Below are 144,179 nucleotides of genomic sequence, written 5' to 3' on the forward strand. Positions count from 1 at the left end.
AGGGGAAATGGCACTTTTATCCCGACAAGTGCTCAAACCAGAAATATGGACACTTCACTAAATTTTCTATCTCTTCTTTTGCATCCTTCCATCATCAAATTTTGTTGTTCCTAGCTCCTAGAATATTCACACAACCATCTACTCTCTGAGCAGCTCTATTATAATTATCCAGGACCTAGATACCACTACCTGTTGATCAAATTATTGCAGAAGCCTTCTATATTGCTTCCTGCCTCTAGGCAACCAGCTCTGATACAGATCAGACAGAGTAACTCTGCTTAGTACAAATATAATCTTACCATTACACTTTTAAAACCCTTCTATGTCTTCTATAACTGAAAAATCCAATGTCCTCAAAATAATTCCATATTATCTTGCTAAGAGTACCCACCATCATCAACCTTCATAATCATTCACTATATGGAATTTCTTTCCAGTCTTTGATTTCATTGTGAACTTTATTTCCTCTACGTCTTTTTACATGCTTTCCTATTTGCCTCGGGGGGGAAAAAATCTTCCTTCCCTACATCCCTTAAATCTTAGCTCAGCCATCAGTTTCTCAGAACAACTTTCCAGATCACTCCAAATCTGGTCAGTTATTCTTCCGAGGTGTTCTTACATCTTCCTGTACTTCCCTTAGTTAGTGTACAACAGACTCTATTTACTGTATCACACGTTTGCTCATCCGTGTCTTTCATTGAATAGTAAATTCTTCAATAAAAGAAGTTAAGTCTATTTTCTATCACATCCTCAAAAATTAAAACCATGTCAGAAATAAAGAAAAGGGCCAATCAATAATTATTAATAAAATGAATGATGAAGCATATCCTATACTAGGCTCATGGTATGAGAAACTGTTCTTGCATTCACATGGGAATTTGGTTTTGTCATTCATGGCCTAAGGAAGTTATAAATAGGTAACAATTTTTTTTTTAAATTATCTTAAACATTCAAACTTGTAGATCACTCTGTCCCTGGACCTAAGCCCACATAAGGATCTAAGTTAACAAAATAATCTTCTGTGATCCTTAAAACGTATATAGGCATATTTTTAAATCATCTATATTTTTCCTGTTAATTACCATAAGATCACTCCTGTCTCTCAAATATTAATCTAGAACCTGGCTACCTGTGAATTATCACCCTAGATGGCCAGGAAGTTATAACACATAGTCAAATTACCACTGAGATAGAATTCATTCATCTTGGATTTGTTTATTTTCTAAAAGCCCAAAGTTTAGGTAAATGAAGCTAGGTCAGGGCCAAGGGATCGCTGTGCTTGGATAGAGGAAATGTCTGTGACCTGAAGTTCATCAATAGGTCAATAAAATTATGTCAAAAGTTAGATATTTAATGAAAAAAAAAAGTAAAATAACCCTTAAGCTTGGAGTATTCATATGCCAGAAGCAATCATGTTACTTTGATCAAGACATTTTAGATTTATCTCTTCTTGTAAATGAGGCTTTCTGCCTCAACTTTGCTGCCCCATGGAGTTTTTGTAAAAATCAGTGATAACATTAACTCTGTAAAATGTCCAAGTACTAAATAGAACTCTTTGAGGAAAGCGTCACAATAGAACTCTTTGAGGCTCATAATGTGGAGTTTGTGCTGTCTCCCTGTACTGTCTCTTCCTAGAAGGAAGTACATTTCAGGATATTGGAAGAAGTAATGGCAGGAGAAGAAGGGGGCGACAGAGGATGAGATGGCTGGATGGCATCACCGACTCGATGGAGGTGAGTCTGAGTGAACTCCGGTAGTTGGTGATGGACGGGGAGGCCTGGCGTGCTGCGATTCATGGGGTTGCAAAGAGTCGGACATGACTGAGCAACTGAACTGACTGAACCTCTTCTATTGCTAGTGGCTTATAAAATGTTTAGAAAATAATGTATGCTTAATAAATGTCCATTGGATTAAAAGCAAAGAAGATTTAATATGTACATATTTTCTGATATGGGCATCCCAGGTGATTCAGTAGTAAAGAATCTGCCTGTCAATTCAGGAAATGCAAGACGTGGGTTTGAGTCACTGGTCGTCAGGCAGATCCCTTGGGGAAGGATGTGGCACCTCACTCCAGTATTCTTGCCTGGAAAATCCAATGGACAGAGGAGCCTGGTGGGCTACAGTCCTTAGGGTCACAGAGATTCAGACATGACTTAGCGACAGAGCTTGCATGCATGTTTTCAAACTGTGGTGCTACAGAAGACTCTTGAGAGTCCTTTGGACAGCAAGGGGATCAAACCAGTCAATCCTAAAGGAAACCAACCCTGAATATTCATTGGAAGGACTGATGCTGAAGCTGAAACTCCAATACTTTGGCCACCTGATGTGAAGAACTGACTCATCAGAAAAGACCTGATGCTGGGAAAGATTGAGGGCAGGAGGAGAAGGGGATGATAAAGGATAAGATGGTTGGGTGGCAATGTTGACTCGAGGGATATGAGATTGAGCAAACTCCAGGAAATTCTGAAGGACAGGGAAGCCTGGCATGCTGCAGTCTGTGGGGTCACAAAGAATTGGACATGACTTAGTGACTGAATGACAGCAAAAATGCATACACACATAAATATAAACAAAGATTTTAAGAGAAAAGGGATACATATTTAAATTAAGCAGAGTACTTTTCAAGGAAGAGGAGGAAAGAGTTGCTGTATCAAAGCTACTCACTCTATTTCGGCTTCTACGCTAACAACCTTAGATGCTTTGTTCTATTTGAATCCCTTTGACACTAAATGGCATTTTACTAATGAGGCAACTGAGGCTCAAGAGAGGTCAATGATTTTTTTCACAATTATTAAGTGGTATAATAGAATTAAAAGCCAGGTTTGCTGCTTGTAAATTCCATTTTCTTTTACTGGTGGAAATAGGATTCTCAGGCAAGAATGAAGACTTTGCACAATTTCCTTTTAAACATTCCGTACCAACTTACATCCCCAAAAAGCTATAGCTAAGGACCACTTTAATCACATCCCACTAGACAGAGCGGTGAATCACAATGTTTGGTCAGAAATCAGAGGATAAATTAGATTCCTTGCTGTAGCACATTTCCTTGATGCATATGTAATATCAATCAAAATCTCTCTTGATGACTCAGTGGGAAAGAACAGCAGGAAAGTCTTCAACATCCAGCAGGAGGCCTGGTCTGTAGCCTGATGCTACCATTATTCTAGAAAGAAAAGTTTGCAGGAGGGCATGAGATTGGTCCTGCTAACTCAGTATCAAGCAACTCCAGCCACCCTGAGCTCAAACTTCCCCAACTTGTCCAGATGCCTTGCCTTTTCAGGTCACTTAATATTAATTCAGTTAAATCTATTTCAAAACATACAAAATGTATGTTCAATATTCAAATGTTTCAAAAACATTACATTCATTGCAAAGAATTTTTTGTTCCCTGCTGAAAGGAGTAGCAGAAGGCAAAAGATGACTCTAAAAGTTCTTTCTGTCTCTGAATAATAGGCAGAAATTAGTCCAAAGGCTAAACATATCAAAGGACCCAGCGATCCAAGGGAAGCTCAGCTCAATCTCCTTCTCCTTTTGATCTCTGAGCATGGTGGAGTGTTCTGAGAAGATATTGCAAGATAACTTGAAAATAAGGGAGAAAAGAAAGTGTTAGTTGCTCAGTCATGCCCGACTCTTTGCAATCCTGTGGACTGTAGCCTACTAGGCTCCTCTTTCCAAGGGATTCTCCAGTCAAGAATACTGGAATAGATAGCAAAGAGGAACTAAACAGCCTCTTGATGAAAGTAAAAGAGGAGAGTGAAAAAGCTGGCAGAAAACTCAATATTAAAAAAACTAAGATCACGGCATCCAGGCCTATCACTTCATGGCAAATAGATGGGGAAAGAGTGGAAACAGTGACAGACTTTATTTTAGGGGCTCTAAAATCACTGCATGTGGTGACTGCAGCCATGAAATTAAAAGATGCTTGCTCCTTGGAAGAAAATCTATGACAAACCTAGACAGTATATTAAAAAGCAGAGTCATTATTTGACTAGATGGCAGAGGTCCATCTAGTCAAAGCTATGGTTTTTCCAGTAGTCATTTATAGATGTGAGACTTGGACCATAAAGAAAGCTGATCACCGAAGAATTGATGCTTTTGAACTGAGATGTTGGATAAGACCCTTGAGAGTTCCTTGGACTTCAAGGAGATCAAACCAGTCAATCCTAAAGGAAATCAGTCCTGAATATTCATTGGAAAGACTAATGCTGAAACCAAAGCTCGAATACTCTGGCCACCTGATGCAAAGAGCTGACTCATTGGAAAAGACCTGTTGCTGGGAAAGTCTGAGGGCAGGAGAAGGGGACGACAGAGGATGAGATGGTTGGATGGCATCACTGAATTCATGGACATGAGTTTGAGTAAACTCGGAGTTGGTGATAGACAGGGAAGCCTGGCATGCTGCAGTCCATGGGGTCGCAAAGAGTCAGACACAACTGAACAACTGAATGAAACAAAATCTGTTCCCTTCTTTGGGGAATGTTTCTGACTCAGGGATAGAACTCTAGTCTCCTGCATTGCAGGCAGGTTCTTTATTGTCTGGGCCATCAGGAAAGTCCAAGATTATTTGACTTGCATCTAATGTTTGTCAAGTCCTGATATTTCTTTGAAAGGAGAGCTTGGCAAGTAATTATTCTTCCTAAAAAATAACATAAAGCAAACATCCAGTTCTGTACTTTCATCTGAACTCTACATATACTTATAACCTTACATATAACTCTGTGTGTGCTTAAGTGCTCAGCTGTGTCCAACTCTTTGCATCCCCATGGACTATAACCCATGGCTCCTCTGGCTTCTCTATCCATGGGGATTCTCCAGGCAAGAATACTGGAATGGTTTGCCATGCCCTCCTCCAGGGGATCTTCCCAACCCAAGGATTGAACCCAGGTCTCCCACATTGTAGATGGATTCTTTACCTTCTAAGCCACCAGGTAAGCCCATTTAACTCTATATATACTGAATATCTGCCTCTTGAGAAATTTGTATGCAGGTCAGGAAGCAACAGTTAGAACTGGACATGGAACAACAGACTGATTCCAAATAGGAAAAGGAGTTCATCAAGGCTGTATATTGTCACCCTGTTTATTTAACTTATATGCAGAGTACATCATGAGAAACGCTGGACTGGAAGAAACACAAGCTGGAATCAAGATTGCCGGGAGAAATATCAATAATCTCAGATACGCAGATGACACCACCCTTACGGCAGAAAGTGAAGAGGAACTCAAAAGCCTCTTGATGAAAGTGAAAGTGGAGAGTGAAAAAGTTGGCTTAAAGCTCAACATTCAGAAAACAAAGATCATGGCATCCGGTCCCATCACTTCATGGGAAATAGATGGGGAAACAGTGGAAACAGTGTCAGACTTTATTTTTCTAGGCTCCAAAATCACTGCAGATGGTGACTGCAGCCATGAAATTAAAAAACGCTTACTCCTTGGAAGGAAAGTTATGACCAACCTAGATAGCATATTCAAAAGCAGAGACATTACTTTGCCAACAAAGGTTCATCTAGTCAAGGCTATGGTTTTTCCAATGGTCATGTATGGATGTGAGAGTTGGACTTTGAAGAAGGCTGAGAGCTGAAGAATTGATGCTTTTGAACTGTGGTGTTGGAGAAGACCCTTGAGAGTCCCTTGGACTGCAAGGAGATCCAACCAGTCCATTCTGAAGGAGATCAGCCCTGGGATTTCTTTGGAAGGAATGATGCTAAAGCTGAAACTCCAGTACTTTGGCCACCTCATGTGAAGAGTTGACTCATTGGAAAAGACTCTGATGCTGGGAGGGATTGGGGGCAAGAGGAGAAGGGAAAACAGAGGATGAGATGGCTGGATGGCATCACTAACTCGATGGACGTGAGTCTGAGTGAACTCTGAGAGTTGGTGATGGACAGGGAGGCCTGGCGAGCTGCGATTCATGGGGTCGCAAAGAGTCGGACACGACTGAGCAACTGATCTGATCTGATACTGAACTCTACATCTGGGCTTCCCAGACAGCTCAGTCACAAAGAATCCACCTTTCAATGCAGGCGATGCAGGAAACACAGGTTTGATCCCTACATCAGGAAGATCCCCTGGAGAAGGAAATGGCACCTCACTTCAGTATTCCTGCCTGGAAAATCCCAAGGACAGAGGAGCCTATCAGGATACAGTACATGGGGTCACAAAGAGTCAGACATAACTTGGTGACTGAGCATGCATGCATGCTTCTGAACTATGGTGAGGGTTCAGGATGGGGAACTCATGTATGCCTGTGGCGGATTCATGTTGATATATGGCAAAACCAATACAATATTGTAAATTCAAGAAATAAAATAAAATAATAAAATAAAAAAAAATAAAGAAGGCTCTTGATAGTTCCTTGGACAGAAAGGAGATCAAACCAGTAAATCCTAAAGGAAATCAACCCTGAATATCCATTGGAAGGACTGATGCTGATATTGAAGCTCTGATACTTTGGCCACTTGATGTCAAGAGCTGACTCATTGGAAAAGACCCTGATGCTGAGAAAGACTAAGGGCAGGAGGAGAAGGGGACGACAGAGGATGAGATGGTTGGATGGCATCACGACTCATGATGGACATGAGTTTGAGCAAACTCTGGGAGACAGTGAAAGACAGGGAAGCCTGGTGTGCTGCAGTCCATGGGATTGCAAAGGGCTGAATATGAGTTAGTGACTGAACAACAGTAACAATGTGGAGGCAAAATTTTTTCTAGTTTTCTATTTCCCAGGGACTGTATAACATAGGACCTGACATATTAGGCATTTTATCCATATTTGTTAAATACACTAATATGAGTGCTAGCCCTGGTTTCCCAGGAAAACAGTTTCTTCCCTGTGGCCCTCACTTTATTTTACATTTACCTGTGCTAGCTCATTGAACACATTGAACAACCTGTATTTACTTACATAACTGATGCCCTATTAGACTGGGATTTATTTACCTTTGTATTTTTATTGCCTATAACTCTATATGGCTCTTGGCTTTAAATAAATATATCTTTGTGGACTGGGTGATTTTGTGATCATTAGAGCAAAGTCTTTCTATTTTTGAAAGTATTTGCTTTTGTTGGAGCCCATTCTGATCTCATTCTTCTTTAAAATCCTCTGTTTTTAGTTGATAGTACCTGGAATTATATTCTTATTCTTATCATGGGAGGATGATTGTACTCATATGGTGTTTATATGTACCAGATTCTGTTTTATCTGTCTATGTCTATTTATCATCTATATATATATACACATATATAAATATATATATATAATATTTATGCTTTGTTATATATATGTAATATATACATATGAATTATATACTTTCATTTAACATTTTTCATACCTACAGGTAAGTATTATTGCTATTTCAATTTTCTAAATGAGAAAAAACTGAGGCACATAGATATTAAGATGCTCACCTGAAGTTGCAAAGTAAATTGCAAAACCAAGGTTATAAAATCAGCTAATCTAGTTGCTCATGCCTTTAACCAGTACTTTATACTGCCTCTTTTTGGACTAGATATTTATTTATAAGTTTTCTAATTATCCCCTACAATAATTCTATAATATTGCTAGTATTATGTCTTTTTAGTCAATGAGAAAATAGAGACTCAGAGAAGTCAGATAACTCACCATCAAATCTCACATCTATCCACTGTTAGAATGTGTGTAACTACATCTTTTAACTCAATATCCAATATGTATTCTATGCTATATAATGTAATTACCATTTTTGTTTCAAAAATTTTGGCTTGTTTCCTCCAAGTGGAATTTAAAATTCTTGTAGAAAAATCATACATGTAATATCAGTGCATTTTCCTGAGCATTGATCACAATTACTGGCATGTGAAATTAACATGAATTATTGTCCTATTATTTAATATTAAGTGGGACCTGGAGAAGTAATCCAGAGCCTGTGTATGCCAAAAACTGGAATATGAGCAAATTATAAATATAAGGATACAGGTATTCGAAGAGAATTTTAAATAAAATATAACTAGAGATTTAAAGAAAATTTATGGGTTTGCGTCATTATTCACACAGCATGAAATTGAGTGGTAATTTGGTGTTGTGGGTAAGAAAGGAGTCAAGAATCATGGGTTCTTTTTAAAATATTACTTTATATGATTTTCTTCACACAGCTTCTCAGTCTATGAAATAGGGATAATTTAAATGTCAAAAAGAAGAATCAAATTTTCCATTGAGTAACCTATACAGGGAAAGTGTTAGACAAATACCATTATTCATTAGCCATCTAACTTTTTCCTACCTGAATACCTTTTGCATCCATAAACCAGCAATACCAGTATCACTTTAGATCTTTTAAGAAAGGCAGAATCTCTAACCCCATCCTAGACCTATGAAATCAGAATCTGTAACTTGAACAAAGTCCCCAGGTAATTCACACACCCATTAAAGTTGAAGAAAGACTACTCTCACATTCAAGATAATTCACATCCCATTTTTAATTGATTTTTCCAATCTTTAAAAAACTCTACAAACCTCCCCTGATTTGTTCAATCTTTACTTTGTTCTTTAGCATATGTCTGGTCTTACCAAACATTTGTTTTTCTCATTGTAGCAAGAACAGCTAACGTGAGTACTTTGAGGCCAGAGCTATGTAGTGTTCTTATTTTATATCCCCTACTATGATTCACATAGTTGTTTAATGAATTTTTATAAATTAATTTTTAGTTTAACTCATTAACTTACTATCTATGTTACACTGGACATCTCAATTCATGTCTTGAGCTCAATTTGAAACTCAATGAAAGGAGTGAATCAGATGATTTTTTAGGTCTCTTTTGGTCTATTTTTGGTTTTCCTATTGCCTATTATAAAAAGAAAACAAAGAAGGTACAAGATCAGACAAAAATGAGTACAATAAATTTGCAAAATCAAAACTATCCTGGAATATCCAAACATGTCATATAATATCACAACTCACAGAAGGGAACAGAAAAGTAGAATATGTGTCAAGGCTGGTCTGAAACTTGACCATGATATATTTCTACAAATAAGAATCCCTAACTGGTACGAGTAGTGAGTGGTTATATAAGCTGGAGAGGGAATGACTACACACTCCAGTATTCTTGCCTGGAGAATTCCACAGACAGAGGAGCCTGGTGGGCTACAGCCCATGGCGTCTCAAAGAGTTTGACATGACTGAAGAGTTGGACAGATTATGAAGACTTAAGCTTCAACTCCTATATAATTCCAACATCGGAATTAAAGCCAGGGGAACTACAACTACTAGAAATAGATAACCAGGTTGTATTACCCATAGAAATAGCGATCTCTATGGGTAATACACACAGACTAACACTAACACACACTAACACACACTAACACACAGACATCATAAAATCTTTCTTTCTTATTTTTATAAGAAAGAAAGTGAAGAGGAACTAAAAAGCCTCTTGATGAAAGTGAAAGAGGAGAGTGAAAAAGTTGGCTTAAAGCTCAACATTCAGAAAATGAAGATCATGGCATCCGTTCCCATCACTTCATGGGAAACAGATGGTGAAACAATCACTTTCTTCTTTCGTATTTTTCTTTTTATTTTAAAACCATGCTTTTGGCATTTGTCTTTTTCAATCCTTTTTAATACAATGGAACAAGGCAATTTAGTCTTAATATAAAACTATGAATTTAAAGAATCTTTCAGTTCAGTTCAGTTCAGTCGCTCAGTCGTTTCCGACGCTTTGCGACCCCATGAATCGCAGCACGCCAGGCCTCCCTGTCCATCACCAACTCCAGGAGTTCACTCAAACTCACATCCATCGAGTCCGTGATGCCATCCAGCCATCTCATCCTCTGTTGTCCCCTTCTCCTCCTGCCCCCAATCCCTCCCAGCATCAGAGTCCTTTCCAATAAGTCAACTCTTTGCATGAGGTGGCCAAAGTACTGGAGTTTCAGCTTTAGCATCATTCCTTCCAAAGAAATCCCTGGGGTGATATCCTTTAAAATGGACTAGTTGGATCTCCTTGCAATCCAAGGGACTCTCAACAGTCTTCTCCAACACCACAGTTTAAAAGCATCCATTCTTCAGCGCTCAGTTTTCTTCACAGTCCAACTCTCACATCCATACATGACCACAGGAAAAACCATAGCCTTGACTAGACAGAGCTTTGTTGGTAAAGTAATGTCTCTGCTTTTGAATATGCTATCTAGGTTGGTCATAACTTTCCTTCCAAGGAGTAAGCGTCTTTTAATTTCATGGCTGCGATCACCATCTGCAGTGATTTTGGAGCCCAGAAAAATAAAATCTGACACTGTTTCCCCATCTATTTCCCATGAAGTGATGGGACCAGATGCCATGATCTTCGTTTTCTGAATGTTGAGCTTTAAGCCAACTTTTTCACTCTCCACTTTCACTTTCATCAAGAGGCTTTTGAGTTCCTCTTCACCTTCTGCCGTAAGGGTGGTGTCATCTGCATATCTGAGGTTATTGATATTTCTCCCAGCAATCTTGATTCCAGCTTGTGCTTCTTCCAGTCCAGCGTTTCTCATGATGTACTCTGCATATAAGTTAAATAAGCAGGGTGACAATATACAGCCTTGACGTACTCCTTTTCCGATTTGGAACCAGTCTGTTGTTCCATGTCCAGTTCTAACTGTTGCTTCCTGATCTGCATACAGATTTCTCAAGAGGCAGGTCAGGTGGTCTGGTATTCCCATCTCTTTCAGAATTTTCCACAGTTGATTGTGATCCACACAAAGGCGTTGGCATAGTCAATAAAGCAGAAATAGATGTTTTTCTGGAACTCTCTTGCTTTTTCCATGATCCAGCGGATGTTGGCAATTTGATCTCTGGTTCCTCTGCCTTTTCTAAAACCAGCTTGAACATCAGGAAGTTCACGGATCCTTTGAAATGTTCATTAGCACACTACATTTATGGTCAACCACCCAGTGAGCTTTGAGTGCCCACCATAAACCAAGCACAGTCACGGGCTCCTGTGAGAGAGAGGAAATCCAGCATAACACACAGCTCCTATCTAAGAATTATTTCTCCTCCAAAGTCCCCATTCCAAACATCATTCCTTGTGTTCCTCAAGGTCAATTAAGTGCCTCAAGCATAATCTTCTAAACTAAACTTCTTATTGCCACTTTTCCCCTAAATCCAGCTACCACAAATTAATGACTAAATAAATAAACCCAAATTCTGAATTTATGTTTTTTTTTTAATTGGAAAATGACTTTATGTCATATCTAGAAGCCTAAGCCAGAAGCATCAGAGTTTATTGTAGTGAGGGCTGGGGAAACTTTGGCATTCTGTAGAGAAGATGGTTGTTGAAAGGAAGCCATGTACAAGTCTCCATCTCTACTATGACATTGGTTATAATTAAATACATATGCAAACAACTGATTTCTTTCAGATGGCAAGAGGAAGTGCTTTATATTTTTGCTTGGAAAGTTTTTTTTTTTTTTTAATGTTGCTATTACAATTAGCTTTTAATTAAAATTAGAGGAAGATTAGGGCTGCAATGCATATAAGATGACTGAAATAAAATATTTTGTAAGCATTTTAACATAATGGAATGAATTCAAGTTTGGTTAATGGGTTTGCAACTTGGTTCCAAAATTATTAGCTGTGTGACTTCTACAAGATACTCAATGTTTCTCAAGTTTCTTCCAATTCTTTATTTGTGAAACTAGTATGACAATACAGCACATATTCAATAGAATTAAATGCATCATTGGTATGAACCATGTAGCAGAAAGTTGCACTAATAGTGTGCATGCTTGATAAGTGGCACATAATGTTCATATGATCATGGTTATCAACAGCCCTCCTTCTAGTTGGAAGCAGCAGAAGCCTATACGACTGGATTGCATTGGAAAAAAATGGAATTTTCAAGTCTCTTATCCTTGAGTTGAAGTCAAAAAGCTCTATCCAGATCTTGTTTGCTTCTCTGTGAAACTCCCCTTTATTTCTCAATCTTGTTTTCTTCCTCCTTTCATCTTAGCCACTGCTGCTGGGCCAAGACATGCCTTCTCTCCCACACAAACACTGAGATATTTGAAGAGACATCCTAAGGATACGTGTTGAAGTGATAACCCACTTATCATCTGATCTAGTCTTTTAGGACATCAAAGGATATCAACAGCTGAGGACATCAACTGTTTTCTCCATTTCAATTGATAGTAATAGGTCTCCAGTGGCACACATAGATAGCATGGGCAATGGATGCTTGAATTAAACATGAAAGTTAAATGTACAAATGGACGGGATAGGACTCTAACTTAGTAATAGTAGTGTAGCGTTAGTCCCTCAGTTGTGCCCAACTCTTTGTGACCCCATGGACTGTAGCCCATCAGTGTCCTCTGTCCATGGGATTCTCCAGGCAGGAATATGGAGTGGGTTGCCATCCCCTTCAAGAGTAAAGTGGGGGTGAGAACAGAGAATTGCTAATTCTTGACAGAGATGGATTTTATCTTAACTGTAAAAGTATCCTTGATTCATGAATAGATAGTATCTAGCAGCAGCAGCAGCAGAGAGATTGAGCATTGTTTTTCAATGTAACCTGGGTTTGAAATTGGCAAAAACATAACTAATATTACTTTTTTAAATAAAAGAGAGCAGTGAGGTAATAAAAAGAGATATATAGATTTAAGCACATCCTATAATTATGCCTGCTGTTTTAAAAGTCAAAATAAATCTCAAGAAATAATAGTAAAAGAGAAAAAAGAGAAATCTGAAGAAGCATGTCTGTGAGGAGTGTGAGCTATGCTCACCAAAGGCATTTTCTAAGATGCTGCTTTTTGTTCAAAGGCAAATAATATACACAAAAAACCTGTAATTAAAGACAGTCAAAATATTAAAGCAGAAATTGATCTTGATTCAGTATGTTACCTTAAATAGAGGTAGCTATTGGTTAACTATGGAAGTATCAACTGGGAAAAAAATGCATAAAAAGTTGCAAGTTATGTTTTATTTGGTGATCCTACTGAGGACTGTCCCCTGGGGACAGACTGTCAGATCACTGCGCTCTGAGGAACTGTTCCAAAGAGATAAAGCAGGAGCCAGGATACTAGGAAATTTTGCTGAAAACAAAACCAAACCAAAAACATGTGGTTGAACATCAAAAGATTATTGTTAGTCACAAAAACAGAAATCTCAAGTTAATGATTTGAGGGTTTTGTTTTATTTTGTTTTATAATGTGTGGGAAGATGCAAAAGTCTGGCCTCATTGAAATTATTCCTTTGATATGCATCTTACTTATCTAAGGCCTCTACCCTGCTTTTCCCTATCCTGAATCCTTCTCAGGCTACACCATCTGAGTCTGGGGTGGCTATAGTGGCTGAGATGGACAATGTTTTTCATTTACTAAATGGCAGGTAGCATTATATTTTTGTCCACAGTAAGAAGTAAGAAAATATCGTCTTTTTTATTCCTAAACTGAACTATGACCATCTTTATCTTCATAGAAGTTATTCTCTATGAAGCATATCCTCTGTCCAGTGATCACTCTCAGGGTCATTTCTGATGCATGGACCAAGTATCAAAACATCTTTCATTTCTCTTTCTTAAGACCAAAGGACTGCTTCCTCCCTTCCCTTTTCTGGAATCTTCCATTTATCTTAAGTGAGAATATGGACAATTGTGGGAATTGTTCAAGGTAGGTGCCGAGCATTATGTTTGTTATATATTCATTATTCTTAAATCCTTTACAGGAAAGCTATGACAAACCTAGATAATGCATTATAAAGCCTTTGCTAACAGAGGTTCATATAGTCAAAGCTATGTTTGTTTGTTTTTTCCAGTAGTCACATATGGATGTGAAACTTGGACTATAGAGAAGGCTGAGTGCTGAAGAATTGATGTCTTTGAATTTTAGTGTGGGAGAAGACTCTTGAGAACCCCTGGGTCAGGTCAAACCAGTCAATCCTAAAGGAAATTAACCCTGAATATTCACTGGAAGGGACTGACACTGAAGCTGAAGCTTCAACACTTTGACCACCTGATGCAGAGTCAACTCACTGGAAAAGACCCTTAGGCTGGGAAAGATTGACGGCAAAAGGAGAAGAGGGTGGCAGAGAATAAGGTGGTTAGATATCATCACTGACTTAATGGACATAAATGTGAGCAAACTTTGGGAAATAGTGAAGGACAGGGACACCTGGAATGCTATAGTTCCCGGTTTGCAAGAGTCAGACATGACTAAGTGACTGAACAACAACAGCTCTTAAATCCATCCCAGAAATCTATATATTCCCATCTGCCATTCACAGGTTTAGATTAGACAATACATGCAAAATGATCAATATGGTTCTGGGGACAGAGTAAGTACTCAAAACCACCAGCTGCAATTATTTTTAATTATTATTAGTATTATTTGTGTGTGTGTGTGTAGAGATGAGAATACCTCACATTGGTGAGACCACAGAGCTGACTCTTCATTGGAGCTAAACACTGCCTTTCCCTTTGGCCAAGATTTTCCTAATATAACAAAGCTAGATGTTTTGAGTGTTCTGACCTAAGTTTTTCCAAATAATCCTAATTAGAAAATGTTACAACTTTCATAAATTAAACATAAAACACAATTTGCAGCACAGAGTTATTTGAAAAAAGTATCTTAGAATGTATTATGCAATGGAGAAATGAGCTACATATCCTATGGTTTTTTTTTTTTTTTAAAGAATCTCATAAATTGGTGAAAGAAACACTTAATTTGCATAATCATGTGTTTTCCCTAATTGACCACACAATTACTACAACTATATGTAACCAATATAGATATGATGAATGAATTTCAAATAAAGGTTGAAATGTCAATGTGTTGTATGTTTCCTATTCCTGTAGTAATAGATCAGCACAGGTTTAATGACTTAATATTGTTGCAAAAACCAGTAGTTGAGAAACCAAGCACCACAATTGGAGAGTTGGAGAACTCAGGTTTATTATGCCGGTGGGCCCAGAGGAGTTAACACACCAAGCTCTGAGCCCCAAACAAAGGGGTTACAGAGTTTTTGTAGACGGACTATAGTGGGCAACACTAGCTGCTAATAGGCTAATTTAAACTAAGAGGTTTCGGGCACACGGAAACAACAGTCAAGATGGGGAGGGGGATGCCTGACCTTTACATGGACAGGCATGATTAAACCCTGCAGGTTTGCAGGGGCTGGGCAGTTGCAAAGAGCAGGACAAGGGTGAGTGAGATAAACTCCAGTTCCTAGTATTGCAAGTCCCCACTTTCTGAGACTGCCTGACCTACATGATCCAGACATTGCAAGGAGCAAGCTGAGTTACAGAGGCAGAACAAGCAGGAGGTTATGTAAAAGTTTAACTTTTCTTCTTCAATATAATGCAAATTTATTCTATCAAATACTGGTAGGTCAGAAGTCTAAAATTAAAATTTTATCAGGGCTGTGTTCCTTGTTGAGGTGTCATGGGAGAATCTGCTTCCTTATGTCCTCTGGTTTCTAGAGGCTGACTGCATTCTTTGGCTTATTGCCCCTGCCCTCATCTTTGAAGCATGTCACTTTGACTTCTGTATCCGTTGTCCGAACTTCCTTCTTCTTCCTTCAGCCCTCTTGCCTCTCTGTCATAAGCATCTTTGTGATTACACTGAGCTCATCTAGATTAATCTAGGATATTCTTTCCATTTCAAGATTCATAACTCACATCAGTCAAGTCCCTTTTACCACATATGATAACATATTCATAGGTTCTGTAGATTAGGGTGTGGATATTTTTGCAGGGGTCATTATCCTGTCTCTCACATATGCTAAATTATAATCTCTGAGATTGCTGTGCTCGAGGATGATTGGGGTTCTCTTGAAAAGGTTATTTGGAGAGTAGGATTGAACAGAGAGGGATGTGTTAAACCAGGATGTAGTTGCAACAGAGGCTCCAGCTGATTCTAGAGGAGCTTGGGAGTTGGGCTGGCTCTTCAGAGAGGACCTGAATCAAAGCAGGGAGGCTTTGCAAATTCATTTGTCATTTCCCCAAGTTTCTCACAGTGTGTATAACTTCCTTGATCTATGACTATTTCTCCCAGGGTCCTTTCATGCTCAGTCGCTAGGTCCTGTCTGACTCTGTGACTCCATGGTGTGTAGCCTGTCAGGCTCCTCTCTCCACAGGATTTTCCAGGCAAGAATACTGGAGTGGGTTACATTTTCCTCTGCCAGGGGATCTGCCTGACCCAGAGATTGAACCTGCATCTCTTGAGAGTCACTCAGTTGTGTCCCATTCTTTGTGACCTCATGGACTATACAGTCCATGGGATTCTCCAGGCCAGAATACTGGAGTGGGTAGTCTTTCCCTTCTCCAGAGAATCTTCCCAACCCAGGGATCAAACCCAGGTCTCCTGTGTTGCAGGCAGATTCTTTACCAGCTAAACCACAAGGGAAGCCCAGGAATATTGGAGTGCATAGCCTATCCCTTTCACAGCTTGGTCTTCCTGACCCAGGAATCAAACCAGGGTTTCCTGCATTGCAGGCAGATTCTTTACCAACAGAGCTATGAGGGAAGCCCTGCATCTCTATGTCTCCTGCAAATCGGTAGGCGGATTCTCTACCACTGAACCATCTGGGAAGCCCTCTCCCAGAGTCTTTTGCCAAGCTGTTTAATTTTGTATAGTGGAGGGATGCACCTGTATCAATAAATATTTGTAGATAAGCTTTTCCTCATCTAAACTAGATGCTCCACCCTCCCCAAGGCATCACATCTTCAGAATCCATACAGTCTCCTGGTTCAGGTTAGTTAGACATTCGGGCTCTTTAGGTGTTAATCCCTTTCTTCCTATAGAAAGAGCACTTCACTGGTCAAATTATACTGTAATTCAATCCAAGTTGTTGGCTTGGTAGCCAGAAGGCAAGGTGGTGGTAAATCCTGAAGTAAGTATCTGTTGTTTTGTAAGACAAAGATTTCTACTTCATCTTCAAGCAATGAGAGAGCACCGCCTTTAACATATACAGCTGGGCCACTTCTGTAAGCCCAGAAGTTTCAGTGGAATGTGAAGGCATAGAGTTTGCATGTAGATCAACCCAGATGTTCTCATTCTAATTTTTTTTTTAATCTCACTTCTCCCTATTCAAGGTCCAGACTTTGGCTCAGCAGACTTGCTGTGTATGAGAATTTAGTAATTTTTGTAGCTCTATGACCCGTTTCATTGGTTCCTGGACCTGAGCCTTAACTTTGTCTGCCCTCCAGGTGCAGCAGATGAGAATCTTTTTATACGCTGCCAAGGAGGTTCTCTGGCTTTGACAGTTTGCCTTTAATTGGTGATTTAAAATCTCTAGTCTTTCATTATCTTTTCCAATCCATCAATAGCACCCAGCAGGAGCCATTCAATTGCACAGTCCTTATAATTGGTACTCCCTCAAACCTTCCAAAGGCCCAGTCTATTGTACCAGTCATCACACTACCTTCCAAAACTCCAGTTCATCACATTTTAACAATGCCAAGGGCTAAAGTACCTCACGCATCACTTCTTCACCCAGGGCCTGGAGGGTGATCAACTTCAAAAATCTCATTTTAAAGTCTAATTCTTAGGACCATTTCAAATACAGTCATCCTAAACTGTTTCCCAGCAAATAGACTATTAGGCAGATAATTGTGTACAAGAGGTTTATTGGAGAGTGTTTGGGAAAATGCACCTGGATGGAAGACACAGAAGTAGGTGTAGGGAGAGAGAGACATTGAACAAAGATGTAATTGTGTCAAAGCCCTCAGAATATTCCATGGGAACTCTTGAGCCAGGGTAGCTCTTCAAAGCAATCTTGAATTAAGACCAGTAGGTCAGAATTCTGTATTGCCTTTATCAACCAGTCACCAGATGCGGTCTTCCTCCGAGGAAGAGACATATCCTTCACCAAGCAGGGCCCCTGGCACAAAGTCTTTCTCTGACCCTCATTTCTTTGATTATAGAAAACAGCCTTCATTCAACCTCCATGACCTTCCCTGAGTTCCAAGGGGGCAGATTCAAGCAGTTGTTAATTAGGGAAGGGAGGTGATATGAGAGCAGGGAGGAACAAATAGTCAAGATAAACAACAGTGCAGCCTTGAGGCAAGGTCTTAGTTCCCCATCAAGGATACATACAATACCTTTGAGCTGTTTTGCAGATACTGAAAACTCCTCCAGGTGGGAGAAGTTAATGATTAATGATAGCATGTTGTCCACAAGCAGAAAGACCCCAGACCAGGTGCACCCTGAAGGTCGATGGTGCTGGCTCCCACTTAACTCGCCATCAACCAATCAGAAGAATGTTCGTGAGCTGATCACGTCCTCTTTGAACCATTACTATAAAACTTACTACCCTCTCTAAATGGGGACACACGCATGTAGGACATTAGCCCATGGTGGCTCCCTTTGCCTTAGCAAAGCAATAAAGCTGTTCTTTTCTACTTCACCCCAACCTCTGTCTCCAAGATTTAATTTGGTGTTGGTGTACAGGGCCTCTCGGGAGGCATTAGTGGTAAAGAACCTGCCTGCCAATGCAGAAGACTTAAGGGATGCAAGTTCACCCCCTAGGTCAGGAAGATCCCCAGGAGGAGGTTATGGCAACCCACTCCAGTATTTTTGTCTGGAGAATCCCATGAACTGAGGAGCCTGGTGGGCTACAATCCATAGGGTCGCAAAGAGTTGGACAAGACTGAAGTGACTTAGCATGCACACACGTACAGAGCCCAGATTCATCTTCAATACAACACACTTCAGCTGAAGGCGATTCCTGGAGAATTCAGATGTGAGAATTTAAACCCAATTTTCATCAGTTCAGTTCAGTCACTCAGTCGTGTCCAACTCTGTGACCCCATGAACCACAGCACGCCAGGCTTCCTTGTCCATCACCAACTCCCAGAGTCCACCCAAACCCATGTCCATTGAGTCAGTGATGCCATCCAACCATCTTATCCTTTGTCGTCCCCTTCTCCTCCTGCCCTCAATCTTTCCCAGCATCAGGGTCTTGCAGCCCATAATTATTAAGATGGAATATTGCTTTAAAAAGTGCCTCCATTCTTAAGTGGGGATCTGGGCAACAAAACACAGTATCAGCAAAAGGAAACAATGAAATAGAAATCCTCTTCAGTGCTTCAAAACTGGTTATATAGTATGGTAGAAAAAAATCATAGACTTGAGCTGTACAAATATAGGTAGAAACCCGATTTTCATCAGTAAGTTAACACTTGTAAACTTCATGATCAAAGGAGATTATGCTTAAAAATACCTTCAATTCCAGTTCTTCATACTGTGATCACAGTCACTTAGATTTATGTATCAAACATGTAATGAGCATCTTACTAGGCACTCTGTTAAGACAGGAAGATGAAGATGACCAAGCCCTAAACTTTGTTCTAAAAGAATTCGTAGTTGCATATGTTTTCACACAGCATTATGTAAATACTGTAGATCAAAAAACATATTCCTTTTTTTGAAACTTAAAGACTTAATGTTAGTTATTGTAAATATATTCTGACATAAATAACATAGCACCACTATTTATTGTCAAGAAATAAGAAAATACATGTAGGAACTGGAAAATGTGTAACTTTTAAAACTCTGAAATGTTAAAACAAAACAATAGGACAAGAAATAAACAAGCTGTGTCTTCTGTATCCTAGGTTTGTTGCAAAGACAGAAAGATAAGGCAGAGTAGAGCCTCAGAGAAGTAGAAAATAGCAATGTTCATGCCAGGTGCTGGTAAGGATATGCACAAACTCTCTTTGATGATCACAGTTTTAAGATATTAGAACAAATAGTGAACTATGTTTTATGTGTTAAATCTCCATTTCATAAACAAAATGCTCATTCTATCATTCCCTGATAGATTTGAAGTTCATAAAGGCAGGAACCACATCTCTCTTGTTCACTATTATGTCTGCAACATAGTATCTTTCATATAATAGGCATCCACTATGCACTTAATGTGGAGAAGGCAATGGCAACCCACTCCAGTACTCTTGCCTGGCAAATCCCATGGACAGAGGAGCCTGGTGGGCTGCAGTCCATGGGGTCACTAGGAGTCGGACATGACTGAGCGACTTCACTTTCCCTTTTCACTTTCATGCACTGGAAAAGGAAATGGCAACCCACTCCAGTGTTCTTGCCTGGAGAATCCCAGGGACAGGGGAGCCTGGTGGGCTGCTGTCTCTGGGGTTGCAGAGTCGGACACGACTGAAGCGATTTAGCAGCTGCAGCAGCAGCATGAACTTAATGAATAAAGGATTTATGGTATATCAGAATTAAAGGTAAATATGAACCTTATGTTTTAATATCGATCATATTTTTATTAATCCCTTACGTCCCTGAAATCTGCCTCATACATGCCCAGTGTTACTTCACAGAGTGATATTAAAATTATTGCAATTTCATAGTAAGATAAAATAGGATGCTGCTGCTGAAAATAGGATAGTCATGTCTTAAACTCTAGTAAAGTCTTCTTGAATATTTATTAATTTTTAAAAATACATTAGAATAATGAAGTTAATTGAGGCATGCCACTTGTTAGATCGACCAAAATGCTAAGCATTTGGCCTCATCCTGAATTAATACTTTGATATTTTGAATGATTCCTCTAGGAAAAAAGGCAAAGAAAATTAAGACAATTGTATAGAATAAAAAGACAAAAGCTAATGAAGAAATCCGTATCAAGTTCCATAAGCATCAGACTCAGACCCATGCTCAAATAGACACAGCAGTCTAAGGAAGAGGCTTTGAACAAGATATTCTGCCCTAAATAACATTATATTTTAATCAACAAGGATAAAAAAAAATGTAACCAGGCTTGTGATGAAATAAAGTACAACATCTCAATAGTTTGAGGAAAAACTCTAGGAACACACTTATCCTTTACGAAATGGGAATATTCTCATCAGATTTTCACAGTGCCTGCATCAAATAGCCATGGAAAGCCAAAAAAACAAAACGTGCTATGTAACTAGAGTCAGATTAAACACAGGGTACCAGCTGGGACATATGAAGTCCACAAACATATGAGTCCAAAGATATGAAGTCAGAAGATCTTAACTTAAATGTTGCCCCAACTCCCTGGGGCACCCACGCCCACAGCCCCCATTCACCAGCTTGTAATATGGGGCTGGAAGAAAACAGCATCTCTGTGCCTCACCCTCCTTTTGCTAACATGTAATGAACCACACCATCAAAGGCAGAAGACTATTACAAAGAGCACAGGAGATAATGGACTCACCAAAGCTCCTCGAAAATCATATACCTGCAAGTTATATGTATAATTATTGTGATGGCAGGTATTTCATATCTGCTCTGGAGGTCACATATTTCATATTTGCTCTGGTGAGGTCACAACTTGATGGCAAAAGCTCAGAATTAAATATAAGCCTGGCTAAGGGAAATCCAAGTATTTCAAGTGGAATAGTATCTATACAGAAATGAAGAAAAAGGCTCTCATATATATTTTTTAATTCACCATGTGATCTGAACCTTCTTTTTGCCATATTTTCTCTGTATTTGTTATATTTCTTGTGATTTCAGAATGCTAATAACTGCAAAGCTTTGTATAAAAAGGAGTCCAATAGCACTGTTACATTGGAACAGATATGCTTTAGACCAAAGTGGTTGAGAGCATTAATGAAATAAAATACAATTATGCAGCTAAATTATGCCTTGAATTATTGATGCAATATTGACTCATTTAGCATCTCTCACAACGAATAGGCAGAATTTACACTTACAGGTTAATATACCCTACCCAAGAAAGAAATGCACAGCAGCTCAACCTATAAATTCAGTAATTTTACAACCCTATGTTTTATTAAAATCCATTTAGGTCCCTTCAGAAGTACAAGGTCAAGGAAAAACCAAAAAAGGTGTTCCACACTAGTTTAAACAAATACAGAAACATTGCTGACTATGTAACATTTATCATTTTAATTACCAACATCCATTTTCTGTTAATTCTCTCTAATGTAGAGATGTGGTTAAACAATAGAAACTGTTAATAGCTCATGGACTTTTTGGCCTCAATTATCTCTCCCTACAAGGACTGGCTTTGTTTTAGCTGAAAAATTGCTACATTTACTACATATCTGAGACATGCAGAAAACCCAGAGATGTATTTAAACACTAATGAGTCCAAGGATTGTGTTGTATATAGAGTAAGCAATTGGTAGCTGTGTTGGTTGTTTTTAAACTACAGATGACTCTCATGTTCTTCATTTTTAAAGTGCATATATTATTTGCTTTTGCATATTTTCTCTTCTTCATAGCTAGTTAGCACCTTAATATACAGCCTCTCTCTTATTTGTGAATGCCCTGGAGATTCTAAATCCAGAGAAATATTAATATGTACAGTAAACTACTTAAAGCATTCAGATTATTAGTTGCTGAGTGAAATTAAAGATACTACTGTAATGTAATAGTAGCCTAAATATCAAGCTAATGCAATCTTTACTTCATATATAAATGTAATAAATATTGCCACAAAGAGTGGCAGTGAATATCCACAAACAATGTCTTTTTGACCAAATATCTTTCTTTGGATAAATTGTCAGATAGTGAGGTTCTGAGTATTGGTAGCATTCAGCTAAAAATGTTGAACTTTACCAAGTTTTCAGGTAATTACTTTGAGTAAATAAGAGCTTCTGTGTTCTTAGATGTATAAGCAAGTGTTTGGAGTTTCTGACATTTCGAAGCAAATGCCTCAAACTTTCATAGAATTTTTAGGACTTGCTATTCTTCATTTTTAGTTTTTCTTAAAGGAAGCACATTTTGGCCAGACATTACTGTGTAAATTAGTCTTTGAAAGGGAAGAGTCAGATAAGAAAACATTGTTCCCTTAAAGGTATATATTCTGTATTCCACTGAAGGGTACCTTAAAACAGCAGAGTTAAGGTACAAATAAAGTGAAACAAATGTGTTTTAGTTAAGGAAAAACAAACATAATTTCTTAAATTTCATCATCCATTTTAGTCTCAGTCAATGTAAAAAAGGTCTTCGATCACAGCTGCTAGTATGGGTTGAGAATTCCGTGTTGTTCTGAGTACGTGGCATGCAGTCTGATGGAATAAATCTCTGACTTCTTGCATAGAATTAAGATCTTTGAGACAATTAAACATTAATAGCATCTCTTGATCATGATGGCTAATGAATGGTTTTGCATAGCTTAAATGTCTGTACTACATATGGAATGCATTCTGACTTCTAATCTGAAGGATTAAACCTAATCAGTCATAAAGCAGAAGACTGAGGCACTGTTTGTAAATTGTAAAAGTCCTATTCCCCTAATTTCTACCGTGTCCCCTGCGTTCCACTGCCATGCCCAATCAAACCCTAGTTCATTTAGATACCTCAGCCATCATTATGCCTGGAGAATAAATAACTTCTTCATCAGTGCTACCTCTGTATATCTGATCCATACTTCCACTTTTGACTTATTACACAAGAATGGAATATATTTGTGGAATATTTGTCATTTCCAACAGATTATGAACTCTGAAGACAGGATCTCTGTGTCTTAAATGACTTTGTATTGTCATAACAAGCATTATCCTTGTCATTTAGTAAACTTTTAACAGTTGTTTGCCATTATTATTAAAGCCTCACTAAATATTTGTTATTGAAAATTTTCTGTCATATAGCTGCTCATGTGAATCCTGATTCTTCAACTAACTAAACAAAAGGAATAAGGTTAATCATTTTTTAGGCTGTCTATAAGTCTAACATAATTGAAAAGGCATGGGGACTGTGAGAAGAGCATCTATAGCGAGGAAGAAGTAAAGGAGGAAGTTCACCCTAGGAACTTTGGATTGAAGAGTCCTTCTTTCTAGAATCTTCTTTCTATGATCTTGACATATATGGATATACTGTGCCATTTAGGTCTCTCTCATTGATCTTTTAAGAAAAGAGATAATCACTTTATCTCTTTAAAGTAATCACTTTATTATGCCACCTTATTTTAATTCCCTGTACCGTATTAATCATGGTCTTGTTATTTCTTTTATTATTTTTACATATATATTTATCTACTTCCTGTCTACTTTCCCACCATAATATAGAATCCATAAAACAAAGCTGCTTTTCGCTGCTCTTATGTCTAGAACACATCTTGGCTCATAATAAGAATTTAGTAAATATTCATTGAATGATTGTTTTGAAAAGTAAATTGCTTGCAAAACTTGGTAATTTTTTTGCTAATAGCAAGTTGCTTTAATATCTTTAACAAGCAAATGCCCCCTAAGAGTATGTTCCAAGACTCTCAGGTAAGAACAGCAGAATTAGCAAGTCAGGGTAAACAGAATTTATTGATCTCACAAAGTTATCTACTTGACTGAGAAAGGAAGGGACGAAAGTAATGAAGTTCAGAAGCATCTTCAGAGTGGAGAATGGCAATGCTTTGAGGGACAATCAGTGAAAACCTACAGGGAAATAAAGAGTAAAACAAATGTCTCCCCTGAAAGTAGATTAAATACAGTTATACATACGTGAGCAGACCCTTTTGACCAAATCAAATGAACATCAAGGTTGTTAAATTAATCAAACAGGGAGACCATTAGATTGAGGTGACTTTAATGCTGTAACGGCCTACTTAAGAAAACCTAAACCTGAGGCTAAAAATGCTTCACAGTTACAAAATCAAAATCTAAGAGCCACCCATCAGAAGAGCGCAGTAGATTTTCCCAAATAATGTAACTGATTAAGCTACAGACAAATGTTTCCTTGCCTTGTTTCTGCTGCTGCTAAGTTGCTTCAGTTGTGTCCAACTCTGTGCAACCACATAGAGCTTTGTCTCTACTTTTCTCTAGAAAAAAATCTTTCCCCTAGTTTCTGTCAGTGGACACTTGTAACCGCTTGTGGTTGACACTGCCTGATATAAATTGATCTGTTCTCAATTAAACTCTTAAAACTTGTAATGTGCTCAGTCTATCTTTTAACAAGGTCAATTTAAATGTGCTTTTGATAGTATAGTTTTCATATGGATTTGTATTTACCTATTAATATACAGCAGGGAAAACACTGTCAGTCCACCAGTTTTGATTCCTTTCCTCTGTGTGCCCACAGTCTATACTAGGTATAGTCTTGTGGTCTGGAGAGTGGGGTGTAGATAGACCTGTTTACCATGTCCAGACTTGTTCCTTAAAAATTATCAAGTGATCGGTCATACTTTCTCTCTTACATCTATCTCAGGGATGGCTCTGAGGTGCCATTGTATAGAAGCTGCTGCTGCTAAGTTGCTTCAGTCGTGTCCGACTGTGCGACCCCATAGACGGCAGCCCACCAGGCTCCCCCATCCCTGGGATTCTCCAGGCAAGAACACTGGAGTGGGTTGCCATTTCCTTCCCCAATGCATGAAAGTGAAAAGGGAAAGTGAAGTCGCTCAGTCGTGTCAGACTCTTAGCAACCCCATGGACTGCAGCCTACCAGGCTCCTCCATCCATGGGATTTTCCAGGCAAGAGTACTGGAGTGGGGTGCCATCGCCTTCTCCGATTGTATAGCAGGCTACCTACCAAATGCCCAGTGGGACTGGGACGTGAAGGAGAAATAAACACTGTCAAGCCACTGAAATGCTACTATAGCACAGGCTGACATGTACTGATCTTATTTCCCACTCACTCCTCCTCTCCCCATTTTTGAACTTTCTTCTCTATCATTCTATGGAAACCAGTGGTCAAGGTACCTTGTCTCCAGGTTGATCTGTTCAAGTGTGGGAATAAGGCTCAAGTCAAGGCCACTGAAATCCTACTTTAGGATTTTTTGATTGAGAATCTAAGGAAAAGTTTCAGACCCTCCACCGTGGTGAGGTTGGAACACATATAGGTGTGTAGTCTCTCTGAGAGACTGAAGCAGAAAGCCGAGAATGCAAAGTTGAACATTGTGGAAGCACTTGGTAGTACTGGCTTCACACATTCTGAAGGTCTAACTAAAACCTTACTTTTATACAATTTTCAGAAATTCGCCATTATTCTTCCAGTAAGTTCTCTTTTTGCCTAGCATATTTGGATTTGTTACTTAAAATCAAGAATTTCGTTACTTAAAGAATAAAAATTCATGTATAATACAGAGGTTGAGGAACATTATATTTTAGCAAATAGAATTACATGGGATTTGTCAAAACCTTTAGTACAGTTCTTTCCCACCCTTATTAACATGAATAAACTGGAACCATAAAGCACCACTACCCATTTTAGGATGCAGTTTCTCAAACAGGTGAAAACAGGGTCCACCAGCTATAGAACAAAAAGGACAGGAGAAATAAAGGAAATTTACCAAATACCCGACTAGTCTGCGCTAAAGTACTATGTCTCAACTTCTAGTGTATATATGAACTACCTAGAGGTTTTCTTAAAATGCAGATTTATATTCAAGTCTGGGACAGGGCTTGAGGGTGTGTATTTTTAAAATGCTCCCACATAATGCTAAACTTCTCCACTACCACAATTTGAGCAGCAAATTCTAGAGAGGATGGTATGCCCTCTTGTGACTCCTTACCTGTGTGTGACTCTGAGTAGGGACAGCTGGAACAGCTACGTACTGGTCCTTGAAAGCCTTCACGGGAGTCCTTGCATCCTCAGGTCAGAGTGACTGACATCATCTGGGAGCTAGAGGGAAATGCCACATTTCTACGTCTACCTCAATATATTAAATCAGAAACTCTGGGCAAGGGGCTCCAGAAACTGTATTTGTAAACACTGTAGAAAAACAATACGTTCTTAAAAGGTTAAAAATTTACGGTAACACTGGGCTGGGAGCTGACCAAGTATCTTCAGATAAACATCACTTATCTTTGGCTTTAGAAGCTTTGTTAAGACCAAGACAAACAGAGGCCAATCAAAGATGCTGAGAAAGCTAAGACAGCTGGAAAGAAACTTTAACCTTAAAATGTTTCTCAGTTCAGTTCAGTCGCTCAGTCATGTCCAACTCTTTGCAACCCCATGGACTGCAGCATGCCAGTCTTCCTTGTCCATTACCAATTCCTGAAATTTGTTCAAACTTATGTTCATTGAGTCGGTGATGCCATCCAACCATCTCATCCTCTGTCATCCCCTTCTCCTCCTGCCTTCAATGTTTCCCAGCATTAGGGTCTTTTCCAGTGAGTCAGTTCTTCACATCAGATGGCCAAAGTATTGGAGTTTCAGCTTTCTCATCAGTGCTTCCAGTGAATATTCAGGACTGATTTCCTTTAGGATTGGCTGGTTGGATCTCCTTGCAGTCCAAGGGACTCTCAAGAGTCTTCTCCAACATCACAGGTTAAAAGCATCAATTCTTCAATGCTCAGCTTTCTTTGTAGTCCAACTCTCACATCCATACATGACTACTGGAAAAGCCGTATCTTTGACTAGATGGACATTTGTTGGCAAAGTAATGTCTCAGATTTTTAATATGCTGTCTAGTTGGTCATAACTTTTCTTCCAAGGAGCAAGTGTCTTTTAATTTCATGGCTGCACTCACCATCTGCAGTGATTTTGGAGCCCAAGAAAATAAAATCTGTCACTATTTCCACTGTTTCCCCATCTATTTGCCATGAAGTGATGGGACCGGATGTCATGATCTTCGTTTTCTGAATGTTGAGTTTTAAGCCAACTTTTTGACTTTCCTCTTTCACTTTCATCAAGAAGCTCTTTAGTTCTTTGTCGCTTTCTGCCATAAGGGTAGTGTCATCTGCATATATGAGGTTATTGATATTTCTCCCAGCACTTCTGATTCTACTTTGTGCTTCATTCAGCCTGGCATTTTGTATGATGTATTCTGCATATAAGTTAGATAATCAGGGTGACAATGTACTCTTTTCCTGATTTGGAACCAGTCTGTTGTTCTATATCAGGTTCTAACTGTTACTTCCTGACTTGCATACAGATATCTCAGTGGGCAGGTCAGGTGGTCTGGTATTCATATCTCTTTCAGAATTTTCCACAGTTTATTGTGATCCACACAATCAAAGACTTTGGCATGGTCAATACAGCAGAAATAGATGTTTTTCTGGAACTCTCTTGCTTTTGCAATGATCAAATGGATGATGGCAATTTGAACTCTGGTTCCTCTGACTTTCGCAAACCCAGCTTGACCATATGGAAGTTCATGGTTCACATATTCCTGAAGCCTGGCTTGGAGAATTTTGAGCATTACCTTGCTAACAAGTGAGATGAGTGCAATTGTGTGGTAGTTTGAACATTCTTTGACATTACCCTTCTTTGGGATTGGAATGAAAACTGACCTTTTCCAGTCATTTCGCCATTGCTGAGTTTTCCAAATTTGCTGGCATATTGAGTACAGCACTTTAACAACATTATCTTTTAGGATTTGAAATAGCTCTACTGGAATTCCATCACCTCCACTAGCTTTGTTCATAGTGATGCTTCCTAAGGCCCATTTGAATTCACATTCCAGGATATCTGGCTCTAGGTGAGTGATCATACCATCATGGTTATCTGGGTCATGAAGATTTTTTTGTACAGTTTTTCTGAGTGTTCTTGCCACCTCTTCTTAGTATCTTCTGCTTCTGTTAGGTCCATACCATTTCTGTCCTTTATTGAGCCCATCTTTTCAGGAAATGTTCCCTTGGTGTCTCTAATTTTCTTGAAGATATCTCTAGCCTTTCCCATTCCATTGTTTTCCTTTATTTCTTTGCACTGATCACAGAGGAAGGCTTTCTTATCTCTCCTTGCTATTCTTTGGAATTCTGCATTCAAATGGGTATATCTTTCCTTTTCTCCTGATATAAATGTTTTTGCTCCTGATAATAAATATCTATATCAGGAGCAAAACTCTTGAGTATACCAATGCCATGCCTCAAGCAGGTGTGTGTGTGTGTGTGTGTGTGTGTGCTGTGCCCAGTTATGTCCAGCAGAGGGGTGAGCAATGTGGTAGACTCTATAGGAAACTTATGTTTCTGTCTGGGTTCCACGTTCAAGCCATAGCCTCTCAGGAAAGCAGTTTCCTGATACGTAGATGGGGATCATTACCATTTCCTCCTACCTATCAGACAAAATGGGGAACACCAAATCTGATGCTTTGTATTTTGCACTTTAAGAATTCTAGCTGCTTGTGTACTTAATGTGTTTGTGCATGCTCAGCCTCTTCAGTTGTGTCTGACTCTTTGCAACCCCATGGACTCTAGCCTGCCACACTTCTCTGTCCATGGTATTCTCCAGGCTGGTTGCCCACCGGAGCTGGTTGCCATGCCCTCCTCCAGGGGATCAACCCAGGGATCAAACCCAAGTCTCTTGCATCTCCTGCTTTGCCAGGTACATTACCTCTAGCACCACCTGGGAAGCCACTTGTTAGTAGCTGATATTTATGTAAATAGATATTTTAGTCAATTCTAAGGTGGTTGTTATATATTTTAGGGGGGGAAAGGAAGAATATATGAGATGAAAGCAGATAAAAATAATTCAAAAAGAAAAACAATGGTCTAGAAGAAGAGGGCAATTAACTCTAAGTGATCTCTTACATGAAAATGGCTTTATACAATAGACAGAGAAGAGCTGAGTCCAGAGATATTGGCAAAAATCTTTAATTGTTGTCTCTTTCTTCAGTCCTTTCTTCTACCAACCCATGATAATTATGCATGGCTATATTTTGATTATAACTATGAAAGATGGGTATTTTTTTTAATTTCCAACACAAGACTGTAAGGTTCTTAATAAAGGGTCTTTCATTTAGTGTGATTCAATTTATTCTGCTGGGTTTATTTGAATTGGGTCCATGTAGGGGAAAGGAATGTTGAGAGGAGAGTACACCATAAGAAAAGCTATTTTGCACAGGAAAGATACCTGTCAGCCTATTACCACCCTTTAAGCCCAAACCCAGCCCAAGGAAGCTGAGAAGCTGAGTGGATAAAATCATAAAACTAAGACACCAAGGGAAATAATCCATCATCAGGAGCCTCTGACCTAACCTGGACAACACCTTCATGAAAATAGCTAAAAAGGAAATGAAGATAAAGTAACTGAGTAGGAAAAATGATGTTCTGTACCTTGCATTTCTGAGTAATGATACACAACATCTCTGAACTTTCAGTAAAATGGCTTAATGTGTGTTTCTCTTCTCCCAGCCCACATTTCTCACAGTTCCCTCTCCCCACTCCCAGCCCCCTTTGTTGTCCACTTCAATTTAGTTTGTACAGGGTAAGTGATTAATACGCAATTTGTGTCCTTCCCTGAAATGTTCATGAAGACAAACAGAGATGTCCCCTCCAATGACCTTTGTTGAATCCCCTGGTACCTTCCCCCAGTGGATGCTTTAGCATTTACAAATCACTTTCATTTTCTCCTTGCCTGCCAGATGAGTTTGAATCTCTGTGGTGGTTTTCGTTTCCAAACACCACGGTTTTCTAAAGGATCAAATAAAGTTCATAGTGGCTTATCTCAATTTGCCCGGGATAGCTCACATTTCAAAATGAAAGTGTCAGAATAAATCAACAGCAGTAGCAAGCACTTAAAGAGGTCTCTATTCAGGGCAGCTGCCTTCTCTTCTCTAGGTACTATGAGGTACACTGGAAGCCTGGGCTCAACGCAATAGCAGGGAGGGGTTGGCAGTCTGGAAGCCTGATAGAGGGGGTCAACAGGTAAGGAGGTACCACACAGCATCCAAGAAATGCAAAAATCATAAAAACTAAGACACCAAGGGAAATAATCCATCATCAGGAGCCTTATCAATCTCTGCCTGTGAAGCAGTGGTTACAGATGAGCAAATCAGGATAGAGGAGGTGGGCAAGAGCTCAAACTGAGAAATGAATACCCTCCCTAAAGACTGTCTGGCAAGCAAATGACTTTCTAGGCAGAAAGGATGGTAATGTTCTGACTATTTTTAGCTATTGTTATTTATCACAAAAATATTTTTATTGACATGCCTACTATTGTGCTATTCACTTTAAATATTCATTTCACAGTACATGCAATTCATAAATTACATTATGATTATTCACAATTATGCTCATTTTAAAGACATGAAAACAACTATAGCTCCCAGAGAGTTTTGATGTCTTTTTTTTTTTTTTTTTTCTGGTTGTGCCACGTGGCTTGCAGAATGTTAATTCCCTGAACAGGTCTTGAATCAGCCCACCTAGCAGTGAAAGCATGGAATTGTTACCACTGGACCACCAGGGAATTCCCTCAGATGACTTTTAGACTATACAGAACCAATTTTCAAAGTGTATCTTTAATGCTAATATTAAATGATATAATACATTTAATAAATGTTATATATTTAATAAATTTTAAATAATTGTAGCTTGCTATACCATTACTTTCTCTCCAACTACTTATATATTATATATATTACATATGCTTATATGTATATATACATACATATTATATAAAATATATATTACACATGCATGAGTATATATTACATATATTATGTGTATATATATATATATATACACACACACACATGTGGAATATATATCATATACACATGGTGGCTTAGTCGCTAAGTTGTATCTAACTCTTGCGACCCCGTGGGCTATGGCCTGCCAGGCTCCTCTGTCCAGTGGATTCTCCAGGCAAGAACACTGGAGTGGGTTGCCATTTTCTTTTCCAGGGGATCTTCCTGACCCAGGAATTGAACCCAGGTCTCCTGCATTGCAGGCAGATTCTTTACTGACTGAGCTACAAGGAAAGCCCTATCATATACATAATATATATTATATACATAATGTAAAATTTTAAACATACCTGTAAACTGTGGAATAAGATGATGGAAATAAATCATTTACCACAGATTATGGTAATATGCAAAAAATTAGATAGCAGTAGAATTACAAGTAATTTTTACTATATATCTTTATATTATATAAATTGTCTAATTCAGATAAAAAACCATGCTCATCACACATGAATATGTAAATTTCTAGTTTTCTGTCTTGACACTATTATAGATGACAGTACATGCAAAACAGAAAAGAAGTGCCCAGCTGTGGCCTGACACTTGATGGGCAATCCTTAATGGGCAACAACAGAAGCAGGGGAGAGAGAGCTGGGAGAAGTATCTCCATGCAGCACAGCCCCAGGGTGCCTCTCTCGTACCACACGCTCAGTGACGAGCACTTATCAGAACTATATCTTGAGAATGGGGCTTTGCGTTTGTGCAATGCTGTGACCCTGGATAAAGGAAAGACACTTGCAAATACTTTCAAAGCTAAACAGCCCTGATATGTCCCCAGTTGCCATAGTGAAATGTTTTTAAATCCAGCATTCACTTGCATAAAAAATAGTGTGAGAAATTCTCTAGACTTACTCAAGAATAAGCTGAAATGTTACCTCTTTAAGGAGGCTTTCCTGACTCTCTGTTAGCTTCAGCATCATTATCATCTATATTCCTACACCAATGTGTTTATAACTCTAGCTAAGCATGTCAACATGGAATAACATGGCCTTCTACTCTATAGGACTATCAATTCTTTGAAGCTAGCAGCTATGTGAGCCCGATGTGAGACTAGATATACTTAAAAGCAATAGATGTGGATTCAAAACCTGAATACACCAATTATCAGCTCTTATATTTTCTGAACCTATATGCCTCTACCTTTAAAGGGGGAGTTCTTTATGATATCTGTCTCATAAAACTGTTCCAGGATTATGCAAAAGGAAAGCTATGAAAAATTCTCAATCTGTTCAGTTCAGTTCAGTTCAGTCACTCAGTCATGTACGACTCTTTGCGACACCAGGAACCACAGCATGCCAGGCCTCCCTGTCCATCCCAACCCCCAGAGTTTACCTAAGTCATGTCCATTGAGTCGATGATGCCATACAACCATCTCATTCTTTATCGTCTCCCTCTCCTCCCACCCTCAATCTTTCCCAGCATGAGGGTCCTTTCAAATGAGTCAGCTATTCACATCAGGTGAAGTTTCAGCTTCAACATCAGTCCTTCCAATGAACCCCCAAGACTGATATCCTTTAGGATGGAGTGGTTGTATCTTCTTGCAGTCCATGGGACTCTCAAGAGTCTTCTCCAACACCACCGTTCAAAAGCATCAATTCTTTGGCACTCAGCTTTCTTTACAGTCCAACTCTCACATCCATACATAACTACTGGCAAAACCATAGCCTTGACTAGATGTAACTCTGTTGGCAAAGTAATGTCTCTGCCTTTAAATATGCTGTCTAGGTTGGTCATAACTTTCCTTCCAAGGGGTAAGCGTCTTTTCATCTCATGGCTGCAATCACCATCTGCAACAATTTTGGAGCCCAAATAAATAAATTCAGACACCTTTTCCATTGTTTCCCCATATATTTGCCAAGAGGTGATGGGACCAGATGCTATGATCTTAGTTTTCTGAATGATGAGCTTTAAGTCAACTTTTTCACTCTCCTCTTTCACTTTCATCAAGAGGCTCTTCAGTTCTTCTTCACTTTCTGCCATAAGGGTGGTATTATCTGCATATCTGAGGTTATCGATATTTCTCTTGACAATCTTGATTCCAGCTTGTGCTTCTTCTAGCCCAGAGTTTCTCATGATGTACCCTGCATGTAAGTTAAATAAGCAATGTGACAATATACAGCCTTGACGTACTTCTTTTCCTATTGGGAACCAGTCTGTTGTTCCATGTCCAGTTCTAACTGTTGCTTCCTGACCTGCATACAGTTTTCTAGGTCCACACCTTTGTCTAACTCAATGAAACTAAGCCATGCCATGTGGGGCCACCCAAGATGGATGGGTCATGGTGGAGAGGTCTTACAGAATGTGGTCCACTGGAGAAGGGAATGGCAAACCACTTCAGTATTCTTGCCTTGAGAACACCATGAACAGTATGAAAAGGCAAAAAGATAGGACACTGAAAGTTGAACTACCCAGGTTGGTAGGTACCCAATATGCTACTGGAGATCAGTGGAGAAATAATTCCATAAAGAAAGAAGGGATGGAGCCAAAGCAAAAACAACACCCAGTTGTGGATGTGACTGGTGATAGAAGCAAGGTCTGATGCTGTAAAGAGCAATATTGCATAGGAACCTGGAATGTTAGGTCCAAAAATCAAGGTAAACTGGAAGTGGTCAAATCAGATCAGATCAGATCAGTCGCTCAGTCATGTCGGACTCTTTGCAACCCTGTGAATTGCAGCACGCCAGGCCTCCCTGTCCAACACCAACTCCCGGAGTTCACTGAGACTCACGTTCATCAAGTCAGTGATGCCATCCAGCCATAGGAGATGGCAAGAGTGAACATTGACATTCTAGGAATTAGCGAACTAAAATGGACTGGAATGGGTGAATCTAAATCAGATGACCATTATATCTACTACTGTGGGCAGGAATCCCTTAGAAGAAATGGAGTAGCCATCATAGTCAAGAGTCTGAAATGCAGTACTTGGATGCAATCTCAAAAATGACAGAATGATCTCTGTTCATTTCCAAGCCAAACCTTTCAATATCACGGTAATCCAAGTCTAGGCCATGACCAGCAATGCTGAAGAAGCTGAAGTTGAATGGTTCTATGAAGAACTACAAGACCCTCTAGAACTAACACCCAAAAAAGACGTCCCTTTCATTATAGGGAACTGAAATGCAAAAGTAGGAAGTCAAGAAACACCTGGAGTAACAGGCAAATTTGGCCTTGGAGTATGGAATGAAGCAGGGCAAAGGCTAATAGAGTTTTACCAAGAGAATGAACTGGTCATAGCAAACATCCTCTTCCAACAACACAAGAGAAGACTCTACACATGGACATCATCAGATGGCCAACAGTGAAATCAGATCGATTATATTCTTTGCAGCCAAAGATGGAGAAGCCCTATACAGTCAGCAAAAGCAAGACTGGGAGCTGACTATGGCTGAGATCCTGAAATCCTTATTGCCAAATTCAGACTTAAATTGAAGAAAGTGGGAAAAACCACTAGATCATTCAGGTATGACCTAGATCAAATCCCTTATGATTATACAGTAGAAATGAGAAATAGATATAAGGGACTAGATCTGATTGACAGAGTGCCTGATGAACTGTGGATGGAGGTTCATGACATTGTATAGGAGACAGTGATCAAGACCATCCTGTAGAAAAAGAAATGCAAAAAAGCAAAAATGGCTGTCTGAGAAGGCCTTACAAATAGCTGTGAAAAGAAGAGAAGCCAAAAGCAAAGGAGAAAAGGAAAGATATACCCATTTGAATGCAGAGTTCCAAAGAATAGCAAGGAGAGATAAGAAAGCCTTCTTCAGTGATCAATGCAAAGAAATAGAGGAAAAACAATAGAATGGGAAAGACTAGAGATCTCTTCAAGAAAATGAGAGATACCAAGGGAACATTTCATGCAAAGATGAGCTCGATAAAGGACAGAAATGGTATGGATCTAACAGAAGCAGAAGATATTAAGAAGAGGTGGCAAGAATACACAGAAGAACTGTACAAAAAAGATCTTCACAACCCAGATAATCACGATGGGATGATCACTGACCTAGAGCCAGACATCCTGGAATGTGAAGTCAAGTGGGCCTTAGAAAGGATCACTATGAACAAAGCTAGTGGAGGTGATGGAATTCCAGCTGAGCTATTCCAAATCCTGAAAGATGATGCTGTGAAAGTGCTGCACTCAATATGCCAGCAAATTTGGAAAACTCAGCAGTGGCCACAGGACTGGAAAAGGTCAGTTTTCATTCCAATCCCAAAGAAAGGCAATGCCAAAGAATGCTCAAACTACTGCACAATTGCACTCATCTCACATGCCAACAAAGTAATGCTCAAAATTCTCCAAACCAGGCTTCAGCAATACATGAACCGTGAACTTCCAGATGTTCAAGCTGGTTTTAGAAAAGGCAGAGGAACCAGAGATCAAATTGCCAACATCCTCTGGATCATCGAAAAGCAAGAGAGTTCCAGAAAAACATCTATGTCTGTTTAATGACTATGCCAAAGCCTTTGACAGTATGGATCACCACAAACTGGAAAATTTTTAAAGAGATGTGAATACCAGAACACCTGACCTGCCTGTTGAGAAATCTGCATGCAATTCAGGTAGCAACAGTTAGAACTGGATGTGGAATACCACCCTGGTTCCAAATAGGAAAAGGAGTACATCAAGCCTGTATATTGTCACCCTGCTTATTTAACTTATATGCAGAGTGCATCATGAGAAATGCTGGGCTGGAAGAAGCACAAGCTGGAATCAAGATTGCCGAGAGAAATATCAATAACCTAAGATATGCAGATGACACCACCCTTATGGCAGAAAGCAAAGAAGATCTAAAGAGTCTCTTGATGAAAGTGAAAGAGGAGAGTTAAAAAGTTGGCTTTAAACTCAACATTCAGAAAATTAAGATCATGGCATCCATTCCCATCACTTCATGGTAAATAGATGGGGAAACAGTGGAAACAGTGACAGACTTTATTTTCTTGGGCTCCAAAATCACTGCAGATGGTGACTGCAGCCATGAAATTAAAAGACCCTTACTCCTTGGAAGAAAATCTATGAACAACTTAGCATATTAAAAAGCAGAGACATTACTTTACCAACAGAGGTCCGTCTAGTCGAGGCTATGGTTTTTCCAATAGTCATGTATGGATGTGAGAGTTTGACTATAAAGAAAGCTGAGCGCTGAAGAATTGATGTTTTTGAACTGTGGTGTTGAAGAAGACTCTTGAGAATCCCTTGGACTGCAAAGGGATCCAACCAGTCCATCCTAAAGGAAATCAGTCCTGAATATTCATTGGAAGGACTGATGTTGAAGTTGAAACTCCAAGTCTTTGACTACCTGATGTGAAGAACTGACTCACTGGAAAAGACCCTTATGCTGGGAAAAATTGAGGGTGGGTGGAGAAGGGGACAACAGAAGATGAGATGCTTGGATGGCATCACCGACTCAATGGACATGAGTTTGGGTAAACTCCGGTAGTTGGTGGTGGACAGGGAAGCCTGGCATACTGCAGTCTATGGGATCACAAAGAGTCGGACACAACTGAGCGACTGAACTGAACTGAACTGAGTGATCTATAAGATGAGAGCACATGTAGGCTGAGGGCAATTAAATGCCTTTGTGAAGGACAGCTACAGCATCGTAAAGGAAATAAATGAAAACTCAATTTAGATATATGAAAAATTAAGCAAATTCATTGCACAACTATACATGAGAAAATGTCTTAAGAAAAAACAAAAAACAAACAAACTTCCCTTTGATGAAGCAAGCATTCTACTTAAATATAAAAAAAGTCTACTTTTCTGATGCACAGATTAAAAGAAATACTGTATTCATAGATTAGAAGAATTAATATTGTTAAAATGACCATGCTACCCAAGGCAATCTACAGGTTCTATGCAATCCCTATCAAAACATCAAGGGGATTTTTCACAGAACTAGGTAAAATAATTTCAAAATATATCTGAAAATACAAAGCAATCTTGGGAAAGAACATAACTGGAAGATTCATGCTCCCTGACTTCAGATCACATGTATACCTGTGGCGGATTCATTTTGATGTTTGGCAAAACTAATACAATTATGTAAAGTTTAAAAATAAAATAAAATTTACAAAAAAAAAAAAAAGAAAGCTACTGTAATCAAAATAGTATAGTACTAAGACAAAAGCAGACCCACAGATCAATGGACTATAATAGACAGCCCCCAAATAAAACCTGCACTTATGATCAATTAATTTACAACAAAGGAGGCTAGAATATACAATGGAGAAAAGACAGTTTCTTCAAAGTGGTGCTGGGATAACTGGACATAAAAGAATGCAATTGGAACACTGCCTAACACCATATACAAAAACTAACTCACTCGGGATTAAAGACCTAAATGTAAGACTGGAGGGACTTCTCTGGTGATCTAGTGGTTAAGACTCAACACTCCCAATGCAGGGGGCCTGAGTTCCATCTCTGGTCAGGTAACTAGATCCTGTATGCCGCAACTAAAAGAACCCACATGATACAAGGAAGATCCTGCATGTGGCAATAAAGAACCTGAGTGCCACAAACTAAGACCCAGTGCAGCCAAATACATTTTTTTAAAAGACTGGAAACCATAAAATTCTTAGAAGAAAACATGGGCAGAACATTTTTTGACATAAATCACAGCAATATATGATTTTGATCTCCCTCCCTAAAGCAGAGGAAATAAAGCAAAAGTAAACAACAGTGACCTAATTAAATGTAAAAACTTTTGCATAGAAAAAGGAAACTGTGGAAAAAATACATTCACTGAAAGGGAGAAAATATTTGCAAATGATATGACCCATAAGGGATTAATAAACAGTTGCTCAACATCAAAAAAATCAAACAACCTAATTTTAAAAATGAGCTGAACACATGAATAGACATTTTTTCCAAAGAAGAATTATAGATGATCAACATGAAAATATGTACAGCATTGCTTATCAGCAGAGAAATGCAAATCAAAAGCACAATGATAAATCACTCACACCTGTCAGAATGCCTATCATGAAAAAGAACACAAAAAAACAAATTTTGAAGAGGATATGGAGAAAAGGGAACCTTCATACATTATTGGTTGGAGTGTAAATTAAGGCAGTCAGTGTGGAAAATAGTATGGAGGTTTCTCAAAAACTAAAACTAGAACTACCATAGGACCCAGCAATTAAGCTTCCTGGATATTTATCTGAAAGAAACAGAAACACTAATTTGAAAAGATACATGCACCCCAATGTTCATAGCAGCATTATTTACAGTTATCAAGATATGGAAGCAACCAAAGTGTCTATCAATAGATTAAATGGATAATGCATGCATACATACAATGGAATACTACATAGTCATTAAAAAGAATAAAATTTTGCCATTTGCAACAACATGGATGGAATTGGAGGGCATTACGCTAAGTGAAATAAGTTGGACAAAAAAGACAGATACTCTATTATGCCACTTACATGTGAAATCTAAAAAATAAAACCAACCAATAAACATAACGAAATGACTCACAAACTAGTGGTTACCAGTGGGAAGAGGGATGGGGGAGGGTCAATATACAGGCAGGGGATTAAGGAGTAAAAATTACTAGATATAAAACAAATATTGTGTTGAATGACATAGTTTAAAGCTTAAAATCTTATTCACAGAAAATAAACATTATTTAAGAAATAGTCATTCAATTATATTCCTATAATTCTACACTCAGTGTTTTAAAATCATAATGAAATATTTTGTTTTAAAACATAGCTCTTTTAGAATTTTTTCACATCTTTTTTACTGTAATAAAACATACATAAAACAAAATATACCATTTTAACCATTTTTGAGTGTTCAGTTTAGTAGCATTAAATTCATTCACATTGTTGTGCTCCTATCACCACCATTCTGGAACTTTATTCATCATCCCAAACTGAAACTCTGTACCTATTATACAATAATTCCCCATTTTCTCTTCTGCGTAGCCCCTGTTAACCTCTACTCTGCTTTCTGTCTCTCTGAATTTGATGACCAGAAAAGGCAAAAGTAGGAAGACAGTATAAAGATCAGTGATTCCCAGGAGTCAGAGAGGACAAAAAGTAAATACGCAGGAAAAAAAAAAAATGTAGGATGAAGAAACTACTGTATATTAGAATATCATATACAGAAATATGTCACTGTACAGTTATTCAAACACATAGAAGGTAAAACATAAAAAGAATGAATCCTAATATAAATTACAGATTCTAGGTGATGATGTGTAAAGGTTTGGTTCATCATTTATAATAAATGTAACACTCTGGTAGTTCAGTTCAGTTGCTCAGTCGTGTCTGACTCTTTGCAACCCCCAGAGTTCACTCAAAATCATGTCCATCGAGTCTGTGATGCCATCCAGCCATTTCATCCTCTGTCATCCCCCTCTCCTCCTGCCCCTAATCCCTCCCAGCATCAGAGTCTTTTCCAATGAGTCAACTCTTCCCATGAGGTGGCCAAAGTACTGGAGTTTCAGCTTTAGCATCATTCCTTCCAAAGAAATCCCAGGGCTGATCTCCTTCAGAATGGACTGCTTGGATCTCCTTGCAGTCCAAGGGACTCTCAAGAGCCTTCTCCAACACCACAGTTCAAAAGCATCAATTCTTCAGCGCTCAGCTTTCTTCACAGTCCAACTCTCACATCCATACATGACCACTGGAAAAACCATAGTCTTGACTAGACAGACCTTTGTTGGCAAAGTAATATCTCTGCTTTTGAATATGCTATCTAGGTTGGTCATAACTTTCCTTCCAAAGAGTAAGCGTCTTTTAATTCCTTGACTACAATCACCATCTGCAATGATTTTGGAGCCTCCCAAAATTAAGTCTGACACTGTTTCCACTGTTTCCGCATCTATTTGCCATGAAGTGATGGGACCAGATGCCATGATCTTAGCTTTCTGAATGTTGAGCTTTAAGCCAACTTTTTCACTCTCCTCTTTCACTTTCATCAAGAGGCTTTTCGGTTCCTCTTCACTTTCTGCCATAAGGGTGGTGTCATCTGCATATCTGAGGTTATTGATATTTCTCCCGGCAATCTTGATAGGGATGTTTAAAATAGCAGAGGCTGTGATTGTGTGGGGGTAGTGGGTATAGGATAATCTTTGTTTCTTCTGCTCATTTTTACTGTGAATCTAAAACTCCTCCAAAATAATTAATTCTACCAAGAAAAAGAAAATTCTGACATATGCTATAACATGAACGAACCCTGAAGACATTATGCTAAGTGTTACAATCCAGACACAAAGACAAATACATCATGATTCCTCTTATGTGAGGTAAGTAGAGAAGTCAAAGTCAGAGAGAGAAATTCTTTTGAAATCTTAACTATTTTTTAAAAAATTAAATGAAAAATTTAAATTATTGTACAATGTAAGAGATATTAAAGTATCATTTCTAATGCAATATTTTAATTCTAGTATAGCTATTCATATCAACACATTTTTGAATATTGACAATTATATACTTGGCAACTTAAAATGTTGTAGTCCAGACTCTCAACTCTAGTTGTTCTGCACCTCCTTCATTTCATAATAATCTACTCATAATATTAGAATTAATTATGTATCTACTGTTATATAATTTTATTTTCATTTAATATAATTAATAACTTAATCATTCACTTATTAGAGCCTTTTCTATTTGTATGTTTTGATAGCAAAACCAGTTCAATGATCATATTTATGCCGACATATTTCTCTCTTCTTTTAGAAGCTTTCTTTTAAAGAAACCTCTCTAAATTTTTATTTATTATATTATCTTGTTCTAATTCATAGCATGTATCCCATGTGAAGCCTGTGTGTGTGGGGGCATGCACCTGTGTGCAAGTGTGATGGTTCTCTTCCCTGACTATAATGCTTGCTTACTGAGCACAGGGCTTCCGTTGTGGCTCAGCTGGTAAAGAATCTGCCTGCAATGAGGGAGACCTGGGTTCGATCCCTGGGTTGGGAAGATCCCCTGGATGAAGGGAAAGGCTACCTACTCCAGTATTCTGGCCTGGAGAGTTCCATGGACTGTATAGTCCATGGGGTTGCAAAGAGTTAGACATGGTTGAGCGACTTTCACTTTTCTGAGTACAAGGACTTTCCCAAATTTCCATTATTATATCCTCAAGCACTGTCACATTACCAGATGTATGCTGCATATTTATAAATGTGTAGGAAATTAATAAAGTAATAATTGAATGAAAAGCTTTGTATAAGCAGTAGTTATTTCTTCACATCTCACAGTAATATTTGACATCAATATTTAGAAATTTTTCTAAACTAAAATCTGAATAAAATTTAAAATAAAACTTATTATCTCTAAACCTTTCATAAAATAATCTAATATTTAGAAAATAGCCAAGGAAAAAACCTCCACATTCCCATAATTCAAAATAAATACTGAGCTTTTCATCAGCTTTATTTCTGTGTTTTTGTTCATACAAATTTACATGAAATTATAAGTTAATTAGCAAACACTACATACACAAGCTAAATTTCTCAGCATATTTCTAAAATTTCTAAGCATATTTCTCATCGTGGGTCTGATATATTCACAAAGAAACATTTTGAAGACTGCTCTTACATTAGATATAAATAATATTATGTACATCTTATTGAATTTATGGTTTACTTCTGCTGCACTCAGGAAAATATGTGGAAATGCATCATGTTACCAATAAAGGAAGGTTAAAATGCTAAATATGGAGAATGTTATTTATAGACATTTTAATTGTTGTGCAAAGCATAACCATAAATCCACATTCTACACTGAAAGCTTTATGAAATGAAAAGGCTTTTAAATGCCTATTTCAAGGTTGACAGTGTCACACTATTTCAACCAAAATATCTTTTTGTGTTCAGAGTGTAATGCAAAGATGCCAGTAAAATCAACCCCCCCCAAATAAAGAAAAAAATCAGGGGGGAAGATAATATATCAGCTCTTAGAAATCTAGTCTCTCTAAAATTATGAGCAAACAAAAATATCCAATGTCAATATTCTCTGTTTGCTAGGGAAATATTTTTTGAAGTTAAAGGAACATTATTTTCAGTTATTGTCTATGCAACAGAATAATTCTGTGGTAGAGAAAGAGTAATTCTTAAAGTCAAACCTTCAAACTCTAGCTTGGCTATCAAAGAAAGTTATTTATTTTTCCAGGGCCCAGCTACCCCACTCCTAAAATTAAAATCACTTTTCTCATGAGCTAATTATGAGAATTAAATAGAAAATGCACACTGGGGCCTCCAAGACTACCTGGCACATAATAAGCCTTCTGTAACTGGCAGTCTCAAAAACAGCAGTTCTGGAGCCTATTCATGAGCTTAGAGGAGAGCCACCTTTACCCTATGCGGCTCGCTTTATCCTGTGTGTTATCAAGAGAAGACGCGCTATCACACCAACATTTCTTTGGGAAGCTATATATTTTCAAGGGACTCAATGTTTTGTATTAGTAACACTGACATTGAAAAGAACGAAGAACTGTCCAAAACAAGCAAGTTTAAAACTAAAAATAGTTTATTGACTCAACAAGCTTTAAATTTCAGACACAGTTCTTTCTTTAAATATAGCTTAATTAGAGGGTCAAAATCTGGCATCCAAAGAGAAAATGTCTTTGTCCTCCTTCTCCCAAACTCAGCACTTTAGTAAATTTGTTATTTCTGATTAGCTTGAGATGGAGCCACATACCCATTCCTGGACCACTCACTGTAGCCTGTGATGTGGTGGACTCTGATTGGCTCATCTCAACCCACATATCTCAATTAGAACTTCTTGGACTGAGAGACAAAGAAGAATGATACAAATATGCCATACTTCCTTACCTCTGTCAAAGCTCCCCTCAGGAGCAGGAAGTCTAACCCTTTTGGTGGTATAACAATACATATCTACACAAATTACCTAAAGCTTCTAATGCAGATGGAGTAGGGACTGTGGAAATGTATTGAGATTCAGATCCATAATGAATTATACTTCTGTTTTGATGAATACTCAATAAACCCATCAGGAATCCATCTGCAGCATTTAGTAAAGACAAGAAAGCATTATATTCTCAGAAAAGCAAACAACAGTAAGCATTTCTCACTATAATATGAACCACTCACTTGCTCATTCTCCCTTTTCCTATCTCTATTCTTTAATTCCTCTTTTCTCTTTATATCTCATCATTCTTTTCTTTCTGAAACATTTATTGATCACATCTTAGATATGACCCTCATATAAATTGATACAAGGCATCACTGTCCCCAGTGAAATTTATGATCTAGTTGAAAGGTATTTCGAAGGGAAGTGTGCTGTGTTGTAACAAAACAAAAAGAAAACCAACAAACAATAAAAACTAAAACACTCCTGGATAGGATCATACAGCTATAATTTTGGAGTATAGTGATAATGTCATAATGGAATTAAAATATAGCTTGAAATGAAAAGCCCTAGATTGTATTTCTAGCTCTGCCTCTTCCTAGCTAGGTGGATTTTGGAAAGTCATGTAAGCAATCTGAACCTCAGGGTTTTCATCCCTGTAGCAGAGATGATGCCGCCTGCCTCACAGCAATGTTGTAAGGATCAAATGAATGACATATGTGAAAGTGCCAATAGCATTCTCTGGCACATGACTGGCATCACAGCATTTCAAGATAAAGGGTTGTGGGTTTTCATAAGAAAGAGAAATATTTTAAGCTGCGGGAATCAGCAGAGACTTCATTGGGATGACTTTAAAAGTGATAGAAATCTATAGCACATATGGAAAGGAAAGACTGCTCTGTATCAGGGGGAAAATAAGCAAAACAATGAAAATGAAAACAAGAAAGCCTGTTTTATATACATATAACAAGAAAAAATATATATGTAAAACAGGCTTTCTTATATATAAATATACATATATATATATATATAGAGAGAGAGAGAGAGAGAGAGAGACAAACAGAGAGAGAGACAGAGACAAAGAGACACAGAGAGAGAGCGACCAATAGAGGAAGAGTCCACATTAGCCAAAATAGTGATATTTTATTTAGTTATTTGTTTTTGTTGTAGAACTCTTTTGTCAATGAAACTTTTGTAGGCATTTAATATATAAAATAGTTAAAGGGTCTGCTTTCACTGAAACAGGTGTGATAAGACTGCCTACCCCACAATCCCAGATACCTGCACCCAAGGAAACCTCAGTTTAGTTCAGTCACTCAGTCGTGTCTGCCTCTTTGCGACCCCATGGACTGCAGCATGCCAACCTTCCCAGTCCATCACCAACTCCCGGAGCTTGATCAAACTCATGTCCATCAAGTCGGTGATGCCATCCAACTATGTCATCATCTGTCGCCCCCTTCTCTTCTGCCTTCAATCTTTCCCAGCATCAGGGTCTTTTCCAATGAGTCAGTTCTTCATATCAGATGGTCAAAGGATTGGAGCTTCAGCTTCAACATCAGTCCTTCCAATGAATATTCAGGACTGATTTCCTTTAGGATGGACTGGTTGGATCTCCTTGTAGTCCAAGGGACTCTCAAGAGTTTTCTCTAACATCACAGTTCAAAAGCATTGATTCTTCAGCACTCAGCTTTCCTTATGGTCCAGCGCTCACATCCATACATGACTACTGGTAAAACCATAGTTTTGACTAGATGGACCTTTGTCAGCAAAATAATGTCTCTGCTTTTTAATATGCTGTCTAGGTTTGTCATTGATTTTCTTCCAAGGAGCAAGTGTCTTTTAATTTCATAGCTACAGTCACTATCTGCAGTGAGTTTAGAGTACAAGAAAATAAAGTCTGTCACAGTTTCCACTGTTTCCCCATTGTTTTGCCATGAAGTAATAGGACCAGATGTCATGATCTTAGTTTTTTGAATGTTTTAAGCCAGTTTTTTCACTCCCCTCTTTTACTTTCATCAAAAGGCTCTTCAGTTCCTCTTCACTTTATGTTATTAAGGGTGGTGTCATCTGTATATCTGAGGTTATTGATATTTCTCCCAGCAATCTTGTTTCCAGCTTCTGCTTCATCCAGTCTGGCATTTCACATGATATACTCTGCATATAAGTTAAATAAGCAGGGTGACAACATACAGCCTTGATGTACTCCTTTCCCAATTTGGAACCAGTCTGTTGTTCCACGTCCGGTTCTAACTTTTGCTTCTTGACCTGCATACAGATTTCTCATGAGGCAGGTAAGATGGTCAAAATCCACAGCTTTAAAACCAATGCAGTGTTAACAGAAAACAGGAAGACTGGGGTGAGGATCAAAGACAGCAGTCAGTAACTGACAACATACCTAACCTGTAGTTTCACAAGCCACACTCTCTCATCTTCCAAGACTCTCTTCTTGGAACTCATCCCTCCTGAATTCACCTTCTTCTTGTCCTCTAAGATTCAGTCCAGCAAAGCTTCCCTTGATCTTCCTTGTCCATTCTTTAAGCATCCTGCTGAACTAAGTGCTAATTCTCTGAGCCAGTCGCCAAATCCAATATATATATATATATATATATAATTGTTTTTTATTCTTTAGGGACATTAACTGATTTGCTCCTTATTAGGCATCTTTTCTCTTTATTTTGTCAAATTGCTAACAGCTTTACTTAGGCATAATTGACATATAATAATCTGCACATACTTAAAGTGTACAATTTATACATTTTAACACATATATGCAAATGTGAGAACACAACCAGAGTCAAGATAATGAAGACTACATTCAAATATCAGTATGTAAATTTGTAATTCCAACCCTAGTCAACCACTGGTCTACTTTAGGTCATCAGAGTATTTTGTATTTTCTAAAATTCTATGTAAATGGAATAATCATTTTCATTTTATTTCTCTCAATGAGCACAATTATTTGGAGAATCATCCATGCTGTAGCATGTACAACAGTTCATTCATTTTTGTTCCAATAAGTACTTAATTGCAAGGATGTGCCCCAGTTTGTTCACACATAAACTTGTTGATAGGCATTAGCATTAGTTCTGATTTTTGACTATTATAAAGCAGAGATGTTAAGAAAGTTCATATATAATATTTATATGGATATGCTTTTATTTCTCTTCTAAAAATACCAAGGAATAGAATTGCCGGATTATAAGGTATGTGTGGGGCTTCTCTGGTGGCTCAGATGCTAAAGAATCTGCCCTCAATGCAGGAAACCCAGGTTTGATCCCTGGGTCAGAAGATCCCCTGGAGAAGTCAATGGCTGCCCACTCCAGTATTCTTGCCTGGAGAATTCTATGGACAGAGGAGCCTGGTGGGCTACAGGCCATAGGGTTGCAGAGTCTGACACAATTGAAGTGACTTAGCATGCAGGTAAGATAGGTGAATATGTAACTTTTTAAGAAATTTTCTCCAAAGATAGTACACCAATGCATAATATCTATTTTTATCAGTTAGTCTTTTAAATTTTAACCTTTCTAATAGGAATGTAAAACAAAACTGCATTTACCTAATGATGAATTAGGGCTTCTTGGTGGATCAGTGGTAAAGAATCCACCTGCCAATGTAGGAGATGCAGATGCGATCTGTAGGTTGAGAAGATCCCCTGGAGAAAGAAACGCCAAGCCACTCCAGTGTTTCCGCCTGAGGAATCTCATGGGCAGGGGAGCCCGGGGTGCTGCAGTCCATGCCGTCACAAAAGACCTGGACATGACTGAGCGGCTAAACAACAACAAACAGTGATCAAGTTTGTTGCATATCCTCTCACGTGCATTTGCCTTCCATGTTGTCCTTGTTGTCTTCCCAATCTTTTACGTTATTTACTGGGTTTTCTTTTATTATTTTGCTTTGAGGGTTCTTTATTCTAAGTTCTTTATCTGATATATGATTTGTAAATGCTTTTTTTTCCAGAATGTCTGGTCTTTTCTTAACAGTATCTTTTGTAGACAATGCAGCTTTCAGATTTGATGAGGTACAGTTCATCATTTCATGGATTATACTTTTGTTTCTGTGTCTAAGAAAACCTTGCTTAACCTATGGTCGTTAGGAGCTTATGCTATTTTTTTTATTAGAAATAGATATTAGTTTTCTGTTTCACATTTAAGTGATGATTCTAAAATCATAGGCATTTTATTTATATGATATGAGATATGGATTAGAATTACTTTGTTCTTTGTTCATTTTTTTGCAAATGAATATCCAGTAGTTTAAAAAAATCAGTTGCTCATATGTTTCTGGACTATCTACTCTGTTTTATTGATCTATTTATCCATCTTACTGTCAATACAAACTCTTAATTACTTAAGTACTATCTGTTTATAATGTCTTAAAATATGACATTAGTATTAGTCCTTTTTTGTTATTTTTCAAAAATCTTTGAGTTTCCATGTTACTTTTAGAGTAAGTTTTTAAATTTCAACTAAAAATCTGGGATATTCATTGAAAGGACTGTTACCGAAGCTCCAATACTTCGGCCTCCTGATGCAAAAAGTTGACTCACTGGGAGACTCTGATACTGGCAAAGATTGAGGGCAGGAGGAGAGGGGGAAACAAATGGATGAGATGGTTGGTTAGCATCACCAACTCAACGGACATGAATTAAGCAAACTCAGGGAGACAGTGAAAGACAGGAAAGCCTAGTGTGCTACAGTCCATGGGGTTGCAAAGAGTTGGACACAACTTGGTGACTGAACAACAAGCTCTTCCTGAATTCCTCTCTCTGCACCATAGCCAGAAATTACAGGTAATAAGTAGGGTAATAATAGTCTCCCTGCATTATAAATCTAGTGCCTGATATCCCATCCTAGCCAGAAGCCAAAGACTAGGTCCTCTTCCTTGTACAAAGATATGCTTCAGCACGCTTCATAATATCCAGCTCTTAACAAGGATATTTATACTTCAAGATTAATCAATAAAATCTCTTCATGAGTTGTAAAACAGATGGATCTGAGATATTAACAATAGGTTGAGGATTTTTATAAAATCATGGGGTCTCAAATAAATAAGATTTATTTTTAATCTTTAGTCTAAAGAATTACATTGGAAATGGAGAAACTGAGGCATTTTTTTTTTAATCTTGCTGCATTAAAACAAAAGTTCATATGTCTCCTGGTTGGACTTTCTGAAGAGAAGCAGAAGAAAACCACTGAGCTAAATTTTTATACCGCGCCTCAAAAGATGAGATACAAATCAGATTCCATTAAAAAGGAAAAGCATATGAAACATTCAGGAAGATAAAGAAAATCTAGTCTCTAGAGAATGGCAAGTTCTATAACACTGCTTGCTGCACAAGTGGGAGAGTATATACAGGGAATAGGAAGAACGGACTAGAAATTGACCTACCCTTTGTCCATCATGGCTTGCAGTGAAATGGTATGTAAGTTTATCCTATAAGCCACTGGTTCTCAACCCTATCTGTATAACAGATCTAACCTATATGAAGATTTGAAAAAAGTATAATCCCAAATATAAATTTTGTACAGTTATTTATATAGTAGTTCTGAGGTATAGTCCCAAGCCTAACGTGTTAAAATCTTGACAGGTAGGCCCTATGCACAGTTAAATTTTTATGTCAAAGCAGCCACTATAGGTCAAAGTCGCTACGAAACTAATAATAGTAATATATATGTTCGTTAACATTCATATTCTGTGACTTTTCTAGCTCCTCTAGAATTATAGAGTTGAATGAAATATAGAAAACCTACCCAATACACAAATGGTCTCTAAAATATCCTAATAGTCTAGTTATATAAAACAATTATTGAGTACTGTATGTTCTGAGTACAGTGCTGACCATTTGTCCCCTAATGATAGGAAATTTTTCAGTCACTAAATCATGTTCTCACAGCCAGTCCCTCTCATCAGGAAGCTTTCAGAAGCCTCTTATCCTTATCCATCAGAGTATAGACAGAAGGAACAAGAACTACAACCCCACAGCTTCTTGAATGAAAACTACCATCATAGAAAACTAACCGAAATGATCACATGGGTCACAGCCTTGTGTGCCAGGGTCCAGGCCCGGTGGAGTCAGGGGTTTCGAAGGGGAGACGGCTCCGGCGATCATCAGCAAACAATAGATCAATTAAGCGTTAATTAAGGATATAAAGAGTGGTTAAATAAAGACAGCTCAGTGAGGAATTTCAGTGGAGAAAAGAGGCTGAATAATTCAGCCAGAAGGTGAGAGAAAGAACAACATGGGGAGACCAAGTTTTGGTGAACAAGGCCCGGCACTTTATTTTCCAAAGTAGTTTTTATACCTTAAGTTATGCATAGAGGATAATGGGGGAAGGGGTAGAGTCATGCAGTAAGCCAGGCTTTCTTCCTGCAAACTTATCATATGCAAAAGTTTAGGTGATTTGCATCATCTTCTGGCCCAGAGGCCTGTTAACATTTTAAGACCCTTTCTTCAGAAAACTTATTTTTCTCTAAAGGTGATTAGTCAGGCGCCACCCTCCAAAAGCGTTAGATAAAGTTGCATTCCTACAGAGCAAAGGTGTGGTGGGCTATAACAAGACAAAGAATGAACTCAAGGGTCCAAGGTTACAAACACTGCCAGGGACACAGCAGGTAAGGGACATGAAGACTTAGCAGCAAATATTGGCCCAACAAGTGAAAAACCCTTCACCAATACAATTTCTAATCAATCTTTTAACTGCTCAAAGGAATCTGTATTTAGACAGTTTAGAACATTTCATGCCTTTCACAGTTGGGAGGCTCTGAGCAATCACATGTGGCCAGAAAAACCTATTCATGCAGGCTAGAGGACTTCCAAAGGAGTTTGTAGGTTGAAACACTATCACACCCAGGAACTTTATTAACTGGAGCTATAAGTTAACTCTTTTTTCAGAGAGAGGTAGTGGGGGACAGCCCCCCCCATAAAGTCAGAGGTGTAGGTGAGAGCATAAAGCAGAAAGCAGGCAGACTCTGGTTTTGGGGGTAGATACTCGAGAATTTCCAGGGGGACTCCTGAGGCTCGATCCTGCCTTTGCGTATGCCGAGCCTCCTTCCTGATGACCTTTGCCTTGGGCGGAGCTCCTGCTCCCAGCATTTATGTAACTCAATGAAGCTATGAGCCATGCCATACAGGATCACCCAAGATGGACAGGGTCTTGGTGGAGAGATCTGACAAAATGTGGTCCACTGGAGAAGGGAATGGCAAACCACTTCAGTATTCTTGCCTCGAGAACCCCATGAACAGTATATTATGTGTAATTATAATTTTACTGTGGCAGACACAACACAAGGACTCTGAGGAATAAAAGGCAGAACTCTCTGCTATCAATATCTCCAAACACAAGAAGACTAAGAGGCATGGTCACATAAGCAGTTGCACCTGAGGACAGGGTGCCAGCCATCTGGAATTGCAGGAGCTGGTTTATGGACAGCAGGTGGGTAGGATTAGCTTGGTTTCATAGCCTCTTGGGGACTGGGTATTTTGAAGAATTTTTCCACTTGAACAAAGAATGGGCCTTCCCTGGGCATCTCTGGTATGGGTTTGTGTGTTTTATAACCTAGAGTGTTGGCCTGATCAGCAAAGTATTTGGTGTCAGGGCGTAGCAAACTGCCCATGAAAGGGAATTAAGAGTGAGATAGCACTTCAGAAATACTATATTACACCATTAATAAGCCTTATATTAACCCAAGGATGCAGGAAGTGTCATATCTAACAACTGACTTTGGGAGGTCTAGTAATTAGATTTTTCCATATTGGGGATTTCCCCACTATTCACATATTGGTGAGAGATAAGCCCAATACTCACTTTTCTCCACCTTCTGGCAGCATATTCATGGCATGCAGTTGAGACTTAAGCAACCAGAGGTTCTGGCCTAAAATTTTGAACTTTGCCAGAAGGACACAGAAGTCTAACTAGAAAATAATACACTTCAGTTGCAATTGCTAATCAGCGTCCAGAGTAGGAGGATCAACAGGAATGACAGTACTGTCTGTGGCAACTGTGCCCAGTGGCACTGGCATCTGCTAGTTCCTATGGCGTGATTTTGGCTGTGGTTCTAGACCTAGTCACTCTAGGCTTTGCCTGTCTCTTAATTTTGTTCTGCTATATTTCTGTTAATTCTGTGAATTATTCAACATCGTCCACAGATTCCTTTTCTACTTGAATCAACTAGAATTGATTTCATAAGAAATTTGACAGATAAAATTGCATAAAGTATATAACAAATAGGAAGCTCTACAAAGGTCATTAGCATGCTAAGGCCACACTCAACAACTAGCTCTTAGCAGCTGATGGAACTAGAATTTAATCCCAGAAGATTTTAACTTCAAAGATTATCTCTTTCAACTTTATCTTGCTGTTAGGCACTACTGAAATATATCTAGATATTGAGAAGTCACTGTGACCAAATGAATATATCTTCCTGGGAGGACTTTTTGTAGATTGAGAGGAAACCTACCTTTCTTCAGTATATATCCTTAGCCCACAGTTTTGTCATCTGATGTCACAGAGAATAACTCATTTCCTCTATGTGATAGTCTATAAAATATTAAAGTCATGTCTTGTGTAAAACTCCATGTGTAATTCACATGTTTTCAGAAAAGACCAGTTAGATACTAAGATTGAAGATGTGTACTAGATACATCATCACAGATGAAAAGACAAGCTACTTACTCATGTATGTGAAATAAATATTTACTTCACCATATAAGAAAGATTTTGCAAACAGTCAGTTCAATTAGCTGGCTAGAAAAGGCTTTGTAGGGAAGTTTAGTTTTCCCTGTACACTATGGCACAGATAATGCTATATGTTTACTATATCATTTCTTCTTCAAGTGTAAACAGAAAGGCTACATTTCTCAACATGTTTTTATGGTTATTTTGTAAACATGTGACTGAGTCTGGCTCAAACAGTATGGACAGAAGGATTTTAATCTACATTCAAGTTTGATTCTTAAAAATATTATGCTTCTCCATTCTATATCCACTACAACAGTGACAAAACCCTCTTTGGGTTAAAGTTTCTACTGAGAGACACTCAACCTGCATTAAATTTTGCATGACCAAGAAATAAATCCTGATGTATTTAAGTCATTGAGACTTAAGAGTTTGTTACTGCAGCAGAGACTATGCTATCCTAATACAGACACACAGAAATTCAGTTTAAAACATTTCTCTTTGTTTGTTTCTATTAGATAGCATTCTGTGGAGGTTAGAGAAACTTAAATGAATGAGTCTCAAATGGCTCAAAGAGACTAAATGATATTGCCAGGCTGGCTAAGTTGTTAGATTCTCGATCGGATCTGCCAAAGTTCCAAAAACATGAAGCTTTAACTTTGCTTTTAATTTAGTGTTTCAAAAAACAAAAACTGAAATTGGTAGAAAAATCCAATGAGTCACTCAATACACATACTACTACTAGTATTTAAATTTTGTAGTGAGTGTTCTAAGATTCAGACTTGCCTGGTGGCTCAGATGGTAAAGCGTCTGTCTACAATACGGGATATTAAACAACATGTCCAAAGTTACATAGCTTATAAACAAAAGATACTGAATACCGAATTTGAACTCATGTCTATCTGGCTATAAAAAATGTCTTAAATTACTGTAGTGTAGTGAATATCTTGTAAACTTACAAAATAGTAAGTCCAAAATCTAATCTTTTTCATACAAATGCATAGCTAAGCTACTGAGTTTTTCTCATTTCCTTAGTTCATATCTTTAACTCTAAAAATTCAGTATGTTCCCTAACCCTGAGATGTTGACACTAGAGGAATTCCTGAGTATTGAAGAATACTCTACAAAGTTATAGAAACTTCATTTTATTAATTAAAATGATCACAACCTTAAAAACATGTAATTAATTTTATTATGAAAACTCTGTTTCATATACTTATTACCTCATCCTACTCATATAGGTACATATATTAATAGTAGAAAAATAAAACTTACTTTAATTGATCAATTTTAAATCTACATTTACAAAAAAAAATCCATTTTAACAAATGTATTATATGCAATAACTACTGATGTACCTATCCTTGATCTTTCTATCAATCTTCAATTTCTCTGTTGAAATGGGCAGTGTTTTCAGATTACTTTAAAAAAAAAATGAGGAGAGATATCAATGTATCATGGTTCTTACTTTTTTAGCTATAACTTTATGAACAAAACAATTCAGTCATATTTAGTCTTAAGGTTTTGTTTTATTTTTTGAGTGTTTGCTTTTAAAGACGTCAGTCTCTATTTGTTTAATTCAATTTCAAATTGTGGTAAGGCTGATACATTGTTTTTGTTACCGTGGTGACTCTCAAGATAAGTTCCTGAGAAAAATGCTAGCTCATGGAAAACCTAGAAAAATGTTCCCTTAAACCACAGTTCTATTCATGTTATGGAGGTTCCTTTTTTGTTTTTCTTGGATTCTTTCCTTATAAGCAAGAACATTTGCATAAAATACATTTCTTGTTGAGAATGCAACCTACCCTTCATGAGGAATCAAACAATGATATTAATATACTTTCAAAAGATGAAAAAAATTGGCAGATGGAAATATTAGAATAAGAATATAGAAAGTTAGAGATTAATAACTCTATATTAATAAATTTATATTAATAAATCTACCATCTTAATTTTAATTATTATTGAATCTAGAATTAAGCTATACAGATCTAGACTCTGCTGTTCTGTAACTCTAAGGATCTAGAATTCCAGATATATCTTTAAACACAGTCTACATTCTTACAAAACTAGAATATATATATATATATATATATATACACACACACACTTAACAAACATATATATCATTTTACTATGTGATGCATAATTAACTTGTATATATGTAAACATATATTTGGGCTTCCCTTGTTGCTCAGCTGGTAAAGAATCTGCCTGCAATGCAAGAGACCTGGGTTCCATCCCTGTGTTCCCTCATAGCTCACTTGGTGAAGAGTCTGCCAGCAACACAGGAGACCCAGGTTCAATTCCTGGGTAGAGAAGATCCCCTGGGCAAGGAAATGGCAACCCACTCCAGTATTCTTGCCTGGAGAATCCCATGGACAGAGGAGCCTGACATGCTACAGTCTATAGTTCTCAAGGGTCGGACATAACTGAGCGACTAAGCACACAAATATATATTTATGTATTTACATATGTGTATGCATGTGTGTACTCATACATATGCAAAAACACAGCACACATACAACTCCTATTTAATGCCACAACATGGATAAAATTGTGCTAAAATTATATACTACATAAAAAGGCTCCTCAGAAAATTACTCCATTTAGAAATATAAACGCTCATAGGAATACATTTAAAAATCTTAGAAATGAAAGGATATGTTATCAAAATAGCTAATGAAATTTTAAACAAAGGTTCTATTTTCACACCAATACCTTTGATGATAGAGAACCAGAAAGAGCAGGAAAACCAACTATAATAACAAGAGGCAGCAACACTGATAAGCAAATCCATTTAGCCTAGAGGCAGGACTGAACAAAAATACTGCACAGCAAAGTACAAGAGAACTGACTTCAAGTTGCTCTGATGTTAATTTACATGATTCTCTCAACCGTAGTAACCATGTTTTTTTGCTTGAGGTATAATGGATGCCCTTCCTTTTTGGTATCTGTCTCCAGCTTCTGCAACTGGACAAGGTACAGCTAGACAATGGAACAAATACACTGTCTTTACAAATCTGAAGATCCTTTAGTTTTTCACCACACAAATATCAACAGTCAACCGTTTTAGCCCACAGAGCATTCACCCTTTACCTTCAGCCACTGTAGAGAACAGCATGCTACTAAGTCGCTTCAGTCGTGTCCGACTCTGTGTGACCCCATAGATGGCAGCCCACCAGGCTCCCCCATCCCTGGGATTCTCCAGGCAAGAACACTGGAGTGGGTTGCCATTTTCTTCTCCAATGCATGAAAGTGAAAAGTGAAAGTGAAGTCACTCAGTCGTGTTCGACCCTCACGACCCCATGGACTGCAGCCCTCCAGGCTCCTCCGTCCATGGGATTTTCCAGGCAAGAGTACTGGAGTGGGGTGCCATTGCCTTCTAGGTTCCTTAAACAGTTGAAAATAGAACTACCATATGACCCAGAAATCTCACTACTTAGCACATGGGCATATACCCTGAGGAAACCATAAACCATAATTCAAAACAACACATGTACCCTGGTGTTCCTTGTAGAACTGTTTACAACAGCAAGGGTATGGAAACAACCTAACTCTCCAACAACAGATGAATGGATAAAGAAGATATGGCTGGAATGTTGCTTGGTCATAAAAAGGAATGGAAGTGTCCACTTGCAGAGATGTTGATGGACCTAGAGTCTGTCATACAGAGTAAGTCAGAAAGACAAATATTGTATATTAAAGCATATATGTGGAATCTAGAATAATGATACAGATGAACTTATTTTCACGGCAGTAATAGACACACAGACATAGACAATGGCCATTTGGGCCCAGTGGGGGAGAAGGAGGGTAGGGCAAACTGGGAGAGTTGGATTGACATATATACACTCCCATGTGTAAAATAGATAGCTGATGGGAACCAGCTATGAAGAACAGGGAGCACGGCTTGGTGCGCTGTGATGACTTAGATGTGGGGGGAGTGTGGGGTGGTAGGAAGGAGCAATCCCAAAAGGAGGGGGTATATGCATACATGTAGCTGATTCACTTGTTTGCATAGCAGAAACTAACAAAATGCTGTAAAGCAATTGCATTTCAATAAAAATATTAATTTATTGAAAAAAATTTTGGTCTGATGTCCTGTTTCTTTCCTCACGCGGTTCCTATGTCCAGCTACTCCCAGGTATAATGCATAGATTACATGGTGTTGCTTCAGGTCACAGTGCCTTTGCACATACAGTTTCCAAAACCTGGAACAATGATCTAACAGGCTCTCACTCTGCATTTAAGACCTAATGCAGAAGCCATTCGGAGAAGGCAATAGCACCCCACTCCAGTACTCCTGCCTGGAAAATCCCATGGATGGAGGAGCCTGATAGGCTGCAGTCCATGGGGTCGCTGAGGGTCGGACACGACTGAACGACTTCACTTTCATGCATTGGAGAAGGAAATGGCAACCCACTCCAGTGTTCTTGCTGGGAGAATCCCAGGGACGGGGGAGCCTGGTGGGCTGCCGTCTATGGGGTCACACAGAGTTGGACACGACTGAAGTGACTTAGCAGCAGCAGCAGCAGCAGCAGAAGCCATTTCTTCTGTGAATCCTCTGTGAGGAAATCCTCCTCATTTCCCTAAATTTTCTCTCAGCATTTTGACTCAATATTTCCAAGGCAAATGTAGAACACGTGTTTGGAGATATAAAACCAAATACTTAAACATGGATTTACTATGTATTGAAACAGGGACCATACTCAAACTATTTACTTATAGTTTCAGTTTATTTACAAACCAGGCATGATAAAATTAATGTTACAGGTTTTTCAGAAAGACTTAAGGATATGCACAAATTCACATCCCTATCAAGAGATAGTCTTTTCCTTCATTCTTTTCCCCACACTCCCTGCGAGCTTTCACAAATCAAAGTAATTCATCCTATTTTCCATATACATATATACTGACCTCCTGGTTATTAGCAGTTTGATGGAACACCTCTCAGTTGTTCATCTTTGTACCCTCAAACCCAGCAAGACAATGTAGGTCTCAACAATGCTTATTAAATGTATCAAATAAATATCTCCCTTTAACTGTTTTGGGTTTTATCCCATGCTGCTGCTGCTGCTAAGTTGCTTCAGTCATGTCCAATTCTGTGTGACCCCATAGACTGCAGCCACCAGGCTCCCCTGTCCCTGGGATTCTCCAGGCAAGAACACTGGAGTGGGTTGCCATTTCCTTCTGCAAGGCATCAAAGTGAAAAGTGAAAGTGAAGTCACTCAGTCATGTCCGACTTTTAGCGACCCCATGGACTGCAGCCCACCAGGCTCCTCCGTCCATGGGATTTTCCAGGCAAGAGTACTGGAGTGGGGTGCCATTGCCTTCTCCTTTATCCCATATGAATGTACAAATTTAATATAAAAGAATGAAACCACAGATATCTTCAAACTATGCTTTTATTTTATCTTAATAATGTATTGTCCATTTTGTTCCATAATCCTCTTAATTATTGCTTGTGATGAGTACTTATTATCTCATCATGCTGAGTGATGCACCATAAATTCATAGCCTCTCAAATATTGTTAAATAACCAGGCTGCTTCTTATGTTTTACTATTAAAATGACACTTTAATAAGCATCTTTATGGATTCATTTTTTTCCTTCAAAATATAATTCATAGTGTGCATTATAGAATGCATTGATAGGTCAAAGAAGGAGTGACTGCTCCCTTGGTTCTTGAAATGATTTGCCAAATTACTTTCAAAAAGATTTGTGCCAGTGGTCTACTCTATCACCATTCAGGCATGTGCATGTCAACTGTACCAAAATCTAGTGAAATCTATATTTACTCTTTCAGCAGACACCTACTATTTCATCTGCCCTTCATTCCACCCACCCTCCTACATAACATACTCCAATTATGTCCTTCTCTCGGAAGTTATTTGATAACTTTAAATTATGTCCTTCTCTTGGAAATTATTTGCTATTTTATGAGACAGAATTAATTACTTTAATAATAAGTAACTTGACTGATATACTTCATTGAAAATTTTCAAGTTAGTAATGAGATAGTGAGTCAATCTCTTTCTTAGGCTAAGAAGTAAAGGTTGTAAAGTGGAAGCCTTTGCATTTCTCTCCTTGATGAGTGTAACTTCATATGGTTGCTTCCTTCCCTCTATCCCCCATTGCTTTCTAGTTATTTTTTGAGGTACTACTTATATTTTTATATGTCACATGTATCCATGCTCAGTTCTGTCTGACTCTTCATGACCCCTACTCCTGTAGCCCGCCAGACTTCCCTGTCCATGGGATTTCCAAGGCAAGAATACTGGAGTGGGTTGCCATACTCCAGGGCATCTTCCCAACTCAGGGATTGAACCCTTATTTCTTGCATCTCCTGAATGAAAAATCTCCAGGCAGATTCTTCACCAACTGGGCCACAAGGGAAGACCCATAGGTCAGGTATAAAATCATTTAGGGTTCAGTTGTTTATTTTCTCTCTCCATATCCTCTTATTCCTCTGTTCAGTTCAGTTCAGTCACTCAGTTGTGTACAACTCTTTGCGACCCCATGGACTACAGCATGCCACACTTCCCTGTCCATTAACAACTCTGCTCAAACTCACTTCCACTGAGTCAGTGATGCCATCCAACCATCTCATCCTCTCTGTCCCCTTCTCTCCCCACCTTCAATCTTTCCCAACATCAGCGTCTTTTCTAATGAGTCAGTTCTTTACATCAGGTGGCCAAAGTATTGGAGCTTCAGCTTCAGCATCAGTCCTTTCAACAAATATTCAGGACTGATTTCCTTTAGGATGGACTGGTTTGATCTTGCAGTCCAAGGGACTCTCAAGAGTCTTCTCCAACACCACAGTTCAAAAGCATCAATTCTTCAGCACTCAGCTTTCTTTATAGTCCAACTCTCACATCCATACATGACTACTGGAAAAATCATAGCTTTGATTAGATGGATCTTTGTTGGCAAAGTAATGTCTCTGCTTTTTAATATGTTGCCTAGGTTGGTCATTGCTTTTCTTGCAAGGAGCAAGTGTCTTTTACTTTCATGGCTGCAATCCCTCTGTAGTAGAAGATAATCTTCATGAGGCCTCATTATTTCAAACTTATTCACCAACGCATCCCTAGCACCTGGGAAAGTACTTGGTGTAGACTAGGTTCTCCAGAAGTAATTTTGAGAACCTACTCTACATTGTATTAACATGTGATATAACCAGTATCCTGTCAATAAGCTGAAACTGAAGTTAATTCATGTAAGAATTCTGGTTGACATAGACCTAAGTTTTGAATCTTGCTCAAAGACAGCATCTGCTTTTGTTTCCTTAATTGCTCATTGCTTAAAATCTAAAATTCAGAGTATACAATAATATAACTTTGTCCAATGAAGAATTTGTGGAAATACGTACAGAAATAACAAATTCTCTTGTAATCAAAGCCTCTTGTCAGGTTCTACCAGCCATTTGTCATGTCGTTAATTCTCTGCCCAATTTCCTATGTAGGAAAAGGGTTTTACAACAAGAGCTCATTGCAGAAATTAAAACTCAAACTGGCTGTCCCCTGTTCATTTGCCACACGACATAGGTTTCTGGTGACATTCAGCTAATGAATTTTCTTCATGATTAACTACCCGTTATAGGTGGCCATTGTAATGGATACATATTCAGCCTGTGCTGCACCCTGACAAGCCGGGTAGTTGTGGAAAGGGTCATTAATATAAGTGAGCTGGGATAGTCTTCTTTTATGAAGTCAGAGAAAAATGGAGCTTGAAAAATATTGCTCACAATCAAACAAACTGCTGAAACAAAAAAATATGCTCTGCTGAACTGTAACATCTATTCTTTTTTATTAGGATAGAAGGCAAAAGACATGCAAAATTAGTCGGTATATGCAATAGGGGCATTCTTTCTTTCATTCTCCAAGGTACTTTGGAGAAAAGGCAGAAAGAAGGAAAAAAGTGAAAGCAACTGCCAGACGATTTTTCTTTAAAAATTAACATCTTCTGTATTTGCTTAACTTGTCAAAAGCCTCTGTAGACTTTATGCTGTGGGAAGCCTCTCACCATTGCTTAATCTGTAGTGACATCTGGTGGCCCAAATTACTCAAGTAGTTGGAGAAAGCACACATCTTCGCTATACAACGTTTAAGACCCCTTAGTGGATACGCAGTCACCAATAAGGATGAGTCAACCCTTTCTTGGATTCTAAAGCCAGGTGTATACCCATGATGTGGGAGAGAACTAGTGGATAGCAAAAGCAAATTTGTAAAGACAATAATAATGCCTTATTCTGGGATTAAAGTGAAATCTCACTTTGTTTATGATTCTTTCTCATTTTTTTTTAATTTGTATTTTTAATTGCAGGATAATTGCTTTACAGTGTTGTGTTGGTTTCTGCTGTACAACAATGCAAATCAGCAATAAGTATGTATGTATATCCCTTCTCTCTTGAGCCTCCCTCTCCTCCAGATTCCACCCCTCTAGGTCGTCGTAGAGTGCCAACCTGAGCTCCAGCTGCTGACAGCAGCTTCCCACTAACTACTTATTTTTCATATGGTGATGAATGCATGTTAGTGCTTCTCTCTGAATTGTCCCCACCCTCACTTTCCCCTGCTGTATCCACAAGTTCAATCTCTACCTCTGTATCTCTATTCCTGCCCTGCAAAAAGGTTCATCGATGCCATTTCCTTTCTCATTTTCAAATTATTTGTTTTTATATATTATTTTGAACTGAATTAACACATCAAATATTGAATTCTTACCAATCCTCCAACACTATGGATACTTCACTTTTTTGAACTATCATTGATTTATCAATTAGATTGAGCATCTACTATGGACCACATTTGGAGAAGGAGATGGCACCCAACTCCAGTACTCTTGCCTGGAAAATCCCATGGATGGAGGAGCCTGGTGGGCTGCAGTCCAGACCCGACCTGGTGGGTCGCAGAGAGTCGGACACGATTGAGCGACTTTACTTTCACTTTTTGCTTTCATGCGTTGGAGAAGGAAATGGCAACCCACTCCAGTGTTCTTGCCTGGGGAGTCCCAGGAACGGGGAAGCCTGTTGGGTTGCCGTACATGGGGTTGCGCAGAGTCAGACACGACTGAGGCGACTTAGCAGCAGTAGCAGCAGCATGGACCACATTATTATAAAAAATTATTTGCAAATAGATGTAATCATCCTGATTTTATCAGTGGAAAACTAACATGCAATTTTTCATTTTGTGATCAACACATGACTTTTTAGCATGTTTTTACATTTTTGCAATCCTCAGAATATTAAGTGTGCTTTGGGGCATTTAACAATTTTCCAAGATATGCTTGACAACTGAATGTCTTTGACTACAGACATATTGTACATTTCTCATATTTCATTGATCATGAATAATGAAGCAACACCTTCTTCTACTCCTATTCTCAATAAATTGCTACCTAGTTATCTAGATAGCTTCATCTAGTTACACAAATTAAGAACCTAGAAGATATGTTTGATCCCTCTTCTTTCTATGGCTTAAATATGATTCATCACCAACTGCTGCTGATTTACTTACTGAAGAGATTTTATATCTGTTGAAATCTCTTCATTCCTCATAGCCATAGTGTGAGTCCCCATTCCTAGTCTCTCAACAGGAATACAAACTGAACTAACTAATCTCTTCACGTTTACTTTTATCCTCCTCCCAATCTTCTCTATCCTGCAGCCAGAGGCATCTTTTCTAAACAAAATCTTTCTGTCATCTCCTTGCTTAGAATCCTCCTCTGACTTCCCCATTGCTCTGACGAAATGACACAAGTCTTTAACCATGTACCGTGTTACCGAGTTTTATACCTTCAATCTCAACACACAAAGGGTTCTTTGAACCCCTTAAACAATTCATACCCTTCCAAGTCCCATAAACTTTGTGAACACTGCTCCTTCTTAGAATACTATTCTTATCCCACTTTACCTAAGAAACTCCCATTCATTTTTCATGTACATGTTTACAAGTGTCTTTTTCATTAAAAAAAAAAAAAAAAACCTAAGTTGGACTTCCTGTGCATATTACCTCCATCCCCAAACACACACATAGAATATATGAGCATTTACCTTTATTTTCACAATTATTACAATGGTAATTTCACATTTGTTTGATAAGTGGATTAATATTTGCCTCTATTCTTAGACTATAATCTCTAAGAAATGGAAATATGTTTGCTTTTACTAAGAATTGTATTCTTACCACCTAGGCCAAGATCTGGCGTACTCATTGCAATTGTTAAGTATCAGCTAAAAATATTCTTTCTCCATGTTTTCTATGCATACGTGTGTGTGTGTGTGTATGTGTGTGTGTGTATGTATATATACACACATATATAAACACACATTTGTGTGCATGTGTGAGTATATATATGTGTGTATGTGTGAGTATATATATGTGTGTATGTGTGAGTATATATATGTGTGCATGTGTGAGTATATATATGTGTGTATGTGTGAGCATATATATGTGTGTATGTATGTACACAAATGATGCCCAGCAATTCTACCTGAGAAGAGTGTAGGAAGGAGAAGGAACAGTAAGCATGTGAACTGTGATTTCACACATATACCCAGACACATATGTGTGCGCACCTGTGTGCTTGTCTTCACTTTTGGCAACCATAAAAGCTTTAAGAGACATCAACTATGGATAGAGGATCTGCTAAGGAAGAACAGATGGTGCCCTTTAAGAATGGAGGGCTTTGGGACCCTGAAGACTACTAAGAAGTATACCCTGAAGAGACACACCAACAAAGAGGTCAGAGGGTCCCAAGACAAAAGTGGATGACAAGGGAACAAGCTAACACTCAGGTTTGATCATAAGATTAGAGACCAGGGGCAGGGGAATCCCTACCCATTTTCTAGTGATTCCTTACTTGTGCAAAGATATATGTATGTAATAGAAGTACATTATGTGTGAATTATATTTCTTGTTTTCCTGTAAGATTATTTTCCTTGTCTTCTGCATTGTGTGATAAAGAACATAGTTTAATGAAACATATAATTGGGTACCTAGAAATACATAGCAAATATATGGAAGGGTAATATCTTGGTTATATTTTTTTAAAGTGCTGAGTTTTTCTTCTTCTCACTCTTCATTTCTGAGGGATTCTTCCTGGGATATTTCAAAAGCATATTATAAAATTAGAAAAGGATAAAAAAAAAAAACTGAGAAGCCCCAGCAATATACCAGAGGAGAGAGGAAGTATAAGACACTGATTTGGCAATTAACAAATAGCCATGTTTTTTTAATTCAGTGGGTACAACAAAAATACACCTCTGAGGCCCAAACTTTACCACTTGAAATTTTTTGTATATGTTGTATATTCACTTAGTGTATATATAGTATAGTTATTTGCTATGCTATATTTATTGGAGTATAGTTATTTACTATGGATATGAGAGTTGGACCATAAAGAAAGCTGCACACCAAAGAATTGATACTTTTGAACTGTGCTATTGGAGAAGACCCTTGAGAGTCCCTTGGACAGCAAGATCAAAGCAGTCAATCCTAAAGGAAATCAATCCTGAATATTCATTGGAAGGACTGATGCTGAAGCTGTAACTCCAATACTCTGGCCACATGATGCAAAGAATTGACCCTGGAAAAGACCCTGATTCTGGGAAAGGTTGAAGGCAAGAGAAGGGGATGACAGAGGATGAGATGGTTGGATGGCATCACCAACTTGATGGACATGAGTTTGAGCAAGCTCCAGGAGTTGGTGATGGACAGGGAAGCCTTGTGTGCTACAGTCCAGGGGGTTGCAAAGAGTTGGACACAACTGAGAGACTGAACTGAACTGATAGTTATTTACAATGTTGTATTAGTTTCTTCTATATAGCAAAGTGAATCAGTCATACATATACATATATCTACTCTTCTTTAGACTTTTTTTTATAAGATCCCCATTCATTTTAAGGAGCAATGTTGTTTAAGAACTCAGAAGGGGACTTTCCAGGTGGTCCAGGGTATAAGACTCCATGTTCCCAATGCAGGTGGGCCTGGGTTTGATCCCTGGTCAGGCAACTAAGATGCCTCCTACTGCAATAAGCCCCTGCACCACAATTAGAGAGCCTGGACATTGCAACTACAGAAGCCCCATGTACAGCAAGGAAGACCCAGAGCAGTGAAATAATAATAATAACAACTCAGAAGTATAGATGAGGAGAGGTTATTCCACTAACATTTTATTCTGTACATTCCAAACATGTTATGGTTTTTCATTTCTTCATGTTTTTCCCTTGATATTTGATCAGTCTTAGCAGCTATTCTGTTTTCTTCTTACCAGAGCTTTAAAGCATCCTTTCATGTAAAGTTTGCCTATGTTCTTCAATCAGAATAAATCCCCACCTCCCTTCAAGTCCGCATAGCTCTCTCAGTTTGATTACAATAATCATTTCACTTAGCCACACAATACTTAAGCTCATGTTCTCTTTTTAGTTAAAAAGCTTATTTAGGTTTATAGCCCACCCAGCCCTTTGCATAGAGTTTTGGGCACAGAATGTGCTTATCTGAATGAACTGAATGTGTTATTTAAATGAATGAAAGAATTAATTGACTGATTATTTTAAATTTCAAATTGACATTCAAGAAAGTATGCCATAGTGGTCTAGATGTTAGACTAAGAAATCCTAATGTCTGGGGACTTACGTTAGTTTGGCCATTTATTTAATACCTCAGTTACTCAGGTTTCATATCTTGAAAAACATTATAACAGCACTTACCTAAAGGGCTATTAGAAATATTAAGCATTAGCATATGGAAAATGCTTAAATGGACATCTGGAATGTAGAAATTGTTCGGTAATGCTGGCTATCTTGATGGTACCATCTATCAACAGAAACACTGTTCTCTTTCACAATCAAAGCAGTTTGAGAGTATTTGCTGTGTTTCTCCCTTTTCTCTGGTTTAAACTACATTACAATAAAGTAAAATCTCTAATTGAGTTGATACAGTGTCTTCTCAAGTTTTCCAACCATTTTCTAGAGATGCATTAATCTTAATACATTCTGTGAAACAGTATCATAATATTTATCAAGCAACCCAGTGTGGAATATACAGCATACAAAAGACAGATAACTTGAATTTGTAAGAGACAAGTCTAATATTTTCCTACATCTGCCCTGGCATTTTAATCAAGCATTTCAATAGACATTCTCCCGAGACTTTTCAGAATCCACACAGCTTCTATAACTGACAAAAGTTCTTCACATGTCCCATCTAAAGTAATTTGACAGGAGGCTAGAGGTAATAGCAAAAGTCCAAGTTGCATGAAAATGTTTCTGGGTTTGAGATCAAGATGTAAAATTTGGGAGTATAGTTTGAGCAAGGTATTTCACAACTCCAGGCTCTGACTACTTTACCTCTAAAACTGGAATTACAATACCTACATGGAAGAGTTTGTGCATGGCAGATATTAAATGTCACAGTTATTAGCTTTTCAGTCAGTTAAAAATGATTTGCTTGAAATGTCATTATGTTTCCAAGATCCAATGTTCTAGGAACTTATCCTAGGTTAGCAGACTTACTTAAATATTTGCATGGAGAATTTCAGGTGCTCAGAGTCACAAAATTTCATATTGGTCATAAGAACTGTCAGCAGCTCCACAAAAATCAACTTCAAAGCCCTTTGCATTAATAACATAGAGTGTGGTTATGGTTTGAGTCTGATGTGTCTCTCATCCATAACAAATGACCTGCAGGGCAGAGTAGAAAAATTGTCCTTACAGTCGCTGGCTTTGTTAGGTGACTCACCTTTCTGCTTCAGAGATTTCTTTACCAATGCATATTTAGAGGAATGAGGACTGTAAAGAACATGAAAGCACATCAAATATTTATCTCCAGAGTTTCATTTTCTAAGAAACAGGAAGTGTGTCACACGATTTCTCAGAGGGGTAAACACCCCTAAGCCTCTCCTGATATTCATGGAGATAGAAGGCATAGAGTATGTAGTGTGGGATGGACTGTTGCTGTTTTTCAGTTACTAAGTTGTGTCCAACTCTTTGCAGCCCCATGGACTTCAGCATGTCAGGCTTCCCTGTTCTCCCCTACCTCTTGGAATTTGCTCAAATTCATGTCCATTGAGTCGGTCCTATGGCACCCTCTTCTCCTTTTGCCTTCAATCATATCCAGCATCAGGATCTTTTCCAAGGAGTCAGTTATTCACATCAGGTGGCCAAAGTATTGGAGTTTCAGTTTCAACATTAGTCCTTCCAATGAACATTCAGTGTTGATTTCCTTTAGAATTGACTGATTTGACCTCTTTGCAGTCCAAGAGACTGTCAAGAGTCTTCTCCAGAACCACACGTAGAAAGCATTGATTCTTCAGCACTCACCTTCTGTACGGCCCTAGTCTTACATCCATACATTAACATTGGAAAAAATCACACCCTTGACTATACACATCTTTGCTGGCAAAGTGATATCTCTGCTTTTTAATATGCTGTCCAGGTTTGTCATAGCCTTCCTTGTTTGTGCCCTACCAGAAAATCTATAGCTTTGACTATATGGACTTTTGTGGCAAAATAATGTCTCTGCTTTATAATATGCTGAGTAGGTTTGTCATAGCTTTCTTCCCAAGAAGTAAGCCGCATATCCATGGATAAATTCTCCATTTAGAGACATTGGGTCCAAGCAGTACATTTCTTACAAGACTAGAAGTCTCAGAAACAATCAAATTGTTATGAACAAAACAAAATAGGAAACTCCTATAGGAGATGGTATTAAAAATTGACTCAATCTACACTACCTTTAAATCACACTGTTGCAAACCAACCAATGATGGGCTCTATCTGAATCAAACTTCTCTCTCTGCCCTCTGGCCTCCACCCCGCCTCTGGTACCTGCACTTCTGCACATTCATAACACCCAGAAGCCAGATTTAGCACGGTGCCACTGCTGCTTCACTTTGTTTATTTCTTTCTGCTATTAAATAGGCCAGAACCCAAATATCTAAAAAGCATAATTAGTGTACATGAAAGTGTCTCAAGTGCAAAGTGCTTTGTAATTGTTATTTAACCAAGAAAATTTCCTTTCCCATAAAGTCTCTCAAACATGTTTTACCTGGGGGTTTTCTTCAAATAACAATTTTAATAGGTAGCATTTCCTGAACACTTAACCACTTACCAGGCAGTATCCTAATTGCTTCCTATTTACTGATTTATTTAACCATCAAAATTTTATAAGTTTGGATTATCAGTCTATCACTATTATTGATGAAGAAACTGAGTTAAATTAGCTAGTGAATACTGAAACTATGTTTTTTTTCTTTAAAACAACAGCTGTATTGAGACATAGTTTGTATACCATAAAATAAATCTGTTGTAAAACTATAGTTTGATATGTTAGTAGATTTATTGAGTTGTATAATTATCACCCCAATCCAGTTTGTGTTTTAGTTAAGATATTTTTTGAAATAATTATGGATTCACAGAAAGTTGCAAAAAGTCCAGAAGAAAGTCCAATACTCTTTACCCAGCTTCCCCCAGTGGTACTAATTTTCAAAGCTACAGTACAGGGTAAACCAGAAAACTAATATTGGTACCATCTGCATAGGTTATGAAGATTTCACCAGTTTTACCTTGACATGCTTATGCAAGTCACTTACGTGTGAGTGCACTTTGCATGAACTCACTTATGTGTGAGAGCATAGTTCTGTGCAGTTTTATCCCATGTATCTATGTACAAACTCACGTCCACACTCAACATACAGAATGCTGCATCACCACAAAACCCCATCATGCTGCTCCAGTATAACCTTTTGAACCCAGTCTAGAAAGTTCACTCCTAAGTTTCTAGAAACTTCATTTTTAAGATCACAAACATATAATAAAAGAGGAAAGCAGAGAGGCTTTGGCAAATAGTTATAGAACCTACTGTGAACCACACTATCTGTTAATCATTAGAAGTAGGGGGGTGAGTGTGCCTTTGTTTGTATGAAGCTTGTCTTTCAGTGGGGAGACAGACAATAAGAATAACCACACGCAAGGAGAAAGCAAAAACGGAGTAACTGTAATGATCAACTCTGGATTCCTATTCTGTACCCCAGTAATCTCTAACATAACATAGGGCCCCACCACTCATCAGGTTGTTCCTTTCTTAAATTGATGACTCAAATTCAACCAAAATTCTGTCAGCTTTACCTTCAAAACAGATTTCCAATCTCTCATCACTGCATCTCTAACACCATTCGAAGTCAGGACACACAGTCTCTTACTCAGGCTACGGCCCCAGTCCCCCACTATTCTTCCCACTTCTCCTTTCCCCTTGTCTCTCCAGCATGCCTCTATCTGGGGGGACACTAAACTCTTGGTTCTGCCCTTGGACTCATTCTCCATCTGCTCTATCATTGTTATTGCCCTAATTCAGTTTCATATGCATCAGACACGGTCAGTGCCAAGCCCTGAATTGTGGAACACGAAGGAGCCCCGGCGTCGTTGTAAGAGGTCTTTGGAGACGTACAAGCACATACAACTTAATGTAATTTCCATTAAGGACAAGTATAGATACCATCAATTGGGAATATGGAAAAAAAACGTAATGGACTTCCACCTTGAAATAGTTAGGAACCACTGACTTAGACCTCTTGACCAATGACCTTTGGCTCTCGTTTTGGCTACCATTTTATATGCTACATTTTCTTTACTCCCAGCACTGTTCCTATCAAATGCATAGATCTGAGAATGTCACCATCACGCTAAGCCATTGATATCTTCTCTTGGGCTAAGAGAAAACATCTTAACTCCTTTGTCTCCAAAGGTTTGGCATCTCTTTGGCACCACTCTCTCCTTGCACCCTGTATCTTTATCACTATACCTGTTTACTTGATGTTCCTTAGATATAAAAATATTCATAGCTTCATATTTTAGTTCAAGATTCATTGATGTTTTGGCTCTAATATCTTTTTTTTATCCTTTATCTTATAGAGAAAATATTTTAAGTATAAGCTCAATTGCCATTTCTGTGGAGCTTTTCTTATTCTTTCTATATAGAATAAGTTAATCATTCTATCAGATATGCTTCTATAATCTTATAAAGAAGTAAAAAGTTAGACATCATAATTTTTACCCTTGATAGGATGACATAAGAACAAGAACTTTAAAAAAAATGTAGCATATATTCTGGTCCATAGTATTCATGTCCATATTTGTGTGTATGAGTAGTATTTTAATCCATATTATATAATTTCAAACTGATAAAATATGCAAACTATGTGTTTTCAAATATCATCCTATTTTCAATCCTCGCTTACAAATTTTAGAAGCAAATATACCCATATTTGTTAATATTAAAACCATAACAAGTCTTGATTCATAATCATACTTAATTGGGTTGAAGAGGCTCCGTTTGTTAGGTTCACTTCTATCCCAGTTCTGTGTTTGCTGTATAGTCAGAGAGCTATTTTCAGAATCAGAAGTTTGCCTGTTTCTCCCTCACATGACAAACTCTTGCATGTCCAAGATAAAATCCAAACCCCTTTTCATGGTTTGACAGATCTTTCCTTCCTGGTCCTTACTCATCTCTCCACTCTTGTTTCTTCCCACGGTCCATTCTATCTACTGACGTAAACCTCTAAAACATCACTCTATTCTTCAGTCATGCCAAACTCACTTTAGTTTCCCTTTTATCACATGCCTTTTTGATTGTTGCTATTCTAGACCTCTGCTTATATCTTTCCCCTATCACTTATCCTCCAATCCTTTGGTGTACTTTGGGCCTAATATTTGACCTAAAAGTCAACTTGCCCATCACCTTTCCTGACCATCTCTATACCTTCCTCTCCAGCAATACCCAGTAGCTATCTTTCCTCTGTCTCCATTGTACCCTGTCATTCTCTCTTGCCCCTGTCATGGTATTTACCAGGGTTTAATTTTACTTCCTGTTTCTTTGTCTGCACACCTCAGTAAATGTCAAAATCTTTGAGTTCTTGAACTAGTTTATCCATCACAGTGTCTCCATAACCTTGCACAGTCTCTGACACATAGTAGATATTAAGTAGATATTTATTGAATGGATAGATGTGAATTATTGTTTAGACTTTAGACTCAGCCAGAATCTCAAAAGCAAAGTGGGATGTTAGAAAAAAAATAAATAAAATAACCTCAGTTCAGTTCAGTTGCTCAGTTGTGTCCAACTCTTTGTGATCCCATTAATCGCAGCATGCCAAGCCTCCCTGTCCATCACCAACTCCCGGAGTCCACCCAAATCCATGTCCATTGAGTTGATGATGCCACACAACCATCTCATCCTCTGTCATCCCCTTTTCCTCCTGCCCTCAATCTTTCCCAGCATCAGGGTCTTTTCAAACGAGTCAGCTCTTCACATCAGGTGGTCAAAGTATTGGACTTTCAGCTTCAACATCAGTCCTTCCAATGAACACCCAGGACCGATCTCCTTTAGGATGGACTGATTGGATCTCCTTGCAGTCCAAGGGACTCTCAAGGGTCTTCCCCAACACCACAGTTCAAAAGCATCAATTCTTCTGCCCTCAGCTTTCTTTATAGTCCAACTCTTACATCCATTCATGACTACTGGAAAAACCATAGCCTTGACTAAACTGACCTTTGTTGGCAAAGTAATGTCTGCTTTTGAATATGCTGTCTAGGTTGGTCATAACTTGCCTTCCAAGGAGTAAGCCTCTTAATTTCATGGCTGCAATCACCATCTGCAGTGATTTTGGAGCCCAGAAAAATAAAGTCAGCCACTGTTTCCACTGTTTTCCCATCTATTTGCCATGAAGTGATGGGACCAATGCCAAAGATTCTAAGTGAATAAGATTCTCAAGCCAAAGGTAGTACTGATCCTTTGGCTTGGAGAAAGGGGATTTATCCAGAGGGAAAGGAATGCCCATGGTGAATTAGGCCTTGAAGAACCAAATCTGTGTTTTTAACAAGTCATAATCATTTAAACTGAAAATCTGCTTCCCCCTAGAAAAACTGAGTGGTAGATGTTGGAGAGAAGACAGATCTGCAAGACAGGAAACAAAGATTATTTATGTGAGTTGGGCATGTGACCTTGAGCAAATAATTTCTCCCCTTCTGTCCTGTTTCAACCACAAAATAAGCAAACATGTTGGGTTTTTACTCAGGATTCCTGGTGAGTGATTTCAGTTTAGTGAGTCTAGAAAACAGCCCTTGTCCTCTATTATGTTACCTCCAATTGCAAAATCTCCCTATTGGTGTACTGTTTCCTCTTCTGATACATTCTCTACATGACCAAGCACGTTATTTCTAAATAAAGGGAAATCATATCGCCCGTGGTTTATGTATTTAAAACCATTCCTTGATGTTCAATCTTGAGTACAGACTCATGTGCAAATCAATCAAATAATTCATCTCCTCCCTATTATATTTGCCCATGAGCCATCAGCTTAAAACTGTGGCCAAAGCAATTTTAAAGAGAGAGGATGTTTTGCCATGGATTTTGCTAGACTTGTAGAATATCAGTCTTAAATGGTAGCTCTGTATATGGCTAGAGCCAACCTGTAAAGGAAGATGGTACAAAGGAGAGCGAGGCAGAGGTGGGATGAGGATAAGACCTGTTCCTGCTGCCACTATTTGAGTGCTGGAGTCCAGCCAAATGCTAGTGTTGCTTTTAGTTTTCAGTTACTGTGAATTGGTTTTTTATCATTTCAATCATCATACTAAAGTTAGGCTTTCAGGTAAATCCCAACAACTGTGTTTAACAATGGGAAAATGTCACCTCTTTTAAGGCTGCTTTTCAAACATTATATGAGAAATTAAAGAGCCTCTTGATGAAGGTGAAAGAGGACAGTGAAAAAGCTGGCTGAAAATTCAACATTCAAAAAATGAAGATCATCGCATACAGTGCCATCATTTCATGGCAGATAGATGGGAAAATAATGGATACAGTGAGAGGCTTTATTTTCTTGGGCTCCAAAATCACTGCAGATGGTAACTGCAGCCATGAAATTAAAAGGCACTTGCTCCTTAGAAGAAAGGCTATGACCAACCTAGACAGCATATTAAAAAGCAGAGACATTACTTTGCCAACAAAGGTCCATCTAGTCAAAGCTATGGTTTTCCCAGTGGTCATGTATGGATATGAGAGTTGGACAATGAAGAAAACTGAGTGCCAAAGATTTGATGCTTTTGCATCAAATTTGGAGAAGCCTCTTGAGAGTCCCTTGGACTGCAAGGAGATCAAATCAGTCAATCCTAAAGAAAATCAATGCCAAATATTCATTGGAAGGACTGAAGCTGAGGCAGAAACTCCAATACTTTGGCCACCTGATGCAAATAAGTGACCAACTCATTAGAAAAAATCCTGACACTGGGAAAGGCAGGAGAAGAAGGGGACAACAGATGATGAGATGGTTGGATGGCATCACCAACTCAATGGACATGAATTTGAGTGGGCTCTGGGATGTGGTGAGGGACTGGGGAGCCTTGTGTGCTGCCATCTACGGGGTCACAAAGAGTTGGATGCAACTGAGTGACTGAACAACAACAAAATGAAAAAGTATACATTATAATATGTTCACTTACTAGAATATAAAATCAGATTGGACTGGTAGGTGGAGAATGTTGGAAGATAAGTTTGGAGACATGGGTTGGACCTTGACATTGGATGTCCTTGAAAGCCAAGTTAAAGAGTGAGGTATGCTGACAAGTAAGCAGGAAGTAAAATTAAACCCTGCTAAATGCTATGATAGGGTCAAAAGAAGGGTATGATGGGAGACATAAATGTCACCTTTTCTCTCTTCTATCTATTCTCTCTCAATACTTCTTTCTCTCTGTCTGTCTCTTTCCCCTCCCTCCCTCATTCCTGGTTGTTCTCCTATCCTTCCCATGGTAAGCAAAAGTACTTTTTACATTATGAAATAAGTGAGTTCAATACACAAGGCAAAATGTTCAGTTAAAATGTAAACTGGAAAGCTTATTTATGTGAACAAGGAAAGATTTCAAGCACTGGATGTATGCTTGGGTTCTGCATTCTTTGAATCCTTATAGTCTATGTTGCTGATTGCGTTTATGCTAATTATCACAGTTAAACCTCACAGTAACCCTATTATGGAGGTTTGTTATGCCCATTTTCAGATGACTGAACTATATTGGCTTCATTGCATTTTCCATCTTCCTGAGGTGGCCTGCATCCCTTGGCCTCCTAGTCCTGCCTCCTGCTTCTGTAATGCCATACCGTTCTGTGACGCACACTTCTTATAAGGACTCTTGTGATTACATTGGGCCCATCAAGATAATGCAGAATAACCTTTCCATCTGGGTCTTGAGTCCCTTTTAGCAAAGTCCCTTTTAGCATCTCAAGTGACATATTACAGATTTCAGGGATTAGGATAAGGACATCTTGTTAGGGAGGATTGGGCATTATTCAACTTTCTATATACACACCAATTTTTACAGAAATTAAAAGATATGCTCAAAGCTACACAGATGGTTACTATGAAGATGAGCTTCAATTCCAGCCAGGACTAATTCCAAAGTGTGTGCTCTTATCTATTATGTCTATGATATACAGGTACTGTTTCATGTTCCCCTGTATGATGCTATAAAATGTGTAAAATAGTGTGGATTTACACTATTGTCAGTCCCAAGAATAGTTTGTTTGGTCCTGCCTGAAGCTTTTTTTCCCTTCATAAGCTGCAGAAAAGTGAATCTGTTGCTTGGAAAAGTGCATCTGTGTGCTTCTTCCAGGCAGTTGCAAGACATTCATGTCCTTCTGATTTACAGTGTATACAAATCCAGACACCCAGTTAGTTTCCTGTTGGCAAAGTGACTCCACTATATACATCATTCTTATCTCAAATGTTTGTGAAAGTCAGTCAGTCAAAAAACATTTATCGAGTGCCTAAAAAAAGCATTTCACATTAATCAATGTGCTGTAAGTCAATAAGATAATCACTCAAATGCCACTAATAAAAGTGTGCTTTTTTGTGCTTAGTCGCTCAGTCATGTCTAACTCTTTGTGACCCCATGGACTGTAGCCCACCAGGCTCCACTCTCCATGGGGATTCTCCAGGCAAGAATACTGGAGTGGGTTGCCATGCCCTCCTCCAGGGGATCTCCCAACCCAGAGATCAAACCCAGGTCTCCCACATTGCAGGCAGAGTCTTTACCGTCTGAGCTACCAGGGAACTCCCACTAATAAAAGTGGTCTTCCTCAAATGAAGATTTCCAGAAACATGTGCATATTATGAAAACACACACAAAAAGTGACCATGTGGCAAAATTATTTTTAGAGATCTGAAAAAGATACCTAAATGTCTTTGTGTCTTTTTTCCCTCCCTCCCCCCTTTCCTCACCTCCTTCCCTACCTATCCCTCTAATACACACACACACACACACACACACAGAGCACATATATGTCTAAGTAACCTTAAAGCTCAAAATTCAGAAAACTAAGATCATGGCATCCAGTCCCATCACTTCGTGGCAAATAGATGGGGAAACAGTGGAAACAGTGGCAGACTTTATTTTGGGGGGCTCCAAAATCACTGCAGATGGTGATTGCAGCCATGAAATTAAAAGACACTTACTGCTTGGAAGGAAAGTTATGACTGACCTAGACAGCATATTCAAAAGCAGAGACATTACTTTGCCAACAAAGGTCCATTTAGTCAAGGCTATGGTTTTCCCAGTAGTCATGAATGGATGTGAGAGTTGGACTATAAAGAAAGCTGAGTGCCGAAGAATTGATGCTTTTGAACTGTGGTGTTGTAGAAGACTCTTGAGAGTCCCTTGGACTGCAAGGAGATCCAACCAGTTCATTCTAAAGGAGATCAGTCCTGGGTGTTCATTGGAAGACTGATGTTGAAGCTGAAAGTCCAATACTTTGGCTACCTGATGCGAAGAGCTGACCCATTTGAAAAGACCCTGATGCTGGGAAATATTGAGGGCAGGAGGAGAAGGGGATGACAGAGGATGATATGGTTGGGTGGCATCACTGACTCAATGGACATGGGTTTGGGTGGACTCCAGGAGTTGGTGATGGACAGGGAGGCCTGGTGTGCTGAGGTTCACGGGGTTGCAAAAAGTCAGACACGACTGAGCTCAACTGAACATAATGTAAGTGAATCAAGATGATCATTTCTTTAGATGTGACACCTAACACAGTGATACAGCCACAATAAGTAATTCATTAAAGAAAAAAAAAAACTTAAAAAACATACGCTGGACTAGTAGGTACTGAAGTGAAGTAAAGTGTAAGTCACTCAGTCGTGTCCTACTCTTTATGACCCCATGGACTATACAGTCCATGGAATTCTCCAGGCCTTAATACTGGAGTGGGTAGCCTTTCCCTTCTCCAGGGGATCTTCCCAACCTAGAGATCGAACCCAAGTCTCCCACACTGTAGGTGGATTCTTTACCAGCTGAGCCACAAGGGAAGTCCAAGAATACTGGAGTGGGTAGACTATCCCTTCTCCACCAGATCTTCCCAACCCAGGAATCGAACTGGGGTCTCCTGCATTGCAGGCAGATTCTTTACCAACTGAGCTATCAGGGAAGCCCCCAGGAGGTACTGAGTTGGACCCTAAAACACAAAGCTGCACTCCATCATTGACATCCTCTTAGAGACCAGGATGTTGAACTATATCCAGCTCCATGGATGTATACTACTCATATTTAAGGGTTCTTGAGCATGATATTCCACCTGATTGGGATTTTCTTCTCCAACCTCTTTACCTAGTTAGCTCATAACAACACCTTAATTGTCACCTTCTCCAAAGAACCTCTCATTCTCCTACAGTGAATTAGATGTCCTATTGACAGGTTCTGCTGGTACTCACTACTGGTCCCTTTGGTGACACAGATTATCATTCAAATTAGTTGGCTTTTTTGTTTTTTAAATATTTTATTTTTATTTAAAACAGGTTTTTTTAAAGAGCAGTCATGTTCACAGCTAAATTGATAAATTTTAAAGATATCCCGTATACCCTCTACCCACTTACATGCACACCCTCTCCCATTATTGACATCACCCACCAGAGTGGTACATTTATCACAGTTGATGGACCTACACTGACACATTATCACCACTCAAATTGTCACCACTCCATAGCTGATATTAGAGTTCACTCTTGGTGCAGTACATGCTAGGGTTTAGACTGCAGCCATGAAATTAAAAGATGCTTACTCCTTGGAAGGAAAGTTATGACCAACCTATATAGCATATTGAAAAGCAGAGACATTACTTTGCCAACAAAGGTTCGTCTAGTCAAGGCTATGGTTTTTCCTGTGGTCATGTATGGATGTGAGAGTTGGACTGTGAAGAAGGCTGAGTGCCGAAGAATTGATGTTTTTGAACTGTGGTGTTGGAGAAGACCCTTGAGAGTCCCTTGGACTGCAAGGAGATCCAACCAGTCCATTCTGAAGGAGATCAGCCCTGGGATTTCTTTGGAAGGAATGATGCTAAAGCTGAAACTCCAGTACTTTGGCCACCTCATGCGAAGAGTTTTAGTCATTGGAAAAGACTCTGATGCTGGGAGGGATTGGGGGCAAGAGGAGAAGGGGATGACAGAGGATGAGATGGCTGGATGGCATCACTGACTCGATGGATGTGAGTCTGAGTGAACTCCGGAAGTTGGTGATGGACAGGGAGGCCTGGCCTGCTGTGATTCATGGGGTCGCAAAGAGTAGGACATGACTGAGCGACTGATCTGATCTGATCTGATTCATAATATGCCATCAGACAGTATTTTCACTCCCTTAAAAATCCTCTGTGCTCTTCCTATGCTCCCAACCTTCACCCCTGGCAACCACTGATCTTTTCATGGGCTCCATAGTTTTCCCGTTTTGACAATGTTATATAGCTGAAATCGTATAGCATGTACTCTTTCAACATTTTCTGCTGATTAATATGCATGTAAGGTCTCCCCCTGTCTTTTCCTGGCTTAGTAAATAATTTCACCTTAGCACCAAGTAATATTCCATTGCCTGGGTATACCACAGCTTGTTTATCCATTCATCTACCAGAGGACACCTCGGTTACTGCCAAGGTTTTCAAATTAGCTGGCCATAGATCTGTGTTGTCAAGTGTGCCATGACTCCATGAAGACCAGACTGTATCTCATTTACTGTTTTGTAGCCCCCAACCTACGGTCTGGATCATAGTACAAAGAAAATCCTATGGGAGCAAGAAAATGAAAATCCTCATATTGTGTAAAGACGGTTTTGAAAAGTTTTCTGCAGTGCTAGACCTCTCAATACAACTACTCAGAACTATATTCTCACTTTCCCTAGTTGATAAAATCCTTTCACTGTCCCTGACATTAGTTCAAAAGGCAGGAATCAAGTTTTCCCTTAAATGGAAGCCTATAGATTATATAATTCTTAATGGATGGTAATGAAAATATCAGTTATGTAAGGATTATTGCCCAGTAAAAAATTAAACCTCTCCAATCAGCAAGACTCCCCTATACGTGGACAGTGTCACTGGCAGATGCATGCCACCTGTCACTCCTAAGGGACTTGGGCACCAAGGGAATGCTACTGAAATCTGCTCCAGTTCTGGGTGATCAAACTCATTCCTTATAAGATCCTCTATCCTTGATTAAATAAACTGAGAATTTAGTCTACCACTCTGCCTTGTGTGTATGTGTGTTTGCATGTGCATGCATTTGCTCTGTTAAATTTGAAATTACACAGAAAGTCAGGAAAAACTTTATAAAGGAAATAACATTTGAATAAGGAAATTTATAGAAGGCTAGAATTTTGTCCTGTGCAGTCATAGGTATAAGAGCCTTCGAGGTAGATGTAAAACATACAAAACTACAGTGGGGTTCAGGAAAAAAAGAGAAAAAAGTAGATCGCTGGGATATAAATTTGGACTGGTAGATGAAGACAGTGGGAGGTAAGGTTGGAGAGGTGTGTTGGACCATGACATTGAATGCCCATTGAAACCAAGTTAAAGAGTAATGATAGCAAGAAATGATGTGCAATGTTATTGATTTTTAAATAGGAAATTTAGTTAGTAAAGTAAGTAACATTTAAAAGCCATTTATAGTTATTGCTATTTTGTTGCTTCTCTAAACCTCTTTAGTTTAACTGCTCTCTACTGTTCCTCTTCCCCAGAATGTTGTCCTTGCAGTTTTTGGATGGTGACGTGTACACAATAAATTTCACAATAATGTGAATTTATTCAGGGCCACTCTAAAGAGCTACCTTATTCACAAAACAATTCCAAGTTCTCATTCATTAAGTGTCCCCAAGTAATCTCTCTGTTTCAAGTTTCTGAAATATATCATATTTTATAGCATTAGAGTTCATTTTGTTCTGCCTTTTTCCTACTAGAATACAAACCCACTAACCATAGAAGACAGGTCTGACTTCTAACAACAACCACAATAAAAAACAGTAATAATATTCACTAATAACTACACCGTGCTTACTGATGTGAACATCTTTAAGCACAGTACAAGGATTCACACCTCAGTACCTGGAGATGATGAAAATGTAACAGAGAGAGACGTAGGTCACATAATTTGTATGGCTAGAATTATCAGCCAGAAATTCTAGATTCAGAGTCCCTGCTCCTCCTCATAGGGAATTTGTTGTTGTTCAGTCACTTAGTAGGGTCCCCTCTTTGTGACCCCGTGGACTGCAGCATGCAGGGCTTCCCCCTCCTTCACCATCTCCTGGAGTTTGCTTAAACTCATGTCCATTGAGTGGTAATGCCATCCAACCGTCTTGTCCTCGGTCATCCCCTCCTCCTGCCTTCATTTTTTCCCAGCAACAGGGTCTTTTCCAATGTTTCAATTATTTGCTTCAGGTGGCCGAACTTTTGGAGCTGCAGCATCAGCCCTTCCAATGAATATTCAGGACTGGTTTCCTTTAGGACTGACTGCTTTGATCTCTTTGCTGTCAAGGAGACTCTCAAGAGTCTTCTCCAGCACTACAGTTCAAAAGCATTAATTCTTTGGCCTTCTTTATTGTCCAGCTCTCACATCCATACATGACTACTGGAAAAACCACAGCTTTGACTATACGGACAATTGTTGGCAAAGGAATGTCTCTGCTTTTCAATATGCTGTCTAGATTGTTCATAGCTTTTCTTCTAAGCAACAAGCATCTTTTAATTTCATGGCTTCAGTCATCATCTGCAGTGATTTTGGAGCCCAGAAAAGAAAGTCTGTCACAGTTTCCATTGCTTCCCCATCTATTTGCCATGAAGTGATGGGAGCAGATGCCATGATCTTCATTCTTTGAATATTGAGTTTTAAGCCAGCTTTGTCACTCTGTTTGTGACTGCAGCATGCCAGGTTTCCCTCTCACCTTCCTTATTTAACTTATAAGCAGAGTATGTCATGTGAAATGCCAGGCTGGATGAAGCTCAAGCTGAAGTCAAGGTTTCCGGGAGAAATATCAATAATGTCAGATGAGCAGATGACACCACTCTTATGGCAGAAAGCTAAGCAGAACTAAAGAGTCTCTTGATGAAAATGAAAGAGGAGTGAAAAAAGACGACAGGATGAGATGGTTGGAATGCATCACTGACTTGATGGACATGAGGTTGCGTCAACTCCAGGGCTTGGTGATGGACAGGGAAGCCTGGCATGCTTCAGTCCACGGGGTCGCAAAGAGTCGGACATGACTGGGCAACTGAACTGAACTTTCACTCTCCTCCAGTATAATGAATACTGTTCCATTATCAAAACCAAGGTGCTATTTTGTGCATGCTATAATTAAACAGTAATAATACTAATACTTTCTATTTACCCAGAGTCTTGCCCTCAAAAATATAACCAATTAATTTACTAAATTAAAAAATATTTATTAAGGTTCATTAGTAAACCAGAGTCTCTATCCTTATAGACCTTACAGCCATGAGATACTATAGAGCTACAACATGTGACAAATAAACTTTTACTCATTTAAGATAGGTCTTAACAACCAAATTATGTCTTTAGTCATAATTTTAAGAAAAAATGTTAACCTGAAACAGTGCTGATTATTTTAGTGAATTTATGTATCCTTTTGGACTTTTTATTGATACGTGGATTATCAAGAAGACACATTTTAGTAAGAGTGTGTGCTTGGAAAATGTTAACAAATTACTTAAGACAAATGATTTCCTTGTTCATCAGGGTTTAAATATCAGAAAGAATGTCCAAGCCAGTTAGCAATTCTTACATTACAAGAGGGAGTCATTTTAGACCCGAGAGGAGGACTTTGATACAATAGTTCTTGACATGTGAATTCATCATGTTATAACTGTTTGGGAAAGAACTGCTTTCCTACAAAAGTTAGACATACACTTTCATCTATATGAAGTATTTGAATCATATGTATCAATTTCTTATGTTACCAGTTTAGTATTACAAATAAGTCGTTCTTTTTGTCCTGATTTAAAAAACATATTTATATACTCCTTATGAATGTGTTACTGTGGTACGAAATAAAATACAGAATACAAGGACTAAATGTAAGAGGTGAGAGGTAAAGGATTCAAAACCCAAGGCTTCTTTTTTGGGCCCATTATATGGCTACTCAATTTCACCAACATGGTTAGTTAATGACAAGTTCTTCCCAGAATAAATTTCAAGAAATACTTTATGGCATTTTTTTCTGCAGTCTCCTACACTATGGTTCCCTCTAATGTAACTGCCAATCAGATAATACCTAGCACAAATTTCAAATACATGTGACATATTTTCAAGAAAGATGAATCAACAGGTTTCATATACTTTACTTAACAACATTAAGATAAACTAAACAACCAAACATATCAACAAATGCCCTAAGTTTCTACTTTAAAGATAAAATTTTCACATCAAAAGGCACCAATTTGTATAAAATGCTGTGGCCTTTCATTTTGCAATGCCTATGTTTTATATTTATTGACTTAATTTATTTCTTCTCCTTTTATTCATTCTAATTTTTCTAGGTTTTCACAGTGAGTTTTTAAAATTCATATGCTTTTATTTCAGCAGGTACTCAACTGATACTTAGAATGTGGGTTATAATTCCACAACATTATCATATTTGCCTGTGGTCATATCAGACAGCACTGTCTGACTTGTAAAATAAATATTTAAAAGAGAAATGCTATGGGAGCAAATCAACATTATTATAAAATGATAACAAGCAGATTAGGCGGTATAGTATAAGCAATATTATATTTTGACTCATAATATTTCCTCCTGTATTCTCAAAGAAGATTATTAAAAGATCTATCCAAAAGATAAATATCATAAATAGATATTATAGAGTATGTTTAAATCATAAAATTACATGTAATTGTATTTCCAATGATTCTCCCAACATATATTGCATTATTCAATGAGAATAGTGAGAGATTCAATTAGAATAATGAGAGATACAAATACCAATGATTCCTCTTTAAAAACTCATCTGATTTTTATACATGTAAGTCAAAAGTAAAATTCTTCCTGTTGTACTGCTTCTCAACTAAGCTACATAGACCCATAAGGAGCATAGATCCACAGAATATATAAATTATTTACCAAGAAAGAAAATAGATTTCCCAGGTTCATCATAAAGCCACTGGCTTCACAACTATGGTTATTCCAACTTGAATGCTACACGAGTAACAACAAAAAATACCAACTGTCATTAAAATCATTAAATTAATGCTAAAAAGTACTTAGTTTGTAATTACATCCCAGATAAAATTAACAAGCCCTTGTAAACTTTATTATTAAGTGTGCATGTTATGATATTGGCAAATCTAACATTTTCTTGCAAGAGTTTATTACTTTGTTGAATAAAAGAAACAGTACTTCATCCTATTTGTATTCTCGAGCAAGACCAAATCATTCTTTACATATTTCTAAACCATATATGGGAAGACAGAATTTCAAAGACATTCTGTATTTTTTATGGAATGCTAAGAAGTTTAAAAATATAAAATCCATGCAAATTACATTGTTTATAGAAAGTAACAACTCACAGTTCTTCTCAAGTTAGTTTCCCTATTTTTCTTCTTTTCCATTATTTATCTGGATCCTTGTTTTCCTTTAAAGCATAATTTGTGTCATGATGACACCAACATCATTGTTCTCCAAACCATTAATTCAATTAACTTTTGTTACTTTGAAGACTGAAAATATCCTTATGAAATATAGGATATCCAGTGAAGCAACCAGACCAAAAAAAAAATGAAAATAATACTTCATCTGCATACCTGCAGGAAGAAAACAGACTATTCCAATTCCTATAAAGCATGGCTCTTCATTTATAGCTTTGAGGACCAGGATACCAGATTATTTATTGTTTTTTAAAGCATCATATTAAGAAACGTGATGTCACTTACCAGTCAGTTTACATCTTTGCAGCCAACTTCAAACATAGTCAACACTGAAAAAAAAAATTAATAATTAAAATGTGAAAGTAAACATATAAAAACTGAGTATTCCATGGAAAATTTAGAAATTATATTGTTAGAGCTACATGAACACACCTCCAAGTAAGTGTTTTTTAGACAAAATGCATCGCAATGATACTAATGACCACAGATGAGCAAGTATGTACAAACCGATCTTAAAAATTTATGCACAGGAAAAAAAAAAAAAATTTATGCAAAGAAATAAATTCAGTAAATATTTTAAATGCATCAACTAGGATTAAAATGAATTGAGGATAAAAAATTGTTACAGTGAGTCTATGTCCACTTAGATATTGTCTAACCAGATGCGATAAAAATAAATATTGCCATATTTATTGTAGCCTTTTTTCATAACATAGGGATTGACAAGCTTCTGGAAAGAAACAGCAAATATTTTAGCCTTTGCAAGCCTGCAGTCTCTTCTTCAACTACTCAACTCTGTGTATGTAAATTAATAGATATGGCTGTGTTCCAGTTCAACTTTATTGACAAAATCAGCCTGTTGACAAAGATTTGGCTCCAGGACACAATTTACCATCTCTTGGCAAAACCCACTGAGAGTTCCCACTCAGGAATAACAGTCCTTGCAAGTGGCAGACAATAAAATATGGAGAATCACAGGGCTGATTAAGTTAGACCCCTTAGGTTCATAATAAGTGGTATGACTTAAAATTTCCCTACAAAAACCTGACATTCTCAGTCCTAGAAGATGATGTATGAGACTCAGAGTAATTATTTTTAAAATTTACAGTAAATATCAAAAGTATATTTCTCATACAAGGTAAATATCTAAAATGTGATAGTAAGAAAATTTTATATTTTTAAAAGAAGGAAGACAATTATTGATTTTCGTGTATGCTTAAAAAAATGCTGAATGATAGCAAGTTTCCTGGGACCAATAGATCAAGGAGGCCAAATACTAAATGAGAAAAAATAAGAGATTGAAATTAGCCAGAGAGATTCATCACGCCAACTTTACAATCCTTGGAAGGTAAGTTGAAAAGATGAGTCTGCAAAATGTTCTAAAGAAGTATCTTGATGTCAGTTAGAGAACCTCACTGATCGACTCCCTGCAACGGTATCATATTTGGTTCTTAGTTACCTAATATGTTTCTTATTAGAAATAAGAGGACAGATTGAATTGTCCATACACACACAACTCTTCAGAGGACTATTAAGTTTATTATTTTTGGCAATATGGGATGAACTCAAAACTGGTAAACAGATTATGCAGGAAAGAAATAATTCTATTTCTGACAGAAAAGGGTCTAGTAAAAGGATATGGCTATTATTTCACAGTTATAACTTTTCCAATTTATATTTATTTTTGGATTTTTGAAAGTGACTCTGTGTACCTCAAAGTATATTTCAACATTTAGTGAACACCTACCCCCACCCACACTCTCATACAATTGCTTACATTCCACATGGAAATTTTTTAAATTAAACTTTTTATTTTGTATTGGGGGTATAGCCAATTAACAATGCTGTGATAGTTTCAGGAGAACAGCAAAGGACTCAGCAAAGGATTCATGTATCCATTCTCCCCCAAACCCCATCCTGTCCAGACTGCCAAATAACACTGGGCAGAGTTACATGTGCTCTACAGTAGGTTTTGTTGGTTATCCATTTTAAATATACCAATGTGTACATGTCCATACCAAACTCCCTAACTGTCCCTTACCCTCACCCTTTTATAATTCATTCTCTAGGTCTGTGAGTCTCTTTCTGTTTTGTAAATGAGTTCATTTGAGTATTTTCCATTTTGAATGGCTGGCTTGTCCTAGTAACTTTATACCAAAAGAATGGCTCTACTTATGAGAATAAAGAAATATTGAAATAGCATGGTGCTCCATGCTTGGAACTGAAGGAAGAACAACTGACTGCAGGGGGAAGGGGTAAGGACGAAGACTTGCTCTGAGTGGCAGTTCTCCATTTTAAGAGGAGCTATAAATGAATCTTTAAAATGTAGCTGAGGGCTGCCCTGGTGGCTTGGTGGTAAAGAATCTGCCTGCCACTGCAGGAGACTCGGGTTTGATTCCTGATCCAGGAAATTCCCACATCCTGCGGTACAGCTAAGTCAGTGTGCCGCAAGTACTGAGCCTGGGAGCACTGGCTGAGCCCAGAGCAGCAACTACTGAAGCCTGCATGCTCTAGAGCCTGTGCTCTGGACAGGGGAAGCCGAAGCAACGAGGAGCCTGTGCACCAGAACTAGAGAGTAGCCCCAGCTCGCTGCAAATAGAGAAAACTCGCACAGCAATAAGGACCCAGCACAGACAAAAATAAAATAAATAATTTTTTTTAATTAAAAATGTAGCTGGAGTCCACATGATCAAAAACAACATTGCCCCCCTTTGGTAAACTGCTACTTCTTGGCTAAACTCCAGTGCCCAGATGTTGGAATTCCAATTACCATGCAACTGTCAAAAATGAAAGTTGTTTCAAGAGAAGCTGACAGTCTGCTCTTCATTTCAGAGAAAATGGGGGATCTTAGCCACTAATTACCCACTCCAGTGTTCTTGCCTGGAGAATCCAAGGGACTGGGGAGCCTGCTGGCTGCCGTCTGTGGGGTCACACAGAGTCGGACACGACTGAAGTGACTTAGCAGCAGCAGCCACTAATTTGCTCAAAGTCACAAAAGTAGCAATTTGTAGATCCTGCATTCATTACAAAACCAGATTGGTCTTTTTCCAAATTTTATACAATATGGAAACTCTGCGTCCATAAGCAGTTCATTCATTGGTTCAATAAGAGTTTATCTGCAGACACTCTTCTTACTGTTTAGGATACAAGAGTCAATAGCACAGAGTAAAGAACCTACCTCCTTGAGTTTATTTTCTAAAAATGGATGATTGACAATAAATCATACATCACTACATTACATGATTTGCTATCAGATTAAAAGAGTTGGGCAAAAAGGAAAAAGCAAAGTAGAATAAAGGGCCTGAGGATTGTAGGGTAGAAGCTGACTTGGGGCAACGGAGGAGGAATTTTCAATCTTACACTGGGTGTCAAGGCAAACTCACTGACATTTCAGCAAACAGCTGAAAGAGATAAGGGAAGTAAACATTTCCATAAAGATTGACTCCAGGAGAGAATTTCAGTACAAAAGCCAGGCCTGAAGCTTGAGGACCAAAACCTACCTTGTTTTGAGAAATGGCAAGGTGATCAGTATGACTGGAGGAGAATGAATGAAGGGGAAAACGGTGGGAGAAGGAGCCAAATCAGAAAAGGGGCACAGAGATCTGATTAGAGAGAGCTTTGCAGAGCATTGGAAAGAGACTGCACTTTACTCCATGTACACTGCGGAGCTGGTTTTGACCAAAAATTAATCCGTACTAAAAGGACCACCCTGGTTGCTCTCATGAGCATTAGATCCAGGTTTTAAGTAATGTATAAGCAAGGAAATGAGCTAAGTTACTACAGTTATCCTGCTGAAAGATGGTGTTGGATTGGATCATCCTAATAGTGATGGAAATAGTGAGAAACATTAATTATTGATGAACTTGAAAGATATTACAATCTGAGAGTAAACGGCATATCAGATATGGGTTCTGAGAGAAGGGAGAGAAATCGGTTATTTCAGTAAGAGAGCTTTCTCCATTAAGGTTTCTGTTCTATAAAAGATGTTGTATGAGTGATGGAGCATTGCCTGTGAAGACAGACAAACCCGCTGGTTGGTTTCTGGCTCTATTGTGTTCTAGGCTTCCCCCTTTTGAACAAAACAGTGCTGTCCTTAAGAGCTCAGGTCTGAACTCTTGTGACCCTTTCTGTGAATCCTGGTTCTTTCACTTACTAATTTTAAGCAGCTGACGTTGACACTCTAGCCTTCACTTTATAATTGGGCTAATGAACATATTTACCAGGGAGGAATAGAGAAAGAAGCAGAGAAGGGAAAAGAGAATGTGTTACATCTGCTAAAGCATGCGAAGCAGAATCAGCTAAGTGCCAAACATACAACAGGTGCCGTACGTTGAATCAATGGTTTTGGTTCCTCCTCCCTCCCTGTAGCCACATCCTTTGCTCTGTAACTTTGCAATTGCTTCTTTTCCAACATAAATAACATTTTTATTAAAAAGAAATATTATGTCTTCCAAAACAGATGAAGGCAGTGTAATGAGTGGCATTGTTTTATATTTTTGCAAATCTCTTGAATATCTGTCTTACTAAAAGAGCTTACTGTCACATAGGCTTCTGCTCTCAGCTTTTCTCTGATATACTATTTTGGTTGAAGAACTTAAAACTATTGAATATCATCTTATTTGATATTATATCCCAAATTTACAAGTCGTCCTTCCTTAAGTTTGTTTGCAAAAGAAATCTTAAACCTGATCAGTGGACTCCAATAATATTACCATTCATAAAATTTAAGCTTTTAAACAAAAAACTAGGATTTTGAAAAATTTGCATACATCACTGTGAGCTTAATAGCTTCCTAACAAAATTTTTCTCATGAGGTTAGTGATGATATAGACAAATGAAACTATCTGATATTCTAGCAGTTCTTTCTAAAGAGAACGATTACATTTACCCACTCCTTGAGTTCAGGTTGAGCCCTGTGACTTTCTTTGGCTGTAGAAAAAGGCAGAGGTGAGAGCTTGACAATTCCAAGTCAAGTTCTTATGTGTGCTGTGTGCTAAGTCACTTCAGTTGACTCCATAGACTGTAGCCCGCCAGGCTCCTCTATCCATGGGATTCTCCAGGCAAGAATACTGGAGTGAGTTGCCACGCTCTCATCCAGGGGATATTCCCGACCCAGCGATTGAACCTGCGCCTCTTACCTCTCCTGAGTGCTCTTTACCACTAGCACCACCTGAGAAGTCCTAAGGAGGCCTTCGGTATTACTGCTTTTGTGCGGGCTCCATCCTAGCTCTGCATTGCCAAGAGGATGAGAGCTGCTGGGGCAGAACCACTTCTGTTGACAGTTGACCTGTAGCTGCAAGCGGAATTACCCAGGCAAGCACAGAGGAACCAACCCAAAGACTCACAAGGGAGACTAAACCGCTTGTCTTCTCAACCACTGTGTTTGAGGATATTTCATTGCATAGCAATGAAGGGTAGGCATTAAATAATCCTAGCTTATTTCCTTAGGATTTTGGTTAAAACAAAATGTGAAGCAAGCAACACTTTCCACCCACCTCCAAAAAACTTATATTAAATGATTTCCCTTTGCTTTATAGTTTTTTGAATAATTTAATGCTGAGAGAGATAGAAATTTAAGACACAGGTCAAATTCTTCAACACAAAATATCAAATTTTACACTAAGCCTCCAAAATGTCACTTAACTCCTTCCTCTTTAAGTTACAGGGTACCTTGGAGAGTTGCATAAGTGCTAGAAAGCTTCAAATGGGATCAGAAGCCAAAGCCAGTGAGTTTGAGCAGTATCCTTGACTGTGTAAGAACACTTTCATATTCATTGCAAATCCAATGGAAAAATGAGCTGCTTTAAGCCAATTCTTTCCAAATAAAATATGCCTTAAACATAAAACATTCTTTGTTGGGGAGGGTTTATTGCTATTACTGAGGATATTACTACATTTTAAGTAAGTTGAAAGTGATATGAATAGTGTGTCTCTCTCCATTACTTGTGGATTCAGTATTTAAAAACGTATGTACCAGCTAAAATATATTTGTTGCTCATTTGATATGCACAGAGTGGTGGAGAGTTAGGGCCACCTGGCGTGCCTGTTACCAGCTGAAGTCAAACAAGGAGATGCTCTGCTTTCTTGTTTAAGCTCATACTGAAAGCAAGTGTGCTCTTCCTGTGGTCTATTTAATGCTACATTTTTCTCATGCTTCTGCTTTATTAATATTGGTGATGTCACTATTTATAATGGCCCCCAGGTACAGTGTTTAAGTGGTGTCAAATGTTCTAAGCTCCAGAAGGCTGCAATGTGCCTTATGCAGAAAACACAGGAGTTAGACAAGCTTTGTTCAATGTTGAGTTATAGCGCTGTTGACTGTGAGTTCAAGGTGAAGGGATCAACAAAATAAAATCAGTAAGATGTATTCAAACATCAAATAAGATCACATACTTACCAGTTGAAAAAAATGTGACCAGAGGTTCATAGGAACCTAACCCTGTATGTTTCCTAAGAGTAATGGGTTAGTTTTCCCTAGGTTAGTGTTTGTGGTAATTTTAAAGACTATAACAACTTCCAATAAGGAGAATGGACTGTGTGTATATATGTGTGTATTTGTGCATTTCTATACACATATCTATATATTTTTCTATATATATGAGATGTCTCCTTTAGAAGAGCATTTTAGCTATATTCCCCATTAGCTTCAGTCACCAAACAATTCTGTACAGAAAGAAGCCACTAGTTTCTCTAAAGCAAGCCAAGGACCTTGCATGAAAAGATGATGATGAATAATATTCCTAACTATATTAGTCATTCAGATTTGTATCCTTTTATGCTTCTTAGGTTATTACATTTAAGTGAATGAGATTGTTACTGTGAGATTCAAAAAAAAAAAAAAGTAAATAACTGCCCCAAACTTACTCAGAAGGCAGCATTTTGAAAAGAATATTTCTAACTCAAACATCTCATTAAAAGTAAGAATAAAAAAAATTTCATGAGAAGTACTAGGGGCAGCTGTTTATCCCCAAAATAACCATTTTGGCACCAAATCCCTCTTCCAATTACAGTATCTTCTATTTACCTCATCATTGTGCCTGAACTCTATCACAATGGTCATTTTGCCTTTGTATTACCTTTGACCCCCCTCCTCAACCATTTTCAATGCAGGTAGTAAATTATAATTATGGAATTTTATTATCACTGTACACTGGGGTGCCTACACATTTTTATACTTATGTATATGTGTGTGCAAGGAGGACATGGAAACCCACTCCAATATTCTTGCCTGGAGAACCCCATGGACAGAGGAACCTGGAGGATTATGGTCTATGGCGTCACAAAGTCTCAGACATGACTGAGCAACTGAGCACAGCACAGCACAAACTACCCCAAAGGTCTTCCCCAGTGGCTCAGGAGGTAAACAATCTGTTTGCAATGCAGAAGATGCAGGTTCAGTCCCTGGGTTGGATAGATGATCTGGAGAAGGGACTGGCTACCCACTCTGGTATTCTACCTGGAGAAGTTCAAGGATAGAGGAGCCTGGGGGGTTACAATCCATGGGGTTGAAATGAGTTGGACACAACTGAGCAATGACACTTCCACCTTCAAACTAAAACAAAACCACAAATTCTATTTCACACTCCATAGGAATTTCCAACCTTCACCTCAGTCTAAGCCAAAACTAGTTGTAGGAGAAGTTCATAGGAAGGTAGGAGAAGGTCATCTGTCCTGTTGACACATGAGCAGGACCCAGAGAATCAGAAACTCCCCACCCCATCCTCTGTCCTTGGAATATAGGATATCCACCCATTGTTCACATGGTCAGGAAGTCATTTCAAGGACACGACCTTGGGAGAGCAAGGTGCCATTGAAACCATCTGGACTGAATGCATGACTGAACCCTATTAGGGCCTCCATATAAATCTGTAAGAGTCTGGCAGGTGTAGAGACCCAGGCATCTTGGGGATACCTAAGATAAGCCTTGTATGCAAGTTCCCTTGCTGAATTCAACTGCCACCTGCCAACCTGGAGCATTCTGTCTCTTTCTTTGGTCTTTCTTTGCCCTCTGCATGTTGGGGCAAGTTTGCAAACCAACATCATGGTAGCAGAAAGAACATGATTTTTATTAAAATGGGATTTACGTTCTGACGTGATCACTTAATTGTGGAACATCCAAACAGCTACAAAACTTTCCTAATCTTCAACCTCTTTACATGTGAAATGGATCATAGACTGAGACCACTTAGGAGATAGCTGTGAGAATTGTGCTAGATCTTACATAAGAACACGCCTGGCATAAAGGGTCCACTTCACACATGTTGGTTTTCTTTCCCCCAAGATCTTACGTGCATATCTTGAAATAGTTCAGTGACAAATATGCTTCTCATAGAGATGAGCGTTGCTGTTGTTTTAATTTTCAGAAATGTAAGAATCTGGATACAGCTGGAGGGCTGTGAATTATCAAAAAAAAGCCTCAGCTATAGGCAATAATTTTAATGTTAATTAACTCCATCTGGAAGGAAAAGCAGGTGTGGAAATTGATCACTTAAGTACAGAAAGCAAGGGCTGTTTACTAAACTCCCCCCAAATTAATTTGGCTGAGCTTGTGGTTAAATTGCTTTCAAGTCACTTTTCTATAAATGCCGTATACCAAGTGCTGAAATTGGAAAAAGAAGTAGACCAAGCAGATTTTAATGAAATGTAACAAATTGGACTGAAAGGTTACCTAAAAATAAAAATTACATTTTAAAAATGAAAAACAAAATGCAGCAGTTTGTTTTGCTTCAATAGCAGGCGGAATTTGAGCAAAATCTTAATTTATTCCCCAAATGTTCTTCAGAAATCACCTGAATCAAAGCAAAGTGGGTGCAGGAGAAAAGGCAGTATCCGTGGTCTCTGTCAAATATACTGCATCAGATGTGTCTGTGAGGCCCAGAGATCTGCAGTTAACTACTCAGCTGATTTGTATTCTCCCTAAAACTTAGGATCATTTTCCTAAGGACAGAGAAATACCAAACCATGGAACAGTGATGCAGGGTCCTAGAAAGTTGACAAATTAGGACAATGATGGTATGAGAAGGTCAAAGATAACAAATAAGTTTGGAAAATAAGAATCTGGTTACCAAAATCAAATCTATATTTATCATTGAAGAACATTCTGATATATTGGTGACAGTCATTTAATTTTTACCTTCTGTCATTACCTGACTTCTCAATAGAAAACCCAGATTCATTAAATGTCTCTCCAAGACCTTCCATAGTCTGATCTGATGGTCTATGTCACTCCAAAGTCTGATCCCAAAACAGCAACATCACATCACCCAGACTTAGAGCATCAAACGTTCTAGGGGTGTGCTAAGTTGCTTCAGTCATGTCTGTCTCTTTGAGACCCCATGAACTATAGCCTGTCAGGCTTCTCTGTCCATGGGATTTTCCAGGCAAGAATACTGTAGTGGGTTGCCATTTCCACATTCAGAGAATCTTCCCTACCCAGAGACGGACTCCAAATCTCTTAGGTTTCTTGCACTGGCAGAAGGGTTCTTTACCACTAGCACCACCTATCAGACATTCTGTGGATGGAGACCAGTGATCTGTGTTTTACCAAGGCCTCCAGGTGATTCTGATGCACAAAAGTGAGTTACTGTGCACCCATCATGATTCACCATGACCCAGTGGACTTTACTCAGTTTCTCTGAATGAGTCATTAGAGCTGAGACTTTAAAGTAGGAAACCTAATTGGGTCTGCTTTTTTCCCTTTCAAATGGAAAAGAAATTGCCAGAGCCTGATAATGTGCCCAACATGAGCTCACCAGGCTCCTCTCTCCAGTGGGATTTCTCAGGCAAGAATGCTGGAGTGGGTTGCCATTTCCTACTCCAGGGGATCTTCCTCATCCAGGGATCGAACCTGTATCTCCTGCATTGCAGGCAAATGCTTTACTGCAAAACCAGACACCTGAGTATTTACTGCATGTAAGTGACTTTTCTGAGTGTTTTACATTTATTATCCAGTTAATCCTCATTAGAACCTAAGGATATAAGTTTGATTGTTATCACTGTTTTGCACTGTGATGCTGAGATACAGCTGCTGCTGCTAAGTCACTTCAGTCGTGTCTGACTCTGTGCAACCCCATAGATGGCAGACCACCAGGCTCCCCCATCCGTGGGAATCTCCAGAGTTGAGCAAAAACCGCAAGGCCACATAGCTACCAAGAGATAGAATCAGAAATTGAACTTAGCCTGTCTCTTCTACTAACATCCTTCACTACTCTGTACACCACTTTCAGGAAATGTTAGCAGTCTCTAACACAACCTGAAGGGTTCTCAACCTTGGTCTAGACAAAGACAATGCCCAGACTTAGGAAAGGAGTAGAACTGAATCTTCTTGACTATTTCCAAGATCGTAGGTGAAGATATTTTGACACTTGGAGTAACCTGGTTCCCAATATGCCTCCTTTTGTAAATCACCTTAAAATCTGCTTATTTTAGGTTTCTACTGAAGTAAGTTAGACAGTGAAAGACAAATATCATATGATATAACTTATATGTGGAATCCAAAAAGTGATGCAAATGAACTTAGTTACAAAACAGAAATAGAGTCACAGATGTAGAAAACAAATTTATTGTTACTGGGGGGGGAAGGGGGATACGGATAAATTGGGAGGATGAGATTGACATATACACACTACTATATATAAAATGTGTGTGTGTGTGTTAGTCACTCAGTCGTGTCCAACTCTTTGCGACCCCATGAACTACAGACTGCCAGGCTCCTCTTTCCTTGGAATTTTCCAGGCAAGGATATAGAATAAGAACCTACCATATAGCAAAGGGAACTCTTCTCAATAATCTATAATGACCTACATGAGAAAGTAGTCGAAGAAAGAGTACAACTGATTCACGCTGCTGTAGAGTGGAAACTAACAACATTGTAAGTCAACTGTGCGATAATAATATCTTAAAATAAAAATGTGACTTTATTAGAAAGAACTTCAGCTACGTGAATTTGAAGCAAAACACAGTATCAGAGACTATGTTTCCTCATCAAAAAACTGAAGATAATAATACATAACCATGGAGGAATAATAGGAAAAGGGGATTATATGTGGACATGTATTTTTTAATTTTGAAACATTAATTATATGCTTGTAACATATAATATTTTTTACAGAGGACTTCAGGTACCTATTGATTGGAGAATGTCCCCTTGAATGATCATTTACACCACAACCAGCATTGTCTTTATAGATGGGTGTACAAAGTGATTTTATTTTAGCAACTTACTCATCAAATCTCAACTTTCACCTCCCACCCCACAGTAGAACAATTTTTCAAACTTTCCTTACTATAAGCTTAATCTGAAATGCTTTTCATAAAGCTATATTCTCTAGTATTTCACCTGGGAATTGTATTTATTTTGTTCTTATATGGGACCCAGGACACTATATATTTTAAGAAACATCCTAAGTGTCAAGTTGGTGCAAATGTAATTGTGGTTATGTATTGTGAATTTTAAATCATTATAATTAGGCTCAACTATCTTTATCAATCAAAATAGAAACCATTAAAATCAACACATTTTTGCCAACGAGACATAAGTTTGTTTATTCCTGTAGTGTAAAAACCCATGCTTCTGGATTCTATGAACTCTTGGAAAGTATTTTCTAACTCCTGCTGGTTGTGGAAGCATTTTCCCTGCAAAAAGTTGTTGATTTGCTTGAAGAAGTGATAGGTGGTTGGTACGAGCTCAGGTAAATATGGCAGATGAGGCAAAACTTCAGGGCCCATTTCGTTCAACTTTTGAAGCGTTGCTTGTGTGATGTGTGGTCGAGTGCTGTCATGGAGAACTGGGCCCTTTCTGTTGACCAGTGACCATCTACAGGCATTGCAGTTTTCGGTGCATTTCTTCAATTTGCTGAGCATGCTTCTCTGATGTACTAGTTTTGCTGGGATTCAGGAAGCCGTAGTGGATCAGATGGGAAGCAGACCACCAAACAGTGACCATGACCTTTTTTGGTATAAGTTTGCCTTCAGGAAGTGCTTTGGAGTTTCTCAGTCCAACCACTGAGCTAGTTGTCTCCTGTTGTCATATAAAATCCACTTTTCATTGCACATTGCAATCCCATCGAGAAATTGTTCATTGTTGTTGAGTAGAATAAAAGAAGATGATACTTCAAAATAATGACTTATTTTATTTACAGTCAGCTCATGAGGCACCCATTTATCAAGCCTTTTAAGCTTTCCAGTTTGCTTCAAATGCCAAATAGCCATAGCATGGTTGATATTGAGTTCTTCGGAAACTTCTCATGTAGCTATAAGAGGATCAGCTTTGATTATTGCTCTCAATTGGTTGTCAACTTCTGCTGGCTGACCACTATGTTCCTCAACTTCAAGTCTCTCATCTCCTTTGTAAAACTTCTTGAACCACGAATGCACTGTACTTTTGTTAGCAGTTCCTGGGCTAAATGTATTGTTGATGTTGCAAGTTGTCTCCCCTGCTTTAAGACCTATTTTGAACTTAAATAAGAAAATCACTTGAATTTGCTTTTTGTCTAGCATCATTTCCCTAGTCTAAATATAAAATGCACAGCATGTCACTAGCAACAAACATAAAGTAAGAAACATACACTAAAACAATGTATAGCATAATCATATTTACTTAAGAATGTATTCTTATATCAAATGACCAATTTCAACTATGCAAAAACTGCAATTACTTTTGCACCAGCCTAATAATTATGAGTATGGGAAGTACTACAGTAAATTCTAAAATTCTTTGGAGATTTAAAAACACATACTAGATAAAGTCATGTCACTTTTTTAATCTTTTAATAGCATAAAGATTATTTGGGGGCATAGATCTATTCATTTGTTCATGTAGTTATAAAAATATTTATTTTTCAATAAATATAGGTTATTAGTGCTTTACCCCAATACATCTGTCAGAAAGGATAGAGGTTTTTTTTTTTTTTTTTTTTCTGTTTTCCTGTAAAGAGGGTTTTAGAAAGTATTCACTTGGAAAGAGTAAATTAGGGGAGCGATATATTAGATATTCCAGTTAATCCTCACTATAAATACTATAGTATATTACAATAATTAAATCCAGATCATTCTTAGTCCATGTTGATTGAAGGTTAGTAGAGTTTGGAACAAGATAGGAAAACTTACTCCATGTGGTCACTAAGGAAGTCAGACTGATTTTCTCCTACCTTATGGTTATACAGTCTGGATAGTCAAGAAAGAGGAAGGGAGAGACCGTACAGCTAAACATGGTGATTGACACACAGCACTCATCCCTAAACAGCAAACTGTTAATAGTCTAAATAAAATGGGGCTTGGAAATGCAGGGTAGCGAATGCAGTATTTCACAAGCTTTACTATTTCTGCCTCAGTCTACTGTAAATTCAATGAGTACTCTAAAATAATCACCTAACTTTAAGCAATTTAAAGTTCTGAAGCAGTGTGGGAAGAAGAGAAACTAAATACATCAGTCTGTCACCACAAAAATTTTAAATTTACTTAAGCCTTTAGGAAAGTAAATTGTTAATTATAAGGAGCGTGCATTTAAAAAATAACATGTGTGATATATGCTTTCATTGCACAAAAAAAAAGGATACTTTTGAAAGCAGAGCATCATAAAAGAGACTGGGTAAATTAGAGCCACAGATTTAGAAAAAAATCTGGGAATATGCATGCATATCTTAGACTTTGAGGGGACCATGTTTATAACAATATAAGCCATGGTTATGTAATGCTTGGGATAAATTGTGGAATTGAACACATTAATCAAGAAACTACAGTATGACTCATCATAGGAAGAGAAGAAAAACAAAATATTTTTAAGAACCTTCCATATGCAAGGACTATGCTAATGCTTTACCTATGGTACTTCTATTGAATCACCACCAAAACCTCTCAGAAGCGAGGATTATTCCCATTTTACAGATGAAATCATAAATAAGATGCAACTATACTAACATCACACAACTAGTAAATAGCAGATTTAAGATTCAACTCCATGACTGTATGTCCAAGCTTATATATGAGGATATGTATATTTTTTCCATTATATTAAGTGATGCTATACTAACCTAGGACCTTCTTTACTAAAATCCTGTCTTTCTGAAAAAGAAAGAATACAGATCTCCCTTGTTTTATGATGGGGTTATATCCCAATAAATTCATTGCCTGTTGAAAATATAATATCAAAAATTAAATTTTTACCTACATCACAGCTGAGCATCTCCTACTTTCAATACCCTCTGAACATTTACATCAGCCAACAGTTGGGCAAAATCATCTACCCAAAGCCTATTATATAATGGTGTTGAATATCTCATGCAATGTATCAACTATTGTAATGTACATGAAAAACAGAATGACTGTATGTGTATAGACCAGTTGTAAGCATATTGACTGTGATCATTTTGCTGACTGGGAGCTGAGGGCCCACTGGCCCTGCCCAGTTCATGAAAGATTATCACGCTGCATATCACTAGCTCAGCAAAGGACCGAAATGCAAAACTTGAAATATGGTTTCTAAAAAGTACATATTGTTTTTGAATCATTGTAAATTTGAAAAAGCCCCACCAGCATAAGTTGGGGACTATCTGCACTTATAGGCCTCTACATTAGTAATTTTTAATGAAGTTCTAATCTGTCTACATCCATATTCAGTGAGCCTGGGTTAACTTGATGTATAATATTTCTGTACTACAGGACTATGGACATGTGAAACAAATAGACGAGATTATTGAGGCATGTTCCTTTGAACAGTCCTTCTAAATTGTACAAGAATTGGCAGCTAATTAGCAACTCATTAGCAGCATTGATAAACCATGTGAGAAAAACAAATGCTGTGCTAACAGAAGGAATAGAGCTTTCCAATGAATATGAAATAGAGTATAGGATAAACGCAAATTGTTTAACAGAATGTCTTGTGTGTGTTAGTCACTGAGTTGTGTCCGACTCTTTGCGACCCCATGGACTGTAGCCCGTCAGGCTTCCCTGTCCATGGAAATTTCCAGGCAAGAATACTGGAGTGGGTTGCCATTCCCTTCTCCAGGGAGTCTTCCCGACCTAGGGATTGAACCTGGGTCTCCAGCATTGCATTTCATTCTTTACCATCTGAGCCTATATTTCTAAATGATTTCTATTTTATGTTTTCTTAGTCATTCATACATTCAAATATTTATAAATCAACATCTTCAAAGCAATATGTTAGTTCACTGGAGATGAGAAATATGTGCTGAACACATTGCTTGCCTTCAAGAAGTTCACAAAATAGCAAGATGATTATGGAATCGACACATTTCTTCTTTTTGTAAGCGACCTTCATCAAGCCTGAAATGGTCTTTTTAGGTAAAAATTGGCATTACATCAATGTTTACACCCATGTACATCTGACCACATATCTGCTTTGTAGACAGACGGCTGTTAAAGTAAGCATAAGTTTAGGCTAAGAAATTCGTCTGTGAGATTAGGAAAATTTTTTGATGTATACAAGAATTAGACCTATGAGATTAAAGTATTTTGAATGACCAGACTTAGTTTTCAGGCCAATCTATTCTTCCAGTTAAAAGAGAACATCACATATTAATGCACACAAGTGGAATCTAGAAACATGACATATATGATCTTATTTGCAAAGCAGAAATAGAGACACAGATGAAAGAACAAACATATGGATCCCAAGGGGGAAACGGGAGGTGGGAGGAATTTTGAGATTGACACATATATACTATTGGTATATGTATAAAATAGATAAATAATGAGAACCTACTGTAAAGCACAGGGAGCTCTGCTTAATGGACTGTGGTGATCTAAATGGGATGGAAATCCAAAAGGGAAGGGATATATATATATATATGTAGGGAGGGGAGATATATATATATATATATATGTATGTATATATATATGACTGATTCACTTTTCTATACAGTAGAAACTAACATAAGATTATAAAGCAGCTGTACTCTCCTCAGACAGTAAGGAATCTGCCTGCAATGCGGGAGACCTGGGTTCAGTCCCTGGATTGGGAAGCTCCACTGGAGAAGAGGACAGCCACCCACTCCAGTACTCTGGCCTGGAGAATTCCATGGACTATATGGCCTGGTTGGCTACAATCCATGAGGTCACAAGGAATTGGACATGACTGAGTGACTTTCACTTTCATACTCTGCTAAAAGTTCATTAAAAATAGATTTTAAAGAAGCATACCATTATTCTAGATTTCTGCTAAAAGGAAATTCTAACTCCTTAAAATGGTCCACAAGATCTTGACTTATCTTTCCAGTCTTCCTGTGTTCTATCCTAAACTATCTGGGTTTCAGAATATGCCACTCTAGATCCTATCTGTGTTATTCTTTTACATTGAATGACTCTCACCCACCGAACCAACTCCGTCTATCTGTACAATTCCTTCTCATACATCAAGATGCAGGTAACATCATGAAACCTAGTAAGAGTGAGATTTGCAACCCTTTCTATCTGCCTACACTGAATGTGGTGTACCATATAATATGTACCTTATTTGTCTTCTATTTTCCCTTTGGACTTCTTGAGAGCAAAGTCTAGGTCTTTTCATGTCTGAATCTTTAGTGGCTAATACTGGGCAGGGATATAGTATGAAATTAATAAATATTTGAATGATTAAATTAATTAATAACTATGTACTATTTCAATTCTCATCTATAATACGCACATTTGAATGCTGAACCAGTTGGTATCATGGTCACAGGAGACTCTAAACTACAGACATGGATAAAAGACAAAAGCATGTATAAATATTTTTCTCTGAAAAGAACTAATACAGCTATTTCAATAAAGTAATTAAACATATAATCTTATAGAACAAAGCTTTAAAGAAATAAATGAAAAAAAATTTATGGTTCCTCTCAATGACATTTATTCCTGTTTTGAGCATAGCTTGGTAAAATAATTCTATCTGGGAGATTTGATTAGAATTATAGAACACAGAATTCTCTCCTTCAGCAGATAGAAGATATTATTATATTGTGTGAGTTTTCTTTACAACTTGCCTTTGCAAAAGATCTAACACTTAAAACAAGTGTGTCTTTCTCTCTCTCTCTTTTTTAAACTTTCCTTAAGTACAAACAGAACAGAAATTTTTAAAAAAAGTTAGGTTCATACAACTATAATGAATGTAATTTAAAAACTGAGTCCCAGGTATTCATGAAGCAAATAAAGAAACTGAGGAATGAAAATAGGAAATGACTTATGAAAAGCCAGCCAGTGAATACTGCAATAAGAATTGGTTATCTTACTTTCTACTTTAGTGTTCTGCCCACTAAACCACCTTTCTCATTTACTTTATCTATTCTGAGAGTAAATTTCTTCACTGAATTGCTATGTACTTGTGACTAAGGGATTCAGGCCAATAAAAGCAATTGATTTATACCTAATTTAAAATGGCAAGTAACTACCAGCTTTTGACATAACTTTAAATTTCAACTTTCCACCATCATTTTTGTGATGATAAATAAAAAGACAAATGGAGAAAAGATGGACAACTTTTGACAAAATGAAGAAAAATGTGATATCGATTTGAGAGTATGGTGGTCAACTTGTGCTTTGTCTCATTGGAAGAGATTAACCTCTCTTACAGAAAAGATGGAAGAAATCCACTTCATTTTAGTATTCCATTAACTTTGAAATCTAGGGTCCATTAAAGTCAGAAAACTGGTTACAGTGGTGGTAGTTCTGAGTGGCAGGGAAAAAAGAGCAGTAGGGAATGAGAGATAGGTCCATTTGGTCTCATAAAGCCACAACAAATGAATTTCTATGATAGGGACACATGTATGATTGCCTTCCTGATGTGAAAATGAGACAGAGTTCCACGAGAATTAAAATATTTGGATAGAAGATTTAGCAGCAAATTCCCAGACCCTTTCTTTTGGAAAACTTCAAGTCTGTATATCTTCTATCACTGGCTTTATTTGGGTTAAAAAAATAGAATGAATTCTAAAATTTAAAAGTATATGTATTCTAAGCAGAGAAACATAGACTTTAAGAAAAAATAGAATTTTCAATAGAAGGCAAAATGGCATTGCTTTGTTGAAATAGGATAATAAAACCAAAAATTAAAAAGAGGTTTAAAAAGAACACAATATTTTTTCTACTTTCAAAAAATTTCCTAGAAAAATAGGCAACAGCATCAAACTAATTTGAAAAAGAGTACAAAAAATGTAAAATTGTATTATCAGTGTACAAAAACACATGTAAAGCTGTAAGAAATTTAGTTAATAGTGCAAAGAAAGATTGAGAAGTCTCTTGAGAATACAAAACAAAAGTGTGACAAAGATTAAAGTCATGAGAGAGATAGATACAGGAACCAATAATAAGAATATAAAATATTGACATCTTAGGATTTCAGGACAAATTAAATTTTATAATAAACAGCGACAAAGTTGAAGAAATCTCTCAGGAGGTAAACATATGATTATCTTAAAATTTTTAAGGCAAAACTGAAGAGACATGTTCAGAACCAAGATGAATTTTGAAAACAAAGGTTGACTTTCAGTGATAAAGATTTAAAAAGACCCAAACATTAAAATAGTATCCAAAAGTATATGGAATTATATGGATTCAATCTCCCTAAGACAATAAATGGGCTTCCCTAGTGGCTCAGATGGTAGAGAATCTGATAAATCCTCAAAAACCTCTCATTAGGAGAGTCTTTAATTCTCATTTATCTAATTATTAATATACATATTTATTGTAGGAAACACTTCTTAGAAGTAGAGAAAACAGGCTTGTGTACATGCGTATGCATGTGTTATGTGTATATACAAATGCACACACACACATTTAAAGCAACTCCAAAGCATGTTAACCTTGCATACTTTCTAGTGTGTGGTACCTAAGCCACGGTTACGTTCTGTGTGTGTGTGTGTGTGTGATTGAATCTTAATGACTAATTGATATGATGTTAAAAAGCCCAAGTCTTTTTCCTCAATTGCGATCTACTCTTAAAGGCCTGACCAGCTCTGGAGCTCCTCATGGGAATTGCTAATACATCTGTTGCAACATCCTCATTCAACCAGTCCTGAATCCCTACTCCTGATGTGGTATCCATGAGACATTTCAATCCCACTTCCACCCAAAAACAAACAAACAAATCAATCTACTTAAACAAATCTCTTGCTCATAATGTTTCCTGAAGGAACAAAAATCTAAAGCAGAAAGAAAGCCTCCTACTCTGCTACTGATGAAACTGCTATTGCAAGGTATAGATGAGATGTAGCATGCTCACAACTCTGCTTGAAAACAACACTCGGGTTGAATATAGCTGACAAAGTGTTCTTTATAATAGCTTTAGCCATCACAGTAGTTTTACTTTCTTCAATATCTTTCAAAGAAAGATAAATCAAAATTCAGTTCAGTTCAGTCAGTCACTCAGTCGTGTCCGACTCTTTGCAACCCCATGAATCGCAGCACACCAGGCCTCCCTGTCCATCACCAACTCTCGGAGTTCACCCAAACCCATGTCCATTGAATTGGTGATGCGATCCAGCCTCTGTTGTCCCCTTCTCCTCCTGCTATCAATCTTTCCCAGCATCAGGGTCTTTTCCAATGAGTCAACTCTTCACATGAGATGGCCAAAGTATTAGAGTTTCGCCTCAGCATCAGTCCTTCCAATGAACACCCAGGGTTGGTCTCCTTTAGGATGGACTGGTTGGATCTCCAATTAGGTATACTTAAATTCTGATATGACTATAAATGCATATATGTATATCTTCAACAAGAAAGAGAAGTGGATAGGAGGTTTCAAGTTTCAAAATACCAACTCTCTTGTTTCATAATGATGCAAGTGGAAGCTGCTGGCCCAAAATAAACCTGTTTCAATTTCCAATGAGTTGACCTGAAGTCCTTTCATAAACACTTTTAGGTATTTTTCTCGTCTTCAAACAAAATTCAGAAAGGTATCCATAATCATAGGAGGAGAAAATGAAGCTTGAAGAGCTTAAACAACTGAATCGAAGTCCCAAAGCATCAAGTGATGAGACTGGGATTTGAACTAGCACACTTGCTTTCAAAGTCTTAATTATTTGACCTCTTTTATGAAATAACTGTTCCAAAATATGATTTAGAGATCACTTAATTTACTGGGAGAATGGAGGAATCCAAACATCAGTATTGCACTCATAAATGATTACTTTCCTTGAGGAATCAAGATCAACATATGGTATGCATGAAAGCCTGTATCAAGACATCTGGGTTCAAACTTGGACTTTTCCTCTAAATGGCTGGGTAACTTTGGCTAAGTTACTTGATCTCTCCAAATTTCACCTGATTTCCTTCACCTGAATATCTAGCAATAACATGCTGCCAGCATTTATGTGGGAATAAAATACGGTGATAAATTAAAGGGCTTAGCACAGTACTTGGCACACAGTAAGCACTCAGTAAGTGTGAACTATTACCATTCTAACTTGTCTAGATAAAACATGTGAAAGAACAATATGGAAAGATCATTTGATTTTCTGTTTTTGATGTGGGATAATATGACATTGTAAATCTCAAAAGCTGACAAGGTATTTCAAGGTCAAACATTTAACAATAACCAATTAATTATATTTTCCTCTTAGTGAATCATTATTGGAAGAAATCATTAGGTGACCTTTTTTGGTTACAGCAATCCAATAAAAAATACATTAGCCAGTGTTTCAGGAACATTAGTCTAATGTGCTTTTAGAGATCACCTTCTCTGAGCAGTATAATAAGTTTGTGTGAAAAGCATAAAGCATGTAATATATAATAAGATTTGGACTTTAATGAACCATCTTGGCAAACTGACTGGTACAATAATTCAAAGGTGAGCTTTCCTTAATTAATGAATTAAAAAAGCCAAGAGTATGCCCTAAATGCTACACTTGATTATGCTTTCACTTATTTTCCATTTTTAATCATATACCCCTGATTTGTTGAGTAATATGAAGTAAATCCTAAGTGACCTTGGCTATGAAAATAATAGAGAAGAACTGAAACTTACAAAGAGATGGCAAGAGTTGCAAGTTGTATAGCTTCCAAAGCATACTTTTTATCCTTAAAAATATTAGCAAATTTAATTTATATTTAATTTTGAATCAGCTCAGGTATCTTTCTGAAACTACTCCCTACCAGATGTTTAGTACAAAATGGGTACTACTAAGCCACTAAGTCAGAATTAGGTAAACATTCACATTGAAAGATTTTAAGAGCATAGACTAGTAGATCATTTCAAATAGTAACTTCATCTCTCTTAATCCTATAGACTTTGAAAAAGAGTTATGACAGTTTATTATATTGTGTATCTAACTATCCTATAAGGTAGTAAGCTTCCTAACAGTAGAAACTTCTCAGAACTGCATGGTATTTATGACATTTAGCAAATGCCTAGGAAATTGTCTAGAATGCACTGAATGTGTGATTGCTAAAGAAATGACTGAATGAGAAAGTGATAAATAACAAGTAAACATCTTCATTTAGGTTAAAAGTTTCCTATTAATATATCATAATTTATGTAGCTATGGCCAGAAGTTAGTTATGCAAACATAATATTTCAACAGATCTAAGGTGCCATGAGTTATAACAAGAACTGTTCATATATATGAAATTAAGAAAGAAAAAAACACTATTAATTTATCTGTGATATGTCCTCATTACTAAGACATAGCCAATTTTCAGTGATATAACATTTGTATTAAAATTTTACAATTAATATTATTTTATTTTTTAAATAATTTTATGTGAATAAGCTTTAAAGTTTATTAAAAGTGTTGACTTTAAAAAATGTACAAGATATTGGAGAAATAAAAAAAATTAAAAATAAAAAATGTACAATATAAAAGTTTGTGAATTGAGTTTTATTTGGGGAAAATTGGGGACTGCAGTCCAGGAGACAGCATTGCAAATTGCTCTGAGAAGCTGCTCAAAGGAGGCAAGGGGAGGGGCTAGGATATGTAAGAATTGCAACAAGGGACAGGTGATCCTGAGGGAGTTAACTTAGACTGATAAGGAGTCCAAGCCTAGGTCCCCTTTAGGAAGGAGGTAAACATTGTTTTTTGTTTTTATTTAACATTCTTTTACCTTAGACACATAGGCCTAAGTACAGCAGGCAGCAGTATCTCTTGTTCAAGAACATGCTTTTCTGTGCTCAGAATGTATGCTATGGAGGTCTGGGTAAAAGTTCCACAGCCTTGAGCTTTGGGTTAACCTGTTCCTTCTGACTAATCTCATTCTGATGTCATCCCAGGATGTATGTTACAGGAAACGGCCTGGAGGAAATTTTCACAGCCTTGAGGTATTTCTTTTTCTATTCTCAGCAGCTAGCAGAAAAGTATATAATACCCTGCAGCCTACCAGGCTCCTCCGTCCATGGGATTTTCCAGGCAAGAGTACTGGAGTGGGCTGCCATTGCCTTCTCCATGCTTAAAACTAGCCAGGTGGATAATCTTTCTCCCCTTTTCCAACGTCTGTGTCAGAAGCTTTTTTCCGTCACTATCACTTTAATAAAATTTCTACTACACAAAGCTCTGAGTGACTGAGACTGTCTTTGGTCCTGGAGTTAAATCTTCTTCGGAGACCATGAATCTGGTGAAACACTGTAATCTTTCATCTATCACCTTGGGGTAGTATCTGGGATCACAAGACAAGGTATAAGCTATCAGTCAGAACATCATTAAGATTATTGTTAAAGAATCCCGATATGTCAAGTTAAGGAACTTAGCACTCTTCTATGTATGAGAAGATGCATAAGTCTGGATCCACTAAAATCATTCATTTGATATTGCACCTCACCTATCTGGGGCCAGTATCCTGTGTTTGCACATCCTGAGTGTCCTCAGGACTCACCATGGGGAGTGGCTGCAGTCTGATGACTGCTAGATGGCAGGTTTTCTTCTCCTTTCAAGTTCCTTCAGGCTCACCAGCTCGCCACCCATGATGGCTGCAATTGTTGATGACTATGGCATCCTTTGTTCACTGATATGGCAGGAAATAGTCTATTGTAAAAAATTATTTAACACCCCTTGAAGAGGAAAAATTAGTTGAATAAAGCCACTGAGGAAAGTATAGATAAATCTATGCTCTTCAAATATATATATATATTTTTTTCAGGAGCTAATTCAGCCAAGCTGAAGATCTAAAACTTTTCTGCAGGAAATTGAGCCTTCTGTTGTATTTATATTCAAAAACTGTTAGAAGAACAGTACTATTTTTCTAGGGTTGTTGTAAGGAGCTACAGCATGGAAACAACAAATATAATAGCTATTTCAACACTCCCCTCCTCCTCCCACCACGAGATATTGTACTTGCTATGTAATAGAAAGGATTTAGTTCTAGAAAGAAGACTATAAATTTCAGTATGTTTAAGATAATTTACATCTGGTACAACTAATGACAGCTATAACTTTTAAACTTTCACTGTTTCCTAAGCTAACCATACTGCATTGCCTTCCACAACTGCATAAATCATATAAACATAGATAGTCATAGAGTTACAGCTTATGCCTTCTATTTTAAAGTAAATAAAGAAAGATGAACACATATTAGAAAGCTTCATCTTTTTGGAACTCTGGTGTCAGGAAACCAATTAATTTGAGGCTCTGGAGAATTGAATGTGCCTTGTGACTTTCAGCCTTAGCTTAACAAAACCAGATAACAACATGATAAGCCACCAACTATTTCAAATATTATGGAGCTAATTTAGTTCATTATATTGGAATAAATAAATGTCTAAGGCATTGCCTTATTTTCTTTTATATAAAGTGGGGCTTCTTCTAAAGGGAGGCATTCTGGTTTCACCTATTTTCTTCTCGAAGAGGGGATTTATTTTATGTCTATACCCTTTCATGATAAACCTTAGATTAACTAGAGACTGAGTTAATAGTTTTGTACAACCTTCTAGAATCTTCATATCCCTTATCTGTAATAAAAGAACACCTGCCCACCTCCATGTAATATGCTGAAAATGAAACAAGGTTGAGAGATCTGTCAGGCACGGGCTCCTGCCTCTCTCTAACTTCCCTGTTAGCTGACAGTAACAATAGTAACAGTGTTATAACTGAACCGTCACAACTTTAGATTGCAAGGAGATCAAACCAGTCAATTCTAAAGGAAATCAACCCTGAATATTCATTGGAAGGACTGATGCTGAAGCTGAAGCTCCAATACTTTGACCACTTGATGCAAAGAGCTGACACATTGGAAAAGACCCTGATGCTGGGAAAGATTGCAGGCAAAAGGAGAAGAGGGCTGCAGAGGATGAGATGGTTAGTTAGCATCACTGACTCAATGGACATGAACTTGAGCAAACTCTGAGAAGCAGTGGAGGACAAAGTATTGCAGTACATGGGGTCGCAAAGGCTCAGACATGACTTAGCCACTAAACAACATAATAATACAACTTTAGGTCATGATATGGTTCCTTCTGAAAGTATCAACTAAACTGCCTAATTATAAAAATTATAAAAATCATAAGATTTTAATGAAGGGATGCATTTGTTTAATCTCTATATCCTCCAGAGCCCTTTGGAGTAGGGCTCTCCTGTGTCTTGCCAGGCTAGTTCGCATCTTCCCAGCAACCATGGAGCACAACGTTGCTATCCTCGTTGACCAGAGGCTGAGATACTCATGGTTCACCTCTTTGTGGATCTGGTTAAACCGCTTTACAAAGACTTGGCCATACTCATTCTGTATATTCAGATAGTAAGCTTTCTTATATCTCCTCTCCCTATGGGGGTAAACACACCCAAGCTCACACTGCCTAGACCACACTAAGACCACACTAAGAATTGTCTGCTGCTGCTGCTGCTGCTAAGTCGCTTCAGTCGTGTCCGACTCTGTGTGACCCCATAGACAGCAGCCCACTAGGCCCTGCCATCCCTGGGATTCTCCAGGCAAGAACACTGGAGTGGGTTGCCATTTCCTTCTCCACCACACTAAAAATTGCCCGTTTCTTCCACTTGAATGTAGGTTAGCTTAGTACCCTGACAATGCTTGTTTGTGATTGCCTGGTAGTATTTTTGTGATGATCAAATGAGTCAATAGACACAAAATGGTTTGAAAAGTGTCTAGCCCTAGGATGTCCTTAGTAACTATTGACTAACATCACTATTGTCATTATCATTGTTGATAAATGGACCTTTGAATAGCTACCATATCTCAGGCTTTCTAGAGTCTATGGATCAGAAAGAAAGAGTCTCATTTTGCCTTCTAAATGCAAATTTATCTACTAACAAACTTTGCTAACATCACTAGTACATTATTTCTCATTTGTCTTTCATCCTAATGAAGATGATTTATTGGCCTGGAATCTAAGTGTAGGTGGATGGTAAAATGTTCAGACACCAAAAACTCTAAGAAGTCTTAACCAGAGTGATTATTTTTTAATTCCTAATAAATATTTGCAAAAAAAAAAAATCCCTAGATTTTATCAGCAACTAACAATTGCTACTGCCCCAAATAAACGATCAATACTCTGAGACTGTGGTCTTGTATTCCATGGATTTGTATATATAGTAATAGCTCCATATACATAACAGTGAAAGTTGCAGTGGTGGGGGCATGAGGAAAGAAATTTTCATTTGAAAGAAGAATCTAGGATAAGTGAATACTTTACTAGTGGTGTGGCTTAAGCAAACTATTTAATATTGCCGAATCTCAGTTTACCTGTATGCAAAATGAAATAAATATCAGCTGCTCTTCTTGCCTTTATGTTGAACTTTCGATTTGATACCTCCAAAGAAGTAATACATAAGAAAGTCTTTTGTATGCAGAAAAGTAGTATGCATATGTAAGAGTTTATTAACTGTAAAATAATATGATAAACACTGAAGTTAAACTTTATAGATTGTGTTGCACTGCGGGTGCAGACATCTGTCTCTTCCCCAAACACTAATCCCATTTGTAGTACATAATTGCACAACTTGGAAAGAAAAATGTTATGATAATCCCAGGAGGTTCCCATTCACCTTCACGAGTTGTTTCTACACTTGCCCCAGAAAACGAATTGTGAATGTGTGTGCTACAAATAATGGCATAAATAATGACCGTGCCAAAGAAACAATCAGTGATTATCCATGCACATTTTATAATAGTCACTTCCAAGTGTGAAATGTTTGGCAACTTAAAGGAAAAAGTTGAACTTGTTAATTTTCTAGCAGGAAGGTTAAGTAGAGAGGAAGCAATTCAAACAGATGTGAGCAGCCGGGCTCCCTGGCACTTGAAATCCCTCAACAGCTGGTGGAGAGGGCCTACTGTTAGGGATGCATAAGGGCTGGAGGGGATGGGAAGAAAAGGAATGGGCAAGAGAAGACATTGCAGATGTTTTCTTGCAGATTTGCTCTATGTTACTGTCAAAAACTTTCCAATTACGAGCAAAACTTCTGTAATGGTATAGATAATGATTTCTGAAAACCTATATCATATTAGAAATTATTATTACATGTATATGTTATTATTATTATATGTATATGTAATAATCTCATTTAATCTCCACAAACCATGAAGACAGAAAGATGATACCCATTCTATAATTTGTATAAATGGAGTTTAGGAGTTTTAAGTGATTTAATCAATGTCAGTGATAGGATCAGTATTCCAATCTGTGTCTATCTGGCTCTGAAGCCCCCATTCTTTATACTGTAAGCGGTTGCCAACTTTTTTGGCACTGGGGACAGTTTTTGTGGAAGGCAATTTTTCCACGGGGTGGTGATAGGGTATGGTTTGGGGATGATTCAAACACATTACATTTAGTATGCACTTTATTCCTATTATTATTACATCAGCTCTACCTCAGATTATCAGGCATTAGAGCCTGGAGGTTGGGCACCCCTGTTTCATAGCAATTCACTTTCTCCTCAGACCAGGCATATGAAGAAAGGGCCAAGGTGAAGGTAGAAGTCACTCAGTTTTATTCAACTCTTTGCAACCCCATGGACTATACAGTACATGGAATTCTCTGGGCCAAAATACTGGAGTGGGTAGCCTTTCTCTCCTCCAGGGGATCTTCCCAACCCAGGGATCGAACCCAGGTCTCCTGCATTACAGGCAGATTCTTTACCAGCTGAACCTCAAGGGAAGCCCAAGAATACTGGAGTGAGTAGCCTATCCCTTCTCCAGAGAATCTTCCTGACCCAGGAATCGAACTGGGGTCTCCTGCATTGCACACGGATTCTTTAACAACTGAGCTATCAGGGAAGCCCAGAAAAGGCCAAGGAGACCTTCAAATGAATAAGGTTTCCACACTTGCTATCACACACCTTCATGGCAACCAAAGAGAGGCATTCTGTTTTGTATCAAATTTTAACATTAGGCCGCAAGAGAGACACAGATGTATAGAACAGTCTTTTGGACTCTGTGGGAGAGGGCGAGGGCAGGATGATATGGGAGAATGGCATTGAAACATGTATATTATCACATGTGAAATCAATCACCAGTCTAGGTTCGATACATGATACAGGGTGCTCGGGGCTGGTGCACTGAGATGACCCAGAGGGATGGGATGGGGAGGGAAGTGGGAGGGGGTTTCAGGATGGGGAAACACATGTACACCCATGGCAGATTCATGTCAATGTATGGCAAAACCAATACAATATTGTAAAGTAAAAAAAATTAATACATTAAAAACAACTAGACCGTGTGACCATCGCAGTGACAATTTCACATAATTCAAGTTCATATATGCACAAACACTTCATCTTCTGTGCTCCAACCTAAAGTGAATCCTCTCTACTTTGACTGTCTAGCCACACTTCAGTCTTTCACTCTACTGTCCAAGTTCCAAAAATCCTTTTGATCCATTCAGACTTTGCTCAAATGTCACCTCCTTTAAGCCATTCCTCAACACCTTTTATAGAAAAAAGCTCTCAATGACCTTGAACAGGAAATTCTTTCCGTGTGCTCTTAAGATTCGTCATCTGAAGCCTTCTTATAGCATTTTTTTACTTTAATTATATTAATATTTTGGGTCCATATTTCATAATAAATAGAATATTGTAATCTCAAGGGGGTAGACTAGGTGTTCATATTTTAATTCTTTAAGACAGGAACTATAGTATTCAATAAATGTATATACAAATAATGATGCCAAATATAAACTACACATACCTATATCTTATCAACTTTCATATTGCTTTGAAGATGTCTATTTATAATGTACTTGACTCTAGCACTTAAGTAGGGGGACCTTGCTTTATACAGATCTTCAAAGCACCCAAATCTATTCTAGAGCCAAGCACTTAGGCGGTCCTCATTGATGCACATTCCATATACAGTGGGCTCCCATGCCCACTGCTGGAACTGGAGTTCCAACTGCACCCAGTAACTAGGATGGATGTAGCTTTTGTTTCTGTTCATCAGCTTTGTGTGTACTTTGGTGCCATGCTCGGCTTCCATAGCTCTTACAGTAAAATTTGGTTCACCAGTTCATTCTCCAGTAAAGTGCCTTATGCACAAATGGCAGTGATGCCGTTTCCTTTTGAAAAGAACTCTTGGGATTTACTCTCTGAACATCTGTCATATACAACATAAAGCAGAGTATATGTATGTATTATATGTATCATATTGTAGATTACATCCCTAATATTTATCTTATAGCTGAACATTTTTACCTTTGACTGCTTTCATCCAGTCCCACCTCCCCAACCCCTATGCCTTAGATAATCACAAATCTGATTTCTTTTTCTATGAGTTTGTTTGTTTGGTCAGTTGGTTTTGAGGTGTAATTGATCTGTAACACTATGTTAATTCCTGTTACACAGTATAGACAATATAGTGATTCCATATGTCTATAGGTTATAAAATGATGACCAAAGTAAGTTTAGTTTCCATCTGTCACCATAGTTATTAACTGTAGTTATTGACTACATTCCTCCCACTGCACACTTCGTTCTAATAATGATTCACTTATTTTGCAGCTAAAGTCTGTCCCTCTTAAATTCCCTCACCTATTTCTTTCCTCCCCTCATTTCCCACCCTCAAGGCAACCACCTGTTTGCCTTCTCTATGAATCACTTTCTGTTTTGGTTACATTTGTTCACTTGTTAGATTTTGTCTATTCAGATCCTTTCCCCATTTTTTAAGTTTTTAGTTTATTTGAGGTTGACGTGTACACGTACGTTCTTGGTATATTTTGGATGTGTGCATGCATGCTTGGTTGCTCAGTCGTGTCCAACTCTGTGACCACATGGACAATAGCTCACAAGGCTTCTATGTCCGTGGAATATTTCAGGCAAAGGTACTGGAGTGGGCTGCCATTTTCCTCCTCCAGGAGAATCTTCCTGACCCAGGGATGGAACTGGCCCTTGAGTCTCCTGCATTGGCAGGTAGAGTCTTTACCACTAGTGCCATGTGGGACCCCCCATATTTTGGATATTAACCCCTTATTGGATATATCACTTGCAAATATGTTATCTCATTCAATAGGCAGACTTTTCATTTTATTGATAGTTTCCTTTGCTATGAAAAAATCTTTTTAGTTTGATGGAGAGTTCAGGCAAACTAAAACTAAAAGAATTTATCACTCAAAACTAGCTTTACAAGAAACGTTAAAAGGACTAATATAAGTAGAGCAGCAAAGGCCATAAATACTGAAATATGAAAATTCCCAGAGGAAAAATCTCATGTGTAAAGGCAAATAATACAGTAAAGTTAGTATATCAGCCACTTAATATAAAGTTAGTAGTAAAAAGACAAAAGTAGTAAAATCATCTGTATCTACAATAAGTAGTTGGATACATAAAAAGATGCAAAATATGACAAAAAAAACTATAAACAAAGGGGGAGTAAAAATGTAGGATTGTTAAAATGGTTCAAACTTAAGATATTGGCAATTTAAGAGTGGCATGAGGCTTATCTTCACGGGATTCTTTTATCTTATCGTGTTCACCGTCACCTTGAACCAGCTCATCTGACAGAATTGTGAAATTGACTTTGAAAAACTCAACTACAGACCTGAGTGGCAACATCTTACAGGCATGGGACAATGTCTTTCAGTATGTGGCTTATGAGCTAAATCAAAGACCAAGAATTCCTGACCTAGGGAGAAAGTTAATGGATAGATCATTAAAGCTTATGATTCTAGATACTGCAGGGATATACACATTATTTCATGTTTCCAAGAGACCAGCTTCAGATTCCCGGGTCAGAGATAAGATTACCCTGATTTGGGGAATCTAGATGACCATAAATGTAGGATGAACATATTACTTACTCAAAAAATAAAACAAAACTGTCCTGCTAGGTATTTTGTGACTATGCTGCTAGGTGGGGAAACTGGCCGGCATGGACTTTGTTGCACTTGTTCAACTACTTATATTCGATATATGCTATGTTATTGTTCAGCGGCCAAGTCGTGTCCGACTCTTTGTGACCCCTTGGACTGCAGTCGGTGTATGCTATACGTGATTTATTTGCTAAATGTGCCCTGTCAATGCCTATCATAAATTCTTACAGGAAAGTAATAATTAAAAGTGAGAGACTTAAAGGAGGATTTTTCTATGAAAGAGAGAGGTGCCCACTAAAGCCTGCAATTTACTCCCTGTGACATCTCTGCAGTCCTAAAACACAGAAAAAAAAAATGCAGTCCCCCAAAACACAAAAGACTTACACTTGGATTCTGCCACCTGTTAGCTGGGTGACTTCAGGCGAGGCACTCAACTGCCCTAAGTCTCAGTTTTCTGGTCCATATAATGGCATGATAATACTGATCTGTGGCAGTATATCAAGGGAACTGCATTTGAAAATGTTGCAAAATCTGGACTCTGAAATTCTTGCTTGCTGCACACTAAAGTACTCAGTAATATGGTAGCAGTAGCTATAATTATTTTATCAGACATCCAGATTTACAAATTAAATGCTGTCATGATTTGTTACATCTGGAACAGAAAACACACTAATTATATACCAACATTTTTTTAACCTATGAACAAAAATAGAAACTGACAAGTAACTGCTCAAAACTATGCATATAAGTTTCACAGATTCTTCAGAAAGACCGCCTCTTTCTTTTCAACTTGCAAACAAAGGTAATCTGTTTTCCAAATGTTTTGCCTCTTTCCCCCATCTTTAGCAGTGCCTTATTTACCTGTGTTCTAATGACTTTCTGCTGCTTTTTTCATCAGGTTGTCGCATCTGGAAAAAGAACATATGTACTGCAGGCCCTAATTAAGGCTAACAAAAATATCTCTCACTTCCTGTTTAATCCAATCTGCCAGCAATCAAGAGAAACAGCTCCACAATGGCAGACTCACCATATCTTGGCTGCCTTGCTAACACAGGACATGGTGCCCATGTCAAGCATGAAACCAAAATGATACCAGATGAGAATGAAAAATGACAACCTCTCACACAATGCAGCGCACTTCCTAAGAGCAAACAGTAAGGCACTGGCATCCCACTCCAGTGCTCTTGCCTGGAAAATCCCATGGACGGAGGGGCCTGGTGGGCTGCAGTCCATGAGGTTGCTAGGAGTCGGACACGACTGAGCGACTTCACTTTCACTTTTCACTTTCACGCATTGGAGAAGGAAATGGCAACCCACTCCAGTGTTCTTGCCTGGAGAATCCCAGGGACGGGGGAGCCTGGTGGGCTGCCGTCTATGGGGTCGCACAGAGTCGGACACGACTGAAGCGACTTAGCAGCAGCAGCAGCAGCAAGCAAGCATTTAGGAAAGCCACAGAAAAAATATTAGGGAGAAACTGGAAAAATAGAGTCCTTTGAAAGTAAGAAAATGGGTAACTTCCTGTTAGGTCACTTCCACTTCTGTTCCCTCCAGACAGCTCTCAGATTAAATCCAACTTGAAGAGAGATTATTTAATTTGACTGATTGATGTCCTGTTTTACCAAGAAATGAGTTAAGATGCTTAATATGGCTTTTCTGACATTGCTTCGGCTCTCAGAGGTTTTATTTTGAGTCAGTGCTTGGACATATTACGTTTCTTTGTTTTTTGTGTTTTAATTCATGAGGACTCTTTAGTCATTTTTGTGCCTCTCAGAACCAACTTTGAGACTCAGATTCAGCAAGTTACTTTGTCTGCACCTCTTGGCTTCCCTGAAAATCCTTGCCTTCTCATTTCTCACAAGACTCAAATCCAAGATATATTAAAAATTATTCATTAGAAATTCTTTAAGAACAGAAGATGATATTCTGGCCTAGTACCAGACTTATCACACGATGGACAATTAGTATTTGTATACTGAGAAACCAGGTAGATAGCTGCACAGATATTTAAACTTCTCTTATACAAAGCTATACTGCCAGGTAGGAGAAAAGGATGGTACCACACAGGGTGACAGACTCATGGACTGAGTTATCTTTATAGGAAAGGCAACAACTTTTGATTTTATTCATAACAACAAATTTAATATTTATATTTCATTGAACTCTGGGAGATAGTGAAGGATGGGGAAGCATGGCGTGCCACAGTTCATGTGGTCACAAATGGTCGGACATGACTCAGCAACTGAACAACAGCAACAATTTGCAAGGCAATGTGCTAAGAGGTATATATACATTAGCTTATATAATCAGGATTAAAACTCTATAAGTAAGCATTGGTATACTTAGAGGGATTGGTGGGTTATCAACGTACAACTCTAGAGGCTGATGGAGTGGAAAAAGAATCAAGTCTCTATGAAGCCAAAGCCCAAGCTATCAATGATCTGTTCTTCTGTCCAACAGTGCCCCTATGGATGATAACTTCCTTCCAGATTGTCACGTGTAGAGTAACAATATGAATGCTCTTAAAGGGATACTCTAACAGTTTATAGAAATGGCAACAGCAAATGACTGAAACATTCCTGGGGAGAAATTTAAACTTTCAAACACCTGGTACACTGTACCCAAACAAATACAGTGGGGCAAAGCTCGCAGCACGGTCGTATTGTGTACCATCAGACTGCTGTGTGTTGTGATGCTGTGAAAAGGTGAGAACAGAGAATGCCCATCATATTTAATCACCATGATAACTTTATGATGTGGGGCATTAAATTTCATTGATTAGCAAATTAACTCATTCCGTTATGGTTAGACAATTTTTCAAAATTTAATTTCTGCCTTGTTCTAGCTGCTGTTGAAATAAATAAAATTTTATATCAACCCCTCCCCCTCTTGCTTCAGTTCTTGTATCAATGTAGTGGTGGAATAGGGATTAATATCTTGTTTCATAGAGCACGTCAAAAGCCATTATCGCTATGCCCCTAATGGTCTAGCCCTTTGATTAGTTGGTATGGTGGCTGGAAATTTGAGAAGGACAGGGTTACCATTCAACCAGTAAGAAGAGAGTTGGCACCCCATAACCTGGGAACACTGAATGTTATGAGTTCTTAGAAGTGTTCTCTGGGTATCATTCAGCACCCAAGAAAGTAGAAACTTGAGGCACATTGATTCCACAGGTGACTGGGACTCAATAAGCCCAGCACAGGACTACTACGTCCAGCATAGGAGAGTGAAACAACACATCTTTCAATGGCTGATATTGGCTAGTGAGCCCATATCATGGCACTATGATTAATTTTAAAACCAAGGATATTTCTTTAGTTATTCTGAACTGTCAGAGCACAAAGATTCCTGAATGATCTCTCAGAAAAAAAATAAAACAAAACAACTTTTTGATACTTCTCAAAAAATTAGATAACTGATGTTAGATTTCCAGGCAACTCTAAAATGTAGAAATTACTCCTTATACAATTGGATACAGGGCAAAAATAAGTCATTTCCTTCAGCCTGAATGTCTTGATATATAGTTATGTTCATTAAATACTTATTTGACAAATCTATATTAATCACCAGGCTTCCCAGGTGGTGCTGGTGGTAAAGAACCTGTCTGCCAGTGCAGGTAGACAAAAGAGACAAGAGTTCAGTCTTTGGGTCAGGAAGATCCCCTGGAGGAGGACATGACAACCCACTCCAGTATTCTTGCTTGGAGAATCCGCATTGACAGAGGAGCCTAGTAGGCTACAGTACACAGGGTCACAAAGAATCAGACATGACTGAAGCAACTTAGCATGTATGCACATATTAATCACCAAAATAATTTAGGAATTCTGTAATGGTACATGCTCAGTCACTCAGTCATGTCCAGCCTTTTGTGGCCCAATGGACTGAAAACTGTCAGGCTCCTCTGTTTATGAAATTTTCCAGATAAGAATACTGGAGTAGGTTGTCATTTCCTATTCCAGGGGATCTTCCCAACCCAGGGATCAAACTCTCATCTCTTATGTTCCCTGCATTGGCAAGCGGATTCTTTACCACTAGCACTACCTGCAAAGCCCGGTGATTAACACAGATTTGCCATAGCTTCCAGTTTTAAAGGCTCGGTACTGGGAAGAGAAAAATAACTGGTGAATATAACATAGCATAGAATACTTGGGACTACAGTAAGTATATGCAATCGGTTTTAAAGAGTAATAAAAGAGAGGCTACTGATTTCATCTTTCAAGATCAGGGAAGGCCTCCTGGAAAGGGGGTAAAAACAAGCTAAGCAGAGATCTAAGAGTCAATGTAAAATTGAACAGGTCAACAAAGATCGAGGTGAATGGGTAAGAATGAGTAAACAGCTTACACATCTTAAAAATGGCAGTGCTTCGGTCCAAAGTCTAGCAGTTTCTACTAGTGCACACTATTAGAAGATGGCCTTCATCTAATGAAAGCAGGAGTGGATCAACCAAACAAAAAGAAAAGAAAGGCGGACGTCAGCTACTAAGGCCAACACAGACCTCCTTATGAGGCTCCATCTGAGGTCCAATTTCCGAAACCAGATGAGCAGACCAGATGTTCACAGTTAGTCTTTCACCTTACTGGTTCAATAATTCCCATAATAGCGATGGCAATCAAATGCTGGTAGGATCCAAGGCTCAGAGTCTCTCTCTCCCCCTCTAATTCGGGGACATGAAACAGAGTTGCAATTGAATCTCCAGAGGATAAAGGAAATGCTACTTCCTCTCTGGATGGTCCCCTGCTGATACATTGACTAGAAGATGCAAAGACGAAAAAAGAAGTGTTGTAAGTCCCTCGACTTAACATATGCATTGTGTGAAGCACACGGGAGTCGCGTATGCAGAGTATAATACATGCTGTGCTGCGGCAGCAGCATGGCAGCCATAGACAGCTGGGGTACCGCCTCCGTGAATTTGCATGAGATGTAATTTTATTAGATGGATGGGCCAATTTGATTAATCTTAGCAACTGGTGGGAAGCAATATATGCATAGAGCATCTCTTTTCCATCCCCGCATCCATTGGTATGTGAGACATTCAATAAAAAGCTGTTAGGAAATGGGCATCAGGCACATAAAAGGTTTATGTTGTTTTTACAAACAAAATTGCTGTTTACAAATATCACACAGCAGGTTCTCTGTTTTATGGACAGAAATAATTCACTCTGAAGCTATAAAGGTCCCAGAGAAATGGGTTTGCTAATATCTATCCCATTTTAAATTACAAAAGACCCATGCCACCATCCCAGAGACTCATACCTTCTTGGCCATGCCTTGAATATTCACACACACCAGTGTCTAATGATGAATCAGAGCTGGGGAGCCTTACTGGCCACAGTCCATTTACAGCACATTAGATAAACATCATTATTCTTTGCAAAGTGCAAGGAAACACAGTTTCTTTAGCAAAATAGCCTTACTCTTCATCTTCCAAAAAGGGATATGTTTCAGGTGATTTCAAGAGCACAGAAAAAGAGATTGCAAGCAAATAAAAAGTAATTCCGATCGTAAAGCACTTGTGCAATAGTCTTCTCAGACAGTTTATTTATTTATTTTTTTTTTAGAAAAGATTCTAAAGTATAAATACTTGCTTTGGCCTATTTTAAGTTTTTTTTTCTTTTTTTTTTTTCCTTTTTTAATTCTCTTTCATTTGACACACCCAACTGCCTCATTTAGGTTGGGATTGGGTTTCAAACTTCTTATTTGTATCATTAATTTATATCATTAATTCAGTAATTTAGCACTCTCCTCTTATGCCCAGTATTAAAGGCATTTATAGACCTTCTTGTTTGAAATGGCAACTAAGCACACATTTGGCCTTTCATCTGTAAAAGCATCTTACTGACAATGAGAAAACATCACTACAGCAAGAGCAACAAAGAATAAAATTCACCAGGGATGACAAAAATTTTAGAATTAATGAATAACTATGCAAATAACTATGCAAATATTATAATAATTATAGAATAGAATATAGACATCATAAAAATTTTAAAATGTGTTGGAAGAAATGAGAAATAGTCAAAAAAAAGTTAAATGTTAACTTTTAAAAATGAAGTCATCAAAAACTAGACTGTGATATGTTAAGTTATAATGTTAATAATGCTAATGTTTTTTTGTTTGTTTGTTTGTTTCTCTTTGTCCTCACCATACAGCAAATGAGATCTTAGTTCCAGGACCAGGGATCGAACCCATGCCCCCTGCAGTGGAAGCACAAAGTCTTAGCCACTGGACTGCTAGGGAAGCCCCTAATGCTAAGAGTTTTAAAGGGCCAGGAGCACAGCAGAGGGAAGGCTTTGTTGTCTCTGCTTCTGGGACAATGCTGGGTGAGAGTTTTTCCCTCTGTGGTAAGTGAACACATTTGGCTCTGCTAAGTAATAAGGCAAGTATAAGAGTTGTGAAACTGTCTGTGGGACCTACACAGAGCAGTTGCACGGCATGTAGGAACTACTTTTCACACCCTAGTGTCCCCAGCGGCAGTCCACGCTCTGCAAGGGGCCTCATGTTTGCTCAACACCCACTGGACCCTAGAGAAGCTCACCTCTTCTTCATCCTCATCAGATCAAATGGTGGGAGGTGAGCATGCCCTGCAGACGCCTTCTCTCTCTGCCCACCACATCACCCTGCATCCCGTGCTCGTATCATCTCTGTACAAACATCCATTTCAGATGAGCAAACACATGGCATACACAGGGACTCATCCTGGAATTGGAATACCACAGCACATCCTCAGTCACATGGCTGATTGTCTTAGAGCCCACTGCACTTGGATTTAGGGAGAGGAAATCCTCTCGGGAGGAAAACTGCACTTTGTATGCCAACACTCTCCTATAGAATCTTTTCCCAAAGTCATTCTGTTATAACCGAGAAAAAGAAATAATGTTTTGTAATAGAAGTGGTTCTGCCCTGGCTTCTCTGAAAATGCTCAGATTTGCTTATGGCCTCAATGGCAGGTGACACCTTGACTTTGGAATGAGGAATGCTCAGGCCTGAGAGAACAAGAAAGACCCCTCTCTTTACATCTGGTTACAGGAAGAGCTCAGTCCAGCCGCTATTACGATGTTCTCATTAAAAGATTATCAAACTCTATTAGCGTGGAAGTTATAGAGGGAATTCTGATGACATTTATGAGGTAAGTGGGCCATCTGAAGAATCCAAATGCAGGTGAGTGAGAGGGACAAAGAGAAAGGATCCAGAGAGTATCCAAGGATGTTGACTTGAGCATCTCCATAGGTCACTAACCTAGAAGGCAAAAGGGAGGACAGGTTGAGGGGAACAAAGATTGTGATCACGCTTTGTGAGAAATTTCAGTTTGATTTATCTGTAGCACACCCTGAAGAAAGTGCTGATCAGATGGTTAGTCTGAAGCTCAAGGTGAATGATCAGAGCTGCAGTAGTATTTAGGAAGTGTCATGTATACCTTTTGGGGAAGGAAATGGCAACCCACTCCAGTATTCTTGCCCGGAGAATCCTAGGGATGGGGGAGCCTAGTGGGCTGCCGTCTATGGGGTTGCACAGAGTCGGACACGACTGAAGCGACTTAGCAGCAGCAACATGTATACCTTTGGTGAATAGGACCACAAGAAAAGATGAGGGCAACTTTTTACAGAAAACAGAGAAAAACTAGTCTTTATTATTCCATAACATTTTTAGAAGTTCAGTTCAGTCGCTCAGTCGTGTCTGACTCTTTGCGACCCCATGAATTTCAGCACCCCTGTCCATCACTAACTCCCGGAGCCTACTCAAACTCATGTCCATTGAGTCGGTGATGCCATCCAACCATCTCATCCTCTGTCATCCCCTTCTCCTCCTGCCTTCAATCTTTCCCAGCATTAGGGTCTTTTCAAATGAGTGGCGGATTCATTTTGATATTTGGCAAAACTAATACAATTATGTAAAGTTTAAAAATAAAATAAAATTAAAAAAAAAGAAGTAAAGTAGTAAATAAAGGATGTTTCTTTTTTTTTTTTTTTAAGATTTAAACTCGATTGAATGTTGCCAGTTATCCAAGAGTCCAGTACTTCTACCAGATGTAATGAAATAGCTGCTAAATAAAGAATAAAGCTCTTTGAAGGCAGCTGATTCAGAGGAAAATCTCATGGATGGAGGAGCCTGGTAGGTTGCAGTCTATGGAGTCACAAAGAGTCGGACACGACTGAGCGACTTCACTTTCACTTTTCACTTTCATGCATTGGAGAAGGAAATGGCAACCCAGTCCAGTGTCCTTGCCTGGAAAATCCCAGGTACAGGGAAGCCTGTTGGGCTGCCATCTATGGGGTCATACAGAGTCGGACACGACTGAAGCGACTTAGCAGCAGCAGCAGCAGCTGCAGAGGTGCCTGACACCCTTCTTTGACATTTTTCTAGAACAGCAACAAAGGTATGATATAGGGAAGAGCAAAGCTGACTGGTGCTTCCCTGGTGGCTCAGTGGTAAAGAACCTGCCTGCCAATGCAGGAGACACGGGTCCAATCCAGGGTTAGGAAGACTCCCTGGAGAAGTAAATGACAACCCACTCCAGTAATCTTTTTTTTTTGGTAATTTTTTGGTTTGATTTTATTTTTATTGTTTTTTTTTAAATTTTATTTTATTTTTAAACTTTACAATATTGTATTAGTTTTGCCAAATATCGAAATGAATCCGCCACAGGTATACCTGTGTTCCCCATCCTGAACCCTCTTCCCTCCTCCCTCCCCATACCCTCCCTCTGGGTCGTCCCAGTGCACCAGCCCCAAGCATCCAGTATCGTGCATCGAACCTGGACTGGCGACTCGTTTCATACATGATATTATACATGTTTCAATGCCATTCTCCCAAATCTCCCCACCCTCTCCCTCTCCCATCTCATGGACAGAGAAGCCTAGCGGGCTACAGTCCATGAGGTCACAAAAGAGTTGGACACAATGTAGTGACTAAACAACAAAGCTGAATCCATATTGGATCCGTTTCTTTCACCTGAACCTTTATTCTATTGTTTTTGCTACAAGTTAAGAATGCTGCCTATCCCTGAAATATATAGAATAGCCCATGCCAAGGCTCTGAAAATGAAAGGTTTAACACTTTTCCATTCATATAGAGATAAAAAGTTAAGATCAGAGAAGAAATTTGTCTTGTTTTAGGTTATGGGAACATTGTGACCTAGAGGAACTCTAATTCAAGTAAGATGGTTCTTTGGGACACCAGCTTACCATCTTCTTGGTCTTCTGACTTTTTGAATAAAGTCTGATTTTCTTGACCTAATGACTCATCTCTCAATTTATGGGCCTATCATGCAGAGAGCAGTATAATCTTCTACTCAATAACAGGTAGGATGGTATGGAAAATAGGACTCCTGACTTTGGATGAATAAAAACTTTCCAAATACTATTTCAAATGTTATTAAGAACATTTCTAAGTTGGAGCCTATAAAATGCTATTCTCTTGCACTATTTAGTTGAATCACTAAATTCATCCTGATCCTACCAGGAGAAACTTAGTGACAGAGTTAAGCCATGGTTTTGTCCTAATGAATGATTATAGGCAGGAAATTTTATTAGAAAATTATAATTTCATTGCCACCCATGAAACAACCTCCAGGGCCAAAATAACAGGATGAAGCTTTTAACATCTCTAACATAATAGTTTAGTGGCTGAAAGAACTGATATCATCATATACCTTTAATCCACAGATCGATAAATTATTATCCTGTCATATTGCATCACGGGGGATACACAGAATATAAATTGACTTTGTGATTACTCAGCTTAGTCACTATAAAGTATTGAACATAGGTACTATGTGATACTTTTTTGCTAATTCAGATGCTATTCTGACTTTTTTGGAGTGTAGAGAATCAATCAATAAGTATCTGTTTGTTAGCCAACATTTTCCCTGCTCTCTCCTTCATCCTGTCCTCCATAGCCCTCTATGGAATGTTCCAGAATCACAGTGGGACAGATAAAGAAACCAAAGATAAGATGTTTACAGCTTAGTTACGAAGCAGGATTAAAACAGTTAAAGAAGAGGTGTGTACCAAGTCATTTCAGTCGTGTCCAATTATTTGTGATGGTGTGGACTGTAAGCCTCCAGATTCCTCTGCCCATGGGATTCTCCAAGGCAGACATACTGGAGTCGGTTGCCATTTCCTTCTCCAGGGGATCTTCCTGACCCAGGGATCAAACCCATGTCTATTATGTTTCCTGCAGCGGCAGACAGGTTCTTTACCACTAGCACCACCTGGGAAGCCCAAAGAAGAGGAGGTGTGGATATCAAATTCTACAGTCCAGACTGCAGATGTCCTGGAGAAGCTGTTCCATAGGGAATTAGGCAAGTAAACAAGGTCTAAGAAGTAATAATGCCCTTCATGGATTCTGAGTTACATCCTGAAGGGCATAAATGATTTGAATAATCAGAGAGGAGTAGAAAGATAATCTCTGACTCAGAGAAAACAGGATGAATTGATGTTAAAAAGCTTTTATCTTTTAATAATCATCTGAGTTTATAACTTTGTTCTACTTTACATATCAATGAAAATATTGTTGTAGTTTTAATACAAAATAATAATAGCTTTTCCAAGAATGCAACAGGTGTATAAATCAAAAGAAAAGTTATAGTTTTTTTTGTTGTTATTCAGGAAAGTACAAAACCTTGTTTATAATTTCAGAAAATTATATAATTTGGCAAAACTGCTCTGATTCTCTGGAACAAGTAACACATTTCTATGTATATACATTTGTAACACTGTCATTCAAATCATGCTACGCTTCCTGTGGGGCTGCTCATTATGGAGTTTCCCCAGTGGTTCAGCCGTAGCAAATCTGCCTGCTAATGCAGGAGACACAGGTTCCATCAGCGGGTTGGGAAGATCCCCTGGAAAAGGAAATAGCAATCCACTCCAGCATTCTTGCCTGAGAAATCCCATAGACAGAGGAGCCTGGCGGGCTACAGTCCATGGGGTTGCAAAAGAGTGGGACATGACTTAGCAACTAAATAACAACTGCTCATTAAGGAGGATGGTTTTACCAGATGAGAAATTTCCTAATTATTGACTGTATACTCCTTGAGAGTTTGTTCTTCCCTTGCCTGTATTGTGATGCTTGATTTCTCAGAATGTATTGAAAGCCTCTTTTGACTTAGTATAATTACTTCTTGTAGGTTCCTATCTACTCCCACAACTTCAACTACCATATTTATTTTCATTATTCCCAAATCTGTACCAAAAAGATGACTTACTGTGATGTTCCAGACCCATATTTCTAACTGCAATTCTCTACATGGATGCTTCATTCTGTATCTAGGTCATTTGTGTAAAATGTAATTCGTTGTCTTCTCCTCCACTATTTTGTTCTCAATAAATTTATAAATGACTACAAAAACTTCCTGTTTGGCTCAGCTGGTAAAGAATCTGCCTGCAATGCGGGAGACCTGGGTTCAGTACCTGGGTTGGGAAGAAGAGAGAGGCTAACCACAGCAGTATTCTGGCCCAGAGAATTCCATGAACTATATAGTTCATGGGGTCGCAAAGAGTCGGACACGGCTGAGCGACTCTCACTTCACATACCAACCACTCAAATGCCCGAGTGAGTAACCTGAATGTGATTCTTGACAACTCCTGCTTTTTCACACTGTGCATTCAGTGACTGTGTCCTGATAAGCATATCTCATATTAATGCAAACTTATTACCAATTCTGCATTCCCAAGACAGTAACCTATTGAGTTTACAGTCTAGTGGTAGCCTATTGCTGTAAAATAAAACATAAACACACCACTTTTTCCTAGGACAAAAATATTGATAAGACAGCTATTTTGGTTTATTTTGGGTGCTTGGATTGGTATGAAAATCATGATGCTAATAATTATCAATATTAAACAAAAACAACTGTTATTAATGATGTGTGTGTGACTCAGTCATGTCTGATTCTTTGCAACCCCATAGACTGTGGCCTTCCAGAATCCTCTGTCCGTGAAATTTTTCAGGCAAGAATACTGGAATAGGTTGCCATTTCCTACTTTCCAATCCAGGGATCGAACCTGAGTCTCATATGTCTCCTGTATTGGCAGGCAGCTTCTTTACCACTCCACCACCTGGGAAGGCATATTGTTATTAATAACTATAATTAATTCAGCAATAAGCACTTAGTGCAATTCCAAACATATTGTATCTGAGTTTGCAAGGCAAAAAGTGTCATGGGAATGAGTTGGAAGGGATTGGCACAGAAGACTTTTAAGGGAAAACTTTCAAGCCTTAATTAACAACTAGCAAGGTGAAGAGAAAATGATGCAAATAAATTTTTGAGGAATTCAATTCATGCTGTAAGACAAAGAGGTGGTAGAACTATAACTATCTTTTAAATTAATGTTTATTTTTAAATATATTTTATTGAAGTAGTTGACTTACAATGTTTCAAAGGCACAGTAAGGTGATTCAGTTATACAATACACATATATTATTTTTGAAATTATTTTCCATCATAAGGTATTACAAGATACTGACTATAGTTCCCTATGATATACAGTAAACCTTCGTTGCTTGTTGCATATCTATTTTTTAATTAGAAATCTAGCATTCTATTCATACTAAGTCAAACAAATAGAATCAAAATATCATAACTTTTTTAGTTAGGCAAAAATTCATACATTTTCTCAAATATGTATATTATATATGTGTATGTGTGTGAGTGTACAAAAGCTTTTCTACTACACTTGATAAAAGCGTGAGAAAGAACATTAAAAAAAGTAGAGATGGAGAAATTGGAAAACATAAACTAAATGAAATGGGAGTACTGACTGTGAAATAGAAAAAGTGAAACAAACTGAATAAAAGTAAAAGAACATCATATAATATGGTTGTTTTTAAACATGATGCTCACTAGAAACATCTGGAGCTCTGGAGGAAAAAAAATACCTGAGCATTTGTATTTTTCAAAAAATTTCAAGATAATTCTGATGTGCATCTGGATTTTTAAAAAGTGATTCAGATCCTAGTTTTGGTGATGTAGAGTCCTTAACTATTTATCTTGAAAGAAGAATAGTCTCTTTATCTCTGAAATGGAGTCCTGAAACAATGAAATGATTCTAAGGTGAAGGGAAACAAAATTTTACCATAAGGAGGGGATTTAGTGGTCAAAGCTATCTGAAAATGGAGCAACTATCTTAGGCTGTAGTTCTCTTCCACTGGAGAAAACGATCCAGGAGCTGCTCAATTACAAGGCAAGAAGACACTCAGGAGATTCAAGCATGGAGGGGTAGACCTTGAAGATGATCCAGAACAACTCTGCTGTCTCTGACAGCCCCAGAAGTTCCTCACTTTCTTACCACCAGTGTGAAACAGTACTCCAGGTCTTTCCAAATCACATAGAAGTTGCACTCAAGTACAGATCTGTATCCCTGCTGAGAAGAAAGGAGAACCATTCCCAACTGGGAGCTTCAAAGATAAATACATATTTTTTGTGGTGTTAATAGATTGCCTGTTGATACCTCTTCCCCACATGCAATTTAAAAATAGCTCAATGTATTAGTCTTACTATTGAAGAGGATATTTTGTGTGTGTGTGTGTGTGTGTGTGTGTGTGTGTGTGTGCAGGAGAACACATGGCTGGTAAAAACCAGCACTCTGTCTTAGTATAGTGAACCAGCAAACAGCTGAACTGAACTGTGACTCAATAGCATCCAGACTGAAAAGATCAATTAATCTTCTCCTCTAGAGCAATTTCAAGATTTCATAGACCATTCACAGACATAAAAAATGGAACACACGTATACCTGTGGCGGATTCATTTTGATATTTGGCAAAACTAATACAATTATGTAAAGTTTAAAAATAAAATAAAATTAAAAAAAAATGAATAGGACACAGCCCAATCAGTCACTTATTTGAGAAAAGAAGACACACTGAACATCTACTATGGGCTAGCAAACTTGTGACTGAAAAAGATGAATAAAATGGTCACTTAGAGAAACTCCCAGCATATTGAGTCCAATAGGCATATAAAAATTTCAGCTGCAGCCTGATTTGTTGTAGATTGCATAGTCTTATACAAATCTAGGAGGAATGATTAACTCTGTCTGAAGAAATTCAGAAAGATTTCACAGAGATTACATTTCAACTGGGCTTTACCAAAAAGTTCATTCTTTCATTCACTCACTCATTGGTCTACATTTTTATTTGGCATTTTCTATTCTCCAGGCATGACCTTGGGCAAGGAAGATAAAGACTTTATAAAACATTTTTGATTCTGAAGAGCTCATAGAAATGAAAATATAATTTAAATGCCAAACAAATGCTCTAATGATATAGAAGATACATCATATAAAGGGAGAAACATGAATTTCAGAAGGAAAAATTGGCATATGGTTGGTGGTAAAGGACCAGTGGTCTTAGGTGACGAGAGAGGTAAGGGAAAGGATGTTCTTTACATGGATAAGAGAACGTAGATAGGAAAGATGACATAAAAGAATAACTGGGTAGAAATGGCCAGGTGTGATGAGACTAGAAAGGAAATTTTGACTTAATTCTGAGAGTCCTTTAATGTCATGCCTAGGACTTCAAATTGAAAATAATGACATAAGCAGTATTTTGTTTGTTCTGAGATTTTTGCTTGTTTGTATGTTTGTTTTTAGCTTTTTGCCTTTCAGATAGACTTGGTGGCATCTTGGAAAATGAATTGTATTTCATGACAGGGAAGAAACTAAAGACAGACTTTCAGGTTTTCATATGTGGACCAACTAGGACCACGTATCTATCTATTCTCTCTGTGCATCATATTGTTGGACCCTACCTCGTGGAAACTGATGACTTTGGGTCAAAGTTATAAAGCTTGTAAACTCAGAAAAATAAAGGACATAATACAGATAAGGTTTTAAAGGAAACTTATAGTGTCCTGAAAGGAAAAATGTTTTCCAAAATGTTGGCAGCAAATTTCAAATAAGCAATAAACATACTGATTAGATAGGTTTCACCTGTATATCCAAGCATCAAGTCTGGCCACTTTCTTACCAATTGAAATACATGTTTTAGACTTAGTGAGAATTAATTTCCTTAACATTACACTTGCCATTTAAGACCTCTGTAAGTTCTCATTTTTCCTTTAATTTTAATGACTGATAATAATATGTAACAATGGCCAAAGATGCACACAGATGGACAGCCATCAGTTCATCAGAAGATTGATAATGACCAACTGCTCAAATTCACAGGCAAAACCATGAACTAAGGTATGAACTACATTAATTAGTTCATACCTTAAATCTTTAAGAAAAATACCATAGTAAACACAGAAGACTTTAAATAAAAAATCTCCAGAAAACAGTCACTTTCATAAGTATAGGATCATCAGAAATAATGTCAAAGAATATTAGAGGTTTTGATAAAAGGCCAACACACACACTAATTAGATGCAATATAGCTTGATACAGAGAAGGCAATGGCACCCTACTCCGGTACTCCTGACTGGAAAATCCCATGGATGGAGGAGCCTGGTGGGCTGAGGTCCATGGGGTCGCTAGGAGTCGGACACGACTGAGCGACTTCACTTTCACTTTTCACTTTCATGCATTGGAGAAGGAAATGGCAACCCACTCCAGTGTTCTTGCCTGGAGAATCCCAGGGACAGGGGAGCCTGGTGGGCTGCCTTCTATGGGGTCGTACAGAGTCGGACACGACTGAAGCGACTTAGCAGCAGCAGCAGCAGCAGTACCTTGATATAGAACCTACTGCCAAAAATGGTGGCATGCAGTGACATGACAAAGATTTCTGCAGAATGATGTCATATCAAGGGGTCAAGTTTTTAATAAGAAATATAGGTTCAAATATAATTGTCAATCTTACTGTTTTTAACATAGATATCAATATGAAGTAGAAAGCACACCAACTTTACAAATGAAAAAAACTGAGGCTCGGTTATAAATAACATGTTCAAGGTCCAGATCACATAGCTCATGAAACTCTACACTTAAAAAACATGTACCGTATATTGCTTTTTTTATATATCAGACGCTGACCTTAGGGTTTTAGTATGATATAACCATATAACAGCTCCATGAGGTACATACTAATGATGTCCATTTTAAAGATGAAGAGATTGAGGCATAGAAATGTATTAGCTCATTTAATTCACACACACAAAATACCACTGATATCATAAGAACCTTTGTTATTCTCCTTTTTCTGATAAGGAAATTGTGGCGCAGGCAAAGCTGAACCATCACGTCAACACAACATGACTGCTGCTACTGCTAAGTCGCTTCAGTCGTGTCTGAATCTGTGTGACCCCATAGACAGCAGCCCACCAGGCTCCCCTGTCCCTGGGATTCTCCAGGCAAGAACACTGGAGTGGGTTGCCATTTCCTTCTCCAATGCATGAAAGTGAAAATGGAAAGTGAAGTTGCTCAATTGTGTCTGACTCTTAGCGACCCCATGGACTGCAGCCTATCAGGCTCCTCTGTCCATTGGATTTTCCAGGCAAGGGTACTGGAGTGGGTTGTCATTGCCTTCCCCACACAACATGACTAATAGATGACAAAACCTATTAGAGTGCAGACTAATCCCACGGCCAGGCACAGCCCCAGACAACCAGTGGTGCCCAAATACTAGTGTGCCAACAGCTATCAGTAGCATCTGCATGTAACATCTTCTAGGAATTCCATAATTTTTTAAATATATTTTCAAATAATGGAGAGGATCTTTTGTTTTTAGAATTCATGTGATTTGTTTATAATGCTTTCCTTTGTCAGCAAGGCTTCTCTAAATTATACTGTAATGCTGCTGGGCTAGTTCATTTGTTATATTGCATTTTTAAAAAATTAAGTAGCTTATACTTTACATCTCTTATATACCTTGTCCAGAGGGTCCTACCTTTTATCTTTATGAAAGCTTCTTCAGTCAAGTCTTTGATATGAATCCAAAAATAGCAAGGTCCCCTTGGAGCTTATCAGACTGCCTTCTAAGCAGCATCTTGCATGTTACTTATGTTAATGCCTAAGGACTTTAGGTATAGAAGGATTTACAAAGCATAGCATGGGATGGTATGAGGTGGAGGGTAATTACTAAAGCAGGGTTAAGCTTAATGGTAGAGTTGTAAGTAGACTGGATGACTAGATATTTGGTTGAAATACCATCCTCATAACTCATATCTCTAATAATAAGTAAGTCACTTTACTTCTCTGAGAGTCAAAAATTTTCATTTATGAGTGGACAGTTACTTAACTCTATCTTATACAATCTTATTAGGATTAGAGATAATATATGTGAGATGTCTCCCAAGGCAAATAGCAAAGACTTCAAGGATTTTTTGATCCCTGGTGGTCTGTGTCTCAAATTCAGAGTGTTATAAACTTGTACAGAAAAAAAAGTTACATCCTTACTTTTACTATTACCAACTAAAATTTAACATTTTTTTCAATTATATATATAGATAATATAGGTAACAGATGACATACTTAACAGTACCTGTGACTATATTACTAGTAGGGATCATTAAAGGTATTTTTATATAACATTTAAGTATTACAGATATATTAAAATATCAGTTGCAATTATCACTACTTTGAAATTCAGATATAAATGAAATATTTTTCTATTTAATGAGCTTAAAAGGAAAACACATTACTCTATTAATAACTTTTTAGAAAATATCACTCTATTCACTACATTTTAGAAAATGTATCAGAAGGTAATCAATTAAAATATGCATTTTATTTATGAGTTTATAGACATTTGCAAAATTCTTCAGAGAAAGAGTTCATGAGCTCTTTAAGATTTCCAAAAGTGTTCACGATATAAAAAGGGTTCAGGACTCAACTTTTTGCTGTCTTTTCATAGTCTGTTGTACTTAGAAGTCTTAGTCCCTAACAGTTCATCATTATAGACTTGGGGACCAGGATGAGAGTCAGTAGGAGAGAAGCAGAAAGGCTTCCTAGCACTAGGAGGGCTCTGAATGTCTGATCTAGAAATTTAAGATGAAGTTGGAATTGTTTACTTCACACCTGTTCTTATTATCTGTTTCAGTGCCAAGAAACAGACAAAACTGCCAATCTTCAAACAAACAGGCTTCCTCATATTCAGGAATTGAATTCTCCTGTGAGTACAGCTGCTACTTCCATGGGTTCATGATTTCACATGAATCTTTCTTTTGACCCCATTAGCTCAGCTGGTAAAGAATCCACCTGCAATGCAGGAGACCCCTTTTTGATTCCTTGGTCAGGAAGATCTGCTGGAGAAGAGATAGGCTACCCACTCCAGTATTCTTGGGCTTCCTTGGTGGCTCAGCTGGTAAAGAATCTGCCTGCAATGTGGGAAACTTGGGTTCTATCCCTGAGTTGGGAAGATCCTCTGGAGAAGGGAAAGGCTACCCACTCCATTGCTGTGGCCTGGAGAATTCCATGGACTGTATAGTCCCTGGGGTCACAGTCAGCCACAACTCAGTGACTTTCACTTTTGTCTTACCACATGTTGTGTGATTTGGAGTGGGGACACATATCCTTACATAAACTCACACCGGTCTCATCTCCCACTCAATCCTACTGTGAATCTCCTTCAGTTAAATAGGGAAGCATTTGAGGTACCCATTCATTAGAAGTCATTTGAGGCAACCATTATTCATCAAGGCACTATCATAGTGAATACCAGATGTGATCAGACATATCACACAGCTCTGAGTATAACCCTCTCCTCCACCATTTATGGATGCACATCTAAGGAAGCCACCTAAACCCCTGAGCCTTAGTTTATTCATCTGCGAAGTGAGCATACCAATACCTATTTCTCAGGGTAAAGAGTGAATAGATACTCAATGATTGTTAGTTCCATTGAAGTAAAACTTAGCTGTACTTGAGCTGTTCTCAGATAAACAAAGCACAATCCTAAGTACAACTAAAGGTTTACTTCAAAACCCAATTATGTTATTTCTGAATAATCCATTTTTTTTTCCTTCAGGTTTGTTTACTTTATCAGGATTCTTACTTTCTGATCACCTCTGGGTTCATGACTGTATCAAGTTTTTCCTTTCAACAATGTTGGGAAAAGCTGATGCACTTTTGAGTTAGTAATCCCTGAACTTAAATTCCAAAACCAATATTTGCTGGATTTGGCAATTTGGAAATTCATTTACCTTCTTTGAATCTCTGTTTCCTTACTAGTGAATTAGCTTTAAAATGCCCTAGACAGGCAGCTTTTGTGAAGGTTAATTCACATATGTGTAAGTATCTGACACATAGCAATTTTCCTGGTTTTAGAATGGCAGTTATCAGGGGCCAGTTTTATGTATGAGAGGAGGAGAAATGGATAAATGTTTAGATCAGTTTTCTCTGATAAAATATTTAAGTAAATATAGATAATATGATATGTTTCATCATAAAGCAGTCTAAGAGAAAACTCAGAAGAGATATACTGTTACTCAAAAAATATCTGATTATATATATAATATATATATATATATATATATGACAATAAACAACAGAAATGGTATGGACCTAACAGAAGCAGAAGATATTAAGAAGAGGTGGAAAGAATACACAGAAGACCTATACAAAAAAGATCTTCATGACCCAGATAACCATGATGGTATGATCACTCACTTAGAACCAGACATCCTAGAATGCGAAGTCAAGTGGGCCTTAGGAAGCATCACTAAGAACAAAGCTAGCTGAGGTGATGGAATTTAGCTATTTCAAATCCTAAAATATGATGCTGTGAAAGTGCTGCACTCAGTATGCCAGCAAATTTGGGAAACTCAACAGTGGCCACAGGACTGGAAAAGGTTGGTTTTCATTCTAATCCCAAAGAAGGGCAATGTCAAAGAATGTTCAAACTACCACACAGTTGCACTCATCTCACACACTAGCAAAGTAATGTTCAAAATTCTCCAAGCCAGACTTCAACCATACATGAACCATGAACTTTCAGATGTTCAAGCCGGATTCAGAAAAGGCAGAGGAACCAGAAATCTAATTGTCAGCAACCACTGGATCCACAGAAAAAGCAAGGGAATTCCAGAAAAACATCTACTTCTGCTTTACTGATTACACTAAAGCCTTTGACTGTGTAGATCACAACAAACTGTGGAAAATTCTTAAAGAGATGGGGATACCAGACCACCTTACCTGCATCCTGAGAAATCTGTATGCAGATAAAAAAGCAAGAGTCACAACTGAACACAGAACAGACTGGTTCCAAATTCAGAAAGGAGTACATCTAGGCTATATATCATACCCGGCTTATTTAACTTCTATGCAGAGTACATCATGCAAAATGCCGGGCTGGATGAAACACAAGTTGGAATCAAGATTGCTGGGAGAAATGTCAATAACCTCAGATATGTAGATGACACTGCCCTTATGGCAGAAAGTGAGGAGGAACTGAGGAACCTCTTGATGAAAGTGAAAGAGGAGAGTGAAAAAGTTGGCCTAAAGCTCAACATTCAAAAAACTAAGATCGTGGCATCTGGTCCCATCACTTCATGGGAAATAGATGGGGACACAGTGGAAACAGTATCAGACTTAATTTTTTTGGGCTCCAAAATCACTGCAGATGGTGATTGCAGCCATGAAATTAAAAGACGCTTACTCCTTGGATGGAAAGTTATGACCAACCTGGATAGCATATTGAAAAGCAGAGACATTATTTTGCCAACAATGGTCCACCTAGTGAAGGTTATGGTTTTTCCAGTGGTCATGTATGGATGTGAGAGTTGGACTGTGAAGAAAGCTGAGTGCCAAAGAATTGATGCTTTTGAACTGTGGTGTTGGAGAAGACTCTTGAGAGTCCCTTGGACTGCAAGGAGATCCAACCAGTCCATTCTAAAGGAGATCAGTCCTGGGTGTTCTTTGGAAGAATGATGCTAAGGCTGAAACTCCAGTACTTTGGAGACTCTGATGCTGGGAGGGATTGGGGGCAGGAGGAGAAGGGGATGACAGAAGATAAGATGGCTGGATGGCATCACCGACTCCATGGACATGAGTTTGAGTAAACTCCAGGAGTTGGTGATGGACAGGGAGGCCTGGCGTGCTGCGATTCATGGGGTTGCAAAGAGTCAGACATGACTGAGTGATTGAACTGAACTGAACCTAATATAGTTTTAATCGTGTTCTTGTTGATCAATCTCCAAGTCATACCTGATTCTTCACAACCCCAGGGACTGTAGCATGCCAGGATTCCTGGTACCTCATCATCTCCCAGAGTTTGCCCAAGTTCATGTCCATGGCATTGGTGATGGCATCCAACTACCTCATCCTCTGTTGCCCTATTCTTCTGCCCTCAATTTTTAATACTAGGCTTATTTTAATAGAAAGCACTTTATCATGAAATACTTGAAATGTTCCTTTTTGATACATGTTTTACATGTCTCAAAATTTTTTTTTTTGAGACACGTTTTACATATTTTACATGTAGCACTGTATTTATGGAGAAGAGCTTCTCATCTAATGAGGGCAATGAAAACAAATTATATAGGTGAACAGGAGAATTATCTGACAAAAGTGTCAAGTGCTTGAATGAGGTCGATGTTTAGTAAATTTAAGAGGAAAGAAAAATATTTGTTAGGATGTGCACTAGCCAGAAGATGCATCCAAGTGATATCCAGTCTGAAGACAAATTTTAACTTGCAAAGAACCAAAGGAAACACTTCCCAAAAAAGTAAGAGGGAAGGAAAAGTGATGCCAGCTTCATAAAACTGAATTAGGCTAATTTAATTGTCCTATCACTAGATTTAAATGACTAAAAGTATATTTAGTGAAAGTGTTAGTTCCTCAGTTGTGTCTAACTCTTTGCAACCCCATGTATGATAGTCCGCCAGGATCCTCTGTCCATGGGATTCTCCAGGCAAGAATACTGGAGTGGGTTGCCATTCCCTTCCACAGAAGATCTTCCCAATCCAGGGATCAAACCCAGGTCTTCTGCATTGCAGGCAGATTCTTTACCCTTTGAGCCACTGTTTTAATGTTACCTTCACTCTTGTATTTATTAGATCTGTCATCCAGCTTTCCAGCCGAGTGTCCTTAGGTATACAATGGTTCCTACAAGGACAGATAATCACAAGTGGTCTGATTATCACTGCTGGTTGGGGAAGAGAGGAGCATTTGCTATTTTCTCATTAATATGAAACTGTAAAGGAAGAAAAATTTCCAAATAGAAACTACTGGACTTAACTGTGTTTGAAGTACCAAACAATGGCAATTACTTACCTAGATTCTGTGTCCCTATCAAACTGAGAAAATTGAACAACATCCTTAGCGTGACTGATACAACCAACTTCAAGCCTGCCCCTCCAAATCTCAACAGTGTGAGTGCATGCTATGTCCCTTCAGTCGTGTTCGACTCTTGCGACCCAAAGGACTGTAGCCCGCCAGGCTCCTCTATCCGTGGGATTGTCCAGGCAAGAATATTGGCGTGGATTGCCATGCCCTCCTCCAAGGGATCTTCTTGACCCAGGGATCTAACCTGCTTCTCTTATGTCTCCTGCATTGACAGGCAGGTTCTTTACCACTAGGGCCATCAGGGAAGCCCAAATTTCAACAGAGGATGAGACTAATACTCAGGAGACTTACAGCACAAGTTTCTCATGATTTCATTTGGGGTTTATGACAATTCATGGTGGTGAGCTTTATTATACTCATTTTGTAGAAGGATAACAGGCTCAAGAGGCTAAGTTATTAACCTAAGGTTAAAAAAAAAAGCAAAACAGTGAAACTAAACTCAAACCTGCTGACACTAAAATATGTATTCTTCCTCACTTTACAGCAGTGTCTGGGTAGCAAAGCTATGTCATGATTTCTTACTATGCAGATGTGCAATTCTTACTTTCATTTTATACTCTTGTCTCATTTTTCTCCTGTTTATTTTCTTCTTTTCTAGCTCTTGGTTCAATTCTTTACATGAGGTCCTCGATAAAATAGTCTCAACCTAAGGGAAATATTTGATATAATGTTTTGGTTACTTGTGTGGAACTGAAACATTTTTTACCATTAATATTTAATACTTTGTACAATGGTAAAGAATCTGTCTGCCAGTGCAGGAGATGCAAGAGATATTGGTTCAATCCCTGGATCAGGAAGATCCCCTGGAGGAAGATATGGCAAGCCACTCCAGTATTCTTGCCTGGAGAATCTCACAGACAGAGGAGCCTGGTGGGCTACAGTTCACGGGGCCGCAAAGAGTCAGATACGACTGAGTGACTGCACACGCGCGCGCGCACACACACACACACACACACACTGTCAAAAACAGGGTTCAACCTGATATTGAGACCCAGGACATGTTCCAATGGGAGAAAACCCAAAAGGCCTTTGCCTTTTGGACCTGATGAACTACTTCAGTAATGAGCACAGAGTACAATTAAGTTTAAGTACCTCCTCAGGCACTTTGCAAAAGCCGATTCTGATGTAGTTAAACCCATCCACACAGGGAGGGGTAAATTGAATCATGTGAAAATAGAGTTTTGTTTTTTATAAAGTTGATCCAACCCCGCTGTTTATTACCCACCTGAAGTCATATGCTTGTGCTTGTGATACCCTTGTGCTTGCTGTATAAATGATGATTAATGTAGAAAATAAGATGCGTAAGCACCTTTTTCCCCCACACAGGTGTTACTAGCAACTGAGGAAGAGCTTCTAAGAATGAGGAGAGATGAGGATGAGACACACGTCTTTTAATGACATATATCCTCAGACAGGCTCTGTATTTTAAATGAAATCAAAATCTTGAGACGTCTCTGTTGTAGATCACTGGTAATGCCCTGGTGCCCCAGAAGAGCCTCATAAAGAGGCAATTCAGCAATCAGTGACATAGTCTGACACTTTGCTAGAAGGAACCTCATCTACTTAGTTTTTTTTTTTTTTTTTTTTTAATCTCATTCTCCATATGATGGCAATTTTAATAAGGAGTGAAATTCTAAGTATTTGCCTCAAGTCACTAATTATTCCAACCCAGAGTACATTCCCCAAAGTCCAATTACAGCAGTGCCCCAGAGAGTTAATACTGATGTAAGTATATGGATCAGCCAGTGTATCAGCTCCTGGCTTTGTCTTCATTTTGGAGAGATTTAATTATTTCACTAGATACTTTACCTAAGTGTTAGCTCTACTTGTTTGGCCAACCTTTCCTGCAATATTCACTCATTTGTTCAAAATACGGATTAAGTTACCACCACATGTATGGCAGTATGCTGGGGCGACACAGAGGAAGAAAACATTGTCCTTAGAAGGAATTTAACCTCCAGTTGTGTGCTTGTGCTCAGTAGCTCACTCATGTCCGATTCTTTGCAACCCCGTGAACTGTACCCCGCAAAGCTCCTCTGTCCCTTGAATTTTCCAGGCAAGAACAGTGGTGTTGGTTGCCATTTCTTCTCCAGGGGATCTTCCTGACCCAGGGATCGATCCTGTGTCTCTTGCATCTCCTGCATTGGCAGCAGACTCTTTACCGATAGCACGACCCCGACAGTCTAGTAACAGGGACATTAAATACGATCAAGCATTGAGATGTTTGACAAGCGTGACATGGGACAGTGTGCCGTAACAGGGAGCTAGGATGGTGGGGAAGTTTGTTTCCACCTAAGCAGAGAAAGTTAAAAATGGCATCTTAGAGAAGCTAACAAAATTTTAAGCTGAACAGTGAAGATGGCTATCTGTTCAGTATGCAAGTGGGAATGAGGAATGCAAATAAGAGTTCTTTCCTGGCAGAGGAAATAAAAAGCTCAGATGTATGCAAGGGCAAATTGACTTGGTTTGTTAGATAGTGCTAGGTACATGCTGAGAAATAACAATAGCTATTATTTATCCGTGTATCCCAGACTTGATTTCTAGGCACACTATATGTATTCATCCATTGAAAATTCACATGCTTCTTATGATGTAGATACTATCATTTTACTTTTAGAGATGAGTAACCAAGAGTTAGATGACTTGCCCAAGATCATACAGTGAGTAAGAAAGAGAAGCAGAATTCAAGTCAGCTTGTCTTATATCAGAAAAAATGATATCCACCTTAATGCTAAGTATTCAGGATGAAGCTTACAAGTCATGCCAAGAATTTTGGCACAATCCCATTTGTGGTTTTAATCACAAAGATGCCACCATCCAATTTTCATTTCAAGGGGAAATATCACCAACACTGCAGTATAGCTCATGAAACACTAGTCAAGAGACAGATTATTTCCATAATCCAGATAGAAACTGATAAAATCTACAGTTATAATAATAGTAGAAAGAATGGGGCAGGACAGATTTGATAATATTAGCAGGAAGAATGGGGCATGACAGATTTGTGTTGAAGTAAAGGGATAAGACTGAGGATAGGTTGTAGAGAATGAGGGTAAAAGGGAAATGGACGTTGGCACACAAGTTTCTGGATTAATTTTCAAATGCAGCAGTTGTAGTCTTTATGATATTTTCAGAATTGATGAGAAAACAGTCAACAACTCACCTTACCTCTTAACTCGTAAAGATACCTTAACGCCTATGGTATAAGATTTAAGTACTTCACACATCTGGAGAAATCCATTCTCTATGCATCAAGTTCCTTTCACCACACTGAATTGAACAGTTTGTCTTTTTTTTTTTTTTCCCCCTCTCATAATATATACAGAAAAGAGTTCTCTCTCATCAATCTCGCAAAACCTGGTCATCATGCTTTCAGCTCTACAATGACCTTTTCTTATTGCCTGAGTAATGCCTGCCTAGCCCATTTTGTAACAAATACAGATTGCTTTCCTTCTCTTTCTGTCTGGTGATGAGCTGATTAATAGCAGCACAAGTGGCTGCTCCTTGAGGCTAATTAATCACCTGTCATAATTGTTCAGCAGTTAAATAACTATTAATCTGGATGCTAGTCAGAGTGAAGGTTGACAGGGTTAGGAAACAGAGGAAAGTTCTTGGCATGAAATTAAAGCTCAGATTTTTTTAAGATGCTGCTTTTAAAAATCAGAAGTTGTGCTGTGTTTGAAGAAAAGTCTCTTAAGGACTTTGTACATATGAAAGATTAAGGGATTGCAGGTCATTTCACGCTTATTATTTAACTATTATAGTGTCATATGGACTAGTATTATAATTAGCCCCATGTGAATAAGCAGAAGGCAGTCATCTGAGAATTGTGGGTCAAAGCTTTATCTGGAAGGTGTCAAAGAAAGGAGCTTAATTGAATGCATGGAGACTAGGGGAAACATAACAAAATATTTTGCTTTCCAAAATACATGCTGCTATTGCTGCTAAGTTGCTTCAGTCGTGTCCAACTCTGTGTGACCCCGTAGATGGCAGCCCACCAGGCTTCCCCATCCCTGGGATTCTCCAGGCAAGAACACTGGAGTGGCTTGCCATTTCCTTCTCCAATGCATGAAAGTGAAAAGTGAAAGTGAAGTTGTTCAGTCGTGTCTGACTCAGCGACCCCATGGACTGCAGCCCACCGGGCTCCTCCATCCATGGGATTTTCCAGGAGAGGGTACTGGAGTGGGGTGCCATTGCCTTCTCCTCCAAACTCTTGCCCATATACAAGACTGGAATAGGTGCAATTACAGTCATTCAGGAACCTCAGCACATAGATGAGATTTGCTTCTGGGTCCCAAAAAGACTGTTGCTGCCCACCCAGAGATCTAGCCTCCACAATTATGAGACAGTAAGCATTCACTCTTCTAAATCACCTAATTTGTAGTACTTTGTTATGGTAACCCTAGTGAACTAAGACAATGTTATATTATTTTCTTTCTATATATTTTACGTTTTTCTCAAATATTATTCTCATTTTCTATCTGCAGATTTTTTCCTTCCAAATACATCTCAAACATCTCTTCTGAAAACTCCCAGGAAGTACTGTTTACACTTTTCTTTATTATATATCAAATGGCAAAGTTAAGACTGAAGTGAGAGGATTCAGGGCATTAAGAAAGTTTTCTAGTAAACAAATCTTCCTTTTATAGAATATTAATGCATATTATTTGAAAGAATTCAGTTCAGTTAAGTTGCTCAGTCATGTCCGATGCTTTGTGACCCCATGAATTGCAGCACGCCAGGCCTCCCTGTCCATCACGAATTCCTGGACTTTACGTAAACTCATGTCCATCGAGTAACTGATGCCATCCAGCCATCTCATCCTCTGTCATCACCTTTTTCTCCTGCCCCCAATCCCTCCCAGCATCAGGGTCTTTTCCAATGAGTCAACTCTTCACATGAGGTGGTCAAAGTATTAGGATTGACTGGCTGGAACTCCTTGCAGTCCAAGGGACTCCCAAGAATCTTCTCCAACACCACAGTTCAAAAGCATCAATTCTTCGGCGCTCAGCTTCTTCACAGTCCAACTCTTACATCCATACATGACCACTGGAAAAACCATAGCCTTGGCTAGACGGACCTTTGTTGGCAAAGTAATGTCTCTGCTTTTCAATATGTTATCTAGGTTGGTCATAACTTTCCTTCCAAGGAGTAAGCCTCTTTTAATTTCATGGCTGCAGTCACCATCTGCAGTGATTTTGGAGCCCAAAAAAATAAAGTCTGACACTGTTTCCACCGTTTCCCCATCTATTTCCCATGAAGTGATGGGACCAGATGCCGTGATCTTTGTTTTCTGATGTTGGACTTTAAGCCAACTTTTTCACTCTCTTTTTTCACTTTCATCAAGAGGCTTCTTAGTTCCTTTTCACTTTCTGCCATAAGGATGGTGTCATCTGCATATTTGAGGTTATTGATATTTCTCCCAGCAATCTTGATTCCAGCTTGTGCTTCTTCCAGCCCAGCATTTCTCATGATGTACTCTGCATAAGTTAAATAAGCAGGGTGACAATATACAGCCTTGATGTACTCCTTTTCCTATGTGGAACCAGTCTGTTGTTCCATGTCCAGTTCTAACTGTTGCTTCCTGACCTGCATATAGGTTTCTCAGGAGGCAGGTCAGTTGGTCTGGTATTCCCATCTCTTTCAGAATTTTCCACAGTTTATTGTGATCCACACAGTCAAAGGCTTTGGCATAGTCAATAAAGAAGAAATAGATGTTTTTCTGGAACTCTCTTGCTTTTTCCATGATCCAGCAGATGTTGGCAATTTGATCTCTTGTTCCTCTGCCTTTTCTAAAACCAGCTTGAACATCTAATTTTTTAATTTCACACATAACTGCCCAGTCTCCCCAGCAGAACTTATTGAAAAGACTACCTTTTCTCCATTGTATATTATTTCCTTTTTTGTTGTGGATATTTTTTGGGGCTCCAAAATCACTGCAGATGGTGACTGCAGCCATGAAAGTAAAAGACGCTTACTCCTTGGAAGGAAAGTTATGTCCAATCTAGGAAGCAAATTCAAAAGCAGAGACATTACTTTGCCAACAAAGGTCCATCTAGTCAAGGCTATAGTTTTTCCTGTGGTCATGTATGGATGTGAGATTTGGACTGTGAAGAAGGCTGAGAGCCGAAGAATTGATGTTTTTGAACTGCAGTGTTGGAGAAGACTCTTGAGAGTCCCTTGGACTGCAAGGAATTCCAACCAGTCCATTCTGAAGTAGATCAGCCCTGGGATTTCTTTGGAAGAAATGATGCTTAAGCTGAAAATCCAATACTTCGGCCACCTCATGCGAAGAGTTGACTCATTGGAAAAGACTCTGATGCTAGGAGGGTTTGGGGGCAGGAGGAGAAGGGGAGGACAGAGGATGAGATGGCTAGATGGCATCACTGACTCAATGGACGTGAGTCTGAGTGAACTTCCGGAGTTGGTGATGGACAGGGAGGCCTGGCGTGCTGCGATTCATGGGGTCACAAAGAGTCGGACACTACTGAGCGACTGAACTGAACTGGCCGTTAAGTGTGGTAGTTTATTTCTGGACTCTCTATTTTGTTCCATTGATTTTTGTTTCTGTTTTTGTGTTATTATCATATGGTTTTGATGACTAGTTTGTAGTATAGTCTGAAATCAGGTAGTGTGATTTTTCTAGTTCTGTTCTTCTTTCTCAAGATTTCTTGGGTTATTCAGGGTCTTTTGTGTTTCCATACACATTTAAAAAATATTTCTAGTTCCATGAAAAATGTCACTGGTAGTTTGAAGGCATTGCATTGAATCTATAGATTCCCTTGGGTAATATGGTCATTTTAACAACATTAAATCTTCCAATCCAATGACATGATTTATCTTTCAATCTGTTTATGTTGTCTTCACTTTCTTTCATCAGTGTCTTAGTTTTCTGAGACAGGTTTTGCCTTTTTAGGTAGGTTTATTTCCAGGTATTTTATTCTTTCTGATGTGATGATAAATTGAACTTTTCCTTAATTCCTATTTTCTGATAATTAATTTTAGCATAGATTTCTGTATATTCATTTTGTATATTGCAACTTTACCAGATTCAGTGGTGATCTTTAGTAATTTTCTGGGGGTGTCTTTAGGGTTTTCTGTGTATCATAGCATGTCATCTGCAAATAGTAACACCTCTACATTTTCCTTTCCAATTTGAATTACTTTTATTTCTATTTCTTCTGTGATTGCTATAGCTAGGACTTGCAAAACTATGCTTAATGAAAGTGATGAGAGTGAGTATCCTTGTCTTATTCCTGATCTTAGAGGAAATGCTTTCAGCTTTTTACCATTGAGTTTGATATTATCTGTGGGTTTATCATACCTGGCCTTCCTTATGTTGAGGTATACTCTCCCTATGCCTTCTTTCTGGAGTTTTTAACCACAAACTTATGTTGAATTTTGACAAAATTGTGATTAATTTGAACTTTGACTAAATCAGGATGGCCATATGGTTTTTGTTATTCAGTCTGTTACTGTGGAATTTGATATCAATTTATTTGTGGATACTGAAAACATTTTATATCCCTGGGATAAATCCTACTTGATTATTATATATGATCCCTTTAACGTATTGTTGGATTGGGTTTCCTAATATTTCCTTGAGGATTTTTCTTCTATATTCATCAGTGACATTGGCCTGTGATTTTAACACCACATCTATTTTAACACCTATTTACAAAAATAAATTCAAAATAGGTTAAAAGCCAACTATATGACTGGAGACCATAAAACTCCTAGAGGAAAAAACAGGCAGAACACCCCCTTTCACATAAATCATAGGACTATTTTTTGGATCGGTCTTCTAAGATAAAGGAAATAAAAGCAAAAATAAACAAATGGGACCTAATTAAACTTAAACATTTTTGCATGCCAAAGGAAACCATTGAGAAAATGAAAAGACAACCGCTGAATGAGAGAAAATATTTGCAAATGACATGACCCATTAGAAGTTAATATCCAACATATATAAACAGTTAATGAAACTCAACATCAGAAAAACAAAAATAGTTTCAAAAAATAAAGCAGAAGACCTGAATATGCATCTTTCCACATGCAGATGGCATGTGAAAAGATGCTCAACATCACTAACCATCAAGGAAATGCAATTCAAAACCAAAGTGAGATATTACCTCACACCTGTCAGGATGGGTATCAACAAAAGGACGTAAATAGCATGTCAGCAAGGATATGGAGAAAAGGGAAACCTTGGATGTTGCTGGTGGGAATGTAAACTTGCATATCCACCATGAAAAACAGTCTAGAGTTTTCTCAGAAAATTAAAAACTAGAAGTACCATATGACCCAACAATTCCATTCCTAGATGTTTATCTAAAAAAATTAAAAACTGCTAATTTGAAAAGATACATGCACCTCAATGTTCATAGCAGGTTATTTTCGATTGCTAAATATGGAAGCAACCTAGGGTCATCAAGAGATAAATGGATTAAGAAGATGTGTGTGAGTGTGTGTGTGTGTGTGTGTGTGTGTGTGTATATATTCCAACATTCCATTGGAATGGAATGGAATATTGCTGCTGCTGTTGAGTGGCTAAATTGTGTCCAATTTTTTTGTGTTTCCCTGATAATTAGTGATGTTAACCTCACATCCTGTAACTGGCCAGGCTTCTCTGTCCTTGGGCTTTCCCAGGCAAGGTTACTAGAGAGGGTTGCTATTTCATTCTCCAGAGGATCTTTTGAACGCAGGGATCAAACCTGCATCTCCCACTCAGCAGGCCTATTCTTCACCAATGGGCCACCTGGGAAGCCCCACAATGGAATACTACTCAGTTATTAAAAAAAAAAATGAAAATTTCCACTTGCAGGAACATGGGTAGATGTGGAAGGTATCATGCTAAGTGAAGTAAATCAGACAGAGAAAGAAATTACCATATGATATCACTTATATGTGCTGTGCTTAGTCACTCAGTTGTGTCCAACTCTTTTTGACCTCATGGACTGTAGCCTGCAAGACTCCTCTGTCCATGGGCATTCTCCAGGCAAGAATACTGGAGTGGGTTGCCATGCCCTCCTCCAGATTTTCCCAACCCAGGGATCAAGCCCAGGTCTCCCATATTCAGGCGTATTCTTGACCATCGGAGCCACCAGGGAAGCCCATCACTTATATGTGGAATCTAAAAACAACAGCAAACTAATAAATAAAACAGAAAAGCAGAAGATTCACAGAGAGAACAAATTAGTGTTTACCAATGGGGAGAGGGAAGAGCAGAGGATCAATAATGGGGCAGGAGAGTAACAGGTACAAAGTGTTAGGTATAAACCATTAGAAAGCTATACAGTGTAACTGGGAAATAAGGTCAATATTTTATAATAACTACAAATGGAGTATAACCTTTAAAATTGTGAATCACTATACTGTACACCTGTAACTTATAAAAGATTGTATATCAACTATGCTTAGGATTCAGCAGTACATGAACCATGAACTTCCAGATATTCAAGCTGGTTTGGATCATGGAAAAAGCAAGAGAGTTCCAGAAAAACATCTATTTCTTCTTTATTGACTATGCCAAAGCCTTTGACTGTGTGGATCACAAGAAACTGTGGAAAATTCTGAAAGAGATGGGAATACCAGACCAACTGACCTGCCTCCTGAGAAACCTATATGCAGGTCAGGAAGCAATAGTTAGAACTAGACATGGAACCACAGACTGGTTCCAAATAGGAAAAGGAGTACATCAAGGCTGTATATTGTCACCCTGCTTATTTAACTTCTATGAAGAGTACATCATGAGAAACGCTAGGCTGGAAGAAGCACAAGCTGGACTCAAGATTGCCGGGAGAAATATCAATAACCTCAGATATGCAGATGACACCACCCTTATGGCAGAAAGTGAAGAAGAACTAAAGAGCTTCTTGATGAAAGTGAAAGAAGAGAGTGAAAAAGTTGGCTTAAACTCAACATTCAGAAAACAAAGATCATGGCATCTGGTCCCATCACTTCATGGCAAATAGATGGGGAAACAGTGGAAACAGTGTCAGACTTTATTTTTTTGGGCTCCAAAATCACTGCAGATGGTGACTGCAGCCATGAAAT

At 38.2% G+C, this 144,179-nt stretch overlaps 2 long non-coding RNA genes across 4 annotated transcripts; one reads left to right on the forward strand and one right to left on the reverse strand.

Annotated features, from left to right (window-relative positions):
* Window positions 1-24,195: 24,195 nt before the first annotated feature.
* Window positions 24,196-87,124, reverse strand: LOC129652637 (uncharacterized). Of its 3 annotated transcripts, none has more exons than XR_008714635.1 (4): window positions 86,876-87,124; window positions 82,023-82,066; window positions 26,399-26,508; window positions 24,196-24,326 (listed from the first exon to the last, which is right to left on the reverse strand). It is a non-coding gene; the product is annotated as an uncharacterized LOC129652637 (long non-coding RNA). The 3 variants fall into 3 exon arrangements; XR_008714637.1 differs by lacking the exon at window positions 86,876-87,124 and adding an exon at window positions 86,626-86,827; XR_008714636.1 differs by lacking the exon at window positions 86,876-87,124 and adding an exon at window positions 86,630-86,822.
* On the forward strand, window positions 87,015-89,667 carry LOC129652638 (uncharacterized). The gene is made up of 3 exons (XR_008714638.1): window positions 87,015-87,151; window positions 87,397-87,490; window positions 88,934-89,667. It is a non-coding gene; the product is annotated as an uncharacterized LOC129652638 (long non-coding RNA).
* The last annotated feature ends 54,512 nt before the right edge of the window (window positions 89,668-144,179 follow it).

The sequence above is a fragment of the Bubalus kerabau genome, chromosome 5 (assembly GCF_029407905.1).
Source record: "Bubalus kerabau isolate K-KA32 ecotype Philippines breed swamp buffalo chromosome 5, PCC_UOA_SB_1v2, whole genome shotgun sequence".
NCBI lineage: Eukaryota > Metazoa > Chordata > Mammalia > Artiodactyla > Bovidae > Bubalus > Bubalus kerabau.